Here is a 141,639-nt window from a genome sequence, read left to right as displayed (position 1 = left end):
ACAGACAAGTTCAGCTATCATTGTAAGGGTGTGTGTGTGTGTGTGTGAGAGAGAGACAGAGAGAGACAGAGACAGAGAGAGAGAGAGAGACAGAGACAGAGACAGAGAGACAGAGAGAGACAGAGGGAGACAGAGGGAGACAGAGGGAGACAGAGAGAGACAGAGAGACAGAGAGAGAGAGACAGAGACAGAGACAGAGACAGAGAGACAGAGAGAGACAGAGGGAGACAGAGGGAGACAGAGGGAGACAGAGGGAGACAGAGGGAGACAGAGAGAGAGAGAGAGACAGAGACAGAGACAGAGACAGAGAGACAGAGAGAGACAGAGGGAGACAGAGAGAGAGAGAGAGACAGAGGGAGACAGAGAGAGAGAGAGAGAGAGAGAGAGAGAGAGAGAGAGAGAGAGTTTCTGTTTTGTCCCAGAAGCATGAATAGGTTCTGTTCCCAGTCACCCAAGCTCATTTACTCTGAAGTATTTTTGACTCTTCACTATACCTCACTACATGTGTTAGAATGGGGTCAAAACCACTCCTCCCATTTTAGCTTGATACCTTAAATAGGGAAGAACATGCCTCACAATCAATGGTGTAGGAAGCTTGGACTTCACATGCTAAAAAACAGCAACAACCTTCAAACCAAATTGAAGTTGCATAAGAAAGCATGTCCAAATAGACTAAGAAAACCTAGCCATATCCCAAGGTTCATTTATAAATTATCAATTGAGTCAATGAGGAATAGATTTCCAGAAATTGGAACATTTGGCTTCTTTGGCCTGGTCTTTACCGGTTCTACCCACTTTGGCCTGGAATGTATCTTGCAAGCCCTGAAGAGTCTGAAAGATAAAGGACTTTATATTTTGTCACTGGTGACCTAGTAGTATCCCAGATCAACTAGGGCACTGTCTGCATTAGGAACTAAGAACATAGGGATAAAAATTCACCTTCTTTGAGGGAGACTTCTTGATGTCCCTACAATTGAGAGAAGAACTTACAGCAACCAGGGGGTATGAGTTAACCCCTTGTGTACTCTAAACTTGAGCCCACATTCCCCTGAACTCTGAATGTATTTGTGGGAGAATGTGTCACTCTCTTTGGGGGAGTACTAACCATTATTTCTATGCAACCTTGGTAAATATCCCTCTGTGAAAGCTAATTAAAGCTTGATGATTAAAATTATTCTCAGCTGATATTAAGGGGAAGCTACCAGAGGGGGTTTAAACCAGTGGCATTAGAGAGGTTTGCTTAGAACCCTGAGGAGTAGACATATCAAACTCTAGGGACCTGAATAAGCAAATGAATTTAGTGTGGGATAAATCAACAATCCAAATCAAGAAATATTTATTAATTACCTACTACTATGTGCCAGGCACTGTTACCTTGAGACTTTTATGAACCATACATATATTTAATCAGTTCCCAAATCTATTGATTTAACCTCTTCCGTATTCCTTGCATCCATGTTCTTCTCTCCATTCCTACTGCAATCATATTAGGTTCTTATCTTTTCTTACCTAGACTACTATAAAACCTACTAAGTATTCTTTCTCACTGACTATTCATTCTATCTCCAATTCATCTCCATATTGATATTTAAGTAATATCACTAATATATTTTTCTGAGTATATCACTCTACTAAGAAAAAAATTTTCATTGGTTTCTCATTGCTAGAGAATGGTATTAATTGTACAAAGTATAATCTCTAGCCTTTATGGCTTTCTATAATTTGCCTCCAACATACATATTTATAGTTTTATTTCACATGACTTCTCTTCTTATGTTCTATGTTTCAGTCAAACAAGTCTTTATTCCATTACTTTTTCTTGCCTTTCCTTCTCCACTAAAATTCCTCCTTAAAAATTTCAGAACATTTATACTGTATCATTCTTTTTAAATTCATATTATTCTCCTTTATATCACATTTATTCATATGTCTTTAACCTATTTGGATTTGGGGGGTATCTCTCTTGAACCCCATTATCTAGTATGGGTGCATTGTTACAGGCTAGACACTTCATCAATGTTTCTATAACTAAATATGCTGTTGGATTTAAATATTTTATTTAACATTGCATCATAGAGGTTAGAATCATAAGGAAACATAGCAATCAACTCTTTCAGCATCTTATTTTTATAGATGAGAAAAACTGGGGACCTCAGAAGTTGTCACTTCCCGGTCATGCAGGTAGTAAGTAGTAAGTCAGGATTTTGAATCCAGACCCTTTGACTCAAAATCCAGTGCTTTTTCCTCTATACTACAATGTGAGTGTGGATAGCTTCAAATATAAATACAGTCATGGAGGCAAATAGAGTATCTGACACATAATAGATGTTTAAATAAAAACTTACTGAAATGAATGGAATTCTTCTTGACCACCCAAAGAATTTATTTAATTTAGAATTTGAGTATACTGCCTTGAATTTTCTAAATATTTTATGTATTTATATCTTGTCTTCTCAACTATAATGTAAGTTCCTTAAAGGCCAGGAAGATCATTTATTTCTGTATATCTTTAGCCTTGTCCCAAACTGCTGCCTAACTAGACACAAAGGAGGCACTTAATAAATACTTGTTGGGTTAAATATTTCAAGGATGGTTATGAGGCAGTCCTGTTAGGGGTATTACAAAAGAAATAATGGATTTAGGGACAGGCTAGGTTTTAAAAGGAACTACATTAGTAATTCAAGTATATATCATTGTCAGAGAAAGAGTAGGGCCAGAGTAAATAAAAGTTATAGCATTAAAAGTTTACCCATCACAAGCAATTGTGAATGAAGATTTAAAAGGTCTATGAAATTTAAATAAGAGGAAAAAAATTGAACTCTAGCCTTCTCAACAGGCAAAAGACCACAGTTGCAGTGAACAAACCAAATATGTTTCATTGTTATGACAGTAATAATGGCGGTATAGAAAATAAACATTTTTTTAAATCAAGTGATTTACAGACTGAAAATGTCCCATTAATCTTCATTCAGTAGCATAAACCACAAATTTGGTTTCATAAAGAGTCCTCAGCAGCCACTATATTTTTCAATTTCTAATCCCAATTGATCTCAGCTAATAAGAAGCCTATTGTTTAGAAGAATGATCATTCTTGGTTTGATTTAGCATAGTTAAGATGACAGGGAAATTGGAAAATTATAGATCTAATAAGAGACAACAGAAGTCAGGCTAATTGATACATTCATGCTGCCCTTTGAAATTGCATCCATTTTTAGAATGTCAAATGAACTCTAACCAAGTGAAGAAGAATCATTCTTTAAGCATGCCGTAGGATTATCATCTAATAGTGATTTATCAAGCAGCTAAACATGTATGGGCACATTCTTCGGGTATGCATTTTTCAGTCTAAATCAAACATCCATGCAGTTCACATAACTGATCACCATAATGAGAGAAGCCACAATTTTTTTAAAAAATAACTTTATAGCAATAAAGTATCCCATCTGAGTATGCATCACATTTTTTCCTAGATTCACTCTATGTCTCACATAGACCTAATCATAATTCAAAGAGTCTAATGTGAGTGAAAATAAAAGTAAGAACTTTTCTATGTCACTACAAACCCCTTTACTATACAATTAATTTTGAATGCTCTATTGGCTATAAATAGTTTAGGTTTTTTCCTTCTTTATAAGAAGTTCTCTCCTGCTTTCTGTGAGGCCTGAGGAAACTGGGATTTCATCAGTGCAAAGGAAAGTTCGATCTCCACCTATAGATTTTATTAGATAAGTTCAAGGGAGTTTAGCACATAGGCCACTGCAATGATTTGCCCAGGATCACAGAGCTAGTGTCAGATAGATATCTAAAACTGGAAGAGTCTTCAGAGGCCATTGCATCCAACCCATCATTTTACAGATAAGAGAACAGTATTAGAAAAGTTAACTGATTTGCCTGAAGTCACACTAGTAGTAAGCACCACAGAGTAAGTAAAGACCTTCCCTGAGGTCCTCTCTCACATGGCACTTAGTTCTAAAACCTTCAAATATACTTAATTCAACTAACATTTATTAAGCATTTATTATGTGCAAGACCTTTGATACATGTGGGATTGGAACCCAGGTTTTCTTGACTCTGAGCCTTTATTTGAATAGTCAGGAATGCAAAAAAAAACAAAAGAAGGAAAAAAGGAAAGATTAGAGAGAAGGAATCGAAAAGAAGAGGACCGAACAATCTACCAGGTGGATGACCGGCATATAAAGAAAAAGCATGAAAACATAGCATCTCAGAAATCATAAGTCTGGTCTATATCTGAAAAGAATGTCCCTCTACAATGTTCCTGGCAAGTGATCACCCCATCTTCTCTTTGGATATCTTCAATGTCTAAGTATCTTCTAGGCAGACTATTCCATATTTGAATACCCTAATTATCAGCAAGTTTTTTCTCAAAGCAAGACAAACTATAACTGTGTTTTCTTCACATTGGTCTCTGGAACAAAACAAAACAAAATCTGTTTCTTTTATGTGATAGTCCTTTAAGTATTTGGAGACAGTTATCATGTCCCTTCTTCTTAGTTCAGAGGGGCAGATGGGTGGCTCAGTATATTGAGAGCCAGGCTTAGAGACAGGAAGTCCTAGATTCAAATTTGACCTCAAACACTTCCTAGCTGTGTGACCCTGGGCAAGTTACTGGACCCCCATTGCCTAGCCCTTACCACTCTTCTGCCTTAGAACCAACACACAGTATTGATTCCAAGATGGAAGGTAAGGGTTTAAAATGAATAAATAAATAAATAAAATATTCTTAGCTCTAGGCTAAACTTCTCTTCTTCATATGATATAGAAATATGGCTTATCACAATATCTGGCACATTTTGTTTCATCAGTTTACAGTGATATCTTAACTCTTCACATCCCTTTTTGGAGTTTTCCTGGCAGAGCTATTGGACTGGCTTGCCATTTTCTTCTCCAGGTCATTTCATAGATGAGGAACTGAGGCAAACAGGGTTAAGTGACTTGCCCAGGATCACAAAGCTTGTAAATGTCTGAGGCCAGAAGAATCTTCCTGACTCCAGACTCAATACTCTTTCCACTGAGTCACTTAACTTCCCTCTCTAGCACATAGTAGATGCTTAATAAATGCTTGTTGATTGCTCAGTTGGTGCAGTGAAAAAGTGCTGGATTTTGAATTAGCAGACCTTTATTTGAATTCCAACTTTGCCCCTTATGCTCTTAGAAAAGTCACTCAACATATCAGTTCCCTTAAATGTGATTTGGGAAAAACTGAATTAGATTATATAATCTAGACTATATAATAGACTATATAATCTCTTCCAATTCTAAGTCTATGATCCCCTCCTAAATCTTCTCTAGACTAAATTTTTCTATATCCTTCCTTTTAAAATGGAATCTAACCAAGCACAATATTTCTGATGCAGTCTGACTGACTAATACAAGTATGTGGGTGAAAAGGTACTGAACTACAACACTGGCAATAGAATGGAAAGGAGAAACATAGGAAAAATATTTTAGATGCATTATTAAGAAAGAAAGAATGATGATGATTTTGCTGTTTTAAGTCTGAGTGACTGGTGTTATGGGGGTGCAGATGTGTACCCCTGGGGTTCAGGAAGAATACCTTTTGCAAAAATACAAGACTCCAAAACTTAGCTTAAAAACAAAAAGAGAAATGTATTAATTTAGGAGGTAATGTTGAGAATGGCCAGGAGAAACAGCAAGGTGGGGAGCAGTTCCTTGGGAGGACAGCATGAATGGAAAAGCTGTTCCCCTAAATGACATCAGTTCTGGGGATTTTATACTTTTTACAGCAGAGAGTGTTAGTCACCCAGGCATTTGGTGAGGTGGGGTGATCATCTGCCTGGGGATATAAAGATTTCTTAGTTTTAGGGAACAAACAGGTGTCTGATAGAATCGAGGTGTAGCCTGAAGGTGCATCTTTCTGTCCATCTTAAATCTAGAGGTCGATCAAAGGAAGATAATCATCTCAGGACCCTGAGGACCCTTAGGCTCAGAGTCACGAGGATGTAAGGGAGCGAGGGAGTTTCCCTGATAATAGTTTGCCTGAGTTTCTGGGGGTACAATGCCCATGTCAACTGGTAAGATAGTGGTGTCACCATCAGAAATAGGGAAGCTGGAGGAGGAGTCAGGGAGTATAACAGGGGAAAGAGTCATGTATCAGAAAGGAAGAGAATGAAAGGAATAAACATTTATGTATCTCCTACTATGTGCCAGGCATTATGCTAAGCACTTTACTAAAATTATCTCATTTAATTGTTCCTTTCAACAGCCTGTTATTCTTCAAGGGGCTATTCTTATTCTCATTTTACAACTGAAGAAACTAAGGCAACCAAGGGTCAAGTGACTTATCCAGGACTAGATTTGAATTCAGGTTCTTCTGACTCAAAACCAGTGCTCTATCACTGTGCCTCACAAAAGTCAGAGAGCCTGAGTTCAAATCCCAACTTTGCTATTTACTATCTTTATGACCTTAGACAAATCACTGAGCCTCTTTATACCTCAGGTTACTTATTTATAAAATGAAGGGGTTGGACTAGATAACCTCTAAGACTCTTCTGGTTCCCTTATGATCCCAAGTCCGGCAATGTTAAGAGTTTGAGGTATCATTGGGACATACAGGTAAAAGTTGGAATCTATCTATTAGGCAGTTGGAAAATTGGAACTGGATATCAGAGGAGAGACTAGGACTAAAGATAAAGACTTTGAAGACTTCTGCATAAAATCATACTTTAAGCAAGGGGAGTAGTTAACATTGCCATGTCACAAAGAGGAGAGAGGAGACTACCCACATTAAAAGAATAGGAAATGCTGAAGATTAATTCATAAATTGGAGACGTAGAACAATAATACAGATGCTCAGAAATGGTCAACAGTGACAAATGCTGCCACAGAAAGATTAAGGAGAATGGAAATTTAAGAGAAGTCAGATTTGAAAATTAGTCCATTAATGACCTTGAACATGGTAGTTTAATATGGATAGGAACAGAAGTCAAAAGTGGAGGAATGAATGAGTGGTGAGGAAAAAGAGGCAGAAAATCTAGGCTACTATAAAGCGTTGATAGGATTATAGATTTAGAGCTGGAAAGAATATTACAGTTAATCTTATAACAACATTCTTTATAAATAAGGAAACTGAGCCCCAAGGAGGCTATGTAACTAGCCCAATATAATACCATTACTAAAAATTGGCAGTGCTAGAATTTGAATTACGAGCATCTGACTTCAATTTCAGCTGTAGGTGGGAAGGAAAGATATAGAATGAGATCTCAAGATGATAGTAGTGCAAAGAAAAAGATAGTTTTCAATCAAGGGAGCATCATATTCTAAGTATATGATTGTTTCCCTCAGCCTTCTTAAGTATAAGATTGTTCCCCAAAATGAGTCTTTTTATTTGCTACTAGTGTAAAGGATTAGACTTTATTGGCTGCCAAGGGCTCAAGGGGCCTCATTTATAGAAAGTTAGAGTTGGAAGGAACCTGAGAGGTCATCTAGGTTAGCTCCATTTTATAGCAAAAGAGACTGAAGCCTAAAATGGTCTAAGAAGGTGCCCAAAGACATTAATACACTGCCAGTGGAGTTGTGAATTGATACAGCCATTCTAGATAACAATTTGGAACTCTACCCAAAGGGCACTAAAAGACTGCCAACCCTTTGATCTAGCCATAGCACTGCTGGGTTTGTATCCCAAAAAGATAATAAGGAAAAAGACTTGTACCAAAATATTCATAGTTACACTCTTTGTGGTGGCAAAAAATTGGAAAATGAGGGGACGCTCTTGGGGAATGGCTGAACAAATTGCAGTATATGTTGATGATGGAATACTATTGTGCTCAAAAGAATAATAAAGTGAAGGAATTCCATATGAACTGGAACAACCTCCAGGAATTGATGCAGAGTGAGAGGAACAGAACCAGGAGAACATTATACACAGAGACTGATACACAGTGGTACAATCAATTGTAATGGACTTCTCTACTAGCAGCAATGCAATGACCTAGGACAATTCTGAGGGACTTGTGAGAAAGAATGCTATCCACATTCAGAGGTAGAACTGTGGGAATAGAAACACAGAAGAAAAATAACTGCTTGATCATAAGGGTCAATGGGGATATGGCTGAGGATGTAGACTCTAAATGATCACCCCAGGGCAAATATCAATGGTATGGAAATGGGTCTTGATCAGTGACACATGTAAAACCCCATAAGAATCGTATGTTGGCTATAGGAGGGGACTAAATGAGGGTAGGGAAAGAACATGAATCTTGTAACCATAGAAAAATATTCTAAATTAATTAATTAAATAAATAAATAAAAGAATGTGCCCCAAGTCACATGGGGAATTCTATGAGAATGGGCCATATTGACTTGAAATATTCAGAGCCTTAAGGTAAAGAGACTTCACAGAGAGGAGATAACTTGGTCTCTATTCTTTCTCTACATGAATGACTTCCATTCAGATTAGTATGGGAATCAATTAAATTCTCATCCAAAAGATGAAAAACCCTTTACTCTTTCTTGCCTAGAACACTGAGTTTAGAAATGAAAACAATGCCTCTAGTGATAGAGATATCAACAGTCTCCTTATGGACAGCAACTAACCCACTGACATGTTCCTGAAGTGTTGGGATGGATCTCCCTGTTATATAGTACTATCTCGTCAACTTGAAATCTTGATACCCCAACTTTATCCCTGCCCTTTGAGAAATTTCATTACCAGGCACACCTGTTTTGGGTTGAACTATAGACCTTAAACTGTTTGGGACCCCAGTTTGGGTAAGATTAGTAGACATAGTCAAATGTTGAGCACCCTTATTTGTTTTAGAAGCTTATCCCATTGTATTACAGTCCTCTCTGAGAAAGCCCAGCTCTTAGTTTGGACCCTTTCCTTTGTATTTGTTATAGTTGACCACTCCCTGATGCCCCAGCTGCTATCTGCAAATCCTTTTGCACCTTTCTTGAGGTTTGTCTATGAATGCTTGCTGTACCAAGTTCTCCAGAAGGTAAATAAATTCCCCAAATTCTGCTGTTCCTCATTATAAATGCCAAACTGTAAGGATAAATTTAGTGTTTTGACTTAATATCTAAATAAGTGGTCACCATGGGAAATTCCCAAATATGAAAATGCCCAAGTCAGCTGGGATTTATGGAGGTTTTAATTAATATAAATGAAGGAATTAAGGGAAGGAGAGAGAGAAAGAGAGAATTAATCTAAACTTCTCTGGCTCAAGCTGAGCCAAGCAGTAGAAAAAGGCCTAGGCCTGAGCCTAAGGGAGAGCGAGTCAGTCTTTATCACTCACCACAAGACAGTCTCCAAGCTGGGTTCTTCCACTCTGAACTGAAATTACTCTCCAAACTGAATTACCTTGAACTGACTTTTTACCCTTCCTTTTAAAGAAAATTTTCTCTTATGTCATCTCCCCTAAATTTTCATGTCTACCAATCACAGTAGATGCTTTTTTCCAGGACTGCCCATTCTTAGTTTTCACCTTCTTTGGTTTTCACATTCTCTGGTTAGATTAAATCTTATGAGTATTTCACACCACTTTGTTATGCTTGCCTTTTGTAAGTTACTTGACCTTTTTGTGATTAATTTAACCTTTACAGGTACTTAACACCTTTTTATATTAGATCTAAAAATAGACCTAGCTTAAGGTTCTAGCTTCACTATAAGGTAAGAGTTAGGGACTTTCATTGTCTATCTTCCCCTAAGGCACTGTCTGAGCAGGGTGGAGTAATTTCCAAGTTCACATCATTGGATAATCTAGCACGGTTATCTTCTCAGAGATACTAGTGGTGGCAGAATAGTGGACACTGTGTCTTTTCTAATTAAAGACTTGGTTTTTCTATTTTAATAGTTCTGTGTTTTTTCTAAGTTAACAATCTTTTCATCTATCAACCTGTGTTAGAATACCAGAATAATTCATTAGACTTGGCACTGTTTCTTTTTAGAGCTACAGTTTATTCAAACAAAATATATAATTAAATAGTCTGGTTGATATGCAATGTCCCAGTGCCTTTAGCCCCAAACAGACATATGCATCTTGAACCTCAATAGAATTACTTACATAATGTGAAATTACAGCAAAGCTGGTTTAGTACTATGAGATTGACAGAGGAGTCTTTTATACAATTTACATTATTTGTTCCTTAGTAAAGCCTAATTGCATGGATGCAGCTGTTATAGATAATAGAGCCAGCTGCATATTTGGAGGATAGAAATTCCATTTCCAATAGTAGTTGTATATGAAATTGAATGCCAAAGAGGAAAGGGTTATATAATTGGCTTACTCAGCTGACATCACCTAGACTCTAGGTCCTAGATCTATGGTGGCAAACCTTTGGTATACATGCCAAATCCTCTCTGTGGGCATGTAGGCCATAGCCTGCCAGAGTTCTTTACTAGAAATCTAGAGGGAGGCTGGGCCCTGCTACTCCCCTCTACCTCTCCACACATGCCTGAAGCCATCACCTGCCCCTCTTCCCAGCAGCCTAATGAGAGTGCTTCCTCCCTCCCTCCCCTGTTTGGGGATAAGTGTGGCACTGAGTCCCTTGGGGGGCAATGAGATGACACAGTACTCCATCTCTAAAATATTCATCATCAATGTTCTAGAGTAACCTGAAGCTGATTCCTCCACACCCTAGACACCCTAGTACTCTTTTAAAAATCTTTCTGCATGTTGTAATTATTGTTCAACCTTTGTTTTCTCAGAGTAATCTTTTTTAATAACTTCAGAGCTTTGGAAGTCAATAGAAATCATTAAGTAGTTACAACTACAAGTTCCTATGTAGCAAAATTCAAATCATGGTATGAATTTTAAAGTTTTAGAAAATTTAATCAGGAAAACATAGTATTTGTTACCTTAATAAATGAATGATTTGTTCTAATTATCTCATGAATTAGAGAATTCTCTGTCCTTTCAAAAATATTTTCCTTAAATATTTATTATCTTGCTCTTCCATTAAAAAAAAGCAACAACAAAACTTTGAATCTCAAAGTAGAACAGTAAATAAACTCAGCCATACAATTGGTATTTCTTGTTTTATCTATATTTCCCAACACTTCATTTAGTAGCAATTTTGAAATCAGAGAGATGTAAAGTTTGTAAATGTACTGCATATAATACCTGCCATTATCTCAATTTCACTGAAATTTCCATAATTGGTGTTGCTGAACCAATTTAGAATCTAAAAATCACAGTTATGATGTTGTGCTTTAGCATTCCTGCCAAAGGTACCAAAACAAATTAGGATATTTTTAAGCTTGACTTCAGTTAAAAAACATCATGATTAAGTAATCACAATCAGGACATAGAATATTTCCAAGGGATTAAATGACTGACTGGAAGATGCTCTTAGCTGTGTCTATTGAACATTAACTAGGAAGCTCTGCAAATGAAGAATCATTATATAAAGGAAAAGGAAAACTTCAGAACAACTAAGGTCTCACAGAAACCCATTGAAGTGGTGTACTTCATAAAGTAAATACAGATACCCAGAAGTTCAAATTAATGGAACCAATATTTGTTTATTAATCTGTTGATTAATATATATACCTACTGGCCAGGGCAAACCTTCCTAGTGAAAGCTGCCCCAAAGTGAAGTTACAGACAGTTTTTATAGGGTTATATGTGAGTAAGAGGTAAAAAGGTAAAATGAGCTCATACAATGTCAAGAAGGATATATGGCTTTAAAGTTTACCATGAGTGAAATGTTGCCTTAATGACAGGGGCAGAATGACCAGGGCAAGCAAGCCTTATCATACAGAAGCCAGATGTGCCATTAGCCCAGGAGGACAGGACATTCCGTTGTATATCTTATCCTATACATGATTTATTCCTTCTGTGAGGGGCCATCCAGACTATCTGTTGCTACTGATTGAGAAAGTAAATTCCTTATACCTATTTTCTATAAGGAAGAGTAGGCTTTATTGATTACTACCTTTACCAATGGATCAGGGACTTCCTTTTACTTTACTTCACCATTGCAACTGGGGCCTGATAAAGTGCCTTGCATGAAGTCTGCAAAGGTCACTGGATTTTACAATTATGTAGTATCAGTTGGTATCCCTCCTCTAAAATCCTATCCTATTTTTATTCTTCATTTGAAAAAGAAAGTGACCCAGAATTCTTGAAAGTTTTGCCAATGGAGCATACAAACTTTAAGATACTTTGAAGTATCGTCTAATGATAGACTGTTGTATGTGGACCAACTTAATTAAGTTTGGAAAGTCTCATTTCCAAAAGCAGGTTACCATGTGTTTTTTGGGTTTTTTTTTTTCCAAAAGTACAGATCCAATCATGTCAATTCCCAAATTCCCAACTCAGTGAAATGCAATGGCTCCCTATCACCACCAGGATCAAATACAATTCATCTATCTGGCCCTTTATAACCTAACCCCTATTTTTGTTGAACTATGGACTTTGGAGCTGTGTGGGAACCCTGAGTGTAGGTGGGATTCTTGGACATAGCTAATGTTTGTTTTGGAGGCTTCCCTTATTATGTTAAGTCTCCTCTCTCAGGAGCCCAGCTCCTGAGTTTGACCCTTGCCTTTGATGTGATATAGCTGACCCCTAGGTGATACCCCTGAGACTGGCTGCAAACCCCTTTGCAACTTGTTTGTGGTTTGTCTCTGCAGGCTTACCATGGCAAATTCCCCAGAGGGTATGAGACCCCCCCCCAAGTTCCATTCCTCTTCGGAGTTGGCAATTAGTGGGGTGTTTTCTCCCAGAGTGGAGTTGGCACTGGAGCTGGCATTTAGTGTGGTGCCTTCTCCCAGGGATACAGTTTCTAGAGTCCCCAGGGTGCAGGACCTGTGTGGTAGGCGGGGCTGGACTCTGAGTGGTGGCCAGTGTTGGACCCTATCCCTTTTCCTGACTATAGACTTGGGTTTTTCTGACTACTTTGGTAGTTCTGAGTTTTTTCCAAGTTAACAGTCTCCTTATATCCCCATTTCTTAGCACAGTGCTAAGCACCTAGTAGGCAATTAATAAATGTTTCTTGATTGATTAACAGAAACTCACAAAGACCATATACTAAGGCACCAAGGGAAAAGCAGGCAAGTCTTGCTCTACTTGGCTCTGGTCAGACCACATCTAGAGAATTATTTTCAGTTCTTCAGTTCTGGGCACCACACTTTAGAAAGAACATTGATTAGATAGCTGGCTTAGTGGATTGAGAGCCAGGCCTGAAGATGGGAGGTTCAGGGTTCAAATTTGATCTCAGACCCTTCTTAATTGTATGACCCTGGGCAAGTCTCACCCTCCATTACTTACCCCTTATTGCTCTTCTGATTTGGAACTGATACTTAATATCAATGCTAAGGCAGAAGGGAAGGGTTAAGGGAAAAAAAAAAGAACATTGATTTGTTATGGAGTATCTGGAGGAAGGGAATGAGGATGATAAAAATCCTTCAACTCCATGACATATGAGAACTGGTTGTATAAAGGAATTAGGGAAGAAAAACCTGGAGAACAGAAGCTTGTAAGAAAACAAGTAAATGACAGCTGTCTTCAAGTATTTGAAAGCGTATTATGTGAGAGACTAGCTGGCCTCTGGAAGCAATTTTTAAAAATTGGAAAGAGGTCAATTTAAATTTAATGTAAGGAATGTCAACTTCACAAGTATATGGCCTCAAGGACTAGATTCTAACTGAGTAAGAAACATTGAGAACCAGAGGAAGAGGCAGAGGCATTATGTTTATTATATTCTTCTTAGCAGAATGGTAGCACATGGAAACTCTTCTCCTAAGAAAAGGAACCCACTAATTACAGGGCTGACTAACTTTATTTATTTATTTACTTTTTAAAAAAAGATTTTTAAAAAATCCTTACCTTCTGTCTTGGAACCACTTTGTATTGGTTCCAAGGCAGAAGAACAGTAAGGGCTAGGTAATGGGGGTTAAATGATTTGCCACAGGGTCACATATCTCAGGGCAGATTTGAACCCAGGACCTTCCATGTCTGGGCCTGACTTTAATCCACTGAGGCACCTCGCTGCATTCCTTTCCCCCTTCTCCCCTCCCCAGCTAACTTTAAAGCTTCCAAACCACCACTGCTCAGGAGGCTTAGTATAACAGTAAATTCAAGGAGTGAACCTAGGGACACCCAAGGAAACTGGACAATAACAGTTGTTTTACCTGGAAAAGTTCCTAGTCAAGATAAGGATAGTTTTATCTGGAAAAATCACTAAGGCTATACCAGGTCCAGGTTCAGTTTGTAACAGTCCCATCAGGGTTCAGTTGGTAGGTTTCTCAAGCTCAGCTTTTAGACACAAAGCATTATTATGTCAATTTTCCATAGGATGGAAGATTAAGCAAATCCAACTGGTTATTATAGTTAGTATTCTTATCATTTTCACAGGAAAAACTTCCTAACAATGAGAGCTGTCCAAAAAGGGAACTTGGGATATAATTGTTTCCCCCTTACTGGCTAAGTATGCTGTAGTAGGGAGTTTTGTTGTTGTTTTGGGTTAGACTAATTCAATCTATGAATCAACAAGTATTTTGTTACTAGCAAATGGTGATTTTTGATCATTTTCCTTGGTTGACAAATCTGGCACTATCTCTACTTAATATTTCCTAAAAATCTTCTTAGATGCCACAGCTTGGTTTCTTTATGCTGTTGTTCAGTCATTTAGACATGTCCAACTCTTCATGACCACAGGAATCAATTATCTGTGAGGTTTTCTTGGCAAAAATACTGGAGTAGTTTGCCTTTTCTTTCTTCAGTTTTATGCAAGCAGGAGTTAAGTGACTTGCCCAGGGCCCTACAGCTATAAGTGTCTAAAGTCAAATTTGAACTCTGGTCTTTCTGACCCCAGACCCAGTGTTCTAATGTGCCACCCAGGGTTTCTTTGGTCTAATTGACCTTTGGTCTAATTGAACTGGAGACTAAAATACAGTGAAAGGCACAAATTGAGAAACATTTCCATATTTCCTACTTATCCATGACATTATAAAAAAGGCAAATTAATAAAACATTTTATGATATGAATAGCTTAAATTATAAATTAGGTATCTGAACATATAAGATGAAGAGTAATTGGGATAAATGCAAAGGCCTCAAATTAGCATTAAAAAAGTCAGTTATACAGCTGTAGAATTGAGATATAGACAGCAGTCATGTGATAATCAAGAGGTCTGGTGCCTCCTTCCTGGCATTCCAGTCTGCTTTTGAAGGGTCTATCTCTTCAAATTGCTTGTTTCTTTGCCCTCATTATCTCATCATCCTTTAAGATCCCATCAACCTTTGAACTGTTCATGACTCCCCATTCTCCAAGTGCTTCTGATTGGGAGGGTGGAGGCTAAACTCGGAATCCTAAAGGAAGGATAGGAGCTCGGCAACCTGAGTGCACTATTTTGAGGTTTTATGAAACTCTAAATTGACTCGTCCATAATAACCAGTCTTCAGGAAACCCCTAACTGACCCCAGTTCCAGACTGAATAAAACCTCAAATGAGCTTGAATGATTCTAGATAAGTTTAGTAGATATAATAAAATCTTTAGTATCCTTAAATCTTCTAGGCTGTTCAGGTACCCTAGCCTCTGGCTATCGCATCGGGGCTTCCCAGGCCATTTTAAGACTGTGGCTAGTGCTTTGTTCCCTAGCAGATGGCAGGGTATATGCCCTTCTCTCTCTAGAAACCTACAGAAGCACATAGGATTCGGTAATTCATTGGAGTTCTGTATATCTTCCCAAATTAATCTATCTGGATTAAAGACCCTTATTAAAACTACTTTGGTAGGACTGTGCTTTTTCAGGTTATCAGTATCTTCTGTGCTTGTCTCTCTCCCTTTTTCAATTTCCTTTTGTGTACTGTTTTCAGACATTAAACGGTATGCTTCTTCAGGGTAAGGTCTGTCCTAGTTATTAGCTAACACTACTTCCAGCTCTGTAAACTGTTTCCTAAATAGGGCTGCAAATCTATGCATGCACAGCAGTAGTACAAGAAATTGCTGAAATGGATAATCACAAATTTACAATTTAAGGATGAGGCGGCATTGGAATTGCCTCCAAAGCTAGTGCTTTTTCCTCCTTATCGCAGGTGGTGATGTTTCCCACACCCATTTGCTGTAAAGAGGGAGGGCAGAATCCGAAGGTTTCTAGAAGGTACAAAGTGTAATATCTGATAAAGTCTGATTAAATGCCTGTGCAAACCAGAGCTCCCACAATTCGAGAGCACTGGTGAAGGGGGCGTCTTCGGGCCACGCCAAGGCATTGTGCGCATGCGAGTCTCCAAAATCAGTATCACCTGGCACCTGCCTGGGCCATCTACTTTCATACTAGTCCCCTCCTCACCCCCATAATCTCGCTAGTCCTTTCCGCTCCGATTGTAGCCTCCGTGCGAAACCACAATCCCAGGAAGCACCGCGCGCCTCAGCATTTCCGGCCCGCTCTCCTCCCTTCCTTTCAGTTTGGGCTGTTGGTCTGGCCGCGGTGGGGCAACGATGGCCGAGTTGGACATTGGACAGCACTGCCAGGTGGAGCACTGCCGGCAGAAAGGTGATCTGGGAAGGTTTTAGGAAGCAGTGGGCGCCGCCCCTTGGGAAACGGGAGTAGTTGAAAGGGAAGGAAAAGGGTCTGAGAACTGAAAAGGTCGAGCTGCCCGGATGGGGTGGGGCCTCGTGGAGGGCGGGGCTTCATCGCATCGGGGGTGGGCCTTGGCAGGTGGGGAGGGGAGTGGACTTGCCTGCTGGGCTTGTGAACCTCCAGACACCTGTGGAGGTCATTCTTAGATGCTAATACTACAGGGTTTTGTTCTTCGAAGAGTCGTGCAGGCCTCTTGCAGCCATTTCAGATCAAATTGTTTTCTTTACCAATAGGCGTTTCTCTGTATAAGGGACTTCGGGGTCATGTAATCTTGCTTCAGACATGCAAACAAGGGCTCTGTGGTGTAGTGGAGAGACCAGGGGCCTGAAAGTCCCTGGATTTGGGTTACCCCTCCTGTTGTGATTGACTAGATGTGTGACCTTGGTTAAATCACTTCCTTTCTCTCTCTGGGCTTCAGTTTCGACATCCCTAAAATTAAAGGTGGGGCTTTGCTTTTCCCTTTTTGGGTTATGGACCCCTTTAACAGCCTATGGACTTGAAATCATAATTTAAGCTCATAGAACAAAATGCATAAGATACATATGGTTACAAAGAAAATCATTTATACGGAAGTAATTCTGTCAAAATATGCATTTTTTTTTTGAAAATTCACATCCCCTAGTTAAGAATCCCTGGGCTAGATGATCTCCAGCGTCTTCTAAGTCACTTTTTTTGTGTCTGTGTTTGGGACCTGCTGGGCATTTAGAAGGCTTTAGTAATTGGGAATCATCCGGGTAGCTTTATGAGACTATGTAGGGATCTAGAGGATGTGATAAGCAATTTGAATAACATACATTTTCATGGTGTTTTATCACTTGTATTTATAACTAATTTTTCAGTAGTTAGTTCTTTAAGGTTTTAAAAAGTACTTTATTATTCCAGTTTATCCTCACAAGAACCCTGGGAGGTAGTGACTTGCTCAGGGTTACATAGCTTTATACCTTTAAAATTATAATAGCTCTAGTAACTTTGGGCCTAAGAAAAGATAGTGATCTAAATCGATTGTATATTAAAATTTTGTCATTGTGACAATGCTTGCTGAGAGCTAGATTTCCTTGTTAGGGGAAAATTCGCATCTGACTCATGCTGTGAATTCTTCACATTGCATTAAAATGAAGAGGCTAAGTGAAGTGATTTGATGAAAAGTTTTTTCCTAGAAATTAAAAATCATATTTATCTCAAATGATGAGAGTATCAAAGTTGCCAATTGCTACATGCTTTTTTACCAGCCTCAAGCACTATTCAGCTTCAAGTATTTGTTCTTTGATCTACAAGGAAATCACACTTATTAAGTGTGCACTTGATAAGCTTTTGGAGCTAGATCTTTTTCCCTCACCTGTATCACTTCTATATATACTCTTATTCTATAGGTTAATCTAAAATTAAAACTGTTTGTGAGTATCCCTTTTCGTATCTTTCCTAGGAGATTCTACAGAGAATCACAGGATGTTAAAACTGGAAGGGACCTTAGAAAACAACCGGCCTACCCCCCTCATTTTCCAGGTGGGGATTCTGAAGCTGGAGAAGTATCTAAAGCATCACAGCTAGTAAGTGGGAGAGCTGGCACTGTAAATCCATATCTTTGGAATTTACTGCTTTCTCGCTGTTTGATATAACAATAACTATTAGCCAATAACTGCAGGCAACAATAGCATTTAAATCCGATCTACTTCTGCTCCCATCCCCACTTTATATAAAAGAACTTTTTCAGCTAATTGGGTTTTGATTTTGTTGTATTCTTTATAGAACAGTTCCTTGAAATAGACTAATTGGATTGGGAATATATGAATATTGATCTCTTTTTAATTTATTTTTTGACTAAGTGGTAACCAGTTAGTATTCTACTTTCTGATTCAATTAGATACACTGTATGATGAGGTCCTTTCAGATGTAGCTTATTCTACCTCTCTCAAAAGAAGTACAGCAGTATATTCCTTTTGTGACTATATCTGGAGTTATTTGTCCATGTACTCTTAATTAAGTATGAGGCAGAAGAAAGGTATTTGATGGAATTATATATTGTAGACAGAGAACAATGCCATTAATTGTCTATTGCATAATCTTGGAATAGACACCTACCTTGTATGGAATGAAAAAAATTTACTGCATATCAGTTCATGAAGTAGTTCTGAATATCAAGAAAATGATAAATAGTAACTGCTAATTGCATAGCAAAGGTTTGTAAAAAGGCTTGTTATAATTAATTCACATAAAAACCTTGTGAGGTAGGTACCACAAATATTCTCTCCATTTGAAAGGTAAGGAAACTGAGGCACAAAGAGATTGTGAGACCTGCTTGAGGTCGTACAGGTAGCAAAGAGGTAGGATTTTAGTGAAGTTTTTCCCCCAAGTCAGCTTTCTTTCTACTATATTATAGAGTTAGGGGTGCATGTGTGTGCATGAATGTGCATATACAACTCATTGGCTTAGGAAATGTTGCCCATAATTGAGAAACAGCTGGTTTATAGTAAAACCTTATTTGTACTCCCTGAGAGCAAGTCATTCTGGATGGCAAGGTTTCTAGGTGAGTGAGGAGTTTACCCCTTTTAAGAAACACAACTTTTTTTTTTAAAGCATTTTGAACATAATTTATTAAAATTTATTATATATTTTTTGTTTTCAGATAAATTGACATTCTAGGATAAGTGTTTTTGATGATTCATTATGAACATTAATTTTTTTAATTGTGTTTTGCTGTAATATTGTGCTGCATGTCATACAGTATAGTTAATAGAGTATACTGCACTTAATGGCAAAATCTCCTGTGATATGTAAACTGATTTGTGCTTTTTTCTAGTTTTTCAGTTTTCTGCCTTACTCACAGCTACAACTTCTTACTCCTTTTATTGTGTCTACCTTCCTCTCCCCTTCTAATCTATTGCTTTTGACAGACTGTGTACTTCAGAATCAGAAATCTTGTGAATTGAGGTTGAGGCTCTAAGAGAAGACCTTTGAATGTGGAAAAAAATGCCTACTTGGTGTGGGATTCTAATCTGTTGCTTCTGGTCTATAGGCTTTGAAATTGAGTTTTTGAATAATATTTTGACTTAATTAATGGTGAATAGTTTTGTTTGCTCAGAGGTTCCCCTCCTCCCCCTTCTAAGTCTTATCTGTATTTCAGATAAATAAAGTGTTAGGTTTAGCTTTTTAGACACACTCTTTCTCCTTCTCTCCCTCCCCCTCTTACTTTATCTCCCACTATCTCCTTCTCCCCCTCTCTGACAAAAGGAGGGAAGTATACTTCTCTGCACCCAAGTGATTATATTTATATAACATTCAGGTATTTTTATTGTTTTTTACATTTTACATTGTTGTAGTTGTTTATGTTGTTGTTTTGGTTCTTTGTGACCTGTCATGAAGTTCTTTATGATCACCACTTCCATTTCTAGGTAATCAGTAATTATCCTTTTGATAATAATTCAATACTTAGGGGCAGCTGGGTGGCTCAGTGGATTGAGAGCCAGGCCTGGAGATGGGAGGTCCTGGGTTCAAATGTGACCTCAGACACTTCCTAACTGTGTGACCCTGGGCAAGTCACTTGACCCCCATTACCTAGCCCTTACCACCCTTATGCCTTGGAGCCAATACACAGTACTGACTCCAAGACTGTGGAAGGTAAGGGCTTAAAAACAAACAAACGAACAAATAAATAAATAGATAAATAAAAATTCAATGCTTAACTGAATCAGTGACTTCTTTAATGTAACTACTCCCTCTACCATTGTAGTTCAAAACCTATCTGCATTTTATCCTGTGCAGTTCTTGTTCTTAAACTCCCATAAAGTTCTGTTGGTAACCCATTCAATATGTTAGAGATCTTCTTCTGTTTCTTGTCATGGACACTATTGCAGTATGTCACCTGAGCATCTGCCATCTTTTACTCTTGCTTTATCATTGGTGCATATATCAAAGGATAATGGATCTGGAAAGTACCTTCTCAGGTCACTTAGAACAACTTCCTCATTTTAGAAGAGGCAGTCTTTTATGCTCTTGGATAACTTTTAATTTAAGGGAGGGTGAGCCTGGACGTTGGTCCTCTGATCCCAGAGCCAGTGCTCTTTACACAGTACCATATTGCCTCTGTCTTTTGGACTTCTTTTATGCTGCTATATGAAGAAAATATATCAGGGAGACCTCCATCCCAGTCCAGTCCCAGAAATATGCACTCCGGGGAATGGATAGCAGAGTCACAGAATCACATGTGTGACCCGATGGCATGAAGGTCCCATAGAACCCAGCCAGCAAGCCATTGACCCATGGAAGGATCTGGAGAGTGGAGCTTTGGTTTGAAAAGCCAGTGCAGGAAGCTGAGTTGTTCTCTTTGCTCCTATCTTTCTGGCTGATCTCACGCTAACTATTCTGTCAGTACAGGCACAGAGGAACCACCAGCTACACTGAAGGACTGGATTTTTACCTTATGTTATAAAGATTGGAAACCTCATTTCTCTCTCTTTACTAATAAATGCTTACAAATCTACTAATAAGCCTCCAAGATTAATTTTTACTTATAACATCTTAAAAGATTCATAGTCATAATAGCATTATAGAAGGAATTTTGGTGTTAAAAAAAGTTTTTGTTTAGGGAAAGTTTGATATCATTGAAATGTTATTTTTGTTTGTTTTCAAATGAAATTTAGCTCACTCTTCAATTCTGGGCTCAGTTCCTTAATTATTTGCTATATCTGTCCAGCATCTATGTCCAAGAACTAATTCTATAAACTGTCTATCCAATTACATATCATTATCTGAGATTGGCAACAGAGCATGGCTGCTTCTAGTAGCTGTTCTCTTTAGTGGGAACTGAAGTGGAATCATAATTTCCATTGTTTTACTTGTAAGGTTGGGTATACCAGCCTCTGCCCTGCTTAGGGACAGAGTCTGAAGGTCTTCTTCCCCAGGAATCTATAACATTATCCAGTAATTGTACCAACTAACTTTAGCCAACACAGCATCATCACAGCTTTCCATTCCCAGGTCTAACTCAGGTCTTTGTTTATTCTGAAGTTCTTGTCCTTTATCTGTTTCTTCCTAGACTCTCCATCACTGTACTTGCTGAGAAGGTAAGGCTTCTATACCAAGCTAGATCAGGAACTATGTTTGAATGATTAATTTGCTGATCCTATCCTCACAAGGCAAGCTAGGAGCATCTCTTGCCCTCATTTCAGCTTCCAGAGTCCCTGCAATTCCTTCTTCACTTTTCTTAAGGAGAGAATGGATGAATACTAGTCTCAAACACCATGGATTTCATGAGTATGGGAGCTCCAGTCAATGGGCACCTGCCCACATCCTGTGACTTGCAAATTTTTACTTCTTCCTCTTCCAGTCATTCTGTGATTCAGAGTCACCATTGGCTAAGGCAAATCCTACCCTTCCCCTCTCTACCAATCTCTACTGTTTCATCCCTACCTCTACCTTTAGTATTCTTCCCTCACTTTACATTGTGCCTTCTGGAACATCTGTTAATTATAATATTCCTTTCATCCTAACCTCTTCACATTCTTTCCATCTACTTGTACTTTCTGAAAATTGACTCCCTTTTGAGGACACTGCTTTCCTGGCCCATCCTTTTCAGTGCTAAATAACCCTTTTTTTTCTTCCTATGGTACTGAACCAAAAACAGACATGCTTCTTGGTCCTCTTGCCATTTCCATACTCTTTCCTTGCTGCCATCATTTATTTTTTTCCCTATTTTGTTTTCCTAGTTACTCAATACTTTTTCTTTTATTTTTTATTTAATTTCTTTTTTAAATTTTATTTAATTGATTTAGAATATTTTTCCATGATTCCATGATTCATATTATTTCCATCCCCTTCTCCCTCCCCCTCCCATAGTAGCCAATGAGCAATTCCACTGGGTTTTACATGTATCACTGATCAAGACTTATTTCTATAATTAATATTTGCATTAGGGTGATCACTTAGAATCTACTTCCACAGTCATATCCCCATTGACCCATAGGATCAAGCAGTTATTTTTCTTCTGTATTTCTACTCCCACAGTTCTTTCTCTGGATGTGGATAACATTCTTTCTCATAAGTTCCTCTGATTGTTCTGTATCATTGCATTGCTGCTAGTAGAGAAGTCTATTACATTTGATTGTGCCATAATGTATCAGTCTCTGTGTACAATGTTGTTCTGGTTCTGCTCCTTTTGCTCTACATCACTTTCTGGAGGTTGTTCTAGTTCACATGGAATTCCTCCAGTTCATTATTCCTTTGGGCACAATAGTATTCCGTCACCACCATATACCACAATTTGTTCAGCCATTCCCCAATTGAAGGGCATCCCCTCATTTTCCAATTTTTGGCCACCACAAAGAGTGCGGCTATAAATATTTTTGTACACATATGTTTCTCTATTATCTTTTTGGGATACAAACCCAGCAGTGGTATGACTGAGTCAAAGGACAGGGAGTCATTTAAAGCCCTTTGGGCATAATTCCAAATTGCCTTCCAGAATGATTGGATCAATTCATAACTCCACCAGCAATGCATTAGTGTCCCAATTTTGCCACATCCTCTCCAACATTTATTACTTTCCTTTGCTATCATATTGGCTAATCTGCTAGGTGTGAGGTGATACCTCAGAGTTGTTTTGATTTGCATTTCTCTGATTGTAAGAGATTTAGAACACTTTTTCATGTGCTTATTGATAATTTTGATTTCTTTATCTGAAAACTGCCTATTCATGTCCCTTGCCCAGTTATCAATTGGGGAAAGGCTTGGTTTTTTTGTACTTGCTGCCATCATTTAGCAGCTTCTCATTTAAGGTTTACTCCATCTGTCTCTATGGTACTATCAATTTCATTGTGGTAGTCATCTAAAGGCCTTCAGATTTTTTCTTAATTTAAATTGCATGCATATAGTTTTATTTTAATTTCTATGATTTGTTGTTAATTTTGATCTTTGCTATAGCAAGTTGATGGTGTTTTTATCAATAACTCATTTGGAAGTGATTACCAACAATTAGGAGCCAGTTCCCTGATTCTATTGCTATTTTTGTGAGCTATTTGATACCTATTCTTTTCTCCAAGATATTCATGCAACCAATCAACAAACATTTCTTAAGCACCTATTGTGTTCTGGCACTGTGTTAGGTGATGGAGATACAGGGAAATGAAAAATAAAGTCAACATACCTGTATACAAAAAACTCACAGTCTCATGTGGGAGTTGACATGCAAACAATTATGTCCAAAAACTACACATAGAATAATTTGGAGATCATTTCAGAGAAAAGACCCTAAGGTTATGGAGGACTAGGAAAGGCTTCTTGCAGAAGATAGGACTTTCACTGAGGAAAGTGAAAGGAAGCTAGGAGGGAGAGATGAGTAAGAGACCTCCAAGTAAGAGGCTTCTGAGGAACACTCCAAGATTTTGGCCTCTTGTTTCTTTGTTTTGTTCCAATTTATAAAATATGCTTGAAGAGATTTTCTATAAAAGTTAAGAATATTGGCCTGAGTTTTACAGGCTCCATTCTCTTCACTTTATCTCCTACTTGCCAGTCTTGAAAAAGTTAAAGTTTGTTTGAATCTAAAGGCCATACCCCTTGATAGGGGCATCAGGGTTATGGTTAGTATCTCTGAAGGTTAAAGACCCATAATTACTGTTTCCATTTTATAAGTGAGGCACCTAGAGGTGTATTGACTTATTGAACCCAGATCCTTCCAACTCTAGGCCTGGTGCTCTATCCACTGCTGTTCTTAGAAATATTAGGGTTTTTTTTTTTTTTAATTTAATTAGATGATTTAGAATAATTTTCCATGGTTACAAGACTCATGTTCCTTCCCTCCCCTCCCTCCATACCTCCTCCCATACATGATGTATAACTCCACTGGTTTTAACATGTGCCATTGATCAAGACCCATTTCCTTATTATTAGTATTTGCACTAGGGTGATCTTTTAGAATCTACTTTCCCAGTCATAGCCCCTAAATATTAAATATTAGCTTTTAATAATTTTCTTTGAAAAATAAATTTGAAAAATCATCTTTTCTTCCATTTTTAGATTTTCTTCCATTTGTATGTGATGGCTGTTCAGGAATATTCTGGTAAGGCATATTAGTAGTATTTGATATAAAATGGAGGATTAGTGTCAAGTTCTCAACCAGGCTATTTCTTATTGAGAAAGTAGAAACCATTTTTATTTTATATACTGTTTATATTCTATGGATGGTATTTAATATCCATCATGTATTCACTGGAATAAAACTCATCCAAAGATTTGTACCACATTTTGGAATCTCTTGTCCTCCACACATGGCCTATTAACTTATATGTGGTTCAAGCACCAGTTAAATGTATGAATTGCAGTCACACAGAGAGAAAGAGTCAGTGATAATTAATGGCCCTTACATAGTACAAGACTGATAGCCAGAGATGGGCAAAACTTTAGGATTGACTGAATATATTGAAAAAATATTTTCCAGTTAAGCTCTCACATTATGTAGCATTTTACATAATGAATAAAACCTTGAAAGAACAGATTTTCAGGAAGTTCAGAAAGGATTATTATAAGGCAAAAAACAATTTGGTGGACAAACTATTTCCTAATGAAATTTCTCTTGTCTGAGAGTAGCATCAATATAGAAATAGCAGGTCTTTGTAAAAACTTTAGTAACTAGTGAGTTTGACATTTTTTTATTAGTGGCCTTTGGGAAAGACAAAAGTTAGAAGTTTTTTAATGTTTGGAAACCATTCTTAATTGATTAATGATATGAATGTTCTCCCTTATCCATACAATTTTTTATTTGTGACTGTATTCTAGATTTTTTTATTAAAATGAAAGAGCAGAATTTATGCTAGTAGAACCAACATAGAAGGATATTTACAAAATTCAGATACCCCCCAATGTAGAACACCTTAAGGCATCCAAATGAAAGGTGCTATACTATGCTAACTGAAACCAAGAGGATCTCTGACATTGGCTTTGGGACTCTGGACAAGCCATTTAATGTCTTAGTGCTCCTGATAATTCAAACACCAGAAGTTGCAGAAAAATACTGGCCTGCATTGGTCTGAGGATATTCCTTTTATTAGCGAAATCATATATCCAGTCCCTATCCTATTATTAAGTTAGCATTGTTTCATTTTCAGTTGTTTTTTTTAAATTATAGACAATATGGGAGAATTGAACCTCTAATTAATGGACATTTAACTACTTAATAAAGAACATATTTATGTAGAAATTATTATAAAATTATACAAAATAAATTACACAATCATCATAGCCTCAAGAATATATCAGAGGTATCAAATTTCACCCTACAAAACTCCCAATGAGGCCCCAAACCACATTAAACTATAACTCAGAAATATTTTAACAAATAAATAAAAATACAAAGCCAGCATAGAGAATGTTAATTTGTGGTTTTCTAAGTCAATATGCTTCTGTTTCATTTTTAGTTTGACATTACTACTATATATGATGAAAGAGCAAATAAATGCAAAATGTCTAAAAGTAATATTGTATTTAAATGGTTAAAATTCTGATTTTGTTTTTTTCTATTTTTGGTTTAAGCCTTGAGCACAGAAGCAGGGAATCTCATGGCTGTTCTGAGGTACTGAAAAGCATGTTAACTCTTTTCCTATAATATATTTTAAAACGTTCTTTTGTATTTCTTTTTAAAGTTTGATTATCAGTCTTTTTCTTTTACAAAGAGCCTGAGTAATAGGAATTAGAAATTATAAGTTCCTTTTTTTATCTCTAACACTAGATAAAATTTGGCCAGATAAATCTGTGAAGAACTAGTTTTCTCTCTTTTTTTTTTATTCTGAAATAAAATTTAAAAGTTAATCTTTTATATGTTGGCATATGCAGTTTTTTTTAATGGTCATGGTTTTATGTATATACAAATTACAGAGTCCAACCTTGAAATTATAGAATCTCAAAGTTGTAAAGAATCTTCGATATTTAGTAAAATTCATCATTTTCAGATGAGGAAACTAAGGCTTAGAGAGGGGATTTGACTTAAACAAGATCACAGTGGCAGAGATGATAAAAATCCAGATCACCAGACTTCCTCCAGGATTTTTTACACTGTTGCCATGCTGTGTGTCTGTATAAAGATTTGGGCTCTGTATTAACCTTTGAAAAAGTCCACAATAAAGCAAATGGTTTTTTTTAATGCTTACCTTTTGTCTTGGAATCAATACTAATTATTAGGTCCAAGGCAGAAGAGTGGTAAAGGTTAGTGTAAGGATAAAATTAATATGGTTTGATTAAATATATATAAGTGTGGTTGCCAGAAATTATTACTCAAGTCAGAATGACTTTTTTTGGTAGTTTATTTACAAAAGGAGAAAGAGTGAAAGTAAGGAAATCAGAGAGAGAGTGGGTAATTACTCTGAACCAGGCAGGGCTTCAGAGACCCCAGGAAAGGGTGCCCAGAGGTAAATTAAACAAGAGTTTTAGCCATGAGGGGCCTCTCTGGAGGATAGTGCCTCCATAAAAGCCAGGGAAAGGGAATCAGCCTTTTTTCATTCACCTACATGGTAGTCCTAAAGGAAGATTGAAGAGCATTCCCAGGTCCTGAGCTCCTTCAAGGTAAAGTTCAAGGTGAAAAACCTGCTCACAGAAAGTTCTTGCCCCTTTTAAAGACCCTTCCTTTTGTCACTTCCTGTGCCTTCCTTCCACTTTATGTAAATCAATTATACTCTATAAATTTTCTCTGATTCATCACTCGCTATAGCACACATGGGTCACAGATCTCCCCATATTTAAGGATAAGTGGGGTGTATAGGCTTCTGGTGATTAAATCTAAAAATGGGCAGGGGAGAGTTAATCCCATCTTTACACTTGGCAATTGGGGTTAAGTGACTTGCCCAAGGTGAGAGATGAATGTACTTTCAGCCCATTTTCAGGCTATATTCATTTGGAGTGAAGAAGTATAAGTAAATGTTTAGAAATTGATTTAGCCTCTATATAGCACAGTAGGAAAACAGATAAACAATGAGAAACTTTGATCTGGATGTTCTATATGTTTATAATGCCCTATGGGATATTTCATTGAATTTTTTTACTTTATATCTGTCATGCAGCAGATATTTATTAAAGACTTGCTATGGACAAAACACCATGCTAGATATTCTAGGCAACACCAAAAAGTCCAAGGTTTTAATTCTTATGTGCAAGAACCTTAAAGTCTAAGTGAGAAGAAAAGACCAGTAAATTCTTTTTTGTGACGGGAAAGAAGGACCAATGCAGACAGATGACTGCTACTTCTACAGATTCTAGAACCTGAAATAGGATTATTTCAGGGCCACTAGAGGAGAAACAGCTTGTTGTATTCAAATGAAAAGAAAGCTAAAAAGACAAAACACTTTCATAAATACTAAGTGACTGGTACAATCAAAAAAAGCCTTTATGAAAAAGTTTTTTTTCTTTGAATGTGTAACATTATATAGATAAGGTACAGATCTTCTTGATTTACACAAATGAAAGATGGATGGGTCGGATTTTGATCCTTAAAAGTTTAGGGTAGCTCTTGTGGAATATAAAAATTAGCACACTTGTTGTAGTCATAAAGTTTTCATAGGAAAATGATATTCATTTAGGATTTTAAAACATTTAAAGAATAGAAATAAAACAATATTTCCATTAAATACATTTAGAGTAGTCACTGTAGTTGGAACAAAATTAATATGTTTCCTAAATAGTCTGTGAATCACTCTATGTTGATCTAGTTTCTCTCAAACAATTTAATATCCATGATAAATCAAAGTATTAAATGATGAAGACAGTATATATTGGTAGAACTAATATAGGAGGATATTAAGAAGTCCAAAGCCCAAGTGAAAAATATTGAGTTGGAAAAGGATTTTTCCCTTACCCATTTTTTTCAGCCAGTGATTTCCTAAATTCATCTTAGAGACTTGGCTAATGCCTAGATTTAAGGAGTGTAAGGATGATATTAGAAAATAAGTATTGTTTTATTAGTTTAGCGATAAGAAGTAGAGTGCTGGCTTGAGAAAAGAACTGGAGTTTGAAGCAGAGCTGAGAGAGCATCTTAATTTCAACTGCTGACAATTATAACCGTTTTTTCTATGTCAATTACTGTCTCTGGCAGTTGGGAGTTAGTCTCTTGCAGCTGGTAAACACACTCACTCAGAGACTTTCTCTCAGGGCTAGAGGAGGTAATATCTTTGCCTCTCTGTCTGAGGGAAAGATGTGAAGGAGATCAGTGTTTTCCTTTCCCAACTTGGGAAACACTATCGAATATCTATTGTGGTTTTTATAGATTGGTTTATATCTGAGAAAACCAAAGAAAAACCTGGTCTTAACAGACTCAGAGTCCTAACTGGATTCTTGTTGAGACTCAACCAGCTAGCCTTTGCTATTTTATAATTTGAAGGAGAAGTTAAGATTTATAAGGATAATAGTGGTAGTTTTAATTTAGATAGTATAAATTTGGGTTAGTCAGATCAGGGAGGATTAGTGTGGCCTGTGAAACACAGGAGAAGCAGTTCCTTGTGGAACCTGGGAGTTTATTTAGGTGGATTTAGAGCCCCTTAGAATGAGAAATCCTTTATTTATCCTTACATATTTTAATCAATATTTTTATGTTTATAATAAGTCTCTTTAGCATCCTTGTGCCTGACCCTGAAGGGAAGTTCACATTTGAGCTTCACTTCATCACTGAAGATACTTTTGAATACTTATATCAAAAGTATCTGAACAGTTTGAACCTGATTGGCGAGTTAAACAGTTTTTGAACAGCTAAACAATTTTTCTATCTATTTTGTGTAGCTTGCCATTATCATTTTATTTTATTTTTACAGGAGGGAATAGGTAGATTGCTTCTCATATCCTATCACCCCTAGTATTTCTATGAAGGGATAGCCTAATAAATAGGCTGTTGTATTAACCCCAATATACATAGTAGTAGAGTATTATGAAGACCTTTATGTTTTTATGTTCTATGTAATTTTTTTAAAAAATGCTTTTCTTGAACAATATTTATTCTGGGTGGAGGAGAATAATACAAGTAGAACTAACCTCCTATTTGGTGTCCATATTTTTGAGATTGTTGAGATGTCACCTGGACATAATCTCTAAATCCCTTTGAGAGTATCTCCCAATGAGTGAGTATATCACAAAAAAAAAAAAGTTAAAATCTAACTATTTCCTTGAGTTTGGTTATTGTATACATATTTCAAACTTGTTGAGAGAACTTGAAAAAGTTTAGTGTACCAAGCTAGTTGGTCATTTGTTACACAGACATGCATGTAGTGTCCTTTCAATAATCCTGGTCATTTCATTTTAGTAGAAATTTATTCAGCATCTACCATGTACATAATAATTTAACTTACTGTATCTAAAAAAGATGGCATCTGCCTTCTAAGAATAAAATCTAAGACAGAAACAAAACATGGAAATGTGGTCCTGACAAAAAGAGGACATTTATAAAAGCTTTTGCTACAGTTAATGCAATATCAACATTTCTTATTCAAAATAGATTTAAATAAAAATCTAATGTTATATTCATTATGAATTATGAGGGCTTTTTTCCCCTCTATATTTCTAGGTGAACATAAAAAATGAAAGATTGAAGACTGATGACCATTCATCTTACCCTTGTTCATATAAGGACTGCAGTGGAAGAGAGCTTGTGCCAGTGTTATGTCCCTTCTGTGAGAAGAATTTTTGCCTGAGGTGATCATTGAACCATTCAAAGATTTTGAGTATTTTTAGATTCTTACAAGTTTGTGAACTAGTGTTTACTCTTCTGCTCTCTTTAGACACCGGCACCAGTCAGACCATGAATGTGAAAAGCTAAAAGGTCCTCAGGCTCGAATGGCTGCCACTAAGCAGCTTGTTAAAGAGATCATAGGTGAGATCTAAAGCATTTCTTTTGCCTTTCCTTTACTTTGTATCATCTGCTAGTTCCAAAGCTCTTGTCTGCTTCATGAATCTGCTTTGGTCAAAAGCCTTTTCTAAGCTCTGGCAGAAAAGTAAAAACACTGTCATGGAGTTCATGTTGTTTGTACTGTGGAAGACAACATACAAATAACTATAAACAGGAGATATATACATTGTAAGTGGGAGGTGATTTCAGGTCTAGGGAGTCTATGAAAGTTTGCCTGCAGAAAGTAGAATTTGAACTAAGTCTTGAAAAAAGGAAGCCATGAGGAAGAGAATTCTAGGAATGAGAGAAGCCAGTGAAAATGGAAATTAAGTATCTTGTTAAGAAGTGTAAAGATTAAAATTAATAATAACTATTTTAAAAGTTTTATCAATAATGACTAAAACAAAAGAACTGCCTCAAACTCAGCCTGGTCGCAGGTCTAAAAGAGAGAGAGAGAAAGAGAGAGGGTGGAGTTACAGCCACTTATATAATAATGATGTGATCTTGCCAACATGGAAATACAGGAGAGATTATAGGGAATTTGGGGAAATACTCAGGACTTCTGGGGAAGTCAAAGATTCAAAATCTCCATTTATACAGAAGAATAGCAAGAAGACTGGTGGGGGTGGGGGGGCAGTGATAAGACAAAGAACACTAGAGAATAGGGAGCAGCTAGGTTATGAAGGGCTTTAAAAGCCAGAGGATTTGATATTGATATTGGAGGTATCAGGAAGTTGACTAAAAAGGGAATTCACAACTGTATTTCAGAAAGATCACTTTGGCAGCTAGAGGGTGAACTTGACAACTGGAGGCAGAGACTGGTCAGCAGGCCTTGTAGGCAAGACATAAAGTGATGAATAAGCATGCTTACACTAGGGTGACAGCTATGTCATTGGAGAGAAGAGAATGTATTTGAGAGATTTGCTGGTGTAGGAACAACAGGTTGAACATGTGTGGTTAATGAGGGCAAGAAGTCAAGGATAGCACCTAGGTTTGGAGCCTAGGACAAGGGTGGTATTGGAGACTGTGATAGGAAAGTAGGAAAGAGGGGAAGTCAGAAAGGACTGATAGTAGGCTGTTGGCAGTGAGTTTTTTTGTTCGTAATTGTCATGCAAAACACACTTCCACATTGGTCATTGTTGTAAGAGCATACTCATACATAACCAAAACCCCAAAATAAAACCAAAGATACACTAATGTGAAAGATAGTATGCTTCGATCCTCATCCATCCTACTCAACAGTTATTTCTCTGAAAGTGGATAACATTCCCTATAATTTTTCTGGATTGTCCCAGATCATTTCAGTGCTGAGAGTAGCTAAGTCTTTCACAGTGGCTCACTCCACAATATTACTATTGCTGTGTACAATGTTCTCCCAGTTCTGCTTATTTCATTCTGCATCATTTCATACAGATTTTTCCAGCATTTTCTGAAACCATCTTGCTTATCATTCCTTATAGCACAATAGTATTCTATCACTATCATGTACCACAATTTGTTCAGCCAGTCCCCAATTGATGGACATCCATTTAATTTCTAATCCTTTACCACCACAAAAAAGGGGCTTCTATAAATATTTTTGTACAAATAGGTCCTTTCCCCTTTTTTGTGCTCTTTGGGATACAGATATTAGTAGTGGTATTAAACTAAATCAAAGAGTATGCACAGTTTTATAGCCCTTTGGGCATAGTTCCAAATTGTTCTTCAGAGTGATTAGATCAGTTCACAACTTCACCATTAGTGCATTAGTGTGTTGACAGCATTTTTAATAGCCTTGGTAGCACATTAAAAATTTTCTAGGGACCTTGGTGATGCTGCTCAAACCCTATCTGGAGAGGCTCTGGCCTATATTATCATCCTTTTCCCTCTGTTGAGGTGGGCCTGATATCAGCACCCTTTTAGTTCAAGTTTGATTTGTGGACAAGTTGAGACACTTGTAGATCATTGAATAGTTCACAAAAGAACTTATTTACTTAGTTCAACATAGCAAAGATATGCAACAAGGCTCTGTTGGCATTTAGCTTCTCTAGATGCAGCTCCCACTCATTTCCACATGGAAACAACACATATATCCATTAGAGCAGAATGTGCTAACTTCAATGATCTTCAGACATTCAGAGGGACCCCAGCTTCACACAGATAGGTTATTGTTCCATAAATGACCAGGAAGTTACATAAAGGGAAGTAGAAACAGTGAGGCTTTGCCTTTCAGGCAAAAGTAATCCTTTTTGCAGAAATAAGGGGACTCAGTATTTTTCCACTCTTGCTTAAGTTTTTTTCTTCTCTTATCTGTTCTCCATACAGCTACCAAAGTATAAACTCTCCTTTTTAACATTTAAAGCTTTTCATAATAATTCATAATTCCATTCTGCCTTTCCAGCCATATTGCACATTATTTCCCTCCATGCCTTTACACTGACTATATACCCTTTTCTTGAAATCCATTCTCTCCTTTTGCCTGTTGTGATCCTTGCTTTCCTTCAAGATTTGACTCATGCCACCTTCCACATAGAACCTTTGCCAGTCATCCCAGTTGCTAAAGCCTTCTCCTTGAGGCTACCTTCTATTTTGATATTATATATATATGTATGTACATATAATGAGAACTTCTGTATGAAGGCAGCCACTGTTAAGCTTTCTTCTTTATATTCCCATATTCTAGCATAATCGCTGGCAATTAGATACTTAATAAATGTTTGTTGATTTATTGGTTGTAGAACCACCACTAGGTGGTTCCCATAATTGGGACTTCTGATTGATCCAAAATTATATGGAACCCTTTTCATTTTTTTTCTTCATGAACTACTTTGTTTATTTGGTTGAAATTTCAAAATCAGAATTTGAATTGGAGGGACCTCAGTGTATATCAGATGACTGCTGAAGTTCCTTTCAACTCTCAAGTTCTATTACATGTGACCAGAAATGGTACAGGGGAAAGAGGCTGGATTTGGAATCAGAAAACCAGGTTTCAAATCCCAGCTTGCCTCTTAAGTCCTGGGTGACATTGGGTAAGTCACTTCACTTCTCGGAGTCTCATTTCTTCATCTTTAAAATGAGAGGGTTAGACTAGATAACCTGTGAGCTTCTTCTTCTAAATATAATCCTGTTAACTATACTTTGCGATGCCATTCTGAAAATCATCTAACCTTCATTCTAAGCAGAAGTCTTCCAAAATCCCTTGTTCAAAAATAGAAATAGGTGAAAATTATGGATAAGTTGATATAAGCCATCCTTGAAGAAGAGTATGAAGCTAGCATTTTTGTCGTGCTTTAAGGTTTGCAAAGCACTTTACAAATATTGACTTATTTTATCCTCACAATTATCCTGGTAGATAGATGCTATTATATCTATGTTACAGATGAGACACATGAAGTTACTTACCTAGGGTCAACACAGCTAGTAAATGTCAGAGGTCAGATTCAAACTCAGGTCTTTCTGACTCCAGGTTCAGTGCTCTCTATACTGCAAAGAGAGTATTATCTTTTTGAAAAGGCACATTAGAGTTCATTTAATCCAACTCCCTCATTTTACAGATGAGGAAACTAAGGATCAGAGAGATGAAGTAATCTGTCCAAAGCTATATATGGGTAGTAAAGTAGCCAAATGAGAATTTGAATCCAGTTCCTCTGAGTCCAAATCCAGTGGACTTTCCACCTATAGGGTAATATTCAGAAATGGAAAGTCTCTACTTTGTGCAAACTGCCCATTTATTCCTAGACAAGATAAAGAAGTCTTCAATTTTAATTTTCTTAGTGGAGGGTTATGGCCTCACAAACTTGTCTGCTAGTAAGTGTTGAATTTTTTTTTAAACCCTTACCTTCCTTCTTGGAGTCAATACTGTGTATTGGCTCCAAGACAGAAGAGTGGTAAGGGCTAGGCAATGGGGGTCAAGTGACTTGCCCAGGGTCACACAGTTAGGAAGTGGCTGAGGCCAGATTTGAACCTAGGACCTCCCATCTCTAGGCCTGGTTCTCAATCCACTGAGCTACCCAGCTGCCCCCTAAGTGTTGAGTTTTTAAGTCTTTAAAGATGTATTATAGGCTCTACTCATGAATGATTCTTAGTGTTGGAATTTATTATTTAGCACTTTTAATGAAACTAGAAAATGTAGCACCTATGATCATTTTATCAGATGCTAATTTTTTGTTTTTCAGATTCCAAGAAAGGAGCAGCGATAAACAAAGGACGCAGAGGTGCAAAGAACAGTGAAACTGCAGCAAAAGTTGCACTAATGAAATTAAAAATGCATGCTGATGGCGATAAATCTCTGCCTCAGGTTGGGCTTAGATGTTTTAAAACTGTGTTATTCCATTACAGCAAAACTTTTAGTCTTCTTAGACTTCAAAAGGGGGTGTCTATGGGGGTGGGGAGGTGTGTGTGTGTGTGTGTGTGTATGTATGTACACACATATGCACCTATGTTTTAGGCAGTGGAGTGGGAAGATGTCTATACTTGACTGACCACTTTGGAATTTTATCCTATCTGTGATTTAAACTAAGTGGTCTTTTTTTTTTCTAAGACTTGGAAGTTTTTTGTTAAATGGATTTTTGTTGCAGCAGTAATTAACGTTTACATATAGATTTTTTTAATATAAAAAAGTTTAATCTAATTTGAATTATCTAGCAATATGATTAAAAGTCATGACACTTAGATTTTATTTGTAACACCTATGGCAGGTGAGGGAAGCAGGTGGTCTGGGAGTCAATAATTCTATCTCTCTTTGGGCTAGTCATGTAACTTCTCTAGACTTTGATTACCCCACTAAAAAAATGGGGGTTGTTGTTGGACTTCTAAGGTTCTTTTTAGTACTAACATTCTGTGGCACTCTGCCCTTTCCCTTAGGGTATAAGTACACTTCCACAGAGCTGGTTAATAAATAAACTCCTATAAAGTGAACCTTATTTCTCCTCTGATATATTTTCCTTTTAAAAGCAAAGATGAGTTCTAACATAAATTATTATTCATTGGGTAAAATGAAAGTTGTTAGCTCACATTCATTCTTTTTTGTGGTGATTCCTACTCTGAAAAGAGAGATGTCACTTTTTTTTTCAGAATAACTTTAATAGTCATTCAAAGTCTAGAGGAAGGGCACCTTGACTCCCAGGCATTTCTCTACCCAGCACTCAATAATCTTTAACAAAAGCCCCTGGTAGGTTGATTATCATCCTCTTCTTATCATTCGTACTGTTGTTCACCTAGTTGTTGTTATATTGTCTCTTTTTTGGCCCTCTCCTTGACTCCAAACCACTCTTGCCTTTCATTTAAAAAATGGCCAAGGGAAATGCATAATGTATTTTGTTTTGTTTTTTAACTTTATTTTTGCAGACAGAAAGAATATACTTTCAGGTATTCTTACCTAAAGGGAGCAAGGAGAAAAGCAAACCCATGTTCTTTTGTTGTAAATGGAGTATTGGCAAGGTGGTAGATTTTGCAGCTTCGTTATCTAACCTTAAAAATGAGAACAACAAGGCAACAGCCAAGGTAGTAATAAATAATTTATAGTCATTGTTGTATGAAAATCAGTTGTTTACTTTCTTCAAAGTGTGATTACTAATTGAACTCCTATTTAATTTTCTTTTACAGAAATTAAGATTGTGTAATATTGCAACAGGAGAAGCCTTACCTTCAGATCAGACTTTGGAAACATGGATTGCTAAAGAAGATTGCCCTTTATATAATGGTGGAAATATTATCTTAGAATATCTTGATAATGAAGAGCAATTTTTGGAAAATGCAGATTCTTACTTAAAGTAGCCTTTCAAGGATAGCCCTCAATAGCCAATGATGCTTGTTAAAGTTAACTTGTTAAATATTAACACTGTACTCTTCAAAGAAAGGTGCATTTAAGTTTAGTTCCACAATAACAATGACATTTATTTAATGAGCTTTTACATAAAATATTTTTGTAATTATGCAGAAAATGATGGTAAAATAAGCTTGGGGCTAGTAGCTAAGTATCAACAAATTCAGATTTTGAAGCATCAAATAGCACATAAGAAACATACTATGATAGATAGTAGTTATTTGTCTGAAACTTCATCACCAGAAGTAGTACATTCGTCCCTTGTGAAAGAAAGGAATGAAAGAATTTGAGGAAAATGCAGGTTGGCAGAGTGAAGATATAGGAGTTGGATGGATTGCAGAAGACAGAATGTGCGGAAGGGACTCTTCGAATTCTAAGAGTGGGTTCTGAAATGGTTAACTGTCAGCCTGGAGGCAGGGTGGTGAGAAAGCAGTAAGAGAGGTCACAGCTTCTGAATGTGGCTCTTCTGATTTATCTGTAATCCTTGGCTAATTTCCTACTTTGGTTCCTGGTCATCCCTGTGAGATTCCAGCCAGCAAGTTCCTTACTCTAGTCAAATGTACTGAACTACTAAGAAGATAAAATACCATCTTAACTGAGTTGATCTCCTAAGTTACCTTTTCAGGCTTAGCCTGCATTATTTGGTGATTAGATCAGTCCTGTCACCTGACTCCGGATCCAGAAACTATATCTGCAACCTTACCAAAAACTATTTTGGATGGGCTCAGACTAGGCCAGTTAGAAAGGAAGACTGAGGAAATTAGAGAAGGGAGGCAGAGTAGCCCCAACAGTGTTGGAGGCTGAAGAGACCCTTGTGGGTCAGAGGGTTCTGGGATAGAGTTTTATTAGCCCAGGGAATTCCCTAGCCCTACATTCCTACCCAATTCTAGTTATTACCTTTAATGTAAAAGCCTGTTAAGATCAAGAAGTCAGATTTGTGTTTCTCAGAGCTCCAGGCCTGAGGGTAGCCATCTTGCCCTTGGATCAGGGTGAAGCAGCTACAACAAACTGATACACTATCAACCTTAAGGGTAAATCTATAGTCTTTCAGTTGACTGAGCCAGCATGGCTTTGAATTGAGTCAGTTGAAGTTTTGGACCTACAAAGCCTCTGGGACAGTGATTGGGTGGCCCTATTGGAAAATTTTCTCAGGTCTGAGTTGCTGAAATTTACCTAGCAACCAGGCTAACCAATCAGAATAAATCACCATTGGGGGTAGGGGGATTTAAAAGGTCAGGTTTAAATAACATTTTTCCTGTCAAAGGGCTTGAGAAAACAATGAAAGTTCAAAAACGTAGTGGTCCATGGGTGTATTGGCAGCAGTATACCAATGCATCTTAGTCTGTTATAATCTTTACCAACATACCAGATATTTTTATACTTCCTGATGAATACATATGGAAGTTTAAAGTGGCTAAAGATGGAAATGGACAGGGCAATATCATATGTCCCAATGCTGCTGGTGATATTCTCTACACTATTGAAGATCATTTTACTGGAAATCTGGTTTTTGGCAAAGTACTGGGGAAAAGGGCTGTGGGAAAGAATGACGATTTGAAAGTGATGATTTTGGCATTAAAGGGAGGCATGGAAAAGAAACTAACTGGGGAAATTGAGGCACTGAAAACTAATAAGGCAGAACAAAAAGATGATACCCAATTAAGAGCTGATGGAAATCAGAGTATTACAGCTGCTGCTGTTCCATTGCATGACCTAACTCGCCTCCAGCTGGAAGCAAGAATAGTGCATATAAAAACCCATAAGCCTTTTAGTGCTGCAGATTTGGACCACCTGAGAAAGAGAATTCCAAAATATGAAGAACCCCTGAGGTGCATGAAAGAGTTCAGGAAAGCAATAAGGCTATATGAAGATACAGAACTTTTGCTTTCTGAGCTTTTTACAAAAAGAGAAAAAGAACAGTTTGTGAAGGAAACCAGGGGCAACCTAAATCTAACATCATGGCCTGAGAGCACTCAGGATTTAGAATTATCTAACATAGATAATTTGAGATTTTTAGGCCAGGGGGGAAATTCAATTTTAAAAGCAATTAGAATTCATTCTAAAAGACCAGATAAATGAACATCCTAGTGCAAACATCAACAACATGGAAATAGGTTCTGATCAAGGACATAAGTAATACCCAATGAAATTGCACATTGGCTGCAGGAAGGGTGGATGGAGGGGAGTGAGAGAAATAATGTGATTATTGTAACCAAGGAATAATGTTCTAAATTGACTAAATAAACTAATTCAAATGGGGGGAAAAATAGACCAGATACTTGGGGGAAATTTGAGATATTAAAGCAGGAACCAGGGGAGAATCCTTCCACATTTTTAGACAGAATAATAGAAATAGGGAAAAATTAGGATTTGGAGATCTGTCAAAACAGAATTTGCAATATATCAGGAGGCAGTTTGTAAAAGGCAACTGTCTACATGTTAAAATTTAGATTAACAGTATCCAGGATGGAAATCTCTTGGATTAGAGGAGTTAAGGAAGAATGCTATTTATATATTTTTATGAGGAAAGGGATGAATTAGTCTAAGAGTTAAGGAATCAGTTGAGAGAGGCAAATAAAAAATTGAAGGAGAGAGAAATTGAAGAGGTGAAAACCATGGCAACATTAAAAGCTTATCTGACCCAGTGGAATCACGAGTCAGCTTTGTCTTTAATGAATAATGCTTGGAAATGATCAAATAAAATATTATTTTAAAAAAAAAAAAACTTATCTGCCTGGACAGGAGTATGCATCAAGAGGACAAAGAAATAGTTAATTGAAATGTTTCCTGTGCAAAAAGCTAGGACATTTTTTAAGAGACTGCCAATTAAGAGCTCAGTTGAATAACAGCAATAATTCATGTAATAGCAACAGGAAAACAAGGGGATGTTGGAAAAAGAATAGACCAACCTACCAAAATAACAGGATCACAGGAGTGTTGTTCCCATGTGTACACTAAATCAGCAATGCAAGGCCCCCTAACCTCAGCACAAGGCAAGAATCTAAAATCAAGAGCTCACCCTAAGTCCTTGACAATAGCTGCAGGAGGGGTAAAACAAGGAGCCCAATTATGAAGCCATGTTTTGGGGGATGCAGAAATACAAGGCCTTGTCAAAGGAGATAGAGAAAATGAAAATAATACCAGAAATAGAGAAAATGAGAATAATGGGAAGTTTGAGAATGAATAAACAGTGCAAGAAAATAATAGTGCAGAAACCTGTGAGCAAAAAGAAACAGTTAAATGATAGTGAAAATGGGAACAGTGCTAATGAAAGAACAGTGTAAGAAGATAATATTACAGTTAGTGAGCAAACAGAAAGTTTACTAGTGGGCACACATGCAGTGATAGTAAAAGAATTTTAGAATAAAGAAAGAACAGTGAGTGTAAAGGGAAAGAGCAAATTTGTATCTAATCTTTCATTTGCTATATCATGGCTTCACTATCATGGGTTTAAAAAAATACACATCTAATTCTGTATTGTAGAGTTTTTACTATTGGGATTTTGCTGATGAATACTGTACTGTGCACAATGGAAATGCACTGTGCCGCTACTGCTTGCCCAAGTTTGCCAAGTGTAAGATTGTACACAGCTGAGCGCAAAGCTAGTGTTTCTGTATTGGCTGATGCAATGAAAATAGCGCTGTGTTCTGTATCTAGGGATTGACTCAGTATTTCTAAGAGTGGGAAAGGTTAATAAGAGTGTGGAAAAGGTTTATAGGAGAGTGGAAAGGATTAATACAGCCTTAAAATATCTAAATAATTAAATATAACACCACTACTTCATGGATTTTTACCTATCATGGGGATCTCTGGAATGTAACTCCTGTGATAGGTGAGAGATCATTGTAATAATAGAAGAGGCATAGGAATAATAATAAAAACTTTTAAAGTTTGTAGAGTGCATTATATGTAATATCTAAGTCTTATAATAGTCCTATTGGGTAGGGCTGGGGGTGGGAAGAATGCCAAATATTGGGGGTAGGGAAGGGGTTCCTGTACAAAATGATCACTAAATATTAAAGTTCATTGTGCCAGAAGCTGTGAATGACAGTAATTTTGAAGGAGGAACTAGGATTTTAGATTACAGTTAAAGATGGGAAGAAAGTAGATAGGAATTCCATTTTAATGTTTAAGAGGCAGAAGGGAAAGATATTTTCCAGTTTTTAGAACTATACAAAGACAGAGGTTGGGTTCTGAAAGAAATGTGGCAAGAGTTTAATAGTGTTTATTAAATTCAGTGCAAAAAGATTGATTTAGCAAAAATATACATATAGGCAAGGACCTTAATGTATCTAGAAAAACTAGACACATTTAATTGAAAGAATACTGATATGAAAATATGTTGGCTTCAATACTCAAGTACTTGCTATCTGTGTAGCCTTGGGTAAATTATTCAGTCAGCCTGAGACTCATTTTTTTATTTATAAAATAGGGTTACCATTTGTCTTGACTACCCTATACCATTGTAAGGATCCAGTGAAATAGTGGAAAGAAGTTTTTTTGTTAACCACAGAATGCTATGTAAATAGGCATCATGGTATAGGGGATGATGAGCCAGAATTGGTGTCTGGAAGCTCAGGTTCACACTATCAAGCCATATATTCTTAGATGATTATTGCTTGTTATAAATCCATCTTTACTAATTTTTTAAAAAGGAGTTTAAACCAAGTAATCCCTTGGGCCTTCTTCCAGCTCCAGCATTTTAAGGAAACACTAGCCTTGTCTATGGCAGTCTACAGTAAAATGCCCCAAGTAGACACAAAGCCCTATTTTGTTGGGGAAGAGAAAATTAATGATTGTATTTTCCCACTCTTTGCAACCAAGACATTCCAAAGTTCTTGATGTAATTTTAGGGACATTATTCAAAGAATCACAGATTCTAAAAGGGACCTCAGTTCATCTCATCCAACCTATACTTGAATAGCAAACCTTTTTCCTGTCATGGTTCAATTCAACAAATATTTGGTAAGCATTTACTTTGTGCCAAGAATAGTGCCTAATCCTGGGACAAAAAACAAAAACAAAACAGTTCCTGTCCTCTATGACTGGACATATTTAAGGATCTTAGCACACAGGTTTTTTTGGAAATCAAATATAGTGTCAGAGGGAGAGGAAAAGCTTTATATCATTCCATTTTTAGTCTTCATTTAAGGTATGAATTTTTTAATAGCTATTGTTTATATAGTACTGTAACATCTGCAAAGTACTTTTCAAATACTACTTCATTTTATCCTCATAATCCTGGAAGGTAGATGCTTTATCCCCATTTTATAGCTGAAGAAACAGGCCAACTGAGGTTAAGTGATTGAGCTAGTAAGTATTTGAAGTCATATTTGAATACAGGTCTTCCTGACATTCTAGGTCTAGTGTTCTATCTAATGTGCCACCTAGATTTTGTTTATTTCCTTGCTTGATTATAAATGTTTATTGCCTTTAATACTCAACTAAGTTATGAGGGAGTTCTTAAATCCTACTTGGACTAACAAGACCACTTTACTATGGGTATTACCTCAGCATTCTGATTGGTAGGAACTACCAGTGCTATAGGAACTGCTTCCCATCATTGGTGCCAGGGTAATATAATGTACTTGGAGCTGGTCCCAGGACCAGCCCTGCTCATCCCACCCAAGGATCCAAATGAATATGGAGATTTGAGACAGGTATACCCTAAAGGAGGAAACAAACTTCATAGTCATTTTCAAATTTATTCACCAAAACAGTTTATAGGCTGCGCGAACATCTTTAGCTACTGTAAACCTTAAAATTTCTTAGACTTATAAATGTTGGAAATTTCACCATTGGGAAATTTCATACTTGAAAAATTTCCTACTGATAGTCTATTGGAATGTTAACCCCCTTGGCATGGGAGGGTCTTTCTCCTCCCTACTTAAGATTACTTTAGGACAGAAACCTTTTGCTGAACAATGGAAAGGGCTTTGACCTATGCTTAAGCATAGAACAGGAAGTTCTTTGAGTCATGATTGATTTTAGAATTGATACAATAGAGATACTTGGAATGACAGAACCAGGTCTTGGAACTTCCAATCTCCACCCTACTCAGAGTAACAGGATTTAGGAAGGGCTGCAGCAAAGGATCAAGATTTAATTATTTGAGAATATGACCTTCAACAGACATGTGCAAAGCCACAGACCTCTGGGCGGTCCTGGGTTAAGCTAGAGCCACCATTGGCATAGGGAAGACATGGACAGTGATTGGTAGATGTGAGAACTGAGGGGAGGGAACTTGGATGGTTTCCTTAAAGATAGCAGGGTCTGAGGACTGAGGGAGGTTGGAGAGGTTTTGCTCTGAGAGGTTGTGCTCTGAGAAGCTTGCTCTGAAGGAAGCTGGAGGTGGAGGCCCCTGAGACTGTTTCTCCATTTTGGTCACGTGAGTGATAGGGACTGATCTCTTTTCTTTGCCTCAGCTATCTAAGGACTTGGGCCTTTTGGCCCAGCCTAAACAGAGGGGGTAATTAAGCCCTATTCCCTTCTCTCTCTCTCTCTCTCTCTCTCTCTCTCTCTCTCTCTCTAATACCTTTCTTCCTCCTGTTTGTAATTAAAAACTCCATAAAAGGTTGACTGCTGACTTGAGTTTTCATTTAGGAATTACATAGCTGAATTCCTTGGTGACCTTAAATTAATATATATCAGTCCTTTAAGGTGATTTCCTTGTCACACTACTCATCTCAAATCTTTAAAACTTCCTAAGGCCCAATTCTGTATGATCTTTAGGAATGTATAATGATTCATATGGCCTTGCTAGCATTCATTAGGCCCTAATCCCTGTGGTCCCTTTTTAAGGATGGAACATTTAGCTCACTGCTAGGTCCTTCTAGTGTTGTCCTTCAACTTTTTAGCAGCCACTGTCGACTCTCCTTACCATCTTTTGTCTATAACTTTAAAGATAATGTTTATGTAACTTTATTACCTATTCTTTAGCCTGATCTTTCCATATCTACTCATTTGCCATGCTCTCTTCTCTCATTCAGACAGCTTCCAGGGTGTTATTTGGGGACTAGACTACTCAGATCTCAATGTATGTCAGAAGTAGTCCTGGCTTCTACTTTTGCAATCAACCGATGAAAAATAATTTGTTTATCTGTATTATGGACAAATACTTCTTCCTTCAAAAGGAAGATGAACCCATGAGGCCACCAATGTTGTGAATTGACTATTTCCAATGAGAAAGAACTGGTTGCTAATGTGGAAACTGGGAAATTTGGAAACTTTCTGACCTGTCCCTTTCCTACCTTTCCAGACTTCTTTCACTTTCTTCCCCTCTATAAATGCATTAGTTTCCAGATGTGCCTTTGTCCTAGCTGTCCACTTATGACTTGAATATTCTTCTTTCTCAACTCTGCTTTGGAAAACCTGGCTTCTTTCAACATTCAACTAAAAATTTTAGTGGGGAGCATTTTCTGGTTCTTTCTGGCTCATAGAGCCTCTCTCCTCTGTATGAGCTTCCTCTTCTGTCCTCATCTCTGGTCACTCAGAAGCCTTCTACCACTGTCTCCTTCTTTGTCCCTGCCTCACATGATGTTATTGCCTTACTCCTTACCGCAGCTAACTCTTCTTCAAGTGATCCCATTCCATCCCATTTCCTCCAGCACACTGCCCTTTCTGTCATCCCCATTCTGTAGTTGACTCTTTCCCTATCCTGAAAAACAAACAAACAAACCTCACTGTTATGGATGCCCTGTCATGAGCCCATCTTTTCCCCAATCCCTATAGGAGAAAAGGCCATATTTTCTTCTGGAATGATTCAGGAAGACCTGAGTTTAAGTCTGCCTGTCATTTATTGTGACCTGTGACCCTAGTCAAGTCACCTAACCTCTCTTAGCTTCCTCATCTGGTAAATGGGGATCATAATAGCACCAACCCCCAAAGGTATTTTGAGGATTAATAATATGCTTGTAAAACAATTTGTTAATCTTAAAGTGCTATATAAATGCCATCTATGATTATGCTGATGATACTTATAAGACTGAACCAGTGGCTAGACACTCCCTTGTCTTCCCTCTTTTAAGCCCACACAAACTCTTCAGCCACCATATGTTCCATCCTAACTATTTTTTGCCCCAGGTGAAGGAATTCTAATTTCCAGATCGAATACGACTAGGCTGGTTATAGCACAACATAGTTTTGGATACAGGAACTTTCAAAGATCCTCTACTAAAACTAGGGGATGTTGCAATCTTCACTGCAAAGAGCAAAACAATGAACTCTCAAGACCTCCTTTTATGGAGGACTCAGACCTCTAACTTCACTTTCCAGCAGCCGCTCTGCTTGGTTTCAATTCTATGCACATATCCCAGCACAAGGTATCCTCTTGTAGTCCTCATCCTCTTCCCTCCTTTTTAATTTTTTGTGTATTGTTTTCCTCCATTAGATCTTTTTCTTATTTGATTACCCAGTGTTTGGTACATAAAAGGCACTTAATGAATATTTGTTGACAATTTTTAGTTGTCCTTCAGTGGTGGTATCCAAATGTAGGTTGAATGACCATTTGTTAAAAGTGGGGCAGATGGAATTAATGCTTTCAGTAAAGACTGAAATTGACTTTCCCCAAGATGGCAGAGTTAGCTAGTTTGTAACAGAGCCTGGACTATATCATCAAATAATAAAGTATTCTAGTAAATGAAGTTCTGAAGGTAGAAATCTTGTGTCCAGTAGCCAGGAGATCCTTGGAAGCTCTGAGTTTTCAAGCAAGAAACCCAAAGACCAGTTGTCTATGTTCTGGGTCTGGAGATTATAGAACTTGTTGTGACTACTGAAATCACAATGACAACAATAATGATAGCTAAAATTCATATAATGCTTTTTGAGGTTTGCAAAGTGCATTACACACAGACAGTACCTTCTTTTGTTCTCACAACAACCCTGTAGTCTTCTGCCAAATAACAATAACTAACTCTAACTTCTCACAGGCTGATTCTTGACTGTTGTTTTTCAGTGTTCATTTTCCTGCCCCAGTTGCCTTGTATACTATGTTGCTAATTCCCTTTCTGTTTACATTGTATTACTTTCTCATGCTTCTGTCCTACAGGCCTCATTGTTTCTGATTGCTGGTAGGCATCTACCATGATTTTTAGGCCCCTTTTTAATTATGTAGACTATGTTATCAATAAAATTTGAGACCCTTCTTGGATAAGTATTTGAAAGTTTCATTTCATTCTCGCAAGAATGGGCATGCACTGCAAGAAGTGGCACACACACAGGCTTGTTGCAGTGTATCTTTTATTCCTAATCCCAATGTAAAGTTCTCTCCCCTCTGTTCCTCATTGGCTGAGTACTAGGAAGTGCATGGTCTTCACAGAAGAATTCCAACAAAGAGCCCCTTGGCATAACCCATCTCTTGTTACATTTCTTTTTTCCCCAAACCCTTACCTTCCAACTGAGAATTAATACTGTGTAATGGCTCAAAGGCAGAAGAGTGGTAAGGGCTAGGCAATGGAGGTTAAGTGACTTGTCCAAGGTCACCCAGCTAGGAAGTGTCTGGGGCCAGATTTAAACCTAGGACCTCCTGTCTCTAGACCTGGGTCTCAATCCACTGAGCCACCCAACTGCCCTTATTACATATATTTCCATCTATCACATGTACAGAAAATGGCTGCCAAATCCCACCCAGAGGCAGGAAGTAAATATTCATTTGCTTCATTAACACTTATTAAGCATGTGAAATAAGCACTGGGGTCACCTTTGGGTCTCACTGCTGCTCCTAGCTGTCTTGCCCCTAACCCGCTCCAATTGCCCCTCTGGTCCTCCCCATCCCTTGTTTGAAACAAGCTACTCACTGCTACTTCTTACTGACTGTAATGTCTACAAATAACTCTGTCCGCCCTGCAGCTTTGAACTAAGGACAGAACCCTTTTTTTCCTTTTTTTTTTTGCCTGACATCTTGAAAAAGCAGGCCTGAACTTGTGAGGAAAAAGCGTTACAGTTATGAATCCTGGCCATGAGGGGTCAAAAAGCAGACAACTACTCAGTAGTTTCATAATTACCCATATTTGTATCTCCTATGTGTCTAACACCATCTAGTACATTGGCAGATGCAAATGGACAAAATACTGGATATCCCTCCTCTCAAGGAACTCGGTTTATTTGGGAAAAGAAGGCTAGCTTATAAAGACTATCGTATACTTTTAAAGGTACGGGCTATAAATGCTATAGGAGTTCAGAGAAGAAAACCAATGGAGCCTTGAGTTTTTAGGAAGTATAAGGGGGGAAAGGGTTAATTTTAAAAGGGTTGGATTTTATATTTAAGAGTGTGGTTTCCAGGAATTTAATTAATTCCAAAGAGATTTTCTTTACATTTTATTTACAAAATGTAGAAAGAGTGAAGCAAGAAATCAGAGAGAGGATCAAGTAAGATATCTAGTCTGAGCACTAAGTAATTTATCTCCAGCCCTTCTCTCAGCCCAGGCAGGGAGAATTAGTTCTTAGCTTGAGGGACCTCAGCCCTTGTACCTGAGGCCCTGGGATGCAGGAAAAGAGTAGGTCTCTCCTGAGGATAGGGTTTTTTTAGAAAATCCAACAGTTAAGAGTCCCCTTTTCACTTACCACATGTCAGTCCAGTCAGGAACAGGGTCTCAGGTCCAGTCAGCAAATCAAAGAATGAAGAAGAATTCCCCTCTCACAGAAAGTAATAGATTCTTTTAAAGACATTTTCTCTTGCATCACTTCCTGTGCCTTCCCCTAATTCCATGTCTACCAATCACAGTTGAAGTCATGCCCTAGGACTGCCAAGGAGGCAGTGAGTCAATTCCAATTTGTCACCCACTATCACACAATTGGGCCACAGACCTCCAACTTCATGATTAGGTGGGATGTTTGCACTTTTGGTGATTAGGTCTAAAAATGGGCAGATCTCCATACTTAACTTTAAGTGCCATGTTTACTCTTATGGGGATTAAATCTAAAAATAGTCAGGGGTTTCAATATAATCTTCACAATCAGGAGAGAGTTAAGTATTTTCATTGTTATAATCAGGGAAGAGTTAAATTTAATCTTCACAGAGAAGGTTCTTGTAGTAAAGGTGACTTCAACTGGCCCTTAAAAGGAGTCAAGGTTAGAGGAACAATAGGAACAAAGGCACACAGCCAGGACTGAGCTTATAAAGTGTTTGTGTGTAAATGAGGGGACCAGACTAGAGGGTGCAAAGTCTTCCCACATTATAGTAATTCTCTATTGTTGAGATAGCCTCTAAAAAGAGAAAAGTACTCAGTGACTAGAATATCAAGGAAGCCCCTCAGTCTCCTAGATGAGCCCTACATGTCTCCTCATAGACCTATGTCCCTGTACATCCCTGTAAAACCTTCTAAACTTGTGGTACTTTCTTGGGGTGAAGGATAATTTTTGATCCTCACAACAAACATAGGAGGTTGGTTCTAAAGGTATTATTACCCCCAGATGAAGCTTAGAGAGGGCATATGCCCTCTCATAGTAATGTGGCAGCAGTGGGAGGGAGAATGTTTAATGGTGGACTGTTAACCCAGGTCTTCCTTGACTCAAATGGCTTTCCCTCCACATCACATTGCTTTTTGGACTACATTAGCTCTTCTAGTAGTTATGTCACTTTGTTAACTCATAAAAAGTTTTCAGTTCACTAAAACACTTGTGTTACATAGGTACTAGCCAGAGCACAGGACTTTATTTATTACATTTTAACATATTAAATTTGGATCACTATTCCTACCTAGACCTTTTGGGATCTTGACTCTGTAATCAAATATATTTAATATCTTTCCTAGCTTCGTGTCTACTTGTGTGAGGTCACATCAGCAAGTATTTATTAAGGCTTCCTTCTTATATGTGTAGGAATAGAGATCAGGGATAAGGGAAAATGCAAAATTGTCTCTAAAAGGGAGAGAGGAAAATTTATCCAAGAGCCCTGGAAAAAGGTTCTGGAATGAGAAAGACTGCAGAGGAGAGGTTTGGGAGTTAAGTGACTCTTCACTGCTTTCCTGTCCCTGAGCTAGAAGGGAGAACAGTAGTTTTAATAGCTCCTGCAACTTGACCAGTTTGTGGAGTAACTTGGAGGTTCTTGTGCCTGGAAGATATCTAGGAGGTGATCTGGTTTTCCCTGCAGTGTTGTGTCAGTTTGGCTGAAGTAATCCAAAGATTTTAACATCTGGAACTTTGAGGTTTTTACTTTAGGAGCCAACCACAGACTTGGGGAAGGAATCAGTCTTCCTGTGAGTCCATTCTCAATAGCCTTTTAGAGTCAATTTAAGAGTTAACTGATTAACAATCTGGGTTAGTTAGTCTAGGTAGTTAGTCAGATGGTTTGGAGTTAGATAAGAACAGGGAGCTGGTAGGAAGTTTTTGGAAGATCAGAAGGGCTCTCTTGTGAGAGAGGCTTAGAAGTTGGTTGGAGATTAGATCAGTAGAATCAGGGACATTTTTTTTTCTGCATAAGTAATAACTGTATTGTAACTTGATGTGCTGAAATTCAAAAATATTTTCAGTCACAAGATACAAAAAGTATCTGAACAATAACATCAGCTGATTAAAAAAAAGAGGCTGGCCATTTGATGCAAGTGTTTATAGATATATTATAAATTCTCTAAATCACATTCATCCCAATACTGGTCTTTAAATCATTTTAACTAATGTGTTTATTTCCAAAACAGAACTCATTTAAGTTAAGTCTTTGTAAGGGGTAAAATTTATGGTTGGACTGGATATATTTTTAGTTCATCACCAGGGTGATCTTTTTTTTTTTAAGAATTTAAATTTAGATTTAATTAATCTAAATCTAAAAAATTAAATTAAATTTAGAATTTAAATTCTAAATCCCAATGAAAATACTCAAGTCAGAATGGAATTTATGACACTTTATTTACAATAAAGGGAAGAAATTAAGGGAATGAGAGAGAGAGGGAAAGAGAGAGTGATGGCTGTTTTGGCCTGGTCTGAACTAGGCAGGTGTTCAGAGGCCTCAGCCAAGGGGTTGGGGGGGGGGGGTAGAGTATTGAATCTAACACAGCTTCCAGCCAGGAGGCCTCCTCCAAGATGAGGGGTCTCTCCAGAGGCTAGTAACTCCAGAAAGTCAAGGGAAAGGGAGTCAGACTTTTAACTCACCACGTGACAGTCTAAGGGAAGCAATCTGAGGTCTCATGCTAGAGCTCCTCTATGATCAAGTTCCACGGCCAAGTCCCTCTCACAGGAAGTGACACAAAATATAAAGGCAGTTCTTTGCATCACTTCCTATGTCTTACATATACCAATAGTGGCTTAAACTTGGCTTTGGCTGGCCCAGGGGGTCAGCCAGTTGTTTCTGACTTGTCACTTGCTAACACATGTGGGTCATAGACCTTCCTCCTCTACGCTTGATCTTTAAGTGGGGGTGTATACATTCCTGGTTGCTAAAATTCTAAAGACTAAGTAGGATGGAGTAAAATCTAAAATTCACACCTTCATTCTAAACACCAAATACATAATTAACTGGACTGCTGTGCATGATGATGAAGTCAAACAACAGAAGAATTCCCACAAATTCCCTTCAAATATAAAGTCTATTTACTGCAAACAGAAAATAAGTTGTGAGTCTAATTCAATTGAGCAAACATTTATTAAGCACCTACTATGTGCAGAGAACTAGTTAAGCTAGTTCTATCTTGATAGTTTATAGGAAGCTGTGTGTGTGTGTGTGTGTGTGTGTGTGTGTGTGTGTGTGTGTGTGTTGGATATCTTTCCATTACCAGTGACCAATGTTACTGAGTCAATTTCAAATAAATGAAGTTAACACTTATAATTTGAAAAAGTTTATATATAGACAGAAATACTGAATTTAAACTATGAAAACTTAAAATTTAATTCTTAAAATACTTATTTTGTACAATGAGAATGCAATGATAAATATCTGATGTGTTTGAATTAGGGGGGGATCAATTCTCTTCCTGTTCAAGAATACTGTGACTGACTGCATTGTTTTTTTTTAATCATCTGAATAAAGTGTATGTTAGATTTTAAGAATGTTGATATCAATTACACATCTGCAAAGGAGATGTGCTTTCTGTTTTCAATTGTAAATTTACTGCAATGTCAAACACTTAAGTAAACTAATCCAATATTTTTATAATTTATTTCCAATCTAGTTTAATTATATATCAGAAATAGCTGAGAAATGAAATTTTAATGTTTTATAATAGAAGTCTTAAAAAGGCACTGTATTTTCTTAGTTCAGTATTCAGCAAATTGACCATATAAAAAAGTTTTAACTTCACCTCCCTCAATAAAGGTTTTAGACAAAAAGTTGTGGTTCCATTGCTCACACATTAAAAATATTCCTAGGGAAGAAGAAGAAGAAAGAAGAGATAGCTGAGAGATTCATCATCAAAGCAACATGTCTGCAGTCAAAAAGATCAGGAAGAGGAGAATGGATGAGTGTGACAATGAAATCACTTTAAAAGACTGATATATGTTAATTTAAGGTCGCCAAGGAATTCAGCTATGTAATTCCTAAATGAAAACTCAAGTCAGCAGTCAACCTTTTATGGAGTTTAATTACAAACAGGAGGAAGAAAAGTATTAGAGATAGAGAGAGAGAGGGAGAGAAAGAGAGAGAAAGGGGAGAGAAGGGAATAAGGCTTAAATACCCCCTCTGTTTAGGCTGGGCCAAAAGACCCAAGCCCTTAGATAGCTGAGGCAAAGAAAAGAGATCAGTCCCTATCACTCACGTGACCAAAATGAAGAAACAGTCTCAGGGGCCTCCACCTCCAGCTTCCTTCAGAGCAAGCTTCTCAGAGCACCACCTCTCAGAGCAAAAACTCTCCAACCACCCACCTCTAGTCCTCAGACCCTGCTATCATTAAGGAAACCATCCAAGTTCCCTCCCCTCAGTTCTCACATCTACCAATCACTGTCCATGTCTTCCCTGTGCCAATGGTGGCTCTAGCTTAACCCAGGACCGCCCAGAGGTCTGTGGCTTTGCACATGTCTGTTGAAGGTCATATTCTCAAATAATTAAATCTTGATCCTTTACTACAGCCCTTCCTAAATCCTGTTACCCTGAGTAGGGTGGAGATTGGAATAATTAAATTTTGATCTATGCTGCAGCCCTTTCCATTGTTCAGCAAAAGGTTTCTGTCCTAAAGTAATCTTAAGAAGGGAGGAGGAGGGACCTCCCTTGCCAATGGGGTTCACATTCCAATGGTGAAAATTCCAACATTCACAAGTCTAAGAAATTTTAAGATTTACATCAGACAGAGGACTGAAGGTAGACGATATCATAGCAGATTCACAAAGGGAGTACAGCAGAATGGACACTGACAGGATAATGAACTTTACACAAGGATCCAATACAGAAAAGGATGACAGACTGATATGGATTTGGATTGTAAGGATTTGTATCATTTTGCACACAGCACATGGCCACTATAGATACACGTATCAGTACATATAACAACACTGATGAAGTAAGAAGACAGAAGACAGGGACACCAGGCAACAACAGAACAGGAGTACCTGAAGGTTTGGTGAGAATGGTTACATCCAACATATACACATTGATCACAAGCTATTACAATAGATAAATGAATACATATGTATCATTTTGGAATAAAATACTGTACTGTCTATTCACATTAGTTCTATGAGGTCTTACCTGAATGGAAAGTATTTGGGACATTCCACTCAGCTAACATCAGGACTCATATAGGTCTATATAAATATTTTTTTTTATTACTATCAGAGGGTGGAGATTTTCCTGACAGGAACATGTACATATCCGTAACATACTTTATATATAAAATCTGTAATATACTTGTGTATAGAAGCTGTATCATAGGGTGATCAAGTGTGTAAATTAGTGTGTAAAAATGTAGATATTGTAGATGTTGTACAGGTCTTATATATTGCTATATATTTGATTGTGAATAGTTGCAAGATCACAAAAGTTAAATTTTGGAATCTGGATACATTTGTACATATGTACCAGGCATTGTATTAAAGCTGGGAGTACAAAGCACAAAAAGACAGTCTCTGACCTTAAGGAGCCTATATCTAATGGAAAAGACAACACATGAAAGGGGAAGTGAGAAGTGAATGAGAGGTTGAGGGTAGGGATTGGGAAGAAGTTTCCTGCAGCAGGGCATGGTGGCCAGGCATGGAAAATGAAGAATGGCTCATTGAGTGTCCTTACCCAAAATGGAAGTTCAGGGAAGAACTAAAAAACTAAAAGAAGGGGAGAGGCAGCTAAGACATAATGATATAATCTGGAAATTGTGAATTTAATAACCATGCCATGTATGCCTACATCTAAACTACTGCTGAAAATGGCCAGTGGCAGCAGAATGTATGCTCCAACAGGGATTATCAAGGAGGAAAGAAGGATTGATGAGATCTGATGACTGAAGACCAGTCCAACTAAGTTTGGAGAGTTTTGTTTTCAGAGAGCTGAATACATAGTGATGATGGAGATATTTTTGGCTATAGCAAATCATGAAAACCAACTACCAAGTTATAAAAAGGTTTCTATCTGTTCATGGGCAGCGAGGTGGCACAATGGAGAGAGTGCCAAGTCTGGAATCAGGAAGACCTATCTCCTTGAGTTTGAATTTGGCCTCAGACACTAGCTCTCTGACCCTGGGCAAATCACTTAAATCCGTTTGCTTCAATTTCCTCACTGTAAAATGAGCTGGGGAAGGAAATGGTAAACTATTCCCATATCTTTGCCTAGAAAACCCCAGAAGGGGCCATGAAGAATTGGATAAGCCTGAAATAACTGAACAACTCTAACATCTGTATTGTGAGGAGAAATATCAATACTGGTGAAATAATAGATCTTTAAAATATGTTCTAGATATCCATTAAAATTTGTGCTGAGATAAAATTATTTCTTATAGACATTGAACAGTTAAAGATATCATCTGACTAAGACCTAGGGGCCCCCTCCCACAGAGGAAGAGGCTCTGAATCTTCATAGATAAAAGATTCATCTCAGGTTGGTAAGTAAGACTACAGATTTAGGGGAAGGAATAGGCTCTTTTCACTTTCTAGGTTGTTGCCCCTTACCTGGAGGACTCTGGGGTGATAAAAGGGAGGGAGACCCTGGGTTGTTGATACAGACAAGCGATCAGGTATTTTGGGCAACCTGACCTCTCAGGGTATTCCCTCTCAGAGACAGAGAGCAAAAATGGCTACTCTCTGTCTTAGGCCAGAACACTTTGGTGGGCAAGTTGTTGCAGCAGTCTGTGTCAAGATGGAGAACAACTCAAGAGAAGGGGATAATTGGTTGTCTAGGAAGTTTTGCTGAACCTAGCCTCTCCAGTAATGTCCTCTTCTGAACAGAAAGGTGCTTGAGAGAGAGCAGTAGCAATAGACCCAAGAGTTTAATGTAACCTAGACTGAGAAAGTTCTCCCTCCAGGATAAAAAATCGCCACCCACCAACTTTGATTCTTCTTGATATTGATCTGGATGCTTTCATATAATAACAGATATTTATTAAAGGATAGGACAGCAAGGGTGAGGTTAGGGGAGAAGGTCAACAGGATTTCCTAGCTAAAAGACACAGGTCCATGGCAGGCCCTTTCATCCTGGACTAGCCTGGAAGCTTTTTCTGTCTGATGGATTCTTCTACACTAGCTGACCTAGGCTAAACTAAGATGTAGCAATGTCTCTATGTGTAGCTGGCACAGAGGAAGAGGTTCAGGCTTCGGGACTGACCTAGCCTATCCTTCAGGGTAAACCCTCTCAGGCAAGCTAAATGTCTGATCAGTCCACACAGGTCTTGAATTTACAGAGAGACAGGATAAGTAAAGAGTCACAGTGGGTTTCGGATATGACAGGGAAAATCCTCAGGAATGGGATTTGCTCCCCTCTTGGAGTGGGTCTAGGAGCTGTTTCCTCTCCAGGGTTCAGAACTGAACTCCCCTGAGTTTGTTGCCCTCCCAGAAACCTTTGCTCCCTAACATTCCAACTGCACCTGCCTGTCATTTCTGCTTCTCCTGCATTCCATCTCATATCTATGTGCCACGGGCAAGGTCCAACCTCACTCGCGACTCCAGGGGTTCCCAACAGGTGGCAAACAATCAGTCAAGAAAATAACAAATAGAAGACAGCTGTATCTTTACAGCCATGGGAATGATTTGCATCTGATAGCTCCTCTGTCATCCCCAGGCTTGGTTTTTATTTTTATACCCATTTTCTTGGCACACAGATACATTACCTAACACACATGTCTAAATGTAGATAATTGGAAAAGTGATACATTAACTTTTAACAAATCACTTGATTAACATTCTATATTCTTTTAAATAAGATGACAGATTCTTGACAGCATAAAGGTTTCACACAAGATAAATTATTTTGTCACAGGTGGCTTAATTTTCTCATTACCCTGTGAGGAGTTTTGAGCTTACAAATAATCAAGGAAATTTATTTATTACTTTTAATAAAAAGAAATAATCAAACAAAAGTTCTTAAAAGACAATTCAACAATCATATCATTGAGGTTGAGAGGTACTGGGAACACAATTCATATTTAATATTAGACTGATCATTTCTCAGGGCTTACTAGGGAGTTTCTCAAGGGGAAGAATCAAGTCACTGAGGCATGATGAAGCTTGGTGTACCTGTATATTTTGTATGGGCCTTTATGATTGATTTGTGTACTGGCTTCATGAGAATAAGTTTCTGTGAGTGGGAAAATTCTGGGCTTGGCTTGTAGCTGCAATTTTACTGGGAGTTATGTACCTAAGTAAAAATTAACCCATGATAGTCTTTTGGGATTGGGTTTGAGGGTCTGATCTTAAAAATGCTCAGACTGTACCTTAGAAGATTTGGTTAATTGTAAACAATGGAGGTTACTTGATCAGGAATGTATTGAGAACTTTTAAAATTACTCCACCCTGCTCAGACAGTGCCTTAGGGGAAGATAAAGTTGTAAACTCCTGATGGAACAATGAAAAGTTCCTAACTCATACTTATAGTAAAGCTAGAACCTTAAGCTAGGTCTATTTTTAGATCTAATACAAAAGGGTGCTAAGTACCTATAAAGGTTAAATTAATCACTAAAAGGTCAAGCCACTTACAAAAGGCAAGCAAAGAGGTGTGAAGTTTTAGTCTACCCAGAGAAGGTGAGAATTAAAGAATGGTGTGAACTAAGAATGGGCAATCCTTGGAAAAAGCATCTACTATGATTGGTAGATGTGAAAATTTAGGGGAGGTGACACAAGAGAAAATTTCTTTAAAAGGAAGGGGAGTTCAAAATTGAGAGTACTTCAGCTTTGGAAGCTGAATTGGAAGTCAGGAGTCAGAGGAGGCTCTATGAACTTAGTTGGGAGTTCGGAGTTAGTTTGGAGGAGCTGGCTCTCTGAACTGAGTTGAGGATTTCAGTGAAGGACTGGAGTTTTGCTTTAGGATGATTTTGTGATGAGTGATAAAGACTGACTAGTTTCTCTTAAGGCTCAGGCCTAGGCCATAGGGCCTAGGCCCTTCCTACTATAAACTCTTTCCTCTCTCTCTCTTTCTCCCTTCCCTTAAATTCCTTCATTTTTATTAATTAAAATCTCCAAAAAACCCAGCTGACTTGGGTATTTTCATATTTGGGAATTTTTCCCATGGCAACCACTTATTTTTGATTTAAAACAAGACACTAAAAATTATCTTTACAGTTTTGGCAATTCACAGTCTTGAAACTCACATTTTCGCGGTTATGGATCTTTGGTGATGTTTTGGGGAATTAGGGGAATTAGGGTACAGGTATTTTGCTCTTGCATTATTCCTTCTGAGGTTAGGGGGAATAGTAATCATGTCAATTCCATAGGTAAGGTGCATTGATGAGAGAGGTTATGCAAGGGGGACTGAGTGGGCAATCACATCTTGCCAAGGGCCACTCTGTGGCTTCCTTAGCTACCACGCATGACTCTGTCAAGGCATCGTGGCCTAATGGCTCCCAGCATCTATGTAAAATCCCTTCCTTCAGGGGAAATCTTTAAAACAAAGCTTATCTATGGTTAAGATATAAAATCTCTCCATCAATGAGTTGAGGCACAGTGGTATAGTCTAGAGACTACAATGTGTGAATTTAATAGCCATGCCACATGTGCCTTTGTCTAAACTGATGCTAAAAATATGCCACCCTAGCCCCCTCCTTTTTTTCTAGAAGGATAAAGTATTCCATCTAGAAAAGATATAGTGCTTGCTAGTTCTGGAATCAATAGGTCTGGGTTCAGATTCTGCCTTTACTACTTATACTCCTGATCACTTAATCTCTCTGGGCTCAGTTTCCTCATTTGAAAAAAATTACAATGAGGTTGAACTAAATAACCTCTAAAGCATCTTCTGACTCTAAATCTTGAGCCTAGGAGCCTTGAAATTTTTGATGACGTCTTTCATGACAAGGACAAGGTAACACAGTTTGTAATATATTTCCAGTAGTCTGAGGGATAGCATTGGTGAAGGAATGCAGGGAGGAAACCTTTAGTTTTGGAATGGTGTAAGAGAAAGTAGCAGGATGGCATCATTGGGTGAATGATGAAGTCATCAATAATATGTGCTATGTAATAATTAAAATAGTTGAGGTCATAAACTGTGGCAGTTAAAATAGTGGAAGACTTAAATTGTAGTTGATAAAAGAGTGGATGAGTAAATTGTGACCGCAGGAAATACGTGTTTCAAGACAGTGTCTTGTTTTTAAATCAATATATAAGGTGGTCACCAGGGAAATATTCCCAATTATGAAAATATACCCAAGTCAACTGGGTTTTATAGAAATTTTAATTAATACAAATTAAGGAATAAAGGAAAAAGAGAAAGAATAATAAAGGAATAAGTATGAAGGGCCTTAAGCCAATATGGCCTAGACCTGAGTCTTAAGAGAGATCAGTCAGTCCTTAATCACTCATCACAAGATCTGTCCAAGCAAGAATATAGACACCAGTTCAGCCAGCCATCCTTCTCCAGAGAGGGATTCTTCTGACTGTCCTGAGACTCAGCTTTTTCTCTCCTTATAAAGGGAATTTTCTCCTATGTCACCTCCCCTAAGTTCTCCCATCTACCAATCACAGTAGACATTTTTCAAAGGACAGACCATTCTTAGTTCATACCTAAGAAGGCTTTAAATTTTTTATTAAATTCACACCAGAAAACTTCTGAGTAAGTTTTTTCACCTCTTTGTTCCTTGTAAGTTCACAAGTTGCCTGACCTTTATAGGTACTTAGCACCCTTTTGTATTAGTCCTAAAATAGGCATGGCTTAAAGAACTTTTGTCCTACTATAATTATGGGTTTAAGTATCTTTCATTGTTCAGCAAGGAGTTTCTTCCCCTAAAGCAGGCTTAAGTAGGGGTGGAGTAGAGTTTTCACATTCTTGATTTAAGTAGAGTTCTCACATTCCTGATCTAAGTTACTTTCACTGCCCAAATGGCAAATGGTCCCAATGGGGAATTTTTAAGGTTACAATCCTAACCCTATGAAGTAGGGTCTGAAAATTTTTAAGGTTCACAGCTAGCAGTGGTAAGTTGACACAGAAGGAAAATTCAAACTGGCAGCAATTGTGAGGAGTGAAGAGGACATCTATGGCCATTTCATGTATCATCTATGAAAATAAAGCTTAAGCAGAAATAGCCATTTATATAACTACTTGACTAAATTCATAAGAGGCAATCCTAAAATGGGTATGTACCTGGTTAAGACTGCCTGTACTTGAAATGCTTTCTGTTGCCATAGATCTGTGCAGAATTCTCACCAAAGGTAATGTCATGGGCATTGTACCCCCAGAAACTCAGGCAAACTATTATTAGGGAAATTCCTCTGCTCCCTTAGGCCCTCAAGACTCCCAACCCAAAACACCTCACCTTGAAGATTACCCTCCTTTGATTGCCCCCATTGAATTGAGAAGGACAGACTCACCCCTCAGTCATTCATCCCCCAAATCAGGAGAACCACCCCCATGCCCTCAGGCTAACCTCCTCCCCTCAACCCCTTGCTCCAGAGTCTTGTTCCCACTGCTAGGAATAAAAAATATATAATTTTTTTATAATAAAATATAAATAATAAATATATTTATTTGTAAATTACATATATATATATAATATATGTATATTTATATATAAATTATAAAAAAATATAAAAACCCCAGAATGGAGGCAACCTCCCAGGTTGCTCCACTCATGCTGTCTTGTTGGCCAAAAATTCAACATTACTAATAAATCTCTCTCTTTACTTTTAAGTTAAGTTTCAGTCTTGCATTCTTTCAAAAGGTATCCTTCCTGAAACCCAGGGGTACACCTCTATACCCCACAACATCTGGTGCCCAACGTCTTTGGCTAACTTGGATTGTCCACGAGGATACAGCTTCTCAGTTAGGAAGGATCCTTTCTTGGACTTTTGAAACCCCATCTTTTGGGTGACATCTTTGTGGGACCTCTTTTGTGTTCTCTCTCCCATGGATCCCAGAAGTCAGTCTAGTCTGGCCACTGGATCTGGGGTCTATTGGCTCCCATTTTTCATACTAGAAGACCTTCTGGTGAAGGGGAGACTCTCGCCTCACTAGCATGAGTGCTATAGGTCAGGCAACCTCTGTGAACCCACAGTTGTTGACCCTCAGTGTGGAATTGGCCATTCCGCATTAAAATGGGACAGAGACAGAGCATATTCCGAGATTCCCTATTGGGGTGTATACTTGAAAATTGGGAAAAATTGGACCTATACAACTTGAAAAAAGAGAAACAAATTTCTTTTTGTAATGTTAAATTACACTCTTGATAATTAAGAAGCATGGCTTATCCATGGCATCCTAAATTATAATATCATCCAACAATTGGACCTGTTTTGCATGAGGAAAGGGAAAAAGACAGAACCATCCTATATTTCAAAATTTATTAAACTCAGTCTGAATCCTGATCTTAGGAGGGCTTGCCATATGCACCTTACAGCACCCTTGCTGACCCCTATTGGGAAAATCCCTCCAGAGGACATTTTGGATGATTCAGAACTTAATGGCAAATCTGCCTCCCAGAGGAGAGGGGAGATAACAGCTCCCCCACCAGCTGAGGTTTGACCACAGCTTTCCTGTCCCCCAATCTCCTCAGAACTAACATTCATTTCAGGATACCCTCCTCCAGGTTCAACTGTTTCTTCTTCTCAACTCTCTGCTCCAAAACCCCCACCTTGCTCTCCAGGCTTCATACCCAGAGCAGACTGAATTATGGTGACAGGGTCCACCTCCTCCCTATGAGATAGGTGCCTGCAACAGATGGGCTGGCTTGGGTACATGTCCCCTTTTCTATGACAGATTTAGCCCAAATTAAGGAGAAATTAGGTTGCTACTCAGAGAATCACTCCAAATTCATTGATGGGTTTAAAGTCCCTTTCCCTGCAGTTTGACCTGGCCTGGACAGATCTGCACATTATTATCTCCACCTGTTGCACCTCAGATGAGAAAAAGTGGATCTGGGATTTGGCTGTATAAATAGGAGATGAGAAGGCCCTAGTTGGCACATGGGTAGGAGTCCCTGGTGCTACCACTGTGCCAGGGCAAGATCCCAGGTGGGACTATATGAATGAAAGGCATAGACAGCTTAGATATCACATGATGAACTGCCTCTTTGAGGTCATGCAGAGAGGGATTAGGAAGTAAGTAAATTATAACAAGTTCAAAGAGGTTACTCAAGGAAAAGAGGAGAATCCAGCTCTCATCTTGTCCTGATTAGTAGAGGCTATGAAACAGTATACAAATGTCCACCCAGAGAGCGATGATGGGGCAATTATCATAGGCTTCCATTTTATAGGACATTCAGCTCCAGACATCAGGTGAAAACTGCAAAAGCTGAGTCTGGGACCCCAAAAGACAAACCCCTGAGAAACTACTCACAGCAACCTCCCCTCCCTGACTCACGAGCAATGGCCAAGGGGCTCTTGCTATACCTGCGGACAGAATAGGCATTGGTGGCAGGGTTGTCCTTTGAAGGGAAGACCTCCTCAACTCCGTGCCCAGCCTGTAGGCAATGAGGACACTTGAAATGCCAGTGCCCCTCCACACAGAGACCCTAGCAAACCAAGAGGCATCTCCCTGTCCTCTAGACTCCTGAAGACTATGAAGAGGGGTGCCCTGGGGCCAGCATGCTCCCAATTTCCACCACCTTGGCCAAACCCAGGGTTAATCTCGAGGTAGAAGGTAAGATGATTGTGTTTCTCATAGATTCAAGGGCAACTCACTCTGTCTTTAACTCACATGATGGTCCTACAATCCCTTCACAGCACCAGGTAATTGGAGTTGGGGGCATGATACTTAGATGTAGGGAAATGGCTCTCCTAGCCTGTGCCCAATTCTCCCTTATCTCAACTCTAATTTCCCTAGCCGTTTCCCTGCAAAAGCCTCCAACAATCTCATCTGAAATCTGAGAGAAAGTACCTCCTATTGTCTGGGATCCAGGCATTCAGGGACAAGCCATTTATGAGAATCACTTAATCCTCACTGGAAGCAATATCCCATTTCCCCAGAGGCCAGGAAAGGATTACAACCTAGCCCTTGGTCTCTTGCCTTTCCTTGGAGAATGGGGCTACAAGTTCTCTGCCTCTTGTAATAAGGGAATTATTAGAATGGTAAATGATAACTAAAGATCAGGCTGTTATCTTCTTTCTCCTTCCCTTCTTCCCTTCTTCCTCCCTTCCTCCCTCCTTCCCTCCCTTCACCCTCCTTCTTCTGTTTGTCTTTTAAATCAACTCAGGGTGAGTTTATGTCTCAAATGAAATACTCTTTCTCTTCTCTATCTGAAGTAAGGGGTTTATTGGGGAAGGCAGGGAAGGATAAGGAAATGGAGGGAAAGAGAGTTTGGGGTTTCCCTAATACTAGGATGAGTCTTAGGTTGAAGGTGTAAAGATTAAAATTTTGGGGGATACTGATAGAGGTAGAAATTAGTTTCTCTCTGCAAGGAGTATTATTTTTATGAGGTTTATTAAAGGTCAAGGGTTAAAGAAAATACAAGCAAGAGAAGCAGGTGCTAGGTGGGCCATGAGGCCCACCCAAATTTCACTCACATCATGAGACCCGTCTGTTTGCCATCGGAGCCAGGAAGAGAAGAGGGCCCGCCATGGGCGGAGACCCTTTAAATAATCATTTTGATCTCAGCCCAGGTGAGAATTCAGTGAGATTACAAAGCATTCTGGGGAAGGGGAGCAAGGACTTCTGGGGATTGAAGTCCTGGATTCAAGTCTATTTTTACAAAGGATGGTGGAATATAGTTCAATTTGGAGAAATGGGCTGACAGGTATGAAAGTTCAGTCACTGAATCACAACAGAGCAAATCAGAGAGAGCTGGACTTTGTCCTTCTTTCTTTTGTCTTCCAAGCCAAAGACAACAGACTTCTTTCTGTCTTCCAAGCCAAAAGACATTACAGATTTGGTATGCTCCTTCCTCCAACTGCTCTTTTCTGGTCACAGTCCAAACAGAATGCTCTTGTTTGAATGACAGGTCATCAGTCCCAGCTATTCCTGCCTTTTTACAAGCTTTTTCCAATTTTTCTCTTCCACACTCTAAAGCCCAATTTGTGTCCCAGTCTGTAACTTACTTGGGACACAACCTAACCCCAAATTCTGGCTCTCTGACCACAGTCAGGAAAGAGACCATCCTATCCATACCTGTCCCCTCCACCAAAAGAAAGCTCCAAACTTTTATGGGTATGGCAGGGTATTTCCACATTTGGATCCCTAATTTTGGGGGTCATTGCAAAAACCCCTCTATGAGGCCATGAAGGGGCCTGACTCTGAATCTCTGCATTGGGGGGATGAATGAAAGCAAGCCTCTTTTCTTCTAAAATCCAGGCTTTCTGCTGCCCCCTGCCTTAGGAATTCCAGACCTTGAAAAGCCCTTATTTTCATCTGTGAATGAGAGAAAGCAATTTGCCCTAGGGGTTTTAGCTCAGTAGGAAGGACCTGATCTAAGGCCCATGACTTACTTCTCAAAAAAATTAGATCTGATTGGCCGAGGGTATCCACCATACCTATACCTAAGATCAGTTTCTACCACAGCCCAAATGGCAGAAGAGGCATCTAAAATAACTTTGGGCCAACCCCTAGAAACTCTGACCCCAGATAAAGTCCTGAGTATTCTTTAGACTAAAGGCCACCCATGGATCACTAGAGGCTGTCTCACTAAATACCAAGCTCTCCCAATTGCCCTAACCAGAATCAGGATGGCCCTCAGGCAAATCTAGGGCTGAGCCCATTTGAACAGTTTTATGGGACACCTTTTTTGATCTTTGATGGTCTTTTAGATACAGAAATCCATAGCCTTGTTAGGTTTTCTAAGCAACTTGGCCTTGTCATGTGTCAATATGGAAATATAGAAATCCCCAGTTTACTTAGTTTAAGGGCATAAACCCCAGGTTTTGACCTTGTCACAGGAGAGGTTTCCCCCTGAGGGAAGGTCCCACTTCACCAGACAATAGACATCCACTTCAGCTTTGGTGCAGTAGGTAGCGCATCAGTCTTGCAAGCTGAAGGTCGATCCTAGGAAGGAGGGTGTGATATACTGGGAAAGGCTTCTGGAGACAAAAGAGCTACTTGACTTTGGATGGGGTCTACCTCCCACCTGAAGTGGAATGTCTATGTCTGGTGAAGTGGGACCTTCCCTCAGGGGGAAACCTCTCCTGTGACAAGGTCAAAAACTGGGGTTTATACCCTTAAACTAAGTAAACTCGGGATTTCTATGTTTCCATGTTGGCAGCCTGATCTACCAGGTTCTGAGAGAATACAATCATCATATCCTTCCCAAGCCCTCAAGAGAGGATAAGGAGGAATCCTTCCACCCATCCCAAACAGGAGATTTGGTATATCAGAAAACGTGGGAGTGGATCAAACCAGCTAACACCTTAATAAGAAGAGCCCCATCCATTCTATCCACCCCCTTCCTCCTTGTTATTTATTTCAAATCTCTCTTACTCTAACCATGACTATCCTTTTCTTATACTTTCTGTCTTTTCTTGTTTTTTAATCATGCATGTCCAGACAGCTGGACAAATAATTCTCTGATTTGTAACCTTGTCACTTCTATAGTTGCTTGTAGGGTGAAAGCTCCCATTGGAGTCACTGAGATGCCATTACAACCCTGCAACCTTCCCAGCCTGAACCCCTGGACATTCCCTACAGCCTGACAATAGGCAGGCACAACTCTACAACCATTCTCAGCTCTGAAGCAGCTATAGAATACTGAGACCATTGCCCCTTTCCCCTTAGATATTTGGAAAGGGAGAGATCTCATGGGCATTGTACCCCCAGAAACTCAGGCAAACTATTATCAGGGAAATTCTTCTGCTCCCTTAGGCCCTCCTGACTCTCAACCCAAAACACCTGATCTTAGAGATTACCCTCCTTTGATTGCCTCATTGAATTGAAAAGGACAAAGAGACACACCTCATTCATTCATCCTCCAAATCAGGAGAACCACCCCCATGCTTTGGGCTAACTTCCTCCACTCAACCCCTTGCTCCAGAGTCTTGTTTCTACTGCTGTAGAATATAAAAACCCCAGAATGGAGGCAACCTCCCAGGTTGCTCCACTCATCCTGTCTTGTTGTCCAAATATTCAACATTGCTAATAAATCTCTCTCTTTACTTTTAAGTTAAGTTTTGGAGTTTTGCATTCTTTCAAAAGGTATCCTTCCTGAACCCCAGGGGTACACAGAGACCACACAAGATCCACAGTAAGGCATATGTCTTAATGATAAATTGCAGAAATGATTGTTTTACTGCTTTTTTAATTACATGCCTAATTTTTTAAAATTATTTCTTTTGTTGATGAATGTGTTTAGAGGTCTACATTTTTCTCTAAGGATACTTTATTTTGGTGTGTTATTTCCCCTTTTTCTTTGATTAAGTTTTCTGTTTTGATGGTTTGTTCGTTGAGCCACAAAATCTTTAGAAATAAATTATTTAGATTCCAATTAAACTTTAATCCTTTTTTCAAAATTTCTTCATGAACATAATTTGTATTGTGTTTTGGCCAACAAAATATGTTAAATATTTCTGCTTCATAAGGTTTTAAATATATTGTCTAAGATTTCATTACATTGTTAAAAACTGGAATTGTTAAAGCATTGCTTCTTTTAAACAGATGACTTCAAGTTAAACAGGTTATGTCATTAAATACCTTTATATTTATCTGTTAAGTTCAGGAGGTTATTTACTTTCCTTCTTATGAACTTGGATCCAGCAATAACAATTCATTATTTTCCTTAACTTAAAGCAACTGAGAACTGGAATACTGGAAAGGATGAAATTCTTTCTTAAATCGCAGTCATTTTTCTTGTTCTGATAGCTACAGAGAATATTATGCTTCCTAAAATGACTATAGAACTTGTAATTTTCCAAGTCTTGGGTATATCCCTGGGTGAAGTGTGGAAAGCTCCTGTCCATTTTCTGAGTCTAGACCAGACTGAAGTCCTGCTTTACACAAAGAGAGAAGAAGCATTACTTGTGCAGTCAAGCTACAAGAGTAATGGGCCAAACAGGAGCTATCTTTCTGTATACTCAAAAGACCCAGAAGTGGCACAAGTGGTAAATGTGACCAGGATGTCTTCGGAGGTAACAAGCTTCAAAATCAACCTACTGCCGAAGATAGCAGGTGAGACAAGCTTAACTATTCAGCTATGGGATTTTGTAGGTGGACAAGAAAAACTCATTGAAGAGATAAAAGACATCCAAACTAAGGTGATCTTTAAACAGGAAACAGAGACTGTCCTAAAGGCACAGCTGGATTTTGACAGATATGCCCTAATGCTGATTTTACCAATGATTCTGCTTAATAAATGTGCATTTGGCTGCAAGATTGAAGTGGAGACACTCCAGATGGCCTGGAAGAGACCTTTACCAATAATTCTTGGTGCAGCCATACAGTTTTTTGTCATGCCATTCTGTGGATTTCTTTTTACTAGGGTTTTGGCATTATCCCAGGCTATCTCTTTTGGATTTGTCATGACTTGTACCTGTCCTGGAGGAAGTAGAGGTTATCTCTTTGCCCTGCTTCTGGAAGGTGATATCACTTTGGCCATTGTGATGACTTGTACTTCAACATTATTAGCATTGATAATGATGCCTCTAAATTCATATATTTATAGTAGAATGTTGGGACTGCATGTTTTAATGAATATTCCTGTTTCTAAAATCATGACAACCCTTCTTTTCATAGTTTTACCAACATCAGTAGGCATAATCATTAAGCGGAAAGTACCTAAATGGGCAAGATACCTGGAGAAAATAATTAAACCTTTTAGTTTTGTGTTAATGTATGTTAAAATATATTTGAGCTTTAGGATGGGATCAGTGTTAGCAAAAACAATCAGCTTGGAGGTGCTTCTCCTGGGAATATTAGTTCCTGTGTTGGGTTTGTTGTTTGGATATTCTTTTTCTAAAATGCTTATGTTGCCTCTTCCAGTTTGTAAAACAGTTGCTATTGAAGGTGGGGCTCTAAATAGTTTCTTAGCATTGGCCATTATTCAGCTTTCTTTTCCACAACCCAAAGCTGATTTGGCGTCTGCTGCTCCTTTTACAGTAGCCATGTGTTCTGTCTTTGAAATGTTGCTTCTGATTCTGTTATACAATGCTAAGAAAATTACTGTTCTAAATGTAGAGAATGAAAAAGTAAAATCTTTTGTCTAATAAATTCTTACAGTCAGTTCCCAAGTATGTTTTGAGCACTTGTCATGTATCTGGAGGGAATAAAAATGAATATCAGATATAGTATCTGCCTTTGAGAAGCTCGTTAAGAGATAAGAGTGAAATGGGGCACCTCATAAAGTTAGTCCAACACCCAAAATTTCAATTATTGGAACTGTGATTTATTAATAAAAGAACAAATAAAAAATCTACCAGGTGAGACAGACTTCCCTAGTGGAAGCTGTCCTGGGCTAACATTAGGAAACAGTTTATATAGAGTGTTACAGGATACAGGGTTATTTCCTTTCACATATAGGTTCTTATCTGACAATAAAACAAACCTTAACACAGGAATGTGATGTCAGTGATGGGGGGGGGGGTGGACAATCCTCAGATTTATTGGGGTTGTTATTTAGGGGTTATTTATTTTCACATGCACTTACTCACTTAGCCCTAGTCAGCCATATGTTATCTTGCTTCCATCCTGACCTCTTTGATAGTCCTGAAATTCCTTTGTCTTCCTTCCCTTTCTAATTCTCACCCCCAAGCTAAGTAGAGACTGGTCTGCTGTCTGCATAAACAGCTAGACCTCCTGGTCTGGTCTGGAAGGAAGCCAGGTCTGTTCCCTAAACAATGCTGGCAGGGATTTATCTGCTTTATCTATTTCAATTTTACTATCCTCTCCTTTTGGGACTACTTCATTAGAAAATGGTAAGTAATACTACAATGCCTAAATAATAAATATCAAATATCAAATAACAGCAGGTAAAGGCTTTAAAGGATCAGAGGAGGAAGAGATTCTATAGAAATTGAAAGGCATATCAGTCACTTCCAGCTAAGTTTCCTAAAATGAAATAAAATAAAAAGAAAAGTACTCTCCTTTCTTCCTCCCCAAGCTAAATGGTGTAGTAAATGACTTAGCAATACACAACTTGAATTTATGATAAAACACATATAACCCAGTTAAATACTAGGCTATGTAGTAACTTTTCTTCCAGGTGTGTGTATGTGTGTGTGTGTGTGTGTGTGTGTGTGTGAGTGTGTATCTTGAAAGGAGAGACAGAAAGATGGGCATTTCAACTGGAACCTTATGATTCTTGTTGCCATCAAAAGAAAAAAAATATTAAAATGTTTTTGCATAAATTAAATTTTTATTCTTTGAATGTAGAATCAATTGGTTATCCAGTATTACCTGCAAAATTCTGAAAGCCATTCAAATCAATTTCAGGTAAAAATTTCACTTTAATATAATTTTTTTTTACTAGGTGTTCAAGGAAGAGTTGGTTCATCATTAGGCCAGCTACTTGGTTCTAAAAAATCAGAATAATTAAAAATGCTTTTACCATTTTTTTCTGTCCAGTAAAAAAATGTAAGTTGATGTGTTAAATGATATTTTTCAGTAATACATTATTATTTTTTTAATAAGTGTGTTGACATAAAATTTGGATGCTTCAGTTTATCCCTGCCCATTGAGAAACCTCAGTACCAGGCATACCTATTTTGGTTTGAACTATGGATTTTAAGGCTGTTTGGAGACCTTAGTTGTTGGTGGGTTTTGTGGACCTAGTAAAAATGTTAAGTGCCTTTTTTTTGTTTCAGAAGCTTTTCTTATGTTAAAGTTCTCCCTGACATCCAGCTTTTAATTTGACACTTGCCTTTGTAACTTTACCTCTTGTTGATACTACTGAGATGGGTTACTGTGAATCTTAAAATCTACTCAGACTGTACCTTAGAAGATTTGGTTAAGCTATTCCCCTATTGTAACAATGGAGATACTTGATCAGGATGTATTGAGAACTTTTAAAATTACTCCACCCTACTCATACAGTGCTTTAGGGGAAGATAAAGTTGTAAACTCCTGATTGAACAATGAAAGTCCCCAACTCATACCTTATAGTAAAGCTAGAACCTTAAGCTAGGTCTATTTTTAGATCTAATACAAAAAGATGTTAAGTACCTGTAAAGGTTAAATTAGTACCTAAAAAGGTCAAGTAACTTACAAAGGGCAAGCTTAACAAAGAGGTGTAAAGTACTCAGAAGATTTAATTTAACCACAGAAGGTGAAAACCAAAGAAGGTGAACACTAAGAATGGACAGTCCTGGAAAAAAGTGTCTACTGTGATTGGTAGATGTGAAAATTTAGGGGAGGTGACATAAGAGAAAAATCTCTTTAAAAGGAGACAAAGAAACAGTTCAGGGACAATTGAATTCAGTTTGGAAAGGAATTTCAGTTTGGAGTGGAAGAACCCAGCTCAGAGATGGTCTTGTGGTGAGTGATAAAGACTGACTTGCTCTCCCTTAGGCTCAGGGAGGCCAATTTGGCCAAGGCCTTTTTCTACTGCTTGGCTCAGCCTGAGTTAGAGCAGTTTAAATTAATTCTCTCTCTCTCTCTCTCTCTCTCTCTCTCTCTCTCTCTCTCTCTCTCTCTCTCTCTCTCTCTCTCTCTCCTTCTCTTAATTCCTTCTTTCTTTATTAATTAAAATCTCCATAAATCCCAGTTGACTTGGGTATTTTCATATTTGGGAATTTCCCATGGTGACCACTTATTTTAGATTTTAAATCAAAACACTAAAAATTATCCTTAAATTTTGGTATTTACATTACAAATCCCTTTTGCATGCTATTTGTGGTTTGTCTCTGCAGGCTTCCCCTACGAATTTCCCCAGAGAGTATAAGAGAACCCCCAAGTTCAATCCCTTTTTGTGTCATGGGTGTTGTACCCCCAGAAACTCAGACAAAGTTTTATAAGGGAAATTCCTTTGCTCCCTTATACCCTCTGACTCCCAACCCAAAATATCTGAACCAGAGAGGATTATCCTCCTTTTATTATCCCATTGATTTGAGATGGACAAAGAGACACACTTCATCCATCTGTCTTCCAAATCATAAGAACCACCCCCATGCCCTTGGGAAAACCTTCTCCCCAACCCCTAGCCCCAGGGTCAAGTCCTCATTGCTGTAAAAGAATATAAAAACCCCCAAACTGAGGCATTCTGGGAGCAATCTCCCAGGTTGCTCCACTCATCCTGTCTTGCTTGCCAAAAATTCAACATTACTAATAAACCTCTCTTTACTTTTAAGTTAAGTTTCAGAGTCTTGCATTCTTGCAAAAGGTATCCTTCCCAAACCCCAGGGGGTACACTTCTGCACCCCACAACATCTGGAGTTGGTATTGGCATCTAGCACCTTGTCACTACCAGGAATGTCAGTTCCCAGACTCACCAGGATGCAGGCACTGGGCCAGTGGAATCATGCGTTGGCTATGGGGGGTGGAGGGGAGGAAAAGAAAATGATCTTTTTCTTTAATGAATAATGCTTGGAAATGATCAAATAAAATATTATTAAAAAATAAAATAAAATAAAATACTCCTCCCTTTTCCAACTCCAAATAAATAAATAAATAAATAAAAATAATGGAAATTTCTCAAGAATGTCAATCATTATAGCAAAGTCTTGCTAGAAATTTTTAGCTAATTTTTTTATCCAACCAGAATTAGAATAATGGTGACAAAGTATGATAAGTAATACTGATATAGATTGTGTCAACATAGAATCTAGAAACCCCAAACTTATAGGCTAGTAAGATCTTATGAACTCCAAGTTTTAGGACTAGCTTGTAAATTGGAGACTTCAAAGGATGTACTTATTCCTTGTTCCTGTGAGAATCCATCCTGAAGGGAAGCTCAGGCCAGCAGTTTCAGACTGAATAATGGACCCTAGGGTAAATAACAATTCTAGTTTGGTGGGACTAAGCATATGCTAAGTACCCTTTTTGTTTTAGGTAGTCTCCCCTATTGAATCAGAGACCCTTTCCCCAGAAGACCCACACCTGGGCTGGGACCATCCTTTAGTATCCATTGTAAGCAACTTCCTTTAGACTTTTGCCTCTAGCTATGATTCTTTTCCCAGGCTTGATTTTATCCTGTCAGTGTAGTTTTGAACACTCATTTTCTTTGTAGCTATAGCAATGTCAATCATCTTTCCTTGCCTTTGGATTTCCCCAAAATGGTATATAGGTTTCCCAAATTCTTTTGTTCTTTGGAGTTGTCAGTTTAGCTCTAGTGATAGATTGGCTCTCCCAGGGGTCAGTGTCCAGAGCATCCAGAGTTCAATCCTCGGACTCTGTGTGGTTGTTAGCATTGTCAACTAGAAAAAACGCAGAACTATTAAATAGTCAAAATCACTTTTTAATCAAGGGAAAAGGGGTTAGCGCTACTAATGCCACAACAGAGCTATTTCCCAAGACTGTACAGAGTCTGGACGCCCTGGTCACTAGCCCCTGGGAGTGCCACCAACTCAGGATGGACTCTGAGCAACAAAAGAATTTGGGGAGCCTATATACCACTCTAGATGACCTGGGGGGTTTAGGATTAGAGGGACAGTTGATTGACTTTACAATGGTGAGAAACGAAAATGAGAGTTCCAGACAGGAATAATAGTGAGGGACTGGTGCCCTACAATGGACACAAAAGGGAAAGACCCTGGGCAAGTCACTTGACCCCCATTGCCTAGCCCTTACCACTCTTCTGCTATTGACTCCAAGACGGAAGGTAAGGGTTTAAAAAAAAAAAAAGAGTGATTTTCTAACTATTGAATAGTTCTGTGTTTTTTCCCAGTCAACAATAGCATATGTATATTATAATATTATTTAATATATTAAACATTATATTATATATGACATAATTTGTTGTTATGACATTCTATTATGTTAGAAGGAATTTCATATTTTCACTGTCTCATTAGCAGCAGAAGTTTTAGGTCAGAGGAAGGTTTTAATTTGTGTTGTATCTGTAGAGGCAGCAACAGATAACTCTGAATCTGACACTTTAGGAAGAAGAAGGAACAGACAGATCTTGCTTCCGGCTCTTTAAAACCATAACAGGAGGCAGTTAGGAATTCCATTTTGCTTTGGCTTTTGCCAGAGAGGAGTTGGAAGGGACTACTTCAGTTTTCTCTCTATATCAGGAGAAACTGGCAGTGGAGGTTTGAGAGTTGATCTATAATACTGAATACAGAAAGAGGGTTACTGAGAGAGCTAGTTCTCAGAAGTCTGAGGAAGCTGCAGCGGGACAGGCAGTTTGACCATTTTGGAGCTGAGGGAAGAGGAGTTCTGAGCTGTTCAGGTTTGCTCTCTGTCAAGAGATCTCTCTTAACAGTGGGCTTCTTCCAGCTTTTGGTTTTCAGTTAAGGAGGTTGAAAGAAGGACTTATTAATTTAGCTTAAGAAAGTTAGATAGAAGTTAAATCATAGTTTTGTGAGTATAGGTTAGTGTAGGCTTATTTGATAGGCAAGAAAATTCTTAGTATAGGATTGTGATTTTTAGACATAGTATAAGGGTTAAGAAATTTACTATATAAGAAACTATATTCTCCATTTCCCCACCTCCATTTTCTATCCTAACTGTTATGGGGGTCGATGTGTACCCCTGGGGTTTCCCTCTTTCTTCTGGGCGCCAAAACATTATGGGCAGGAAGGATACCTTTGGGGTTTGGGAAGGATACCTTTTGCAAGAATGAAAGACTCCAAAACTTGGCTTAAAAACAAAAAGAGAAATTTATTAATTTAGGAAGTAATGTTGAGAATGGCCAGAAGGATAGCAAGGTGGAACAGCAAGATGGGGAGCAGTTCCTTGGGAGGACAGCATGGATGGAAAGGCTGTCTCCCAGATGACATCAGTTCTGGGGCTTTTATCCTCTTTAGATGCTATGTCCTGGTGTGGACTTGACCTAGAGTATTGGTCCCTCAGGCACTTGGTGGGGTGAGGTGGTCATCTGACTGGGGTCTGCCTGGAGGCATAAAGATTCATCTCATTGTCCATATTAAATCTAGAGGACAAAAGAGGGTAAACATCTCAGGACCCTGGGTGGGGTCATTGGGTGTTTCAAGGTTAAGAGTCTCAAGGATGCAAGGGCAAGGGAATTTCCCTGATAATAGTTCGCCTGGGTTTCTGGGGGTACAGTGCCCATGTCACTAACCTCTCCTGATAATAAATAAGGGTTGTACCAAACTGCTTCAGGTTGCTTATCAACCCCCTATATAATAATTAGTTTTAATATAATAGCTTTAGCTTATATAACAGGTTTAGTTTCAATATAACAATAATATATTAAACATTAATAACTAATTTACCAAACTATTTAACATAATATAAAATATTTTCAAAAATGTCAATCATTATAGCAAGGTCTTACAAGAAATCAATGCTAGCTAATCTTAACCAACAAGAATAAAAAGAATTATATACATAATATGACATAGTATGATATATGCATATATTATAACATGAAATATGTATATTACGATATATATTCTCAAAAATGTCATTCATTATTACAAGGTCTTGCAAGAAATTAATGTTAGCCAATCTATTTATCTAACCAGAATTAGGAGAATGATGACAAAGTATGATATATAATATGATGTATATGTATAGTATATATTATGAAGGAAATATTATATTATAGAATATATTATTATATAATTTAATATTACACATTGTATTACATTTTATATATCACAATATATTAAGTAATATACAATAATATTATTTAATATGATAACAATATATAATAATATATTTTTAAGAATGTCAATCACTATAGCAAGGTCTTATAAGAAATTAATCTTATTTAATCTTTTTATCCAATAATAATTGGAAGAATTACATATAAAATACAGGGTATGGGCACTACACAGCAGTAGCAGCTAATATATTACATGCTACCCATTTCCCAAGTGTCAATGCTACCCATTCCCCACTTCTAACTTGGTTTTATTTTTATTAGATTGGTGATAAAATGGAATAAATTTTACCTAGAAATAATTTTAATGATTAACTTGCTTTATTTTAGATATGGAACTGTCAAATGGCAAGTATGTCTCATTTTTTATACACCAAATGATGATTTTAGACAAAATTTTAAACAATTTTATAGCAACCCTTGACTTTCCAGAACTGTTTTAGAATAATCAGTATAAAATAAAATTAAGTTCATTTTCTGTAAACATGGAATCTAGGAACCCCAAACTTGTGGCCTATAAGCATATGCTAAAGACCCTCTTTGTTTTAGGTAGTCTCCCCTATTGTATCCCAAGAAGAACTACACCTGGGCAGGAACCATCCTTTAGTATCCCTTGTAAACAGCCCCTACTCTTACATCCTAACCTCTAGCTTTGATTCCTTTCCCAAGCTTTTAAAATTTTTTTTATTTTAAAGCCTTACCTTCCGTCTTGGAATCAATACTGTGTATTGGTTCCGAGGCAGAAGAGTGGTAATGTTATGGGGTTCAGATGTGTACCCCTGGGGTTCAGGAAGGATACCTTTTTGCAAGAATACAAGACTCCAAAATTTAGCTTAAAAACAAAAAGAGAAATTTATTAATTTAGGAAAGTAATGTTGAGAATGGCCAGGAGGATAGCAAGGTGGAACAGCAAGATGGAAGGCTGTCTTGCAACAAATGCTGTGTCATAGTGTGGACTCTAGAGTGGTCATCACTCAGGCATTTTGTGGGGTGGGTCGGTCATCTGACTGGGGTCTGCCTGGAGACATAGAGAATGACCCTCCTAAAGATTCCTTACTTTTAGGGAACAGACAGATGTCTCAGATGTAGCCTGATAGGATCGAGGTGTAGCCTGGCGGTGCATCTCTCCATCCATCTTAAATCTAAAGGAGGATCAAAGGAGGACAATCTTGTCAGGGTCCTATAGGGGTCATTGGATGTTTTAGGCTAGGAGTCATGAGGATGTAAGGGAGCAAAGGAATTTCACTGATAATAGTTTGCCTGAGCTTCTGGAGGTACAGTGCCCATGTCAGTAAGGGCTGGGCAATGGGGGTCAAGTGACTTGCCCAGGGTCACACAGCTGGGAAGTGTCTGAGGCCAGATTTGAACCTAGGACCTCCCATCTCTAGGTCTGACACTCAATCCACTGAGCCACCCAGCTGACCCCCCCTTTCCCAAGCTTAATTGTATCCTGTCAGTATAGTTTGAATGCTCCCATTTCCTTTGTAGCTATAGTGATGTCAATCATCTCTCCTTGCCCTTGGATTTCCCAAATGGCATATAGGTTCCCCAAATTCTTTTGTTCCCTGGAGTCCTCATCTAGTGAGGTGGCACTCCCAGGGGTCAGTGACCAGAGTGGCCAGAGTTCAATCCTAGGACTCTGTGCACTCATGTGGTGCGCAGCTCTGTGTCAAGGCCTTCTCTTGCGTTGAACCCCTTTTGCCCTTGATTAAAGAATGATTTTGACTATTTAATAGTTTTGTGTTTTTTTTTCAGTCAATATTTTGGAGGTCCCACAAAGATCCAAAGTCCCAGCTGCCTGAACCTCCCTGCTAACAAGGACCCCAAGACTTGAGGTACCCACACAACCTGTTTGGGGTTGTCAAGAGTCCTGTTAGCAGAGGGGTGGCAAGCGGCTCTTGGAGGAAGGACTTGTGTCTCTTGTATTTGGGAGTGACTCACTCTTTAATTAAGGAATTGTTAAGTGAAAGTCTGTGGAGTACCACATAGTCCAGAGCTGCCAGGGTGCTGCTGGACAAGGGTGACAGCTTGTCTGTGATACCAAAAATTGAGGTGGGAGCAGCTGACAGCCCGAGGAATTATCTAATGATAAGGGCGTTTTTAAGGGTTGGACAGGCAAAGGTTAGAGAAGATGAGATGGCAGAGTCTGGCCCCAACGCATATTGGACAACATTTGGTCTAGTTCAACCTGGCTACAATCTTGGAGCTTAACTAGATTTTGGGTGTGTGTGTTGGTGCCTGTGTGAGTGCAGCAGTGCTATGCTACAGGTGAGGGCAAGGAGAGCAGTTCAGAGGGTGAATGGTTGGCTGAAAGCTTTGAATGGGGAGCTGAGTTGGAGTGAGAGAGCCTGAGTGTTCAATTGAGTGTCTGGGTGACTGCTTTAAGTTGATTAAAATAGAGAAAATTTCCTCATGAATGGAAATGCCACAGTTTAAAGGGTTAAATGGTTATAATTTTTTTTTTTTATGATAGAGCTTCTAATAGAAGCTTAAGAATTTAAGTTCTGGATTCCTTATTCATTTTCTGTGGGCTTTTGCTTATATTGTATGTCTAATGGATTTCTTACACAGAGACTTTGCTAATAACCTCAAATGCTTGTGATTTAAACATTAGTAAATAATGTCTGAAAGTTGTGTTAACAATTAATTCCTTCCAAAAGTTGAAGAGGCAAGACTGGAGCTGGCGATCTGGATATGGGAATATCCAGCAGAAGGCAAAAGGAGGTCCAGAAATTCATAACTTAAAAGTCTAAATCTTTTCTTCCCAAGTTTTGGTATGACTAAAGTGTGAAATACTGTATATTGAGTGCAGTTAATGTTGTTAATGAGATGCATTCTATTCTAGGTATTAACTTTGTTATTTGAGTGCTGTCATTTCACATTTTTGTTTTAGCTGTTATTTGTTCAAGATCAAGGTATTTTTCTGATTAACGTGTGTGAGTTCTGGAGTAAAGAAGGTTCATTTTAGGATGGTCAACTACAGATCTGACTGGTCATTGAATTGTTGTAAATGGATGAGAAATATGAGTAAAAAGGATAAAGAGAAGAGAATAGTATAGGTGTTCTGAATTAAAGGTAAAGTTTTTCCTTAGTAACCCTAAGTTTTGTGTTTGGAGGAAAAATGTTATGGGTTTTAGTTTTTGAAAAAAGTAAAAGGTAAATTTCCAGAGTGCCACCATTACAATAGATAAATTTTTTGTTTTAAAAGACCAGCCAATACTGATAACTAATTTTCCTTTTTAAGTGGAGAGAACCAAAGGGCATTATTTCTGATGATTATTGGCACATGACAGCTAACAGAGAAAGGAATTCCCCACCTGGGAAACTCCTAAGAAATTTCTAGGAATGCCCTGCATTTTACCACCCCAATTCTGGAGTGTGGGTGAAGTGATTAAAACCTATTAAAGTTAAGCTTTACTTCAAGTCATTTCTTAGGAGCCAAAAGGCTGTACAAGATTTTCCTGCAGCCTAGAATCTGAAGAATTCCTGAAGAAGACATCTCTAAGAGAAATCTGAAGGAGCCCCCAAGATACTGAATCTGGATAAGTATTGTTTCTTATCATTTTCTTTCTTTCTTTTTTTTTGAGACAGGTATATTTACATTTATTTATGAATACGCTTATTTTTGGCCCATTCTACTCCTTCCCAATCCACTATTCTTTATTCCCATATCTTTTTTTTTCATTGTATCTTTAGAGTTTTATTCTTTTTTTAAAAACATTATTTTATTTGGTCATTTCCAAACATTATTCATTGGAAACAAAAATCATTTTCTTTTCCTCCTTCCCCCCCCCCCCCCATAGCCGGCGCATAATTCCACTGGGTATCACATGTGTTCTTGACTCGAACCCATTTCCGTGTTGTTGGTATTTGCTCTAGAGTGTTCATTTAGAGTCTCTCCTCAGTCATATCCCCTCCACCCCTTTCTTATCATTTTCATTGATTTTGGAAATATTTCTGTAGCAGACATAAAACTGGCCATTTTATTTTCCCTGAGAATTATATTTACCCTGAGCAAAGTCCCTTTAAGTAGAGATCTTAGAACAGAGCTATTCCCCAAATTTAGTTGAAGTAGGAAAATTAAATAGGAGCATTTTACCTTCTTAAGAGGTTTGAAAGTAACATCTGTTAATTTGAGAATTTGCAGCAAATATTCCAGAGTGCTAGTTTGTCTCAAAGTAGTATCAGAAAAAGTTAAATAATGATGGAGCTTAAAAATAATTGTTAATAACAGAAGATAATTTTAAATCTGGAGCATAGTTAGAGAGAATTGCCATCTAAGGGCGAAATGTAGGAGAAGATAATTGAGAAAAGAAATGCTATGGAGGAAATTGGTTACTAATATAGTCACAAGAGCAAATGGAAGGGCTAAGTTTCTGCCAGTTCTACAGATGACTGCTGATAATTGTCAATTTATAACTGGCATTAATATTCCAAATTACCGGAACTTTTCTCCCTCAGTTTTTAATTTTTTTGATTTTATTTAGTCAATTTAGGACATTATTCCTTGGTTACAAGAATCATATTCTATCCCTCCCTCCCCTACCCCTGCCCTTCCCATAGCCCATGCACAATTCCATGGGGTACTACATGTGTCCTTGATCAGAACCTATTTCTATGTTGTTGATGTTTGCACTAGGATGTTCATTTAGAGTTTAAATCCCCAATCATATCCCCCTCAACCCATGTAATCAAGCAGTTGTTTTTCTTCTGTGTTTCTACTCCCACAGTTCTTCCTCTGGATGTGGATAGTGTTCTTTCTCATAAATCCCTCAGAATTGTCCTGGATCATTGCATTGCTGCTAGAAAAGAAGTCCATTACATTCAATTGTACCACAGTGTGTCAGTCTCTTTTTCCTACCATTCCTGGGTGCACTGGTCTTTGCAATTAGCTTGAATAATCCTGAGATTCAGGGGAGAAATTCATCTCCCTACACCTCTTTGCCATTCTGGCCTGCCCAGTCTCTACAATCTATCCAATATGGGATTCTTTCACATCATGTTCAGAGCCGAATTCTCCCTCACCATGGGAGATTCCAGAAGCATGACAAAAGTAACCTAAATGATGGATAATGATTCTGGGGAGGGGAAGGAACCTTAAAGAGTTGGAGTTGGATTTTTAAGCCTTTTCAGACTGCAATGTTTTATGTACATCTCTGTAGAAAGCCATCACTCCTGCTGTCTGACAGAGTCACAATCTGGGGAAATGGAGACTGCAAAGCAGCCCCCAGAAATAAGGCACCCACTGAACCCCCTTCTCTGTGACTTCTCCCTCTAACTTCCCCTACTAATGGAATTGTTATGATTATTGTTCTCTCTCCAATACAGAGAAATAACATGAGAGCAAATACTTACAGGATTAACACATATATAATTCCCCTCAGATTATTACCTCAAAAAATTATAATCATAGAATTAAAACCTAAATACCAATACCCATTACCCCTCCCTTCTCTCTCAAGCAAAGGCACACTTAAATACCCCACACCCAATGCAGGCAAAGCATGACAGGTAAATTAATCATTCCTTTGAAACACAAGTTATTGACACACTTCGCTGGTTCATAACCAAGCAACCTTGCCAGGTACCTGAATCAAGCACAGAATTATACAACTTGGAAATTGAAGAAAATCCCAATTCTGCTCTGTCTTAAATTACCCTCTAACACTATACCTAGTTACAAAATATTTTGTTACCCGTCTCCTAAGTAATAGTAATTGATTGTGAAAGCTGACCAAAAGTAACAATGATTTCCCTAACTGGTCATTCCTTAGGTCAGGAGGAATTAACCTCTAGATCATCCATGTCATTCATCTCCATCTCTGTTATAGCAACAATGTTTCATTGACGATCTCCTTAGGCTTTGCATCTGTTGTAAGGTTCTATGGAAACATGTATTGTGTGCCAGAAAAGTATGTACTCACTGAACCTATAAAATAAACACAAACCCTGTGCATGGCAGAGCTCTGTGTGATGCCTAACACAGGACTGAGAATACAGTGCCTCTCATCATTTATCTGACTGGACCTCACACTTAGACAGACAGAAGGACCCTCTTCTCTGAGAGGCTGATGACTGGGCTCTCAAAGAATCTTTGTATCAGAATTGGAAAAAAAAGGACTCTTAAATTCAGTGCCTGTATTCTGTCACATATATTATATTTGCTGATTGCTTGTTTCAAGATTTTATTTTGTTTGTTAAATTCTGTTACCCTATGTCACTTTAAGTTACAGTGTTTTGACAATTAGCTATATACGCTGATACATATTCTTTATTTGTACCTCCCCGTATGACTGGATTGTAGAAAATACAGAATGAGTTTGGAAGCAGACTGAAACATCTGACCAGTGATGGTGGGCTTCAAAAATTGTGTAAAATGTATCAACAAGTAGGCATATGAATTAAAGTAGGTAATGGGGTACAGAGGAAAGAATGGATTTAGAATCAGAGGACTTCAATTTGAATTCTTGGCTTTGCCATTTAGTACCTGTGAGACACTGGGCAAGTAAGTTAGCTTTCTTCTAGAAAATAAAAGGTTTGGGTTAGATTACCTTTAACATCTCTTCCAGCTATAAATTTATGATCCTATTAGAAAAGGTGGACAAATCTTGTAACAAATAGGTTAAAAGTCCAAGATCTATTGTTATTCAGTCAAATTTGACTATGAACCCAGTGATTATGGGATTTTCTTAGCAAAGATACCAGAGTAGTTTGCCATTTCCTTCTCTGGTGGATCTGTCTGTCAGGAAATCAAAGGTTAAGGGACTTGTCCAAGGTCACATGGTTAGGAACTGTTAAGAGGCTGGATTTCAACTGATTTTCTTAACTTCAAGCCTAGCACTCTATCCACTACTGCCAGGTATCTGACCTGCAGAAGACATAGGCAGCATTAAATAATTGAATCTTAAATTCTAAACAGAATAGGCCTGAATGACTTTGTCCACTTATCTAAATTTCAAGTTTAATGGGGGTGTAGTGTGGAGGGGAGGGTAATTGGGGAATTGGAAAATAATATTTATATCGTGTTTTTTAGATTTGTAAGGTGTCTTAAAATACAACCTAATTTTAGCCTCACCTTAGAAAGTGTTATAATTCTCTCCATTTCACAGATGAGGTAACTGAGGCTGGCAGCTGTGCAGTGACTTGACCAGGGTCACAAAGCTATAGAGTAAATTTCGGGTGCATTTGAACTGTGGCATTAGGAGAAGAAAGACCAAGAGGAACATAGGGGTGAAAGTGATGGAAGGATGGGAAAGAATGAAAAGGGACAGCAAGGGAGGAGATGAGTGTAGAATAAGCATCATGGGGAGAGGGCAGGCGGGGCTCCCCGCCCAGCCCTAGAAGAAGCACTGCCTCACTTCCAGCCACCCTAGCCCGCCTCAGGCCCTTCGGAAATAAACCAGGAGGAAGGCGGGACTTCCTGTCTTGAGGATGAACGGTTTCCGATTAAGAACAGATTCTAAGAGTATCTGAGAGACCCGGCCAGGAGCTTAAGACTGGAAGGTGAGATTCGGGGCTCCCTCCTTTTTCCCCCATCGCGGAGCTTTCCTCTCACTATCCTCTTCCCCAGGTCGCGTCGGGTGGTGTGAGAACGCCCTTGCTTCCTTCTTACCCTCCCGGGTGGAGTGAGTGGGTGGGTTGGTCCGGGGAGAGGGAGAGAGAGCGCGAGAGGAAGCACGGAGCCTGATGCTGGCGCCTGCGCCCTGGGGCTAGGCGCTTAGAGGAGGACGTGACACCCAGACCCTTATAGAAGTGGGGCTTAGAAGCGCTGACTGTGGGGAGGGAAAAGGAACTCGGAGCGACTAGGCGGGCAGGAGGTGGGGATCGAGATCGGTCAGGCACCCTTCGGGTTGGGGGTGGGGTGGGATGGGGTGGGGTTAAGAGGAAGATTAGACCGCCATAAATCTAGTCAGCACTCCAGCTCTACTCCGACTTTTCCTTTCCGCCCTGCCCCGAGCCTTTGCCCTGGTGGGAAGGAGAAGTAGGGAGGGGAGTGTCAACTCCACACCCTCCACGTGCCGTAGATACCGTGGAAAAAGCCCGTGATTTGGAGTCAGACTATACCTTATGTCAACTTCTTGGTCCGCAACTTTTTTTTGAAACTTGTCTGACATTAGATGAATTCTTTAATTTCTCTGGAAGTCTCAATTTTTTCTGTGCCCTTAAGGTTTTTTTTTTCTTTGTATCATTTGTTTCTTGCATGTAAACATGCAAAGATTACAACAAATGCTTGTTGAATTATTGACTCATCATACTTGAGAAACAGCTGTTTCATTCAACGATATTTTTTGGGCATCCCGATTGTGCAAGTCACAGAATTGATGGCAGTGACCAATGAATACAGAGATAAATGAAAGGCAGATCTGGTGCCAGTAGCAGAATCCTGGTTTTGGAAAGGTATTTTATCTTTCTGATTCTCAGATAAAATGATTTGGACTAAGGACTTGTCCTACTTTAAAGTGTACGAAGCAGGCAATCCCTGCCCTCAAAGAGTTAGTGTAGTGGTAGGGAAAAGAATACATAATATGGTATACAATGTAGCAACTGGATGTTTATAGGCATCTCAGAAAAATGTCCAAAACATTTATTCTCAACTCTTTGACCCCTTCACCATCATTCTTTAGTTTTAAGAGTATTACCATCCAGTCTTCCAGGTTAGTAACCTTTATCTACAGCTCTTCCCCGACTCTCACACTTTATATCCAGAAAGTTTCCAAGTCTTTTTATTGCTACATCCATAACATTTCTCATCTCTTTCCCTTCATTTGCAAGGCATCAAGGTTCTCACCTGGATATAAAAAATTAAAAATTTTTTTATTATAAACTTAATTATAAAAACTGTAAACATTTCAATATGCAGAACAGAGGATTGCATATGAAACTGAACCTCTGTTATATTAACTTGGAAAAACACAGAACCACTAAGATAGAAAAACCAAATATTTATTCAGGTAAGAGACAAGTTGTTAATATTCAGCTGCCACAGAGTCAAGTACTGAAAACCACACCAAGCTAAAGCTTTGGGGCTCTGGGACAGTGTCTCTTGTGAGAATGCACTGCTAAAGATGATTCTCCAAAGAGTAAGAGAACTCAGGAGTCTTATATACCTTTTGGGGGAACAAAAGGCAGGGAAGAATGATTGATAAGCTGTACATTGGATACAAGGAAAGGAGGAGCCCGCTTGACTGACAGGAAGAGGCTGATGCTTTGCCTTAGCTACAAAAAGATGTTTCTAGCCAGGGGTTAAGGTTGATAAACTTTAAAAACTAAACAAGGATACCTAAGGCTTAATTGACTACTAATCTTATCCAAACTGAGATCATTAAGTCCCTCAAAGTCAGTTGTTCAGTTCAGAGGTAGGATCAGTCAGGTCTGGGGTACTTTTCCCCCAAAGCAATTTTCTAAAGGACTAGGGGCAAACTTGAGGTTTCCAGAAATAGATTTGACAGTTACATAGTTTGGTTTTTAAAGTTTATTAGATTTAACACGATAGGAACAAAGTAGTTCTGTCCCCTTCTGAACTAATTGGTGCTCTCTTTGTATTATTTAAGCATGCCAGTAGCACTTTTTTCTTTTCTTTTCTTTCCTTTATTATCCCATACCTCCAACTTTCTATAGTTTTAGAAAATGGGTCATGTGCTGACTTCTGAAGGATGCCCTACCTGAATCTGTTGGTTGTTAGTATTTTGTCCATCCTCAAATTTTCATCTATATACTTACTTATTTTCTTGCTATATTATTCCACTAGCTCCCTATGATCAGGGAATTGTTCATTTTTTTCTTTGCCTCCCTATCACATAATAGTGAATTTCTTCCACATATTGGATACTTAATAAACACTTTCTGGATCATTATTGGAAGTGTCATAGTAAAGGTATAATCAAGTGCTACATAGAAGTTCAGAGGAAAAAAAGGTAATTTCTGGTAATGGGGGATCAAAGAAGGCATTGGTAAGACGTTGTCATTTAAACTGAAGATAGGAGAGGAGAAAATAACATTTTTTTGTCCTGACTTCAAATATGGCTTCACATTTTGTGTGTTACCTACCATTTTAAAGGGAATCATAGTTAAATATTAAAAACATTTTTTTAAAAAACAAAACTTTACTCTTTTAATTCACTTAAAATGTAGCTACTAGAGATTCCTGTTGTATTTTGATTGTGGAATATACTTCCTCAGTACCTAGTCATTATACTTAGACTTCATTTTTACTGGTATTACTTTTTTGTTATGGAGATTTCTTAATGGAAGTATTTACATTATACATCTCAATAGCATCTATGTTTCCTGTGAAAATATATATTTCAAAATATAAAACCAAGAAATAGATCTTGAGTCATGTTACTTGACAATAGTTAATTGACAGTTTCTTGGTAATTTTCTGCCTTGTAGTTTTTCCAAATGTTTTTGGTCATTTTAAAAAAGGTTTCTTTGGTTGAATTCAATCACTCCTAAAAATATTTGTCTTTGATCTCTTTCCTTATTTGAGGACTCACAGATATCCCCTCTTAAATTTTTTTTTTCATATGTAGAAAACCTTCATTATTTTGATCTTTCAACTTGACAAAGCCTACATCATTTTTGGTTAGTTTTAATAAATTAAACCAATTATAATGTTCAATAATAGGGAAGGAACTTTTGTGACCTATGCCACATTTTTCTTTACCTGTAATGAATTGTTTCCTTTGAGGCCATTGCAATAGATAATTGCCCTTTATGGTAATGTGGTAAGGTTTTTCCCCTTTCTCTACTGTCATATTCACAAATAAAGGTTCAATATTTGACATGTCCAAGGTGGAATCATAGTACAAGTAGTCTTTTTCAGATCTCCACTAATAGTACTAAAAATAGCTTTATATTTAATGCTCAGGGAAAGCTCCATCTTTTTTAAACATTTTGGAATCCTCATATGGGAAATCTAGGAGCTAAAAGCTGATCATGATTTTTGGATGACTTATGGTCATGAACAAAGTCATTTAGATCAGCTTTGAGATATTAAATTTTTATCTGAGGATCAAAAAATTTCTTCAAACGGGGAAATCACTTTACTGATTTCTAATATCGTTATAATTTGAATCATGTTATTCAACATTTTGAATTTCTTGTAGTTAAATTTTCTCATAAGTGATGGTTGATTTTAATATTGAACAATATATCTAGATTTGTAGGCAATCCCTAATATACTTGTTAAGTAGAAATAGCAACATATTGAATTATTTTTTTGGTCTCTCCAAATTATAGGAACTACAAAGAACATTTGAGGAGATCCAGATACCCAGCCAGTTAGTAGTTTGATAGCACAACTGAGGTGCCTAAGGCTTATACTGATTATTATTATTATTTTTTAACATTTTTTTATTTGGTCATTTCCAAACATTATTCATTGGACACAAAGATCATTTTCTTCTCCCTCCCCCTCCCCCCATAGCCGATGCACGATTCCATTGGGTATCACATGTGTTCTTTATTCGAACCCATTTCCATGTTGTTGGTATTTGCATTAGAGTGTTCATTTAGTCTCTCCTCAGTCATATCCCCTCAACCCCTGTAGTCAAGCAGTTGCTTTTCTTCAGTGTTTTTACTCCCACAGTTTATCCTCTGCTTGTGGATAGTGTTTTTTTAGATCCCTGCAGATTGTTCAGGGACATTGCATTGACACTAATGGAGAAATCCATCACCTTCAATTGTACCACAATGTATCAGTCTCTGTGTACAATGTTTTCCTGGTTCTGCTCCTTTCGCTCTGCATCACTTCCTGGACGTTGTTCCAGTCTCCATGGAACTTCTCCACTTTATTATTCTTTTTAGCACAGTAGTATTCCATCACCAACATATACCACAATGTGTTCAGCCATTCCCCAATTGAAGGGCATCCCCTCATTTTCCAATTTTTGGCCACCACAAAGAGTGCAGCTATGAATATTCTTGTACAAGTCTTTTTCCTTATTGTCTCTTTGGGGTACAAGCCCAGCAGTGCTATGGCTGGATCAAAGGGCAGACAGTCTTTTATCGCCCTTTGGGCATAGTTCCAAATTGCCCTCCAGAATGGTTGGATCAATTCACAACTCCACCAGCAATGAATCAGTGTCCCTACTTTGCCACATCCCCTCCAGCATTCACTACTTTCCATAGCTGTCATGTTAGCCAATCTGCTAGGTGTGAGGTGATACCTCAGAGTTGTTTTGATTTGCATCTCTCTGATTATAAGAGATGTAGAACACTTTTTCATGTGCTTATTAATAGTTTTGATTTCTTTGGCTGAGAACTGCCTGTTCATGTCCCTTGCCCATTTATCAATTGGAGAATGGCTTGATTTTTTGTACAATTGATTTAGCTCTTTATAAATACGAGTAATTAAACCTTTGTCAGAGGTTTTTTTTTTTTAAAATTTTAAACATTTTATTTGGTCGTTTTCATACACTATTCACTGGAAACAAAGATCATTTTCTTTTCCTCCCCTCCCCCCCTCCCATAGCCCACGCATGATTCCACTGGTTATCACATGTGTTCTTGACTCGAACCCATTTCCCTGTTGTTGGAATTTGCATTAGAGTGTTCATTTAGAGTCTCTCCTCAGTCTTATCCCCTCCAACCCTGTAGTCAAGCAGTTGCTTTTCATCGGTGTTTTTACTCCCACAGTTTATCCTCTGCTTGTGGGTAGTATTTTTTAGATCCCTGCAGATTGTTCAGGGACATTGCATTGATACTAATGGAGAAGTCCATCACCTTCGATTGTACCACAATGTATCAGTCTCTGTGTACAATGTTTTCCTGGCTCTGCTCCTTTCGCTCTGCATCACTTCCTGGACGTTGTTCCAGTCTCCGTGGAATTCCTTCACTTTATTATTCCTTTTTGCACAATAATATTCCATCAGCAACATATACCACAATTTGTTCAGCCATTCCCCAATTGAAGGGCATCCCCTCATTTTCCAATTTTTGGCCACCACAAAGAGTGCAGCTATGAATATTTTTGTACAAGTCTTTCTGTCCATTATCTCTTTGGGGTACAAGCCCAGCAGTGCTATGGCTGGATCAAAGGGCAGACAGTCTTTTATCGCCCTTTGGGCATAGTTCCAAATTGCCCTCCAGAATGGTTGGATCAATTCACAACTCCACCAGCAATGAATTAATGTCCCCACTTTGCCACATCTGTCAGAGGTTTTTATGAAGATTGTTTTCCAATTTGTTGCTTCCCTTCTGATTTTAGTTACATTGGTTTTGTTTGTACAAAAACCTTTTAATTTGATGTAGTCAAAATTATTTATTTTGCATTTTGTGACTCTAAGTCTTGCTTGGTGTTAAAAACTTTCCCTTCCCAAAGGTCTGACATGTATACTATTCTGTGTTCGCCTAATTTTCTTATAGTTTCCTTCTTTATGTTCAAGTCATTCACCCATTTTGAATTTATCTTGGCGTAGGGTGTGAGGTGTTGATCTAAACCTAATCTTTCCCATACTGTCCTCCAATTTTTCCAGCAATTTTCATGAAATAGTGGATTTTTGTCCCAAAAGCTGGGATCTTTGGGTTTGTCATATACTGTCTTCCTGAGGTCGCTTTCCCCCAGTCTATTCCACTGATCCTCCTTTCTGTCTCTTAGCTAGTACCAAATTGTTTTGATGACCGCTGCTTTGTAATATAGTCTGAGATCTGGGACTGCAAGGCCCCTTTCCTTTGTATTTTTTTTCATTATTTCCCTGGATATCTTTGATCCTTTATTCTTCCAAATCAACTTTGTTATCGTTTTTTCTAAATCAGTAAAAAAATTTTTTGGAAGTTCAATGGGTATGGCACTAAATAGATAAATGAGTTTGGGTAGGATGGTCATTTTTATTATATTGGCTCGTCCTACCCATGAGCAGTTAATGTTTTTCCAATTGTTCAAGTCTAGTTTTAGTTGTGTGGAGAGTGTTTTGTAGTTGTGTTCATATAGTTCCTGTGTTTGTCTCAGGAGATAGATTCCTAAGTATTTTATTTTGTCTAAGGTGATTTTGAATGGGATTTCTCTTTCTAGTTCTTGCTGCTGAGCTGTGTTGGAATACTGATTATTTTTAAACCAAAATAGAGTTCATATAGTTTCTTAAATAGATGAGTAAAAAATTGTCCCTGATACTTATAAGTTGGTTCATAACAAAAACCAGTTAAAAGGTTTACATAAGAAATATATTAAGAACTTAAGTCATTCTATATCAACAAAGTACAAAACACTTGAGAAAACAGTAACAATAAGGGTGTACCAGTAATGACACCTGGTATACAACTAATAGGAATCTGCTAAATATTGAGTTTCACTATGTGAACTCTCTACGTCTGAACATCATAACCTTCTTGCCAACTAGCACATTATAATAACAAGTCAATTAATTAGTGATTTTTTATTACTTGCTCCAATTAAACCATACTTTATTTACTTTATTACCACTTCATATTGCATAATTTAGGTAAATATTTACCTGTCATTAAGTAATTGTGATGGATAGAAAAATTTCATTTCTATTTTGGATTCAGTACAAAGAAATTACATATAAAATGCCAAGAAATTTCCATGTGACAAAATATGTGTCTAACAATTAAGTGGTCATCTAGGCTATACTTGAAGCCCTCTGGTGACAGGGTATTTACTATCATGAGGCAGGCTATTTCATTTTGTGGTTATTCTAATTGTTACAATGTTTTTCCTTATGTTAACTTTATATTGACTTTTTGCAACTTTTACCCATTGTTCCTGGTTCTGTACTTTAGATCCAAGATAAAGTTAATCCTTCTGTTTGACAGAACTACAAATACAGGAAGGCATCTAATATGTTTCTCATAAGTCTTACAACCAAATTAAACATTTCATCATCCTTCTGGTCATCTTTACATTTGCCAATTTTCTGAAGACCTTTCTAAAATACAGGAGGTAGAACAAAAAAGAAAGTAGATCTACTTCTTATTTTGTGCCTGTTTTTTATGCCAAATATAATGAACTTTTTGGTTTGGAGAGGACAGAACAAAAATGGCTAATGGAGAATTGATGCCCAGGATAAGTATGTAGGTTTTAGAGAGCCTTGAGATACCCAGATGTAGGTTAATTAGAGCAGATTATAGGGGTATATTAAATTCATTATGCACACTGTATCTCTGTTAATTTAGCCTGTGATAACATTAGCTTTTTGGCAGCTGAGTCACATTGTTGGTTCATTTTGAACTTGTAATCTACAAAATCCTCAGATAATCTTTTTCCACACATACTGTTATCCTGTCACACCACCCCAGTCTTACATTTGTGCAAATGATTTTTTTAAATCCAAGTATAGGATTTTATGCACATCTATATTAAATTTCATTTTGTTGGTCTTAATCTAGTAAACATGCCTTTTTTCCAGTCCTGGCTTGGGATGTTAGTTATCCTTCACAGTTTTGTGTCATTTGCCAATTTTTAAGCATGCCATCTTTGCCTTCATAACTATTACTGATAAAAATGTTGAACATCACAGGACTAAAGAAAGACCCTTGGGAGCACCCAGTGTTATAAGCTTTTACCTATTAGTAGTTATTCTTTGGGTCAGGTCATATAAAACCATTTCTGAATTTGTCAGTACTATAGTCCAACTTGTATTTCCTCTTGTCCAAAGGATAGTATGATAGACTTTATATACAGAAATTTTACCAAGACATTGTCAGTGTCTTATATCATGCCTCTGAACTAACAGTTTAATAATCCTGTTCAAAAAGGAATTGGGGTTAGTTTGGCAGAAGTTGTTTTTAATGAACTCATGCTGCTTCTACAGGGAAAGTCAGTCCAGGAGGGATGTGAATCTCCCAAGAGTGAAATTCCGAAGACACAAATGCAAACAATTCTTATGAGAAAGAAAAAACAGGAATTATCTGGAGAGATTGATGTGGATGCACAGGGAACTCAACCAACCAACTTATATTTTAAAAAGATTTGTACAGAAGATGGAAGCAAGGGCAGGTAATAGAGGATTGTTACAAAATAAGGGAATATTACTGTAAAAATTGTGTCAGAAATGCTAGATCTCAGAATAAGCTGAGGATACCATGGAAAAAAAAGTTTTTAAAAAATACAAATTTTTAGCTATATTGGTGAAAAGTAGATCAAGAAATGAAGTAGATTGCTTTTAGGTATAGATGGCCCAATAGAGAAGGTAGAGCTACTTCTTATTTTTCTTCTGTTTTCTCTGCTAAGAACTTTGGATTGAAGAGGAAAGAACAAAAAAGGCTAATGGGGAATTGATGTCCAAGATAAATAAGTGGATATTAAGAGACCCTAGATACCCTTGCTGAATTTAGATCACCTTGTCCGAATAAACTGTGTCCTTTGGTACAGAAAGAAATGATTGCTGAACTGATCAATGATATTTGAAAGATGGAAAATAGAGGTACCAAAGAATTGGAAAAAGACAAATGACATGATTTTCAAAAAAGGAAAAAAAAACATAGTCTGTAAAGTATAGGGAAGTAAGCTTGACTTACCTCACCCTTACCCCACTTCTCACCTTTTACTTAGGAATAATAATTGCATCTTCTCTGAATTGAGGCCTGGAGCATGCCTACAATCATTGATGTGAAGAACAAGGCTATCTTTTTCCTTCAGAATTTTTGTGATTTTAAAATCTAGACTGCCTAGGTGAAAATTTCTCCTGTACCACTCCCCAAACCCACTTACCCATTTTTGTCTATCCTATCTCTTCAAATTCCTTTCTGAGTTTTTCCTTTTTCATTCTTGTACCTTCTTGGAAATCTTAGTGTATTGCTGACCATCCACTCTTTATATTAAACATCTTCCTGAATTCTATCTTCCTAGAATCACCATTCAGAAGACAGTTTTTTTAACCAATCTCTGTAGTAACTGGTTATATTTTCTCTTGTGCCACTTGATGTATTGGACCAGGAGAAGGTAGAGACATACTTCTTGCTCCCTATTGCCTCTTCCAGTTTCCCTTAACTACTACCACTTCTTAACTTGACCTTCATATAGTTCATTCCCCATAACCTGATTGCTTTTCTCTAGAAACCATAGACCATCTCATTTCTTAAGGAGTTTGATACCCAGCTCATAGTCTTCCTCTGCTCATTTCTTTGGAGTCAACTTATCCTTACCCATACATGTTGATATCTCTTCAGAAACACTTGCTTCCTAGTTCAAAAACATCTTTAACTCTCTTGATTTATTTGCACATTTCCCTCCGCTTTAGATACCCACACCAGCATCCTACATACCCTTGATTTAATCATCTGTGTACCACTTCCACAATCCATAACTTTGAAATCCTTTTCTCTCATCATAATCTATCCTGCCATTTCTCTCTGCTTACCAGACCCATATCTCATGATAACTTCTAGTCATTTCACATTCCCCTGATTTCCAAGGCTATCACTCATTCTTAGGGTTTTCTTCCCCTCTTTGAAATCTTGATTCTATCAAATCTGGCCTCAGACACTTCCCAGCTGTTTGACCCTGGGCAAGTCACTTAACCCCCCATTGCCTAGCCCTTACTGCTCTTCTGCCTTGGCGCCAATACACAGTATTGACTCCAAGATGGAAGGTAAGAGTTTAAAAAAAAAAAGAAAGAAATCTTGATTCTACAGTTCAACTTTATGTCATTTTACACTTGCCATTTGGTCTTACCATCTTTTGGCCTTTTCCAAACCCCAACCTTGGATTATTAGTTCTGCCTTTGCTTTTTTTGCTTCTACTTGGGTACTGCTATTTGTAGCTAGAAGAAGATGTATCAACCATCCTGAGCAGGTTTTCTATGAATTTATTTTGCTTCAGACATTTAACATTTGTAGTCGTGTGACTCTGGGCTTAATCTCTCTTGGTTTTCATTTCATTATCTTTAAAATGGGGATAATAATAGTTACCTCACAGAGTTGTTATAAGGATTAAGTGAAATTATATATACACACACACACATAATTGTATATATACTTAATGAATATTAAAGAGCTTTGTTAGGTTGTGATGTTAACAGGGAGGAATCAGATTTGAGAAATGTGGGAGTTGAAACAAGATTTGGCAACTCATTGGATATATAAGGTGAAGTAGAATGAGTAATCAAGGATAATATACCCAGGTTATAAATCTAGGAAACTGGAAAATGGTAATGCATTTTTTAGAAAGAAAGAAATTTAGAGGAAGGGGTGAGTTTTGAGAGAATGATAATCTTTTCTGTTTGAACACATCAGTTCTTTTGGACATCCATTTTGAAGTGTCTAATAGGTATTTTTGTTGCAGGAATGAAGCTCAGGAGAGTTGTATATTGTACTGGATATATAGATCTGTGTGATATCTCCATAGAGTTTCTCTACTTCCACCCTCTTGAAGTAGAAGCTTGATATAGATAGAGGATATTTCTGTATCCTATACCTATCCTCTATACCTGACAATCTGTTGAGTATATTATAGTAAGGATTTCTTTATGGTTTGGGTTAGAAAAAATGGCTGCTGAAATTAATTCCATCTCTAAAGTTCTGTGATATTCTCGTCACTATTTCTCTTCCTAAATACTTAAAAACTATCCTTTTAATAACATACTAAGTTTTGATAAGAATCAAAGCCAAGCGCACTGACTAATAGATTGCAGACTCATCCCAATTTCCCCAAAGTTCTAGGTAGAAGAAAAGGCTTCAGCAAAGGGGCAGAAACAAAGCAATATAAGTTTCTTCAGCTAGTGAAATATCCAGTTTGGTTAAAATATAGACTATAGGGTGTAGTAGGAGACAAAGAAGGCCTAAAAAGTAGATTGGGGCTAAAACAAATTATGAAGTGCTATGGGATGTTACAATATGTAGAAAACTCTTGTTATTCTCTCTACTTTAATTTAGTTTTTAATTCCTCTTCCTTTTCTTTATGCTACTGTAACAGTTTTAGGCATATGTTATATATATTCTTTAGGCAGAAGTACCATGCTTGTTATCTTTTCAAAGAAAAGTATAAGAAGGAAAAATTCCCTCATCTTTTAAGCTGACAGTTCCACCATGCATCAGACATGTTATTAAAGACTCACTGTATGAGGTGGTATTTTAATTTTTAGTGAAGTTTTTGGTTAATTATTTTTATTTCTCAGGATTTCGGTAGAAAATCAGTAGAAAGTTAGATTGAATAGAGGAAAATCATAAATGCTTTTTCTCCCTAAAACACATGTTATTTTTTTATAAACTTTTTTATATTCTATTTGATACTATTTCCTTTGTACTTACAAACAATTTCTTTTTATTTTCTAATATTCTCATCTTGTTCCTCTTCTGCTTTTTCCCCCCATCTCTTCTTAAACCATATATTAGAATTATCAAACTTGAGGTCCCACAAAACTCATGAGTCTAATATGTAATCAAGAAATATATATGCAGGGGGCAGATGGGTAGCTCAGTGGATTGAGAACCAGTCCTAGAGACAGGAGGTCGTAGGTTCAAATCTGGCTTCAGCCACTTCCCAGCCGTGTGACCCTGGGCAAGTCACTTGACCCCCATTGCCTAGCCCTTACCACTCTTCTGCCTTGGAGCCAATACACAGTATTGACTCCAAGACGGAAGATAAGGGTTTAAAAAAAAAAGAAATATATGTGCACTAGAATAATTTCTTTAATAAGTTGGAAGAATTATTGTAGTTTAGTAGAGTAGAGGTAGCAACCTGGACAACTGGGAACTCTCCCAATATTCCCCTTCAAAAAATTTTAATATAATGCATCAAATCAAATTCTGGTGTGGCATAGCCATCAAAAGATGAGAGTGAGGTGGCAGCTGGGTACCTCAGTGGATTGAGAGCCAGACCTAGAGACAGGAGGTCCTAGGTTCAAATCTGACCTCAGACATTTCCTAGCTGTGTGACCCTGAGCAAGTCACTTGACCCCCATTACCTAGCCCTTACCATTCTTCTGCCTTGGAACCAATACATAATATTGATTCCAAGATGGAAGGTAAGGGTTTAAAAAAAAAAAGATGAGAGTGAAATTTTTCCAGTCCAAAATAACTTAGGAGGTCAGCAGGAGAGGTCTATGATAGTAAAGTGGGGAGAGGAGAGAGGTTAACCCAGAACACAAATTGACTATAGCACTAGCAATGAGCCTTGGAGTCTGCAACAGCTTTCCAGAGCTCTCAGCCTAGAGATGATAAGGTAGTTGGATGATTGGTCAGAAAGATATTACAGTAACCTTTTACTTCACTAGACACAAGATCTAGCACAAGACTTCATTGTCCATAGGCAATTCTGGGTCACAATTCCAGGGTGGAGAGGAGTACTAGTGCTTGTGGCAGGAGGGAATGAGGAACCCTGGTCCCAGTTCCAGACCCTGAGGAGTGCTGGTGCTTATGGGTGTAGGGGAGCAGGTACATTTCCTGGATAAAGAATAGAGTGCAGACCAGCAGAGCAGTGATCACATTTCTTTGGATCATACCAACTTCGAAGCACTGAAAACTTGCAGATCTCTAAGAACTGGCGCTGAAAATAGCAGCATGAAAAAGCCTGAAGTTTGGGACGATGCCTCCCTACCCATAAGTGAGCAAAACCCAACTTTAACAAAGTTCAAAGTCAAGAAATAAGTTGGAAAAATGAGCAACAACAAAAAAAGAAACTTATTAGAGTTTTATTTTTATTTTTTTCCATGGTTGCATGATTCTTGTTGTCTTCCTTCTTCCCTCCGAGAGTTGACAAGCAATTTCACTGAGTTATACATGTTATCTCTCAAATCCTATTTCCATATTACTCATTTTTGTAATAGAATAGTCTTTTAAAACCAAACCCCCAAATCATATACTCATAAATAAAAGTGTTAAATCATATGTTTAAAGAAACTTATAAAAAGCTACTATGGTGTGGGGAAGGTAACACCCAACTTAGAATAAAACAAAGTGAAGACAGCTATAAGCAAAGCCATTAGTACAAAAAAAAAATAGAAAGTGAATTACCAACTTGGTAAAAGAGGCACAAAAAAATTAAGAAAATACTATTTTAAAAAACAGAAAAGTCAAATATTGGTAAAAGAGATTTTAAAATTCACCAAAGAAAAGAACTTCTTAAAAAGCAGAATCATGCAAAGGAAAGCTAATGATTCCATGAGGCACCAAGAAACTATAACAAAGTTAAAAGAATGAAAAAAATTTTTAAGGAAAATGTGAAATATCTCATTGGAAAAACAACTACCTAGAAAATAGATCAAAGAGAGACAATTTTAGAATTATTGGACTAACTGAAAGGCATGATTAAAAAAAAAGAGCTTATATATCATATTTGAACTTAGTAATAAGAAAACTGTCTTAATATCTTAAAACTAAAGGGTAAGATAAAAATTGCAAGAATCCCCTGATTATTGCCTGAGATTCTAAAATGAAAACTCCCAGGAATATTGTAGGTAAATTCCAGAACTTGTAGGTCAAGGAATAAATGTTTCAGGTAGCCAGAAAGAAATAATTTAAATAGAGGGGCAGCTGGATGGCATAATACCTAGAGCTTCAGACCTCGAATCTGGAGGACCTTGGTTCAAATTTGGCTCAAACACTTCCTAGCCATGTCGCCCTGAGCAAATCACTTAACCCTATTTTCCTATCTCTTCTGTTTTAAAATTGTTACGTAGAAAATAAAGCTTTAAATCTGTCAATCTATCTGTCTATCTCCTACTGAGAGAAAAGAATGAAAGATGCAGGAAAATTAAAATGAATGAATGCAGGGTGAAAATAGAGGTGGGTTAAGCATAGTTTTAATAGCCTAGGGATTTCCTTGGCCGTCCATCCTAACCCATTCCTTGATATTTATTATAATAAACCTGTTTTCAACCTTTTACACCAGTCATATTGCATTTTTGAGATCTCCAGGCCTGAGGGTAGCCATCTTGCCTTCAGATCCTGAGAGTAATAGAGACAACAGATTTTTTATTTTACCAACCTGTGAAGTAACCAAACCTGCTTATTTTAGTGGTTATTTCACTATCTGTCTAACTGTGTTATGGAACCACAGTCAAGATCACACAATATTTAGCAGGTTCTATGTTAAAAGAGCAGAAGGCTTAGAATATGATGTTCTATAAGGTAAGGAAGCTGTGATTACACCCAAGAATAACCAGCAAAACTGAGAATACTCCTTCAGGGGGAAAAATATTCATTTAATGAAATAAAAGACTTTAAAGCATTCATGTTGAAAAAACCAGGGCTGAATAGAAAATTTGATGCTCAAACAGAAGACAAGTATAAAAAGGTAAACATGACACAGAAATCTTAATAATAGGTTAAACTATTTATATTCTTGTATGAGAATATGATACATGTAATTCTTAAGACTTTTTTATCATTCTTAGGACATTTAGAAGGAGTCTACATAGATAGATTGTATAGGTTTGATTCAGTTAGATTGGGATGATATCAAAATGAAGAATGCATTGGGAGAAGTGGAAAGGGGAGGAAGAATAGGGAAAAATTATCTCACATAAAAAGTATACAAAGAAAAACTTTTACAATGGAGGGGATAATGTTGGGGAAGAGTGGCAGGCAATGCTTGAATTTTACTCTCATAGGAAATTGGTTGAAAGAGGAAAGTATATATATCTATATAGCTTATATATATAGATACACATATGTATTATGTATACATATGTATGTATACACACACATTCAATTGAGTATAAAAGTCTATCTTACCCAACAGAGAAGTAGGAGGGGAAGGGGACAAGAGAAAAGAGAAGTGGTGATAAAAGGGAAGGTAGATTAAAGGAGGCAATAGTCAGAAGCAAAACAGTCTTTTGGGGGGAGGGTCAAGAGAAAAACAGAAGGATAAACAGAGTAAGATTGAGAGAAATATACAATTAGTAATCATAACTGAATGTAAATGGTCAAACTCACTTATAAAAATTCAAGAGGCTAGCAAAATGGCAGAAACAAATTCAATAATATGTTCATATGAAACAAACTTGAAACAGAAAGATACACACAATTAAGAGAAGGGGCTAGAACAGAATTTATGCTTCAACTGAGGTAGAAAAGGCAAGGGTAGCACTCTCTATTTAGCAAAAATTGCTGGGAAATCTGGAAAGCAGTTTGGCAGAAATAGGCATAGACCGACATCTGACATTGTATACCAAAATAAGGTCAAAATGGGTATATGATTTTGACAAAAAGGGTGATATAAGCAGACAAGGGGAACATGGAAATTTTTGCCTGACAGATCTATAGATGAAGGAAGAATTAATGACCAAACATGACCAAACATAATGACCAAACAAAAAGTAGAATCATGGGAAGTATAATGGATAATTTTGATTATATGAAAATAAGCTTTTGCATAAACAAAAGGCAGTGCAGCAAAAATTAGGTGGGGGGGGGAAGCAAGAAACTAGTAATAATGTTTAAGAAAGTTTCTCTGATAAAGGTCTGATTTCTCAAGTACATAGGGAACTGAGCCAGATTTATAAAAGTAGCCATTCCTGAAATGATAAATGGTCAAAGTATGTGAAGATGCAATTTTAAGAAGAAGAAATCAAAGCTATATATAGTTATGTGAAAAAGTGCTTCAAATCACTATTGATTAGAGAAATATTAATTAAAACACCTCCAAGTTTCTACCTCACACATAGCACATTGGCTTAATAAGAGAGATATGAAAATTACCAATGTTGGAGGGGATATGGCAGGGCAATTAATACACTTTTGGTGGAGTTGTGATCTGGTCCAACCATTCTTGAGAACAATTTGGAATTATTCCCAAAGAGACATAAATGTGTGTATACCTACTTAGATCCAGCAATGCCACTAGTAGGTCTGTATTCCAAAGAAGATCAAAGAAAAAGGAAAAAGACCCATGTGTACAAAAATATTTATAGCAGAACTTTTTGTGGTAGCAAAGAATTGGAAATTGAAGAGATACTCATCATTTGGAGAATGGCTGATCAAGTTGTGGTATATGATTATTTGATTGTGATGGAATACCATCATGCTATCAGACATGACTAGTAGGATGGTTTCAGAAAAACCTGGGAACATTGATTCGAATTGATGCAGAGCTAAGTGAATAGAACCAGGAGATCAATGTTTAGAGTAACAGCAATATTGTAATGATGATTAACTGTGAAAGACTTAGCTATTCTGTTCAATACTATGATCTAAGACAATTCCAAAGGATTCATGATGAACAGTGCTATTCACCTCTGAAGAGAAAACTTATGAACTCCGAGTGCAAATTAAAGTATGATTTTTTACTTTATTTTTTTTAATGGTTAATTTGGAAATGTTTTATATGATTTCACATGTATAACTGATATATTGCTTATCTTTTCTTTGGGTGAGGGAGAGAGAGAATATAGAACTCAAAATTTTTAAAAATGGCTTAAGATATATAAATAATAATTTTAAAATATCTTAGTAAGCACTTGAACTTAGACATCATGGAGTAGTAGAAAAAGCATTCTGACTTTGGCCCATCCTAGCAAGTCACTCTACTTCTCTGGGTCTCTTATTACCTTAGTTGTAAAATTGATTATATAATCTTTAAAGTAACATGAAGGTATCTTAAAATGTATGAATTGCTAGGTGGAAAATGTAGGGAGTCTAAAATCAAAGGATGCTATTGAAGTTAACTTTTAAATAGCATATTTTCAGCTAGGATTAGGACTTTGGGGAATTCATAACTACATAATATTGTTTAAATCTATACAGGAGAAGATGGCTGATCCTTGGCAAGAATGTATGGATTATGCAATATCCTTAGCAAGAAAAGCAGGAGAGGTAAATTGAGCCATATATTCATGGGTGGATATACAATTTATGTTATTTTAAATGAGACTCTAAAAAATGTATGAAACACTTTTCTTTTGGCTAAATATCACTTTTGAAATCAAAGAAATGAATATTTCATTTCCCATATTAAAAAACTACAAATATGTGTGAAAAGATGACAGAATTGAGTCTAAAATAGGACTCCATTTTAGAAGCTCATGAATTTATAGTCATTGTGCCTTAGAAAAAAGCTTTTATTAGGAATCAGTAGATGAGGGTTTCTAACTCAACTCTTCTACTATGTAGTCATGTGCCTTGGTAAATTACTCTTTTCTCTAGGCTTCACATTCATAAATACCTATAAAATGAAGAAAGGGGTCAGTTGGTCTTTAACATTCTTTCCAGCTGTAACCTTCCTTTCATGACTTCTGAGGGTTAATTTCATGTAAGTGAAGGGTGGAAGTCTGTAGGGATTGTTGATTACTAGTTTGATGTTTCATATAAAGTTTTTGTCTGTTTTAAGTTGTTCATCTTTTTTCCATGTATTTGCTAAAAACTATCTCTTTAGATGGTTCGAGAAGCTCTAAAAAATGAGATGGCTGTCATGTTGAAGAGTTCTCCAGCAGATTTGGTTACAGCCACTGACCAAAAAATTGAAAAAATGATGCTTTCTGCCATAAAGGAGAGGTTTCCTTCTCACAGGTATTTCATACTTAAATTTTTTTAAATTTAATTTTATTATTTTTTTTATTTCTAATGTTTATGTAGCACTTGAAAGCATGTAAACCACATGATGTGGAAAGGCTACCTGTATTATCTTTTTTTGAATAATTAAATTTATTGATATATAATAAATGTAATTTAAAAATCTTCAATGGTTTATATGTTTTATTTATTTAATTTTTTAATTTTTAAAATTTATTTCTAGTTTTATTTTTTTAGTCAATTTAGAACATTATTCCTTGGTTACAAGAATCATATTCTTTCCCTCTCTTCCCTCTCACCCCTCCCCCTTCCCATAGCTGACGTACAATTCCACTGGGTATACATGTGTCCTTGATCAGAACCTATTTCCATGTTGTTGATGTTTGCACTAGGATCTTCATTTAGAGTCTATATCCCCAGCCATATCCCCTTGACCCATGTAATCAAGTAGTTGTTTTTCTTCTGTGTTTCTACTCCCACAGTTTTTCCTCTGAATGTGGATAGTGTTCTTTCTCATAGGTCCCTCCAGGTTGTTGAGGATCACTGAATTGCCACTAATTGTAATTGCCATTACATTCGATTATACCACAGTGTGTCAGTCTCTGTGTATGATGTTCTCCTGATTCTGCTCCTCTCACTCTATATCAATTCTTGGAGGTCATTCCAGTTCACATGGAATTCCTCCAGTTTATTATTCCTTTGAGCAAATAGTATTTTTTTAAAATTAATGTACTTAGTCAATTTAGAACATTATTCCTTGGTTACAATAATCACATTATTTCCCTCCCTCCCCTCTACCCACCCTTATCATTCCTTTGAGCACAATAGTATTCCCTCACTAAAATATACCACAATTTGTTCAGCCATTCTCCAATCGAAGGGCATCCCTTCATTTTCCAATTTTTTGCTACCACAAAGAGTGCAGCTATGGATATTTTTGTACATGTCTTTTCCCTTATTATCTCTTTGGGGTACAAACCCAGCAGTGCTATATCTGGATCAAAGGGCAGATAGTCTTTTATCGCCCTTTGGGCATAGTTCCAAATTGCCCTCCAGAATGGTTGGATCAATTCACCAACTCCACCAGCAATGTATTAATTTCCAACTTTGCCACATCCCCTCCAGCATTCATTACTTTCCTTTGCTGTCATGTGTGAACCTTAAAAATTTAATCATTACACATGTTAGCCCATCTTCTAGGTGTGAGGTGATACCTCAGAGTTGTTTTGATTTGCATTTCTCTGATTATAAGAGATTTAGAACATTTTTTCATGTGCTTATTAGTAGTTTTGATTTCTTTAACTGAAAATAACCTAATCACGTCCCTTGCCAATTTATCAATTGGAGAATGGCTTGATTTTTTGTATAATTGGTTTAGTTCTTTAAAAATTTGGGTAATTAGACCTTTGTCAGAGGTTTTTGTTATGAAGATTATTTCCTTCCCTTCTAATTTTGGATGCATTAGTTTTGTTTGTACAAAACCTTTTTAATTTGATGTAATCAAAATTATTTATTTTATATTTTGTGATTTTTTTTTTCTAGCTCTTGCTTGGTTTTAAAGTCTTTCCTTTCCCAAAGATCTGACATATATACTATTCTGTGTTCACCTAATTTGCTTATAGTTTCCTTCTTTATAGTCAGGTCATTCACCCATTCTCAGTTTATCTTGGTGTAGGGTGTGAGATATTGATCCAAACCTAATCTCTCCCATACCATCTTCTAATTTTCCCAGCACTTTTCATCAAATAGTGGATTTTGGTCCCCAAAGCTGGGATCTTTGGGCTTATCATAGATTGTCTTGCTAAGGTCATTTACCCCCAACTCATAGGTTTTGAACGGATATCTCATCATTGTTATTTTCTTCAATGAAATTATGAATTATTTCTATGATTTGTTCTTTAACCGGTTTTGGAGAATTGTATTGTTTAATTTCCAATTAATTGTTGATTTACCTCTCCATGTACCCTTACTAATTATTATTTTCATTGCATTGTGATCTGAGAAGTTTGCATTTATTATTTCTGCTCTTTTGCACTTTTTTGCAATGTTTTTATGCCCTAATACATGGTCAATCTTTGTGAATGTACCATGTGCTGCTGAAAAGAAGGTATATTCCTTTTTGTCCCTATTTATTTTTCTCTACATATCTACTAACTAATTTTTTTAAGGTTTCATTCACTTCTCTTACATCTTTCTTATTTATTTTTTGGTTTGATTTATCTAGTTCGGATAGAGGAAAGTTCAGGTCTCCCACTAGTATAGTTTTTCTATCTATTTCATCCTTGAGCTCTACTAGTTTCTCCTTTAGAAATTTGGATGCTATGCCACTTGGTGCATACATGTTGAGTACTGATATTTCTTCATTGTCTATACTGCCTTTTTATCAGGATGTAAATATATTCTCTATCTCTTTCCACTAGATTTATTTTTAACTTTGGCTTTGTCAGATATCATAATTGTGACTCCTGCCTTTTTATCAGGTGATGCCCAAAAGATTTGGCTCCATCCTCTTACTTTCACCCTATGCGTATCTACCTTCCTCATGTGTGTTTCTTGTAGATAGCATATGGTAGGGTTTTGATTCTAATCCACTCTGCTATTTGCTTGTGTTTTATGGGTGAGTTCATTCCATTCACATTCAGAGTTATGATTACCAACTGTGTATTTCCCAGCATTTCGATTTCTACTACTAGTCCTGCCTTTTCTTCTTTCTTTCACTATTTCCTTCTACACCAATGTTTTGTTTTTAATCAGTCCCCCTAGTTCCTACCCTTATTTTACTTCCCTTTCTACCCCCCTCCCTTCTTATTCCCCCCCTTCTTTTCTTTGCAGTCTTTTTAAACTACCCCCCCCCCCACCCTCTCTCTCCCTTGTACTGCTTCCTTTCCCACCAGTCCGTTTGTTACCCTTCTACTCCCCTATAGGGCGCAAATCTATTCTCTGTCCCAATGGATTGGATTGTTCTTCCCTCTTTGGGTCAATTTCAATGCACGCAAGAGTTGAGTATTTCCTATCTCCAACCTCTTTACCTTTCCAGTGTATTGATGTTCTTCCCCCTCCTGCCATGAGCTTCTTTGTGACATATAAATTTACCCCCTTTTGTTTCTTTTCCCATTTCTTGTAGTATTAACCTCTTTTTTTAGCTCTAGTTGTATATATGTATATATGTGTATATATACATGCATATGTATTTATGCATACATATATCTATATACATATTTATATCTTTTCATTTTATCCTATACAGTTTGTCACTATTCCCTCTAAGTGTAATTCTTCTAGCTGCCCAGGTGATGATAACAATTTTTAAGAATTACCAATGGGGGGCAGCTGGGTAGCTCAATGGATTGAGAGCCAGGCCTAGAGATGGGAGGTCCTAGGTTCAAATTTGGCCTCAGACACTTCCCAGCTATGTGACCCTGAGCAAGTCACTTGACCCCCATTGCCTAGTCCTTACCACTCTTCTGCCTTGGAGCCAATACAGAGTATTGACTTCAAGACAGAAGGTAAGGGTTTAAAAATAAATTACCAATGACCTCTTTTCTTATAGGGATACATATCATTTTAACTTATTGGGTCTCTTCAAAAAAAGTTTTTTTTGTTTTGTTTTGTTTTTCTTTTTTCCCCCTCTTTTTTAATTACCTTTTGATGATTCTCTTGAGTTCTGTGCTTGGGCATCAAATTTTCTGTTCAGGTCTGGTCTTTTCTTTACAAATGCTTGGAGTTCTTCTATTTTGTTGAATGACCATACTTTCCCTTATAAGAATATAGTCAGTTTTGCTGGGTGGTTGATACTTGGTTGTAGACCTAGTTCCCTTGCTTTCCGGAATATAATATTCCATGCCTTTCGGTCCTTCAGTGTAGCTGCAGCCAGATCCTGTGTTATCCTCACTATGGTTCCATGGTATCTGAATGACTTCTTTTTGGCAGCTTATAATAATTTTTCCTTGTTCTAATAGTTTTTGAATTTGGCTATAACATTCCTGGGTGTTGTCAGTTGGGGATTAAGTACAGGAGGTGATCTGTAGATTCTTTCAATATCCACTTTTCCTTCTTGTTCTAGAATATCGGGGCAGTTTTCTTGGATAATTTCTTGTAGTATGATGTTCAGTCTTTTTCTTTTGTCATGGTCTTCTGGGAGACCAATGATTCTTAAGTTGTCTCTCCTGGAACGATTTTCTAGATCTTCTGTTTTGTGAATGAGATGCTTCATATTTTCCTCAATTTTTTCATTCTTTTGATTTTGTTTTATAGTGTCCTGCTGCCTTGTGAAGTCACTTAGTTCTAGTTGTATTCTGGTTCTTAAAGACTAGATTTCATCCCTGGCTTTTTGGTCATCCTTCTCCTTCTGGTCTGATTTTCTTTGGAGGTCATCTTTCATTCTCTTTACCTAATCTCTCATCTCCTTTGCTTCATTTTCAAGCTGGTTGATTTTGGCTTTCAAGACACTGTTTTCTATTTCCAGATGACTTATCTTAGTTTTTAAGTTCTTTTCCCAATTGTCTTCAGCCTTTCTTAATTGTGTTTTGAATTGTATTTTGAGTTCTTCAAAAGCCTGTGTCCAATTCGCTGGGTTTTCTGTTTTATTGCTTGATGTTCCCTCCTCCTTGTCTGTTCTGTTTGCTCTTTGTTCATTGCCTGTATAGAATCTGTCGATTATAATTTCTTTTTTTCTTTTTTCTGTTGTTTGCTAATATTTACCCCTTCTTTACTCCTTGCAGTTGTCTGTGCAATTGCTCCTCTCATTTTCTTTTCTTTTTCTTTTTTTTTTGGTTTTGGGGTTTTCTGTCAGTCTTCCCTCTTGGAGCTTTGTCAGGAGATCTCAGTGCAGTCTGTGGGGGAGGGGTGTTGTAGCTTGAACTTCCTTGTCCTCTGGAGGCTTTGATTGGATTAAAGTCCAGCAGTCTGAGGCGGAGGGTGTTGGAGCTTGAGCTTGAGCTTCCCTGAGCTCTGAAGACTTTTCATGGGATTAAGTCCAGCTGGGTTGGGCTGGATGTGCTCTGAGGCCAAAACCTTCTGGAAAGCGGGAGCAATATGAAGGGTCTCTGCTGCTGTGACCAGGCTGCCTGCTCTGCACTCCCTCTCCAGCTCCTTCCCCACTGCCTGTGTTCAATGCTCTGAGCTTGGCACAGCCCTGCCCGCAAGGTACTCCCTCCAGACCAGCACCTTTGCCTGCCCAGTGATTCCCATTTCTGCTGGAGGCTTAGTGCTCCAGGTGGGAATGGGGATCTGGGACCTTCCTTCTTCCTTCCCCTTAAACCAGAGTCTTCTTCAATTCCGGCTTTTGGAGGACGAACCTTTTAAATTGAGTCCAGCAGGAGGGTTCCTTGATTCTGTCTTGTTAGGTTTGATTTTCAGTCCCCTAGGAGCATTCAATTTGTGATTGGTAAGGAAGGGTTTTCAGAGCTCTGAACTTTTGCTGCCTCTACGCTGGCATCTTGACTCCGCCCACTTCCCTATTTTAGATAGTCCAAGGCCAGGCATTTTATGCACGGTAGTGAGGGGTCAATTTCATTTAAGACTTATTCTTTTTCCTGTGTTTTTGATGTTTACATTTTCATCTTCATATCCAATGCACTTTTCAGCTTCTTAAACACTGAGTCACCTTAAGTTTGCATTTTTGTTGTGAATCTTGCTGTCTGCGTGAGAATTTGAACCAACATAGAATCAGATCTGTGTTCTGGCAGATCTTTCAGAAATATAGAAGGAGCAACAGCAGAGGAGAGTACAGGCAGAAAGAACCCTAGATGTGGAGTCAGAGGAACTGGATGAAAAATCCCAGCTTTGCCACTCTAACCTGTGTAACTCTAGCAAGTAACTCCAAATCTCCATGTATTCATTTATATAATTAAGATACTGAACTAGATGCCTATTCCAGATCTAAATCTGTATTCCTAAACTTTGGAGATTTTGTAAGAATAGCCTGTGAATTTGTGAAAGGTATTTAGGAAAATGACTGAAAGTAAAGTGAACTTGGTAACATTTGGTATTCTTATCCTTTATAGTTTCATTGGTGAGGAATCAGTGGCTGCTGGGGAGCACAGCGTCTTGACTGATAATCCCACATGGATAATTGATCCTATTGATGGAACTACTAACTTCGTGCATAGGTATGTACTACTCTAATAATATTAATATCAATAAAGTGGAAATTTTGTGCCTTGTCATGTGAGAATTAAATGAATTAATAGGTATAAAGGGCTTTGTATTCATAGGATCAATGTAATGTTTGCTTTTTGTCATTGTTATTAAATATTTTTTATATTGTATATTGATGGAGTTTTTGTTCCTTTGGAATTCTAAAATTTTTAACATTCATCATTTAGAATAATCATTGTTCTCTTCAAGATTCTTTTTAAAATAGCCAATTTTTGTAAAATAATGATTAACAGTTGTTTTTAATAAATACTATTTAATTTTCTCAATCAAATCTCAATCAGGAATATAGTTATGAGGGTTATAAAGCGGGTGTACTTGTCACTTGATTGTCTCCTAGCTGCCCCAGATTCTTTCCTAGAACTAAATGAAAATTTAAATATGGAGCAATGCAGCCTCTCAATTTCAGTATCTGCTTAGAGATTAGAAGATTAAAATGCATATGGGAGAAAGGAAGTCAGTGTAGACATAGAATCTGGAATGAATAAGGATTTACTATAATTTAGAATGAAGAGTAAAGAGGAAGGGATTTCAGGTAAATCAGGAGATAATTATGAGAATCAACCTACTTATCCTTAAATGAGTAGATTTTTTTTTTTCTTGGTGGGGTTGGGCATTTGTACTGGAAAGAGAAGTGGCTCAGGAGTCAAGAGATTTGAGTTAAATCTATTCTAGCAGCTATTACCTATGTGATGCTTAGCTTTCATGGGTCTTAGTTTCCCCATCTGTAAAATGAAAAGTTGGACTTGATGGCCTTTTGAGGTCATGAGATTTATTATAGTTATAGATCTGTGATCTTTTTGTCTCTGTCTCTTATCTCTATCCCTATATACACTTGCACACACTTGGCATGCAGTGGTTGTCCTGAATCTATAAAGGACTTTAAAATATAAAGCTTTCTTAGATTTGGGATGTATATGGAGTTGAATCTGGGATCAAGGTCTGGTCCTTCCACTTAGTGCGTATTTGGCCTTTGGTAAGTCACTTTACCTCTCTGGGTCTCAGTTTGCTCATCTGTAAAAGCAAGCTTTAGACAAGGAGATTTCTATTGTTCCTCCTGGTCCTAAATAAATGAACAATAAATAGTCTTAAAGGAGAATGTATTTCCTAGACCTGTTTGTAGTGTTTGGTAATTCCTATAAGCCAGGCATGTGCTGAAGCTTAGTTTGTCCTGCTTCTTGAGAGCTGATTGCAGAAATCCACAAATATATAGCATTGGGCTTGAGTTATTGTTTTCATTACATTGATCTCTTAAATTGTCATTGGTTTTTCAGTTAATTAATAAACTTTTCTTAGCCACTTACTAAATGTCAGGTCCTCTGCTTAGGGCTGGAGATACAAAAAGGCAAAAGACTACCCTGCACTCAAGGAATTTACAGTGTAGCAAGAGAGACAACAAGGAAACAAATATATATACAAAGCAAGCCATGTACAGGATAAATAGATTTAATTAAAAGAGGGAAGGCACTGGAATTAAGAGGGGTTAGGAAAGGCTTCCAGTAGAAAATGGAATTTTAGTTTGTTAGGAAAGAAGGGAGATCAGTAGTTGGAGGGAAGGAGAGCACATGGGGAATAGGCAGAGAAAATGTTCAAAGCCAATAGATAGAATGTTTTTGAGGAACAGAGCTTGCTATCACTGGGTAGAAGAGTATGTGTTGGGGTATAAGGTGTAAGAAGACTGGAAAAGTGGGGGGGGCTAGTTTATGGAGGGGCCACTGGAGTTTATTGAATGGGGGCAAGGTGACATGGTCAGATGTGCACTTTAGGAAAATCACTTTAGTGACTCAATGGAGGATGAATTGGAATGGGGAGAAACTTGGTAGACAGACCTTCCAGCAGGCTATTACAGTAATCTAGGTGTAAGGTGATAAGAGACTACACTTGAAGCAGTGGCAGCATTTGAGGAGAAAGGGAGTGTATTGAAAAACTATTGCAAAAGTGAAAGCAACAGGTTTTAGCCACAGCTTAGATATGGAGGAGTAGAGATAGTGAAGAGTCCAGGATGATTCTTAGGTTGTGAGCCTGAGAGACTGGGAAGATAACGTCCTCTAAAGTAATAGGAGAGTTAGGAAGGAGGGAAAATTTATGGGGAAAATATTGTACTCCATTTTGGGCCTATTGAGTTGAAGATGTCTACTGAACATCTAGTTTGAGATGTCTGAAAGTCAGAGATGTGAAATTGGAAGTCAGCAGAGAGACTGAAGTAGGAAAGGTAGATTTGAGAATTGTCTGCCTAGAGATGGTAATTGAATCCATGGGAGCTGATGAGATCATCAAGTAAAGTGGTATAAAAGAAGCACAGAAGACGGCCCAGGACAGAATAGGATATCTACAGTTTGAAAGCATGACCTGGAGGATAGATACAGCAAAGGAGTCCAAGGAGAAACAGTTTTATAGGTAGGAGGAAAACCAGAAGAGAGTGGTATCTCAAAAACCTAGAGAGGTGGAAGTATCAAGGAATAGAGTGACTGACATTGTCAAAGATTCTAGAGAAGTTAAAGAGAATGAGAACTGAGAAAAAGATACTGAGTTTGGCAACTAAGAGTAACTTTGGAGAGAGCAGTTTCAAGTGGAATGATAAGATTGGAAGCCAGGTTATAAGGAGTTTAGAAGAGAGTGGGAGAAAAGTGGAGGCACTTATATTGTAGGTGGCCTTTTTGAGGAGTTTAGCTATCAAAGGCAGAAGATACATAGGATCATAATTCAAAGGGACTGAAGAATTAAATGAGGGTTTTTTTTAGGATAGGGGAGACATGGGTATGTCTGTAGGCAAAAGAAAATGAGCCATTAAAGCAGGAAGAGATTGAAAATAAGTGAAAGAAGGAGCAGATGGGTGGTCTGTGGTTTGAGAGCCAGGCCTAGATTTGTGGTCCTAGGTTCGAATTTGGCCTCAGATACTTCCTGGGCAAGTCACCTAACCTCCATCTCCTATCCCTTCCTGCTCTTTTGCTTTGGAACCAGTACACAATTCTAAGACGAGGTAAGGGATTTTTTTTTTAAAGAAAAGAAATGAAAGAATGGAGATATCAGAAAAGATAACAATCTGTTGGAGAAAATGAGAGAGAATGTGATTGCTTGAGTAGGTCGGAGGTTAGACTTGGTAAGGGGTAAGGCTATTTTATCATGTGAGACAGATGGAGGAGGAAGTAGTGAGAGAAAATCTCTGACTGTTAGGAAATAAGGAAGATGGAAGAAGAGGAAGTTCATGGTGAATGTCCTGTTTTTTTTTTTCTGTAAAATAAGAGACAAGGTTTTCAACTAAGGGATCTTCTTTCAGTGATTTTTTTTTAGGCACTCTAAAAAATTTCTGTTTTGTTATTATGAACTTAAAAAATAAGATCATTTTCTATACAAAGAAGCACAGAAAAAGAGCATTGTATACGAAACTATGAATTTCCATTATTTTCACCTATTAAAAAAAACAACAACATGTTCAAAGAGTAGTTCCAAAACTGCTCTGCTTGTCTTTGTCTTCTGAAGTTGCTTCTGTTCTCTTTGGTAAATTTGAAATGTTTTATTAATATTTTTTTAAATCAACACCACTGTTCCTTTTTTTTCTCCTCAAAACAAAAATTCTCCTTTGTGATTGATAAATAGTCAGGTGAAATGAATCCATGCATTAGATATGTCTAGAAATATATATATGTATATACATATATATTTTATTTATTCTTTACCTCTAGTTCATCACCTCTCCATTTATATACCTTAATATACATTATCTTGGAGATACTTGGAAAGGATTAATTTTTTAAAATTCAGTAGACCTGAGAAGCAAGCAGACAAGGAGAAATTAGCTTTCAATTTGAAATAAAGTCAAAGTAGATCAAAACTATAGGTGAAAGATATCTTCTCAAATTTTATTAGGTCATTTAAAAATACAACTAAAAGGTTACTAATAAACATTGTTTCATACTGTAATTTTTCTTTGGTAGGGAAAAGCACATGCTATTTCATTTCTGTATTGTTTGAAACTCAGCATAAAGTTGTACATAGTCTTACAAAAAGATCTAATAAAAAACTTAATTTGGAATATTTCTTTCTTTTTTTTTAAGATTTCCATTTGTAGCTATTTCCATTGGCTTTGTTGTGGGCAAAAAGGTACGTAGGTATTTTAAATTTATAAGTACTGAAATCTGTCTTTAATTATGAATGATTGTTTTTTTGTAAAAAGATTTCTGAGTTTGGCTGCAATGAAATTCAGGTTTATGTATATGTATAAAGAATATAATGGTCCCTACTTAGTATTATAAATGAAAATAATTGTTATTACATATTTTTGCAGTTAAGAAAAATAGAATTATTTTTCAAATATTTTAATAAGCTCTGAGAACCATGTTTGTACTTTTTATTTAGTCTAAACGTGTTTATTTGATTTTTGTAAATAAAGACTTTTTAAACAAAGATAATAAGGGACTGACTTCAGAGGTGATTTGATAAATTTTTATTAGATATAAAGGATTTATTGACAAGGGAGTATTATGAAACATCAGAATTAACTTTTAGGTCAGACCTTTGTCATTAGTTTAATTTAGATAGTTATTATGTACCTGTTACCTACAGAGTATAATGGACATATAAAAGCAGTATAAGACCTGGCCCCTGCTCACCAGGAATTTACATTAAGAGATAATACATGTATATAAATACAGAACAATATGTAGGAAAATAGGAATAATGTAGAATAATATAAGAATTCAGACAGAGAGGTAGTCTAAGATAATTAATGAAGAGTCATGAAGGAGATGAGTAAGATGTGAATAGCTAGAAGTAGGAACAGTATTTGGAGAACAGAAAAGAGATTAGGAATAAGGGCATAAATATAGAAAAATAAGAGTTGTGTTCACAGGATGGACACTAGAACACTTTGGCAGGAATGAGAGTTTGTATAGAGAATTGAAAAAGAAAAGGATGGAAAGGTAAGGAGAATAAACTGAGTTGTGTAAAAATAAAATTGGCAAGTTATAAAAATAAAATATTTAGATGGAAAAACTGTTCCAATATAGGTTCAAAACTGTTCAGATATTTTTTGGATATTTTTGATAGATGTAATCAAAAGTATCCTCAGTGATGAAGTGAAGCTCAAATGTGAACTTCCCTTTAGGGTCAGGTGCAAGGACACTAAAGGACTCTTATTACAAAAATATAATGTTTATTGAAATATATAAGGATAAATAAAGGATTTCTAATTCTAAATCCACCCAAATAAACTCCCAGGTTCTGTGAGGAATTGCTTCTCCTGTGTTTCACAGGCTACACTAAGCCTCCCTGATCTGATTAACCCAAATTTATACTATCTAAATAAAAACTACCACTATTATCCTTATAAATCTTAACTTCTCCTTCAAATTATAAAATAGCAAAGGCTAGCAGATTGAGTCTCAACAAGAATCCAGTTAGGACTCTGAGTCTTAATAGACTTTGTTAAGACTCAGAGTCCAAACCAAAGACCAGGTTTTTCTTTGGTCTTCTTAGAGTTAAACAATATAAAACCACAATACATATTCAATAATATTTCCCAAGTTGGAAAGGAAAATAATGAGCTCCTTTAGATCTTTCCCTCAGATAGAGAGGCAATGATGTTACCTCCTCCAGCCCTGAGAGAGAGTCTCTGAGTGTGTTTCTGCCAACTGCCAGAGAGAGTAATTGACATAGAAAAATGGTTATAACTGTCACATCTGAAATTAAGATGCTCTCTCAGCTCTGCTTCAAACTCCATTTCTTTTTTCAAGTCAGCCACTTTACTTCTTATTCCTAAACTAATAAAACAATACTTATTTTCTAATAGCATCCTTATAGTTGTAAGGGATCTTATAGGTCATTTAGTTCAGCCACCTCAGTTTATAGATAAAGAAACCGAATTTGGTATTTTTTATTGGATTTATTGTATTTTTATTGTGTTTTACAATGTATCCACCACACTTCCTCTGTTAACATGAGCTGCATTAGAAAGGATCTTGAATGGCAAGTTAAGGAATTTAGGGTTTATATTCTGGGGTTGGGAAATTGTTGGAGATTTTTGAACAAGTAAAAGACATAAGCAAATTAATCATTCTGGAAGTTCATTCTGGTAGCAGTTTGCAGTAAGTAAGCACATTATCAATTTTTACATAATTATAGATTTTTTCCTCTAAGTGGGCCCCTTCTCATATATCTTCGTTCCTCAGATAGTCTGTTAACTCCTAACAGCAGGTACTATTGTAGAACTCCTTTTTATTTTCCCTAGAACCCAATATTTTAGTCAGCCAACAAGCTCCTACTATATACTAAGCACTATGCTAATCTCTGGGGAGATACAAAGAAAAGAAATATAGACCTTGCTCCCTAGGAACTTCCATTCTAATGAGAGAGATTAATATACAAGTAGTAGACTCTCAAAGAATATATCCTGATTAATTAATAGTAATGAAAGCTTATGGAGTTCCCTTATCCTGGCAAACTCTTATATTAATTATGTTATAATTAATATAATGATATAATATAATATATTATCATATATTATATAGTATATAACATAATAAACAATATATTATATATAATTATATATTTTTTATTTTGAAGCAATTTAAAAATTTTATTTTGTTAGATGTTTATCTAACAAATCTAACATATCTAACATTATATGTAAAAAAATTTTAATGATCATTTAAAAAATTTTTGAGTTCCAAATTTTCTTCTTTTTTCTCCTCTGTTCCCCCTTCTTGACAAAGCAAGCAATTTTACATCAATTATCTGTATTAGCCATGTTGCAAAAGTAAAAAGTAAACAAGAAAAATAAAGTAAAAAAATCTATAGGAATTTTTATTCCAGTGACATGACTGGTAAGATCTCCAAAATAATTATATGTGAATATATTTTATTGCTACTGAAGATTTCCTTTAGACTAAGACACACCAAGTATAGAATTTTTTCTTTTGTAATTGTTTCTTTTCTGTAGATGGAATTTGGAGTTGTTTACAGTTGTATAGAAGATAAAATGTACACTGGCAGGAAAGGAAAAGGGGCTTTTTGCAATGATCAAAAACTTCATGTGTCAGGACAAGAAGGTAAGTTTAAGTAGTTTTTAATGGTAGAGAAAAAATAGATGATTATGAATTATTCAGAAGGCTTTGAATTACTTTTATTTTAATCTTTTGAATTCTTCAAATGATATAATCCAATAAACATCTGTAGAACTATATATGGGATTTTACTAGGAGTTAAGAATACAAAAATGAAAGTGATATGGTCCCTGCCCATGGGAAACTTCTACTGTCAGAAGGCTGGGAAAGATATAATTGAGCAAATGTATTACAGAGTAAAATGTAATAAGGGCAAAGCAAAGATCTAAGGAAGGCTCAATCTATCCTGAACTGAGTTTTGTAGGATGAGAAGGATCCCAGCAGGCAAAGAAATTGGAAGGTACATTTCATTGATTAGTGATAAACTATGTTAAACTATGTGAATGTATGCAAGGACATACTGCAGTATAAAATTATTTATTTCTTTCCAGTTTTTGGTGTTTTTTCCTTTTCCTATTTCAAGCTAATGCTTAGCTTTTAACCCATCATGGAAATAGAGAAAGCAAATATGATTTAGTATTGCCCCAGCCTGTGCAGCTCAGTGGCAGTGCAATGGAAAAAGTAAGGATTTTAATCCAAAATTTCTACTTTACAACCTGTCTGACCTTGGAAAAACTAATGTTATTTTTGCTTTGGTTTTCTAATCTACAAAATGAGGAGGTTGTACTAGATGGATCTTAGAAATCTGTAACAGCTTTAAATCTGTGATTCCAATTTAAATTTTTAAAAATATCAAATTACTGCTGTTTTATGGAAAATCCGTGTACAAATAGTTTGATATATCAAAGTGTCAAAGGTCAGTATGTTGTATCCCAAAGTACTTGCTTATTTATTTCCCACCTGAGGATCTGTCTACATAGACATATAGATTGTATCCTTTACAATCCTGTGCCTTTTGGAGAGGCTAGACTCTTTTTGAGATTTATGAGAACCATCTCCTGGTTATTGTTAAATACAAATTCCAGCCAAAGTTGTTAAATAGGCACTGCTTCAAAATATAGAGTGAAACCATGTGGGAAGAAGGATTTAGGATGAACTATGAATGGACTTGAATTTCAGTTCTGAAAATTTATCATTAATTATAAAATTTCTATTTAGTCTCATGTACATATATAGTGTGCTCCAAAGGTCTTAGTACAATTTCAAGTTTTAACAGGTACAGTTTTCCAAATATTGGGGTAAGCAGTACCTGATGAAATGGAAACAATCAAATATCTATGATTTTGTCTTGATTTCAGTGAGTTATCCCAGGAACAAAAGACTTTTCCTTATGCCAACTGTGGTTTTTAAAATTAATATTCAATAAGTATTATATTTTATGAAGTTTTATTAATAATAACTAAAATAAAAGAACTACCCAAACTCAGCCCTGTTGTGAGTAAAAGAGGGTGTGGGAGGAGTCACAGCAAACTTAAATACAATCACATAAACACAAGGATGCAGGAAAAGGTAAAAGAATTCTAGAAAGGAATTTTGGGTAATGTAATTTTAGGGGTTCAAGAATTTCTAACTATACACAACTACATTAATAACTGGAATCATGAGGCAAACCAAGGGGGTGTAGGATGCTTGTAATTGTTATGTGGTTGATGCTTGCCCAATTGGCCCTAAGTAAAACCTGGATCACCCAAATCCTGCCTGTGAGATGTATGGATATTCTGATTGTTATTTGAGTAAACATGACCTGTTATAACATTTTTTTTAGCTAACTTTAGAAACTTTAGGAAAAGTATTCTTCTTTCTGAAGAATTATTTCCAAATTTTTATTATTTAAGACACTCTACTTAGATACATTGGTATTGCCTAGAAATATGGAACACAATTCCAATCTCATATGTAAAAAGCCATCATTCAGCTTTTGTTTTCCATGATATTCCACAAGGTAATGGATGAACTATAAAACATGTACTGGTCTTTTGTTGTTAAAAACACAAGAGGTTGGTAGGATAAAATGCAGATACTTTAATAGAAAAAAAGTGTAGAAGGACTTAGTCTGAATTGTAGATGGATAATTGTGTTTTTGTCCCAAGTTCAAAATATTGAAATTACAAGTTTCTAGTAATAGACTTATTTTTTTCTCCCTTTCAGATATTACTAAATCACTTTTGGTGACAGAATTGGGATCTAACCGACAACCAGAGGTGGTAAAAACTATTCTTTCAAATATGGAGAGACTTCTTTGTATTCCTATTCATGGGTAAGCTGTTCTTCTCGTCTGTGGTCTGTGGAATTATGAATTTCAAAACTACTCCACCCTATTCAGACCATTCTTTAGAAGATCGGATTTAGCTATTTCCTGATCAATAACAGTAGAGATACTTGGAATAACAGAATCAGGTCTTGGAAACTACATTCTCCACCCTACTCAGTGTAACAAGATTAGGAAGGGCTGCAGCAAACTCAAGATTTAATTATTTGAGAATATGGCCTTCAACAGACATGTGCAAAAAAAAGGACAGACCTCTGGGTGGTCCTAGGTCAAGCTAGAGCCACCATTGGCACATGTGAGACGTAGGAAGTGAGGTAGAGAACAGCCTCTGGAGTTCTCGGAACTTCCTGTGAGGAGGGCTAGAGTTCAGTTCGAGGCTGGTGCTTGTGCAAACTTCTTTCCTTTAGATTGATAACGTGAGTGATAAGGACTGATCCCTTTCCCTGCCTTGGCTATCCAATGCCTTAATGCCCGCTTTGGCTCAGGCTGAGCTAGAGTGGTTCTGAGTTAAACTTCTTTCCTTCTCTTTCTTTTTCCTTCTCTCTTTCTCTTTTCCTCTAATAATTTCTTCCTCCTATTGTAATTAAAACACCATAAAAATTTGGTAGCTGACTTGAGTGTTTCATTTAGGAATTACATGAGTGAATTCCTTGGTGACCTTAAATTAATATATATCAGTCTTTTAAAGTGATTTCAATATCACAGAATAAAACATAATTCCCATATCCCCCTTGCTGAAATTGTAATGGTTAAAGTATGGTTTAATTTTTATTCAGTCATAGATGGTGGAGAAAAAGCCTAAACTTGGTAGTATTTGAACAGTTATAGTTTTTCCTTGAATATTTCAAAGACAAAGCCTTTTTTTTCCTTCCAAATAAACTGGCTTTATTAAGAATTCAGAGCTCTCGAAATTTATATAGTGAGTTCCTTCAGGAAAACCAACAACTTTATTATAGCTCCTGACAACTTCTCTAGACTTGTTAAAAAAATAAAGTTACTGAATAATTACAGTTATGTGATTGTTGAGAAATAAAATTACTGAATAATTACAGATTTATGGGATTGTCGAATCTCTCCAACTTTCTAATCTTACTGAATTTTAGATTATAAGGGAGCTTTGAGATCATCTAGTTCAGGGCCAAATTCAAACTGCATGTTTGTTTTAAATATAGAGAACTTGTTTGTTTTCACCACTACTATGCAAGTAATTGTTTAGCTTTATGAAGATTAGTTCACCTGATTACATTTTGGAGATAATTTACTTTTACTTTGAGAGATTAATTTCTAGGAAATCAGTGGAAGCTATATTTTGGTTTTTAGGCCACTGATCTATTTCAGATCACAACATTATAAATAAGGCAACTAAAGCCTAGGGAATTAGCTACAGGGGCAGAACATCTTCCTGGACATTAGTTTTCTTATTTTTAAAATAGTGGTAACAATAAAATGACCTACCTCATCAGATTTTTGTGAGAAAAGAACTTTGTAAAGCATAAAACTTTATGTATATGTGCCTTATTATTTTACCAAACACCTTTTAGGAATTGGGAAATTCAAAGTAATGATTTCTTTAGCTACTCTGACCTGCCAAGTATTAGAAAATACCAAAGTATTTCTGCTTGTAAGTTTTTTTCATGAAAGCACGAATTCTGAGATCAAGAACAGTTGGTCAGTTTTAGTGAATGGATTTGTTTTGAAAGAATATAGTAAAGCAAGGTAGCATTTTCAACTCTGCTATTCTTTGGTATGATAGTCCTTTTGGCATAAATTAAAAAAAAATCAGAAATCTCAACAATTGTAAGACTATTCAGTTCAATCCACATCTGAAAAAAAAATCCCTTTTGTAACATACCTGACAAGTGATCATCTAACTTTTTACTGAACCTCCAGTGAAGATGATAACAGCCAGCATTTATTTATTTATTTGCATTTGAATAAGTTTATTTAGTCAATTTAGAACATTATTCCTTGGTTACAATAATCACATTATTTCCCTCCTTCCCCTCCACCCTCTCTTCCCGCAGCCAACGTGCAATTTCATTGGGTATTACATGTGTCCTTGATCAGAACCCATTTCCATGTTGTTGTTTACACTAGGATGTTCATTTAAAGTCTACACCCCCAGCCATATCCCTTTGACCCATGTAATCCAGCAGTTGTTTTTCTTTGGTGTTTTTACTTCCGCAGTGTTTCCTCTGAATGTGGATAGTGGTTTTTCTCATAGATTCCTCCGAGTTGTTCAGGATCACTGCATTGCCACTAATGGAGAAGTCCATTATGTTCAATTATACCACAGTGTATCAGTCTCTGTGTACAATGTTTTCCTGGATCTGCTCCTCTCACTCTGCATCACTTCCTGGAGGTCATTCCAGTCCCGATGGAATTCCTCCATTTTATTCCATCACCATCATATACCACAATTTGTTCAGCCATTCCCCAATTGAAGGGCATCTCTTTATTTTCCAATTTTTTGCCACCACAAAGTGCAGCTATAAATATTCTTGTACAGGTCTTTTTCCTTATTATCTCTTTGGGGTACAAACCCAGCAGTGCTATGGCTGGATCAAAGGGCAGACAGTCTTTTAGCTCCCTTTGGGCATAGTTCCAAATTGCCCTCCAGAATGGTTGGATCAGTTCACAACTCCACCAGCAATGCATTAATGTCCCAACTTTGCCACATCCCCTCCAGCATTCATTACTTTCCTTTGCTGTCATGTTAGCCAATCTGCTAGGTGTGAGGTGATACCTCAGAGTTGTTTTGATTAGCCAGTATTTATTTAGTGCTTTAAGGTTTGCAAAGTACTTTACATATGTTCTCTCCAGGCATCCCATTCTACTTTTAATAGAACCACAGGTTAATCAAATTTTCCCTTTATTAAGCTTCATCTGCCTCTGCAACTTTACTTGCTACTACTTGTTTTATCATTTAGTACCAAGCAGAATGAGCCCAATGTCTTTTCATTGTGATAGACTTTCAGACACACAAAGCAAGCAGTCATGTTCCTTTTTCTTCAAGCTAAGCATTTCCTCCCCTTCAGGTGATCTTTATCTGATGTGGCCTTGAGGCTCTTAATCATCCTGGTCATTTTCTCTGAAAATTCTACAATTTATTAATGTTCTGGGTAGCTAGGTGTGGCAAATGATGTAGTGTTGAACCTGGAGTCAGAAAACTTTGCTTCAAATTCAACCTTAGACATACACTAGCTGTGTGACTGTGGGCAAGTCACTTAACCACTGTTTGCCTCAGTTTCCCCAGTTTTAAAATTGGGATAATAATAGCACCTACCCCCCAGAGTTGTGGTGAGGATCAAATGAGATAATTTGTCAAGTGCTTAGCATAGTGCCTGGCACATCATAAGCATTCTTTAAATGCTAGCTATTGCTATCTAGCTAGCTTCCTAAAATATGGTATCCAGAATTGAAAACAGTATTACATATGCTCTCTAATGAAGACAAAACAGATTAGGACTATCTATCATATCCCTCTTTCTGGATACCCTTTCACACTGTTGATACATATAGAACCATGATCACACAGACAGTTGGTATTTTTAATAAATTCTAGAATTTTACCAAGAATTTGAGGCAAGCTTATAGTTTGCAGATTTCAGTTGTACCCCACCCCTTATTTTTCCAAAATAGCGATGACATTTGCCCTACTCCCACCCTATATTTCTCTCACTCTGAGCTATCTTCATTTCTAGGATTTACTCAAAAAGAAACAAAGCCTTATTATATAATTTGTTATTCCTTTTGGTATTTCAACTCTAACTCCTTTGTTTTTAAAGTTATGCTTCAATTCAGTCAATGATGACTGATCTTGTAAGATCCTCTGATGCATTTTGAGTTTTCTTTTTGTTTTTGATTATCAGTGTCTAAAGAAGTGGCATTTCTTATAATACAAGATCATATTCCTGTTTTATTTGATTATATATTATAGGTTTACTGATGTTTCTTGTCTATTAGAAAAATGAGTTAATCATTTCATATTTGACAGATCTAAAATATGTGGCAACTGATATTGTTATAATGATTAGTAGGATTTGTTTTAAACATTTATATCATTTTTATTCCCTCTTAGCAACATGTTCTCACTGTTTATTGTTAATGTTAATGATATCACTATTAACAATATATTCTCATTTCTTAATGTTAAATCATATTAGATAATTTAGTTTTGTTAGGGGTCAACACTTGTTTCATTATTTTTGGAGTACATATACAATTCAGAAAATGACACACTGTTAATCTTTCTTGATATATTTGCCTTAATTATCCCATGGATGGATGAACAACAAATGTTTCAGGTGGCACTCTATATTATAAAGTGAATTAAGGATGAAGAGAACAATCTTAAAGGATGATTTTTTTTTCCTAAGTAAATTTTGTTTAAATTTTTGTGTTTTAGAATAAGGGCTGCTGGTACAGCAGCAATAAATATGTGCCTGGTGGCAACTGGAGGAGCTGATGCATATTATGAAATGGGCATTCACTGCTGGGATATGGCAGGGGCTGGTGTTATCGTTACTGAAGCTGGTGGAGTGCTTTTGGATATAACAGGTAAAATATATGATGGCAGAGAACCTTTGTTCTGTTTTTTGAATTTCCTTCCACAGACCACTAATTCTTTTAAATCCTTGACTTCTTTTTTAAGCTAGCTTCTTTTATAACTCAGTTGAAATGTTACCTTCTGTAAGCTCTTTCTTAGTCTGTCCCCACCCCCACTCCCTTCATTAGTTCCTTTGAGATTATGACCCACTTTACTTGTAAATATCTTTAAGTCCATAATCGTTTGCTTATAGTCATGACTTCATTGGGATACTTCCTTTTTAAGCTCATTTTAAAGATAAGGAAACTGAGGTAAACAAGGTTAAATGACTTGTCTATGGGTCACACAGCCACTACATAACATATCTGAAGCCAGACTTAAGATGAGTCTTCCTGAACCCAAATCTGACACTATCCACTGTGTCACATCTGCCCTTTTAAGACTTAAGTAAGTGGGACAGCTAGGTAACACAGTGGATAGAGCATCAGTCTGGAGGCAGAAGGACCTGATGTGGCCTCAAATACTTCCTAGCAATGTAACCCTGAGCAAGTCACTTAATTGTAATTGTGTAGCCTTTGCTGTGCTTCTGTATTAGAATTGAAAAAAAGACAGAAAGTAAGGTTTTTTTTTTTTTAAAGAATTGTAAGTCATGAAACATTGTACAGTATGCATTTTGAGCCTGCCCGTACCGTATTTGATTCATTGATGTGCTTGATTTTTATCTTAGGGGGACCTTTTGACTTGATGTCACAAAGAATAATTGCTGCAAGCAGCAGAGTCTTAGCAGAAAGAATTGCCAAAGAAATTCAGCTAATACCTCTTCAGCGAGATGATGAAGAGTAATTGCGATGGCTTGAGTGTATGGTTTAATTGTAGACTGCTTTTCCCTGTGTCACTTGCAAGAGGTGGCAATCATTCCAATCCAGCTGCAATTTGAACTTAGATGTGTAGTGCCTCTTTCAAAAGTACAAGGTTGATTTTAAACTATCCTTGATTTCCAGGTTATACAAATTAGAATTTCCTTGGCTTAGTAAAGTACAAAAAAGTATTTTTTAAAGTTCTTTTAAATGGGAAGGAATACATGGAGAGGAAGAGAGAACTCCAAAATAAATATGATTCATAAAATATTATCCAGTCATTTGAAATAGACAAAGAGAAAATGTGGTGAAACTTCTGGATATACATACAGTGTTCAGAATATCCTATTGACTTGATTTTTTAATATGTATGTGCCCTTAGGTTAAAAACAAACTTCTGCAGGAAGAAAAATCATAAGGCTACAAAAGCCATATTTTGTTGTAGTATAAGAGTGAAAAAGTACTTCCTTGGATCGTAATTTCTTATGCAATGTGGACCATAAACCTTATTTTGAAGGGAATAATTCAAGAATCAGAATAATTGTGGAAAGGTTGAGTTGAATGGACTTATTTGGCACCAGGTCTAATTATTATTAAAGGGAATTTGCTCAGTTACTAGATACTTGTTATTCCATATAACTATATCCCACTTAGGAATATTTGAAGTTAATATGGTTTATGTAACTATTTGAATAATTGTGCCAGTCATAGGGAGAATTTATTTTAAACTATTTGTTGACTATCCTACTGCAGTGCAGTTGCTGGAATAAGACTATATTTAAAGGATGCCAAAATAAACAGTGGAAAAATTAGGAAAAATTGCTTGGATTAGGTATTTGATGCCATTTTGATCTTCCAAAGAGCCTTTTATCCAGTTCAGCATTTTGACTGATTCTAGTCATATTGGATGTTTTTGTAAACATTGTAGTGCAAATAGACACATATTGACCTATTTGGTGTCTTCTGAAAATGTCTCTTTTATTCCACTTCCAGTAGAGCCTATAGCTTCAACCTTCCTCAGCAATCTTTTCCATTCAGAAAGAGTAAAATTGCACTGATTAAGAAATACTGTAAAAGAATTAATTTATTGAAGGCTGTAGCCTGAAATGTAAATGGAATATAGAAACTTTTTGTTAATTTAGTGTGTTTCAATGTTTAAAGTGTTCAAGGAATGGAGTTACATTCATTGTTATGTATTTTGAATACAGGTGATACTATAGGATAAATATTATAATTCTTGTACTTATACAGTTAACTAGTATAAGTACTTAAAACATCATGTACTGTATTATTCCCAGACGGATTTGGTTTTTTAAAAAATTCACTTTGTGAAAACATCAATAAAAAACATTGAAATTTAAATTCAACAGTTCAGTGACATTTATTCAAAAATCCTTACCTTTGGTCTTAGTATCAATTTTAAGATAAAAGAGTGGCAAGGACTAGGTAATTGGGATTGAGTGATTTACCCAGGGTCACACAACTGGAAGAGTCTGAAGCCAGATTTGAACCCATGTTCTCCAAATTTTAGGCCTGGTGCTCTATCCACTGTGCTGTCTAGCTGCTCTATCAAAAACATTTATTAAGCCTTTACTTTGTGCAAGGCATCATTAGGTTCTGGGAATACAAAGACAAAAATCAAGCAGCCCTGTCCTCAAGGAAATTATTAAAATTAATATTAAACTTTTATGGGAGTTTTTTTAAATGAATCATGTAAATATTTTGAACCTTGTAGTTAACAGGATTAATTTTTCTTATAAATACTTCTCTTTTTTTGTAGTCCTCATTTCTCCATTAGATTATTAACATACATATATTCTGTCCACCATCCACTAGCCAACCAATTTCCACCAATGAAACATTCATTTTAGACTTTAAAAGTTAGACTCAAAATTTATGCCATCAAATAGTGATTTATATGTTTTTTTAAATAACTTTTAAAGTCATTGTTTTGTCATTGAAACTTAAGAAAAGTCAGAGTGATGAATGAGACAACAATTATTTATCAGTGATATTTATATGTTTGTGCATATAAATCTATATCCTACTCATAATGAAGAAACTTTGGAGTTTATGGTGTTTCAAAATCTGCCAGTATATATATAGCAACACTAAAAAATACTTGTATTTAAGAATATTGGTTTTGCATCCAGGAAGAATTTGTTAAAAGCAAATGCAGTCAATGCAATGTCCCTGAACAATCTGCAGGAATCTAGGAGAAAAAACACTATCCACAAGCAGAGGATAAACTGTAGGAGTAAAAAAACCGATGAAAAGCAACTTCTTGACTACAGGGGTTGAGCGGATATGACTGAGGAGAGATTCTAAATGAACACTCTAATGCAAATTCCAACAACAGGGAAATGGGTTCAAGTCAAGAACACACGTGATAACCAGTGGAATCATGCGTCGGCTATGGGAAGGGGAAAGGTGGTGGGAGGGGGGGCGGGGAGGAAAAGAAAATGATCTTTGTTTCCAATGAATAATGTTTGAAAATGATGAAATTAAAAAATAAATAAAAGCAAATGCAGTCCAGCCTTTTGTCTTTTAGTTGTTTGCTATTGATGCCTAGTCTAGTTCACTCAACTGCAATAACTATCCTAGTCATATATACTCATTGTTAATGCTATTGAAGGTGAGTGGAGAGATATATGAACCACAAGATGGTTTCCATGTCTACTGATGTCCAGTGTGACAGATGTGGGATGTCATCAAGGAAATGAATAATTGGAAAAGGAAGTACCATTTATATATTGAAAGCAGAGCAAGGGATAATTTAAGACAGGCTTTGTGCTATGTAAATACTAGCAAAATGTCAAAAGACCTAGATCCTTTGTAGAGAGTCTATGGGAGAACAGACAGAAATTGTACACGATGAAAAAAATATTGAGAAGTTGCAATTTGCATTAAAGGAAGAAGTACTAGTATTGACAATATCACAGATTGAAGTATGAAAAAAACATTTTATTTGTTCCAAGAATCTGGAAACTCCTTTTCCCCTCCCTGGCTTGATGTGTGGCAGCCTTTCATGGGACTAGTGTCACTACTGATTTGCATGGGAGCTATGACCGGCTCCATTTCTGCCCCAGGCCAGCTAGCAGCTTGTTAGGCAGCTTGGTTGCTCTCAGTGGCTCACCCTAGCAATACTGGTCATAATGCAGAAATTCATTCATCTTAGCACTGTGTAGTTCAGAACTCTGGAGCACAAGAGCTCTATCAGCCATATGCTACTCAGGAGCAGGGATTACAAACATGCATGTGCTGTTTTAAGGAAATCACTTTAAAAGACTGATATATATTAATTTAAGGTCGCCAAGGAATCAGCTATGTAATTCCTAAATGAAAAACTCAAGTCAGCCGTCAGCCTTTTTTGGAGTTTAATTACAATAGGAGTAAGAAAGGAATTAGAGAGAGAGAGAGAGAGAGAAAGGGAGAGAAGGGAATAGGGCTTAAATACCCCTTCTGTTTAGGCTGGGCCAAAAGGCCCAAGCCCTTAGATAGCTGGGGCAAAGAAAAGAGACCAGTCCCTATTACTCACGTGTCCAAAATGGAGAAACAGTCTCAGAGGCCCCCACCTTCAGCTTCCTTCAGAGCAAGCCTTCCCCGAGCCCAGGAACCACACCGACCAAAACCTCAACCTCCTCCAGTCTCCAGACCCTCCTATCTTTAAGGAAACCATCCAAGTTGCCTCCCCTCAGTCCTCACATCTACCAATCACTCTTCATCAATTTCCCTGTCAATGGAGGCTCTCGCTTAACCCAGGACCGCCCAGAGGTTTCTGGCTTTTGCACATGTCTGTTGAAGGTCATATTTTTCAAATGATTAAATCTTTACTCCTTTGCTACAGCCCTTTCTAAATCCTGTTAACTTGAGTATGGTAGAGATTTAGAAATAATTAAATTTTGATCTAGGCTGCAGCCCTTACTCAATCCTATTAGGACTGAATAGGGTGGAGTATCTCCATTGTATCAATTCTAAAATCAATCAAGACTCAAAGAAATTCCTGTTCTATGCTTAAGCATAGGTCAAAGTCCTTTCCATTGTTCAGCAAAAGGTTTCTGTCCTAAAGTAATCTTAAGAAGGGAAGAGAAGGAACCTCCCATGCCTATGGGGTTCCCATTCCAATAGACTATCAGAAATTTTCCAAGTATGAAATATCCCAATGGTGAAATTTCCAACATTTATAAGTCTAAGGAAATTTGAGGTTTACAATCCCCCCTGATGATCATTGGGAGACTAGTCTCCCCATTGATCATTTAACATAATCATTTTGTAGTTCTAAATTCACTTCTAACTAAAGATATACACAATATTCAATTTTCTAGGAGAAATTAGAATAGTGAGAGAGGAAATAGAAAAGAAAAGAAAGCAAAACCAATGTTTGCTAGGCGCATTGACAGGAAGCCAAATTAGGGGCAGTCCCTTTTGGCATAAATGTTACAATAAATGTTCAATCAAAAGTTCAGTCCAATCAATCACATCCAAAGTTCATTCTTGATCTTCTTGATGAAGTGTAGGTTTTTGGCATCTTTCTGCAACAGTTCATTCTCTGGATATAAAAGTTTCAAGCTTCTTTCTTGAAGATCTTTTCTCGAACAAAATCAAAATCTTTGAAATTTTTTATAACAGTAAAATCTTAAACAAAAGTCTTGGGTTTTTATAAAAATACAATCTCAAACAAAAAAAATTCAAAAATTCTTAGATTTTAAATTAAAATACAATCCCCCCTGAAGTAAGTATTTAAAAAAAAATCAAGTTTAGCTCAGAATGCAATGTTCAGTTATGGGGGTGTATGTGTCAATTATCAAAAGAATAGAAAAATAATCAAAAACATAAGAAAAATTCAAAATAGACCTTGTATAGGTCCAGTTTAAAGTAATTTCTATCCCACAAGTATGTAGGACAGAATGCAGTAATATTCCACTTAGCCATTTGTAGCCAAGACTACAGGAAGTTGCCATAATATAAGAAGGAAAGAATTAGAATTCTATTTTGATGGGGAAATGTCATTCCCTTGTCTGATTTTTTCCTCAGGGATATAGGGAGCCAGCATGATAGTCAAGCTTTGTACTTGTTTGAGTATTTCGAAAAGAGTGTAGATACAAGGAAGTCCTACGACTTAAACATAAGTTAAGCGTCACAACCTCGAGTCTCACTTTAATATTTCTTGTGTGCTCTATTGGCACTATTCAGGTTTAGTCTGTGCTCCTTGTTTTTATCCCTTTTCCTGGAATCAGACACAAACATTAATCACAGTCCTATAATATTTTATCAATAAATGGCAGGTTCCCATAGTTTAAAGCTTTTAGGCATATATTGATATTATAGCAAGAGTATATATATATTAACTTATATTACTGCAGGGAAAAAAAATATTAATATTAATTATGTGTACCTTCAGTACAAAAAATGAGAAAAAAATCAAATATTCTGATCAAAAAATAAAAGAAAAGAAATAAGAAAAAATAAGAAAAAAAATCAGTAATTCAATATATTCTTGAAAAAAAATATCCATTTGTCTATGGATTATTATCTCCAATTCTTATGATAAGATAGAGTCACAATTCATATGATAGGATAGAGTCAATCAGTCTCAGCAGAAGATGCTTTCTTCACATGTGAGCAGTGAATCCAAGAGTCTCTTTCTCCAATCTTTATAGATGTTGGAGTAGTTAATAATATTTGGAATGGTCCTTCCCACGAAGGTTCGGTTGCTCCAGTTCGCTTGAAATTCTTGATATAAACTTTATCTCCTGGGTTCAGGTCATGCAGAGAAAAGTCTAATGGTCCGGCTTGTACTGCAGCTCCGGATTCATGAAGTTCACGTAGTTTGTGCTGTAACTCCTGTATATAGGAAGCAATAGTAATATCTCCCCCTAATAGCGATGTATAAGCCGGGGAGAAAGGCTTAGCCTGTATAGGCGGATGTCCAAAAAGCATCTCAAATGGTGAAATATGTAAGTCTCCTCTAGGCCTGCTTCTAAGATAAAATAGGGCCAGAGGGAGAATTTCAGGCCATTTTAAATGGGTCTCGGTGCATAATTTGCCAGTCATAGTCTTAAGTTCTTTATTCATCCTCTCCACTTGGCCTGAGCTCTGGGGGTGATATGGAACATGGAATTTTGGAGTTATCCCCAAGCAAGAATATATTTGATTTAAGACAGAATCGGTAAAATGACTACCTCTATCGGAGTCAATACGTGCTGGTAGGCCAAAACGAGGAATAATTTCTTTTAAAAGTATCTTTGCAACAAAATCTGCTGTGGCTCGGGTCGTGGGAAATGCTTCCGGCCATCTGGTTAGTTGATCTACAATTACTAGACAAAATGTATAACGTCCAGCCTTTGGCATTGTTATGAAATCTATCTGTAGATGTTCAAAAGGTGTGTAAGCCAGAGGACGTCCCCCAAAGGCTTTTCCACGATATGCATGTTGGTTATATGCCTGGCAAATAGGGCAGGCTGAACATACTTTAGAGGCTACAGTAGTTATACCAGGGGCTATCCATACTCTCTTGACAGAGTCCACGATGCCCTGGGTGCCAAAATGACCATTTTTATGAATAGATTGGCAAATTTGGTTATAGAAACTTCTAGGGAGCAGGGGTTTTCCTTCAGATGACACCCATACTCCATTAATTTGTTTTGCTTTAAATTTTTGTTTCCATTTTTCCACTTCCTTTTCATTATAGGAGAGTGATAAATTTAAATTATCAGTGGTTGTTAATGTTAAAATTAATCCAGGTCCTTCTATGGCTGCTAGTTTTGCAGCGGCATCTGCTCAGTCATTTCCTCTAGAGACAGGGTCAGAGCCACCTGTATGCGCAGAGCAATGAACTACAGCTAGGGCTTTAGGCAGTTTGAGAGCAGAAAGAACTTCATTAATAATTTCTGCATTAGCTATGGATTTTCCAGCTGAGGTTAAAAATCCTCTTTGGAGCCATAGCATCCCGACTGAGTGACAAATGCCGAAAGCATATCTAGAATCTGTATAAATTTTTGCCTTTTTATCCTTGGCAATTATACAAGCTTGTTTTAGAGCTCTGAGTTCTGCTCCTTGAGCACTAATGTTAGAAGGTAGTGAAGCTGACCATTCAGTGGCAAATTCTGAGACTACGGCAGCTCCAGTGTAACGTATGCCATCCCTCATAAAAGAGGAACCATCGGTAAATAAAATCAGATCTGCATTGTCTAAGGGAGTATCCAAGAGATTATCTCGAGGCTTTTCTGCCATGGACACTAATGTTTCACAGTTATGTAGTGGTTCTCCTGAAGTGGGTAAATCTGGAAGCAAGGTGGCAGGGTTAAGAGTTGAACAGCGTTTCAAGGTAATATTTTCACTATTTAATAAGGTTATTTCATACCTTGTAATTCTCTGATCCGAGAATGCCTGTGTTCTATGTTTTACCAATAATGCTTCAATCTCATGTGGGCACATTATTGTTAATGGACATCCCAATACTAAATCAATGGTTTTTGTTACTAGTAAGGCTGTAGCAGCTACTCCTCTAAGGCATGGTGGTGCTCCTGCTGCTACTGGGTCTAGTTGGGCAGAATAATAAGCAATTGGGCGCTGAGAAGTTCCCAAAGTCTGAGTTAACACACCAGAGGCTACTCCTCTTCGCTCATGCACATATAAAGTAAATGGCTTGTTGTAATCTGGGATGCCTAGAGCAGGGGCAGACATGATAGCCTTTTTCAGATCTGTTAGAGCTGACAAGTGTTCAGGCTCTAATTTGAGGGGTTCAGGAACTGAATCCTTTGTTAATGCTATAAGGGGTTTAGTGATTTCCCCATAGCAAGGAATCCATTGTCTACAAAACCCTGTTGCTCCTAAAATTGCTCTCAGCTGTTTCTTAGTGGTAGGAGCACTCAATTTTTGAATGTTCTCAATTCGTTTTGGAGAAATATAACGAGCACCCGCAGTCAAGATGAATCCCAAATATTCTACTTTTTGGAGACACCATTGAACTTTATCCTTAGAGATTTTATGTCCTCTTTTGTGCAATTCCAAAAGAAGGTGTTTGCTATCTTCTTGACATGTTTTTGCATCTGTTGAAGCCAAGAGTAGATCATCTACATATTTGATTAATTTGCTATTTTTAAATGTTATATTTTCTGTGTCTTGGCTCAAAATTTGCTCAAATAAGCTCGGACTTTCGACATAACCCTGTGGCAGCCGACACCAGGTATATTGTGAGCCCTTCCAGGTGAAAGCAAAAATATGCCTGGAGTTTTCATGTATTGGTATGGAAAAGAAAGCTGAACACAAGTCTACTACTGTAAAGTATGTAGCTGTGCTAGGAATAGATGAAATAATAGTATGTATGTTAGAAACTACGGAGTGTCTCTTTATAACGTGATTATTCACTGCCCTTAGATCCTGTACGAATCTATAGATGTGCTTGCCATCGGGTCCTTTTTTTGGTTTTTTAATTGGCAGGATGGGCGTGTTGTATTCAGATTTGCAAGGGATTATTATTCCCTGTTCTATTAATGAGTTAATAACTGGTGTAATACCTTCAATTGCCTCCTTTGAGAGGGGATACTGAGGGATAGAAGGAGGTGGGCTAGATTTAGTTTTTATCTGCACAGGAACAGCAGATTTAAGTAAGCCTACGTCAGAAGAAGATGTGGCCCAAAGAGACTCCGGTATATCTTTAGGTATTTCAAAAATGGAAGGTTCTTTTGCCTCCTGGTTTTCTGAGAGAAGTACAGGGAGTAAATTTAAAGATTCCTCTGGTACTTCTAATGATAATGAGCCATCTGGGGAGCAGGTTATTGTGGCTCTGAGTTTGCATAGAAGGTCCCTCCCCAGCAAATTTAAAGGGGAGTCAGGCATCAAAAGGAAGGCGTGTTGTACCTCTAGGGTTCCTACAGACACCATTCTAGGAGGAAGTCTTTTAACTCTTTGGGTTATTCCTGATACTCCCATTACATTCTCTGAGCCAATAGAATAACATTGTAAATCAGGTGTTCTCTTTAATACAGACCAGGAAGCTCCAGTGTCTAATAGACAATCATAATAGGTGTTACCCACCTTTAAGGTAACATGAGGTTCATTAGTATGGGGAGGGCAGTGGATAGGGACAACGGGTAGTAGGACATCAGGGTCTGGGAAATCAAAGGTTGTATCCTCTGATTCCTGTGCCCCAGCCCCCCCCCCCGGGCACCATCATTGTGTTTGGGATATTCCTTGGGCACCCCCCTGAAGGGCACCTCTCTGAGGGTCATTAGTACCTCGAGTAATTTTTGGACGAGCGCCATTTCTCATATATTGTTGAGTATTATCATTAAAATTTTCTTCAATTTGAGCATTGTCATTAAATTCCCAATTCCTATTTCTATAATTCTGGTTTCTAAAGTTCTTATTTCTATATTCATTATAGTTATTTCCATAGGCATTATTATAATTTCTAGAATTCTGGTTTCTATAACCATTATCATAATTTCTATAGTTATTATTTCTAAAACTATTATTAAACTGTGTATTCCTTCCAAACATCTTAAGAAAGGTTCTACATTCCATCATTTTGTGGCCCTTCTTCTCACAGAAGTGGCAAGTAATGGATTGATAATTGGATTTCTGGAGAGGGGCAATTGTCGTTGGTTCATTATCATGCCCACTTTCTAATTTAGTTATCCTATCTATTAAATATCTTATTTTTTTCTTCATTTCCTCCATGTCATCATTATTTTCTTTCTCCTTTTCTTCGTTTCCCTTAAAAACATATATAGCTGTTTTTCGCAATTCTTCAAGGTCCATATCTGACCATCTTGGGCATTGTGTTTTAAAATAATTTTTAATTACTTTGCAAGAATTGTTTACAAAGATTCTTCTAACTTGTCTTAAACTATTCTCTTTAGTTAAGTCCCAATCTAAGTATCTGTCCCCAAACTCGATAATTCTGTCCATAAATCTGGAGGGTGTTTCGTTTTCCTTTTGCTTAATTTTTTCCAGTTCCATCCACTTATCTGTACTGTCTGCACATTCCTTCATGGCCGTGAGGATGGCCTCTCTACAACAGTATAGTTGTAGATAATCCTCAGGATTATTATAGTCCCATTCGGGATCCTGAGATGGCCAATGTGCTGCATTACGCCCCCGGGTTTTGTTGACATGAGCAATTATTTTATTTTTTTCACGTTCACTTAAAAAAGCCTGGAGTAAGCTCTCAACGTCCTTGTAAGATGGATTATACTGAAAAAATATGTCTCCCATCTTTTTTGTTACTAGAAAAGGATCTTGTTCATATGTGGGGATATTTTGTGTAAATTCATTTATTTCTTGGGGAGTAAACGGTATCCTATGTCTTAAAGTTACCACATCCCCATTTCGTCCTATTTCAGGTACTTCTCTTAGAGGAAACAGGCCTCTAGTTGAATTTTGCACCTGTGGGTCAGTTTGACAAGGACAGGTTTTTCTAGGAGGACAAGATCTCCCTTGCATTGGAATTTGGTTTTCTGTAGGAGAAGGAACATGAGAAGCTGGGATTGCAGGGGAAGGGTTTTGGGGATTAAATTCAGACAAGATTTGCACTACACGAGAGAAGCAGTCTGTTAACTGGGCTATTGGGAAGGTGTTTTCCATCTCTATTTCAGGGAAGGAAATTTCCTCATTCAAAGGTTCAGAAGCATGTCTGTTTCTGGTAGAGTGGTTGTTTGCCAATTGATCCTGTAAGAAACTTTTTAGATCTTCTAATTGGGCTTGCATTTTATCCTCAATTTTTCCTATTTTATCTTCCATATTTCCCATTTTATCCTCAATATTTCCTATTTTATTCTCAATATTTCCTATTTTATCCTCAAGTTTTTCTATTTTATTCTCAATATTTCCTATTTTATCCTCAATTTTTTCTATTGTATCCTCAATTTTTTCTATTTTATCCTCAATATTTTCTATTTTATCCTCAATATTTTCTATTTTATCCTCATTTTTTTCTATTTTATCCTCAACATTTTCTATTTTATCCTCAATATTTTCTATTTTATCCTCATTTTGTTTTATTTTATCCTCATTTCGTTTTATTTTATCCTCATTTTGTTTTATTTTATCCTCATTTTGTTTTATTTTATCCTCAATATTTTTTATTTTTTCATCTCTAAATATAGTATTGAGGAGTACAAAAATGACAGTACCTATTAATATAAAAATTTGGAGGTATCCTTCATTCCTCAATGCCCCTACTTCTTCAGCTGCCATATAATTGTCAAAGAATGTAGTACTCATTTTTATATATATATTTTGTAATTTCACAAAACACGTGGGGAGCAGGGCAAAGCAACAAACTTTCCACAGGGTTTTTTTTTTTAATGCAGGAAGTTGTTCCTTAAGGGAAAGGATATTTAGAAACAGCTCTTCCAGCCAGGACTTTAGAGTCCTGTTGCTGAGATCTAAAACAGCTGTTTTCTGTCTATCAGAGTCACACAGCTGGGAAGTATCTGAGGTCCGATTTGAACCCAGGACCTTCTGTCTCTAGGCCTGGCTCTCAATCCGCTGAGCTACCCAGCTGTCCCTTAAGATTAAAGGGAAGAAAAAGAAAAAACTACTGATTCCAATTTAACTTAAGGAGAAAAGAGAAAAAGTTTTTTATACTCACGTGTTCTAGCAGCTGTGTCTTTAAGCCAAGTTTTTTGTTAAAAAAAAAAAGGGCTAAGTGGTGAGACGGTATAGTAAAAAGGCAAGGAAAAAGTTTTATTGAGAGGATTCTTTTGACTCCCTTCGTGGTCGCCACAATGTTTTAAGGAAATCACTTTAAAAGACTGACATATATTAATTTAAGGTCGCCAAGGAATCAGCTATGTAATTCCTAAATGAAAAACACCCAAATAAGATCTGGATTTAAAGAAATGGTATATGGAAAAAGTAGAAAGGATTTGAAATTTTTATAGCACTGTTATGGTATTTCCTTTGGATACTGCTCTTTAAGAAAAGTACTTGCAACATCTTTTTTAACAGCAATTTTTATACATTAATGTGAGGACTGGACTATAGTTGAACGGGAAAAAAAGAAAAGAAAAACAGAAGAAAAGTGAAACAGTCTGTGATACAAAGTACTGGATAGAATAGAGAAGACAGGTCATGAAGATAGAAAAAGGCTACATGCATACATACCAGTGATGGCCAACCTATGGCACAGGTGCCAAAGATGGCACACAGAGCACTCTCAGTGGGCATGTAGGACCCCTCTGCCCCTCCCCCCCACCCAGTTGGTTTCTAGAAAGGCAGAGGGACTTAGTGGAGCTAGCTCCCTCCCCCTCTCCACCTTGCCTGATATTTTTTCCATTCCCTGCCCTTCTGCTCAGTGAACCAATGGGAGCACATATGGAGTAAGGTGGGTGGCTCACAGGCAGTAGAGCTAGAGAGGAATAGAGTTCTTGGGCCACTACTGCCCCTGTCCACACAGCCTTCTCATCACACACCTCTCTGCTTAGCAGCCCAATGGGAGTGCTTCCCTTGTGGGGGAAAAGGGGGGCATGGCAAACCACTCAGTCTCTGGTGGGGGGCCACTTGGTCTAGGGAGTGGGGCTGCACTGTAAAAGGTTTGCTATCATTGCAATAGGCTAAAACTTCTTTAGAGTCATCTAAAAGGCAGGTCATTGTCAAGTTTTGCTCTGCTGACAAGAAATTCTTTTTTTTTTTAATTCTTTTTTCCCAGTCATTAAGAAATCTACCTTCTTGCTATCATTTCCCCCTCTGAGAATGACAGGAAAACAAAACCCCTGTTACAAACATGTATAGTCTAGCAAGCCAAATTTTCTCATTGGCCATACTAGAAAGTAAAGAGACATGCACATATGTTAACAAATCAATTTAATTCTTTACTCTTTAAGCATTTCACTTCAGGAGGTAGGTGGAATCTTTCTTCATTAGTTCCCTGAAATTGTGTTTGCCCATTCTAGTGATCAGTTTCAGCCTTTCATAGTTGTTTCTCTTTACAAGTTGTTGACACCAATTTTGTTAACTGCATCTGTTTATACATATCTTCCCAGGTTTTTCGGAGACTCTTCTCTTTGTTATTTCTTCTAGCACAGCAGTATTCCACCACATTTATATACTGTAACTTGTTTATCCATTCCACTCTTGATAGGCCCCTCTCAGATTCCTATTCTTTGTCATCTTAAAAAAAGAACCATAAATATTTTTGTACATCCCTAGAATTTATTTTGCTTAAGACTAATCTTTCTTTAACTTTCCTCTAATTTCCCTTCTTTCTTTCCTTTTCCTCCTATTTTCCTGTTAAGTGAAATGTATTTATATATTTTTGTGCCCCACTCTCTGTGTGTGTGTAGTCTTTCCTTCTTTGTTCATATCAGAGGAGAGTATAGTTCAAGGGTCGGCTGCTCTCCCATCTCCTTGATTATATAGACTTCTACTTGTTCACCCCATCACATGCACAAGATGTTTTTTTCTGGGTTAAGCATCACTATACTGCTAACTCAATATTTGCCTGGCACGATTTCTCTCAGCTTTCTTTAACTTCTGGTTGACAGGCTGGCAGATGGAGTATCAAACTCCTTTTTAGAGGGCAGAAGCTGCACTTTTCAGCTCACTACACTCTGCATCTTCTCCATCCAGTTTCAACTTTATGAAAAAATACGTTCTTTCACTCTTTTATGTCAGGTACCTCTGCCTCCTTTTTTGTATTTTCTTCCTTCATTTGATTGTAGCTCCTTGAGGGAAGGAACTCTTTATTTTTTTAATTATAGTACTATGAAGGGCATATAGTAGGTGCTTAATAAATATGTTAATTGGATTGGATGATATAATTCTTCTTAACCTTCCTTTCCTATTTCTACCTAGAGTATACCTCTTCTTCCTTTCCCTTCTTTAAGATCAGCATGACAGGCCCTCTATCCAATTAGACTCCCTCTGTGAGCTCTAATGATAATAGGGTTTAGAGAAGACACATATATCCTGTCCCTATATTTGTGTATGCAGTTTATTCTTATTTAGTCTTTAATGATTGCTCATCCTGTTTACTTTTTTTATTTTTTAAAAACCCTTACCTTCCGTCTTGGAGTCAATACTGTGTATTGGCTCCAAGGCAGAAGAGTGGTAAGGGCTAGGAAATGGGAGTCAAGTGACTTGCCCAGGGTCACACAGCTGGGAAGTGTCTGAGGCCAGATTTGAACCTAGGACCTCCCTTCTCTAGGGCTAGCTCTCAATCCACTGAGCTACCCAGCTGCCTATATGTTTGAACTTCAAAATTTCTATGTAGCTCTGGTCTCTCTCTCTCTTTTTTTCTATCAGGAACTCTTGGAAGTTCCTTATTTCAATAAAAATCTGTATTTTCCCCTGTAGGATTATATTCAATTTTTATGGTTAAATTATTCTTGTTTGTAAGCCTATATCCCATGTTTTCTGGAATATTGTTATTCCAAGCTCTTTGCTACTTTAAAGTGGTGGCTGCTATATTATTATCATGACCATGGCTCCCTAGAACATGAATTCTTTCTTATTGTTTCTAGTAATTTTTCTTTGACTTGGAAGCTCTTCTTTCAGTAAGAAACCATTGGATTTTTTTCTATTTCTACTTTACCCTCTGGTTCTAAGAGATCTGAATAGTTCTATTTTAGTATTTCTTTAAATATATTTAGGGTCTTTTGGTCATGCATTCATGATTTAAATTTTTTTCTCACATGTTCTTTTTAGATAAGTTGTACTTTTCTATGAAATATTTTATATCTTCTATTTTATTTCAGAACTTTTACTTTGTTTTTATATTTCTTATTGCTTCATGGTGTCATTGGTTTTGGTTTAGTCTTTTACTTTTCAGGGATTTTGTTATTTAGACAAGGTTCTGTGTACCTCTTCTTCACCTGCTTATTTCCTTTCCAATTTTTTTCTATACCTCATATTTCTTTTCCAGTTTTTTTCTCTAGTGCTCTCCTTTATAAAAGTCTCTTAAAACTTAAAAACCTTGCTTCATCTCTTCTAGGAATTCTAATTTAATATATGCCTGAGATGTTTTTCTTGGAGATTGTAGTTGTAGATGTTTTAGAATTATTCTTTTCTCTTATTTTTGTGTCTTGAGCATCACTATCACCGTAATAGTTTTTTGTGGTGGAATTCTTTTTTTTTGTTTTCTCTTTTTTCCCAGTCTACTTCCTAATTTCATATTTGATGTTAGTGCCAGGCTCTGTGTGCTTTTGGAGAGAAGGTCTTGGTTAGTCCCACTGTTAAATTATTGGGATATCAAGTGACTTCAAGGACAAACTCAGGTTGGAAGATCTGTAAGCTTTTGTTACCATTTCCCCAAATGGTCTGATTTAGAATAAAATCTGATTGCTGTCCTCCTACTCTTACTCCTGCAGTCCCTGACCTGACGTTAGATCTGAACAATGTAGCTTGCTCCTGGACTCAGTCACTATCAGCCAACTGGGAAATTCTGCGGATTCAGAGGAACAGAGCTACAGGCTTCCATTTGTTCTGAGGTTTCTGCTCTAACTATTCCTCTGTAGGTATCAGATTGGAAGCTAGAAGTGAAAACTCCTTCTGCTCCTGGAGTCCCAAACACTCTACTGCTACATGCCACTGAACGTGTTCCTCAGTATTATACCTAGGATCCCTACTGAAGAATACCACTTCTGGGTACAGGCATGACCCCAAATGAACTGGGTAGTGGCGACAGAGCCACCAGTTAGCACCTTTTCCTACCCTTTGATTGCAATGCCCTGGTATGCATCTGAGACACCCTCTTATTCAGGCACACAACCTCTCCCTGCCACGAGAGTGTCCTCCTGACTAGACCACATCATTCCCACTGTCCACCACAGCTCTGCTACCACATTTTGACTTCGACTTGAAAAAAGACTGCCACGTTTCCCCATCTGGATTCAGTGTGATGCACTTTCTAGATCTGGAGGTGTGTGTGTGTGTGTGAGAGAGAGAGAGAGCGAGCTCTTGCTGTTCTTCCTGATAGATTAATGTAGATTTTTATATAGTTTTTCAAGTTTTTACTGTCACTCAGAAAATTTGGTTTCATTTTTATTTCAAGATTGTGGTGCCCTTGTGGGATGGGAGTCAGAATAGAAGCAATATTTTAAGCTGGTTAATAGGAAACTTTTCAGGATTAACCCCCTATTGATTACAAATAGGCAAATCAAGTTAATATGAGTTTTCCATGCTGATGGAAATGTCACCAAGGATGATACAAAATGGGATTTAATGTAGCAGTTCTATCTTTACTCCCATTTTTGGTTATCTTTGCCTTTTTTCCACGCCACGTTTAGTGCCATCACTACTTAGAAATTTTTTTATTGTCTATAAGTAACTGGAATCAAGAGGACCTGAGTTCAAATTCAGCCTCATTTATTAACTGTATGATCCTGAGCAAATGACCTTGTTTGCCTCATTTCCTCATCTGTAAAATAGAGATAATAATAGCACCTACCTTTTAGGGCTGTTGTGAGAATCAAATGAGCTAATACTTATAAAGTAAGCACTACATAAATGTTAGCTGTTAACTATCATTATTATTATCTTACCTTATTATCCCACAATAATTTTTTAAACCCTTACCTTCTGTTTTAGAACTGATACTAAGTATTGGTTACAAGGCAGATGAGCAGTGAGGGGTAGACAATTGGGTTTAAGTGACTTGCCTGGGGTCACATCCAATCAAGAAGTGTCTGAGGTCAAATTTGAACCCAGAATCTCCGGTATCTAGGCCTAGCTCCCTATCCACTGAGCCACCTCGCTGCCTCTCCTCCACAATAATCAATACTAGCCAGTACTTATATCTCATTTTAAAGTTTGCACAGCGTTTTGCATGTGTCATCTTATTTGAGTTTTACCACCACCCTGAGCTAAAGGCCACGGTTATTATGGCCCACATTTTATTAATGAGGAAACTGAGACGAAGTGATGAGCAGAGTCACTCATCTATAGTGTTCAAGGTGGGATTGTGGGATTGCAGTAGTAGCTCTGGCCCAGGAAGTATGCTTCATGGACAGGGCCTCAGGAACCCAACTGGGCAGTAGGGAAGCTGCAGCATTTAGCTCCTACAGTTATTTAAGAGGAGGGATAAAAAAATGTCCTCTCTTGTTAAATGCCTCTAGATATGTTGCATTCTAAGTTTTACCTCTTATTTTAACATTATTACACAATTCTCAAGATAGTTTCAGTTTAAAGTGAAAATACGTCTTTTTTAAAAAAGACTTTATACTTCAAATTGTTTTGCTTCCATTTTACCATAGCTGGGTTGGGAATTGCTGCTCTAAGTTATTTTTCATTTCTATTATTGAACACTAGGTGTCAGAACATACATAAGAAAAAACAGAGTCCTATTCCAAAGACCTTTTTCCCCCCAGTTTTTTTAAAATATGGAAATAGCATTTAAAAATGATTTAAAAATATTTATCATTCACTCATTGAAAAAATACAGAATCCAACTGAATTCTATCATCCTTTGGATTCTTAGGAACCAAATCATATTCCCCAAGTAACTAGGAACCCAACCTATAATAATTGTTTTCTTTCTTAATACCAGTCTTAAAATATGGTTCCTCTATAGTTAAAAATACAATGTTGCTTTGAGTTGATTGCTTTGTTTTTACCCACAACTCTCCCCCCTCAATTTTTCCAGCATCATTTAGTTCCTTAATAAAAAGCTTAAAAGTACCTTATAGTCTAAATGATAAAATGGACATGTTAAGAATTCCCTACAACTTAGAGATTTCTTAGGCAATAGTTTCTTTTGTGTACTGTGTGTTTCAATTAGTTAATAATTACTCAATTCACATAGTACTTTAGCATTTTCAATGCTTCCTTACAATAAAACGTCAGTAGTTTTAATGCTTGTATTATTCTCAGGTCACATGTGTTATCATTCTTATTTAATGAATAAATAAATTGAGGATCTAAGAGTTTGTGTCTTGCCAAATAGCACTTAGGATCTCTAGGCCTAGCTTTCCCATGTTGCCTTGTAAGTAAAGAGTAGTATTGGGTAATATATAATCAAGGGCTATTTTGTGTATAATGGACCACAAGTATTTTAGGAGAAAGAGCAGGAAGAAATTAAAATAGCTTGGAATAATGGAACAGGTTTCAAGAATGAATCTTGAACTGGAAATTTCTAAGATACACTGGGGTTATTTGGATCAAAATGTTTCTCATCTCTTTTAATGACTTCAGTTCAGTAAACGTGTATCAAAGCATGTCAACTATTTGGAGAACCCTGTGCTAGTTGTAAGAGGAAACCCCCCTATTTATAAGATGTCCAAATTTCCCTCATGGAATTTTCAGTCCTTTATGGGATATCGCATATACACATCATCATAATATGAGACTTGTTGAATAGGCAGAAAACAAGGAAGGAGAAGTAAAATTCAAACCATTTTGGATCAGATATTCCAGCATTTTTCTGTGTTATCTCCCTAGTCATGCCAAGTAACATCTCAGAATGTTTTTACTCTTCCTAACTGGGTATGCTTGTGTTGGCGATATTCCTTTGTATTAAGTGAAAGCTAGTGGAGATAATTGAGGTTTAGGAATGAAGATCTGTGGAGTTTGGGCCTCTATTACTGTTTGCTAAACCCTAAAAACTCAAATTTTTAAAACTTTATTTAATTAATTAATTTAGAATATTTTTCCATAGTTATATGATTTATGTTCTTTCCTCCCCACCTCTCTCCTCTCATAGCCTAGGAGCAATTCCATTGAGTTTTACATGTGTCATTGATCAAGATCTATTTCCATATTATTAATGTTTGCATTAGAGTGATCGTTTAGAGTCCACATCCCCAGCCATATCCCCATTGACCCATGTGATCAAGCAGTTGTTTTTCTTCTGTGTTTCTGCTCCCACAGATCTTTCTCTGAATGCAGATTTCATCTTTCTTATGAGTCCCTCAGAATTGTCCTGAATCATTGCATTGCTGCTAGTAGAGAAGTCCATTACATTCGATTGTACCACAGTGTATCAGTCTCTGTGTACGATATTCTCCTGGTTCTGCTCCTCTCACTGCTTCAATTCCTGGAGGTCTATATAGGAGATATAGGATACTATTATATATATAGGATATAGGAAACTATAGTGGAGAAAGGCTAAATGACTCATCCAATATCACACAGATATGAAATATTAGAGCCAGAATTTGAACTAAAATCTTGATTGTAGACTCGGGGTTCTTTCTGCTACTTTTTCCTGCTTCTCCTGAACTGTGATACCATTTTTATTTCTCCTATGGATATATTGTTCTTCCTTGTTCTTAAGTGGGATCCTGGTGTATCCCTTAAAAGGGAAACCCCGCTTCCCCAGCTAAAACTGGGAAATGGGTGAAGTTTGTCTTTGGAACTTATTGCATTGATATGGCAACTTACAGACTGCCTCCACCTCTAATCTTGCTCACAGCCAGCATTCAACTTTCCAATAATGCCAGGGAAGGTATCAACTTTCCTAAACTTCAAGAGAGAACTATGGAAAGCTTAAGAATTTAGAAGAAATTAATCTCTAATTGTGGAATTTCAGGTACAATCATAGACAAAAGGAGAGTTTTTGTGTTGAAGAAGTTACCATTTTCTATTTTGTTTCCAATGTCCTTCTTGGTAATAATAGCTCACATTTATAAAGTGCTCTAAGGTTTACAAAGGACTTTCCTCAAGATAGCCTTGAAAGGAAGGTAACAGAAGTATTATTAGCAGATGACCAAAGAGGACCTATCCTTTATCTTTGAAATTACACCAAAGAGAAGAATGCCTTGTTTATCTTTTAGTACAGCAAACAGATAGGGTGCCTAAATGCCAGCACATAAAAGGCTCCACTCCCTCCAGGCTCCATTGGATTATTGTTCTAACCAGACACAACATTCCTTCCTGACCTTCTGTGATGTGGTGTTAAGAGTGGGCAGTAAAGGTAGCTCTGATGAGGCCAGGGTTCTGGTCCTGTATTCTGAGTGCCTGCTGGCCACATTTAGGAAATCCATGATTAAAAGATGAATTTGGGCATATTCCCCACACTGGTCTATCTATCTCCTTAGAAACTGAGTTCAAAGCTACTGTTGCCCACTTTCTGCTACATCTGAACTTATAGGCTTTGGTTTGTCACAATGCCATATTCTTTATATATTAATATTAAGGTCCTCACTCTGAACTGGTTATGTCTCCATATTGGTAGAAGGGATCTGACAAAGTACAGGGAGAAACTTGATACAATTGTCATTTAAAAAAAATGAGCCACGATCCATTACATTCAAAATAAGGAAAATACATATTTTTAAGCCCTTAATAGAAAATGAATAATTAAAATGAGACAAATGTCAACTTAAAAATACTTAATACAGTTTCAATAAAAGTATTAAATTCCTAAAGGATAAGAGGTCAATTGGAAATTAATTTGCTGTTTTATTTGCAAATGGTTTGGTTTCTATATCTTAGTCTTATCATGTTGTTTGTACACTATTAATAATGATAGAAATAACAAGAACCATGTTTCATCTTTTCATTTAGTAATCCAAATAAATCTTCAGATAACTCCATTTCTTTAACCCAAGATAAACTTATTAATTAGTTCCTTGGCTATTTATAGGCCTCCTACTATGTATGAGACAGTAAAGACAACTTTAGACTATGATCTAAATGATTCTTCTCATTTGGGGGTCAGATTTTTCAAGAGCTTTTTGTGTAAAAATGAACATAAAGATGATACAATTAATCTTGACCTCTCAATATGGGAGCCTGGCAATCAGTTTTGGATGGAACTTGTGAGAAAAAAAAAATCTGTGTGAAATATAGTGAAGGGCAAGATAAGATTGTGAAATCAGTGGGCATACTTTGTGTTGCACAACCTGATGGAGAAATCGTAGCCTGGGAGAGAAGGACTCACAGTTACTATAAGGGCTTTGATTTATGATAGATCCCCAAATGATCTTTTCTGGGGAAAGAGAGGTTTCCTTTGGCCTGTATTTTGTGTGAAAATAGCCTGAACGAAAAAGGATTGACAATTCTTCCTCTAAAAAAATGCCAAATACATCTGCAGGACCAGGAGATTTAGCCCAGCACCTGTGGGTAAAGACATTTCACTTTTCTGCTTGCTTAACCCAAGCTCTGAAAGATGATTGAAAGAGAAACATGTTTTAATACTGCCTCATTACATTTGCAATTACCTGTACAAATCTGCAACCTAAATAGACAAACATATTTACAGCCAGAAGTACTCCAAGCTGCAGGATGACTGTTTCAATATTTACTGGTCTTTGATTGGCAACTTATTAGCTTGTGAATGCATAAGCACTGGTAATGACGTTCAAACACACCAATAGAGAAAGGTTAATAGACTTGTAGAAGAGATACTGTGCTCTTAGCCTCCTTTGGTTACCCTTGGATAATGAGAGATGACAGGTAATGCATAGGGTAATAACGTCAGTAAAACAGATAAAGAAAACAAAGTTGTTGGGAACTGAGCTCTGTGGAGTAGCAATCAATCCTGATCACCTTCTAAAGTACTTGCAGGAGGTGAGCCTGGGCAATAAATCAAAAGGTAGCCAAGGCAGAGCCACCTACCCCATTTCTCCCACTCCCTTGACTGGTGGTAAAATTATGGAAGTGGGGTTTACCAAGTTCAGAAGAGATGGAACTCTTTTTTTTTTTTAATTCCTCCTTTCCATTTTTCTTTGAATAAATGCAAAATTCAGGACAGGGTTTTTGGATAGTCGTGGCATTTTATAAAAAAAGATGGCACTTCTTTAAGGATCCAGAGATTTCCATTTTACAGTGTGGGCTCTGGGATCACTTCATGCCCAGATTATTTTCATCACTCCAAGAAGGAAATGAGGATTTCTCCCTCTCTAAACATGCCATTTGACAATGATGGCTTTGAGAAGAGAGGAGCAAATGCAACTCTTTCCTTTGAAGGAAGAAGTTGAGGCCCTTTGGGCCAGGAATGTTGCACATACTACTCTCAGACAATATTAATATGTTGGTTGTTTTTACTTAATAATTCCTCCCCCCACCCTGCCCCCCATGTTAAATGGGATGATGCACAAGGTGGAAGAGGAGGAAGAAGAGGGAGATACCAGAAGTGACTAATTTAAAAGCAAAAGACATCAGTGAAACAGACAAAAACATGTTGATCTGAACCATCCCCCAAAACCTGGTTAGAATGCTGTTGATAAAGTGCTTCAGAAAGAATAGGTTTTCTCAGGAAAATCTAGGTTTAAAGAGCAGAAGCCTTGTGTTTAGAAACAGATTCTGATTTGATTCCCAAACTATTGACTAAATGTTGTGAATGAAACAATTGTTTTCTTGCTGATTTGGGATCATTTTAACCACTAGAGGGGGTCAATTCACAAGGATGAAGCACAATTCTCTGAGTAGCTATATATATAATAACTGTTAACATTTAAGCAAACATTTAAGTTAACATTTATGTAAACATTATCAGTTGGGGGAAAAGGAACTTAGTACCCCTAAGGTGAAATCAAGCCTGACTCATTGATTCCAGTTCTTCCAGGCAATGAACAAGTTTTGGACTAGGTTAGGAAGGGAGTAGGAACCAGTGAGTGCAGCCTCTTTGTATTTACCAGGTTCACCGCTCAATTTCACACCCTCATCATCTCCTGCCTGTTTAGAGAGGGGTGATCAGATTATCACCTTTCAAAGGTAAAATACTTACTCCGATACTTTGCTGGAGTCAAGCCTTTGGACATTGATTTCTTTCATTTCTTTGCGAATTGTGTGGACATGTTAGCTTTACTCCATTAAGAGAACTGAAGACTTCTCAAAGGCTGAGTATTTGGGGAACCTTTCAGACTTTTTTGAAGATGGGATCAATTCTCAGTATCCAGGGATGATTGGTTCATGCTTTTGTGACTTAGAGCTATAAAAATAAAGAATCCTTTTATATTGGGTCTATAAAGGAAACAAATGGACCCATCACAGGCAGTCAGATGGCAGAGAGAGTAGAGACCAGGTAAAGGGAAAGTCAACTTTAGTGCTTGAATGGAGAAGCATGTACATTAGCTGAGTCCCTGAAGTTGCCAGTCCCAGAGACTGCAGCCATGTAGAGGCAATGAGAACATTTTATAAGTTATGACAAGACCATGTATAGGAGTATAGCATTTCTCT

At 37.2% G+C, this 141,639-nt stretch overlaps 3 protein-coding genes across 4 annotated transcripts; all 3 read left to right on the top strand.

The window, feature by feature from the left end:
• Nucleotides 1-16,348: 16,348 nt before the first annotated feature.
• ZFAND1 (zinc finger AN1-type containing 1) lies at nt 16,349-45,362 on the top strand. The gene is made up of 8 exons (XM_007486900.3): nt 16,349-16,475; nt 24,570-24,612; nt 26,082-26,121; nt 30,088-30,215; nt 30,302-30,393; nt 34,563-34,684; nt 35,734-35,889; nt 35,992-45,362. Exons 1-8 carry the CDS (start codon nt 16,421-16,423, stop codon nt 36,160-36,162), a joined length of 807 nt encoding a protein of 268 aa, XP_007486962.1. The 5' UTR covers nt 16,349-16,420; the 3' UTR covers nt 36,163-45,362.
• A 19,136-nt stretch (nt 45,363-64,498) lies between these two features.
• SLC10A5 (solute carrier family 10 member 5) lies at nt 64,499-66,592 on the top strand. Its single transcript, XM_001377145.3, has one exon. The coding sequence runs from the start codon at nt 64,499-64,501 to the stop codon at nt 65,810-65,812; it is 1,314 nt and encodes a 437-aa protein (XP_001377182.3). The 3' UTR covers nt 65,813-66,592.
• A 12,984-nt stretch (nt 66,593-79,576) lies between these two features.
• IMPA1 (inositol monophosphatase 1) lies at nt 79,577-119,934 on the top strand. 2 transcript variants are annotated; one of them, XM_016431456.2, is made up of 10 exons: nt 79,751-79,833; nt 88,104-88,288; nt 96,976-97,044; nt 97,604-97,737; nt 103,746-103,850; nt 107,952-107,997; nt 110,834-110,942; nt 113,046-113,154; nt 117,575-117,726; nt 118,443-119,934. In XM_016431456.2, exons 3-10 carry the CDS (start codon nt 96,982-96,984, stop codon nt 118,556-118,558), a joined length of 834 nt encoding a protein of 277 aa, XP_016286942.1. In that variant the 5' UTR covers nt 79,751-79,833; nt 88,104-88,288; nt 96,976-96,981; the 3' UTR covers nt 118,559-119,934. The 2 variants fall into 2 exon arrangements, with proteins under 2 accessions (XP_007486964.1, XP_016286942.1); XM_007486902.2 differs by lacking the exon at nt 88,104-88,288 and having other exon boundaries at nt 79,577-79,833.
• Nucleotides 119,935-141,639: the final 21,705 nt, after the last annotated feature.

The sequence above is a fragment of the Monodelphis domestica genome, chromosome 3 (assembly GCF_027887165.1).
Source record: "Monodelphis domestica isolate mMonDom1 chromosome 3, mMonDom1.pri, whole genome shotgun sequence".
NCBI lineage: Eukaryota > Metazoa > Chordata > Mammalia > Didelphimorphia > Didelphidae > Monodelphis > Monodelphis domestica.
Note: the sequence above shows the minus strand (reverse complement) of the source record. Positions and strands in the feature narration are given on the sequence as shown.

Coding starts and splice junctions, on each gene's coding strand:
- ZFAND1 (XM_007486900.3), top strand. CDS start 16,421: ATGGCCGAGTTGGACATTGGACAGCACTGCCAGGTGGAGCACTGCCGG. Junction 34,685..35,733: donor GCGATAAATCTCTGCCTCAG/GTTGGGCTTAGA, acceptor TTATTTTTGCAG/ACAGAAAGAATATACTTTCA. Junction 35,890..35,991: donor ACAACAAGGCAACAGCCAAG/GTAGTAATAAAT, acceptor TTTCTTTTACAG/AAATTAAGATTGTGTAATAT.
- IMPA1 (XM_007486902.2), top strand. CDS start 96,982: ATGGCTGATCCTTGGCAAGAATGTATGGATTATGCAATATCCTTAGCA. Junction 110,943..113,045: donor TCATGTGTCAGGACAAGAAG/GTAAGTTTAAGT, acceptor TCTCCCTTTCAG/ATATTACTAAATCACTTTTG. Junction 117,727..118,442: donor AGTGCTTTTGGATATAACAG/GTAAAATATATG, acceptor TTTTTATCTTAG/GGGGACCTTTTGACTTGATG.
- SLC10A5 (XM_001377145.3), top strand. CDS start 64,499: ATGACTATAGAACTTGTAATTTTCCAAGTCTTGGGTATATCCCTGGGT.